At 39.2% G+C, this 144,179-nt stretch overlaps 9 protein-coding genes across 14 annotated transcripts in view; 7 read left to right on the forward strand and 2 right to left on the reverse strand.

Annotated features, from left to right (window-relative positions):
- The first annotated feature begins 42,952 nt into the window (after positions 1-42,952).
- Positions 42,953-44,560, forward strand: junba (JunB proto-oncogene, AP-1 transcription factor subunit a). 2 transcript variants are annotated; one of them, XM_052126853.1, is made up of 2 exons: positions 42,963-43,074; positions 43,301-44,560. In XM_052126853.1, exon 2 carries the CDS (start codon positions 43,339-43,341, stop codon positions 44,224-44,226), a length of 888 nt encoding a protein of 295 aa, XP_051982813.1. In that variant the 5' UTR covers positions 42,963-43,074; positions 43,301-43,338; the 3' UTR covers positions 44,227-44,560. The 2 variants fall into 2 exon arrangements, with proteins under 2 accessions (XP_051982812.1, XP_051982813.1); XM_052126852.1 differs by having other exon boundaries at positions 42,953-44,558.
- A 2,084-nt stretch (positions 44,561-46,644) lies between these two features.
- On the reverse strand, positions 46,645-53,886 carry LOC127643913 (peroxiredoxin-1-like). Its single transcript, XM_052126854.1, has 6 exons — positions 53,763-53,886; positions 51,331-51,451; positions 50,999-51,152; positions 49,548-49,670; positions 47,160-47,290; positions 46,645-47,079 (listed from the first exon to the last, which is right to left on the reverse strand). The coding sequence occupies exons 2-6, from the start codon at positions 51,431-51,433 to the stop codon at positions 46,997-46,999; spliced, it is 594 nt and encodes a 197-aa protein (XP_051982814.1). The 5' UTR covers positions 51,434-51,451; positions 53,763-53,886; the 3' UTR covers positions 46,645-46,996.
- Positions 53,887-57,280: 3,394 nt separating this feature from the next.
- On the forward strand, positions 57,281-63,608 carry rnaseh2a (ribonuclease H2, subunit A). The gene is made up of 9 exons (XM_052127650.1): positions 57,281-57,328; positions 58,614-58,742; positions 58,817-58,888; positions 58,979-59,105; positions 59,219-59,306; positions 59,383-59,520; positions 62,810-62,897; positions 63,016-63,139; positions 63,270-63,608. The coding sequence occupies exons 2-9, from the start codon at positions 58,616-58,618 to the stop codon at positions 63,427-63,429; spliced, it is 924 nt and encodes a 307-aa protein (XP_051983610.1). The 5' UTR covers positions 57,281-57,328; positions 58,614-58,615; the 3' UTR covers positions 63,430-63,608.
- Positions 63,609-64,396: 788 nt separating this feature from the next.
- LOC127644461 (U2 small nuclear ribonucleoprotein B''-like) lies at positions 64,397-69,323 on the forward strand. Its single transcript, XM_052127651.1, has 7 exons — positions 64,397-64,451; positions 65,202-65,292; positions 65,429-65,601; positions 66,043-66,174; positions 66,320-66,361; positions 66,508-66,596; positions 68,482-69,323. Exons 2-7 carry the CDS (start codon positions 65,229-65,231, stop codon positions 68,639-68,641), a joined length of 660 nt encoding a protein of 219 aa, XP_051983611.1. The 5' UTR covers positions 64,397-64,451; positions 65,202-65,228; the 3' UTR covers positions 68,642-69,323.
- A 10,788-nt stretch (positions 69,324-80,111) lies between these two features.
- LOC127644458 (prokineticin receptor 2-like) lies at positions 80,112-89,538 on the forward strand. Its single transcript, XM_052127644.1, has 3 exons — positions 80,112-80,440; positions 83,307-83,847; positions 88,820-89,538. The coding sequence occupies exons 2-3, from the start codon at positions 83,378-83,380 to the stop codon at positions 89,523-89,525; spliced, it is 1,176 nt and encodes a 391-aa protein (XP_051983604.1). The 5' UTR covers positions 80,112-80,440; positions 83,307-83,377; the 3' UTR covers positions 89,526-89,538.
- Positions 89,539-95,685: 6,147 nt separating this feature from the next.
- On the reverse strand, positions 95,686-118,360 carry aplf (aprataxin and PNKP like factor). 2 transcript variants are annotated; one of them, XM_052127642.1, is made up of 11 exons: positions 118,287-118,358; positions 117,737-117,829; positions 115,484-115,555; positions 114,799-114,959; positions 113,083-113,245; positions 109,426-109,534; positions 105,676-105,866; positions 103,984-104,300; positions 103,442-103,573; positions 103,048-103,094; positions 95,686-97,443 (listed from the first exon to the last, which is right to left on the reverse strand). In XM_052127642.1, exons 2-11 carry the CDS (start codon positions 117,827-117,829, stop codon positions 97,262-97,264), a joined length of 1,467 nt encoding a protein of 488 aa, XP_051983602.1. In that variant the 5' UTR covers positions 118,287-118,358; the 3' UTR covers positions 95,686-97,261. The 2 variants fall into 2 exon arrangements, with proteins under 2 accessions (XP_051983602.1, XP_051983601.1); XM_052127641.1 differs by having other exon boundaries at positions 95,687-97,443; positions 118,103-118,360.
- A 31-nt stretch (positions 118,361-118,391) lies between these two features.
- On the forward strand, positions 118,392-122,199 carry LOC127644465 (F-box only protein 48). Of its 3 annotated transcripts, XM_052127655.1 has the most exons (4): positions 118,406-118,472; positions 118,606-118,649; positions 121,119-121,435; positions 121,650-122,199. In XM_052127655.1, exons 3-4 carry the CDS (start codon positions 121,136-121,138, stop codon positions 121,809-121,811), a joined length of 462 nt encoding a protein of 153 aa, XP_051983615.1. In that variant the 5' UTR covers positions 118,406-118,472; positions 118,606-118,649; positions 121,119-121,135; the 3' UTR covers positions 121,812-122,199. The 3 variants fall into 3 exon arrangements, with proteins under 3 accessions (XP_051983616.1, XP_051983615.1, XP_051983617.1); XM_052127656.1 differs by lacking the exon at positions 118,606-118,649 and having other exon boundaries at positions 118,392-118,472; positions 121,650-122,194; XM_052127657.1 differs by lacking the exon at positions 118,406-118,472 and having other exon boundaries at positions 118,610-118,653.
- Positions 122,200-123,288: 1,089 nt separating this feature from the next.
- LOC127644464 (CB1 cannabinoid receptor-interacting protein 1-like) lies at positions 123,289-127,730 on the forward strand. Its single transcript, XM_052127654.1, has 3 exons — positions 123,289-123,666; positions 123,955-124,099; positions 125,953-127,730. Exons 1-3 carry the CDS (start codon positions 123,488-123,490, stop codon positions 126,115-126,117), a joined length of 489 nt encoding a protein of 162 aa, XP_051983614.1. The 5' UTR covers positions 123,289-123,487; the 3' UTR covers positions 126,118-127,730.
- Positions 127,731-129,655: 1,925 nt separating this feature from the next.
- Positions 129,656-144,179, forward strand: part of LOC127644462 (calcineurin subunit B type 1-like) — a 24,173-nt gene continuing 9,649 nt past the window's right edge. Inside the window, exons 1-3 of one of the 2 annotated variants that reach the window (XM_052127652.1) lie at positions 129,656-129,877; positions 138,856-138,895; positions 142,359-142,535. In XM_052127652.1, the coding sequence (XP_051983612.1) occupies positions 129,875-129,877; positions 138,856-138,895; positions 142,359-142,535 (220 nt within the window). In that variant the 5' untranslated portion in view covers positions 129,656-129,874. Of the gene's footprint in view, positions 129,878-138,855; positions 138,896-141,949; positions 142,026-142,358; positions 142,536-144,179 lie in introns of those variants that run through there. The other variant, XM_052127653.1, reaches the window with a different exon arrangement.

A 144,179-nucleotide genomic window follows, 5' to 3' on the forward strand; every position in this document is an offset into this window, starting at 1 on the left:
CTTCGTACTTCTATCTGGAAGACTTGCAGACTTGAGTGAGATATAAGATGACATTTATTTGATGAATATAAAACAGAAAATTAATGCCTCTCTTTGGCGTTGGCCCCGTCTGGCGGTCCGAAGAAGTTGTACTCGGAACCGTCATATCCTACCGGAGATAGGAGGCAGGTGCGAGGAGCCTACCCCATGTAGGACAGGACTCAACAGGTGGTGGTGGGGTGGTGGAGGTTGCCGTGTTCGCACACTGAAACAGCAATGTGATCGATTGTGAGCAGACTTATAAAGCAATGGCTGACATGTGATTGGCTATGAGTTACCAGCTAATAGTGCGATGATGTACAGCTGCTAGTCTTCCTGCTAGAACTACGCAGCGCTTTCATTACTCCTGTTGCTATACAAAATCTACAAGTAAGCTACTAGAATTATTCTAACTCAAATCAATATTTATGTCCATTTATTGATTCATTTGGCAAGTAATAAGCTGGATAATGAGCAATCAGACGGTGAATTTGAACTTTAATTAAATCATAATGTAATTTCAACTCTAATCGTGCTAATCATATATAAATAATGAGTTTATATATTGTATACTTCGTTCAAGAGTCCAATTAAAGGGTAAGATAAGAGTATCCATCTATCTAAATCTATATATGTCTCTATGTGTGTAAACAGTGCATGTGTTTGTGTGTGGTGTGTTTGTGTCCCTCCCTCTCCTGGTTAAAGTGACATTATTACTGATTCAGCAGTTGTTGGTTAGTTTGTGCAAGCTGTCCGGCACCATCACTGTAACTGTATGTCATTATCAGTATACGTCTGTCTGAAATCTCTCTCTCTTTGTTCTCCCTCACTTTTCCTTTCTTCATCTAGACAATGAATGCACGTTCTTCTGTAAAATGATGCAAACACAGAATATGCAGTTAAGGTCTGATCGCTAAAATAGTTGGATTCTGCTGAGTGCCACGATATCATTTGCACAATGCTAAAACAACCTACCATTATACATTAAGTGTTAAGCATTTAATCATTGCTGCATTTAACATGGCATGTATCACTTACCATAGTTGTTAAGACCATGTTCTTACTGGCATGTACAGTGCCTGCTCGTTTCAAACTACCCCAATAAAGTATTTGGCTTTGCCTTGACTCTGTAAATCTAAATGAGATCACTTGTGACTTGACTTGAGCTGCAGAGCTTGAGTCTGACATGTGACTTGGCAATTCATGGCTCGGTTGCACCTCTTGTGCCACACTGAGCTGTCATTGGTGGAGATATGACCAGTGCATGTCTGAGAGCTTGACAGAAGATGCACATGGATGCCAACATGAGTCAAATTTAGTCAAACCATGCATGGAAGTCTATGGAGAGTCCCCAAAATGATATAAAAAGAAGTCTGTGTGTAGAGCGGTTCGGCCGCTAATCACAGGTTTGGCGGTTCGATTACTGGCCCACACGACTCCACATGTCAAAGTGTCCTTGGGCAAGACACTGAACCCCAAGTTGCTCCCAATGGCAGGCTAGCACCTTGCATGGCAGCTCTGCCACCATTGGTGTATGTGTGTGAATGGGTGATTGGGACACAGTGTAAAGCGCTTTGGTAACCTCTAAGGTTAATAAAAAGGTGTTATATAAGTGCAGACCATTTACTGCGCGCACGCGTGCGTGTGTGTGTGTGTGTGTGTGTGTGTGTGTGTGTGTTTAAAGGCTGAAGGGTCATTGTTGTGTCAGTAATAGGGTGTGTCATTTTATAATTCCTGAGTCGGTAGAATGGTGACCTCATTATAAGTCCCCTATAATTCATATTACACATACGTATAAATATGCACACACACACTCAAAGGAATACACACACATGCATGAAACCATACAAAAACATACACTCACACTTGTCTTAGCTCACATGGTATAAATCCAGCATATTTGAGAAATGTTTTTTTTGCATAAAGGCCATACCATATAAAAACACAGTGTGTTTGAATTAATTTAATCAATGTAAAAAATCTTAATCTGAACAATGTTGACCGTTGCCTATGAAGTCAATTCACCATCATATAATATGGTGCGTTCACATACAACGCGAAGAAAATTTTCACCTCATATTGCTTGCGCGAGTTTGACGCTGGATTATAAATGTGTGTTTAAACTCGCGATTCGCGCAAGTAACGCTTACCCGCGAGTATTCCCCCTACTCTTCCGGAAGAGAGGGGCTTCTACGACTTTGTTCATAGTAAAGTACAACCAATAGCTGGAATCAAGCAGACGCTGCATATTTCCAGAACTTACCAGGTAGTCCAACTTCCTCGCTCACTTTCCTCCAAGCGATGTCTTTTTTCATCCGTCTGTACATGTATGACTTTGTGTCACACAACTCCTGGTGCTCACACACCACTACAACAACGTTACATCCATTTGTCCAGATTTCTTCTGCTACTAGGTCAGTACGTCCGTGACATCCGGACAATCCCAATGCTGATAGGCTATCGCGACAACGCACCATGTGGATTTACACGCGAATGAAGCGATTTCACGTGTTCAAGTCGCCCAACAACACTTTCCGCTTTGTCCACTGGGGGCAGTGTTTGGCATTTCAGTCAAAAAAGTCAACATATTGTTTCCGATTTCACTGTGAGATCAGTCTGAGCACAATTGATCTTATTCAGGGTAGACACTGTTTTATTTCTTCATATTGCTCGTTCACCTAACGAAAAAAATCCCAAAACAAAAATGGGTTAAAATAATTAGACGTGAATTAGAACATTTGGATAGTAAAATCCACAGAACAGACTGTACGTCTACCCTTCACAGCCTCAATTTAAATTGTGAAAATTACATTTGTCGATTATCCTAATTAAGGTCTACACTCACACCATTCTTGTGCTGTGGCACATAGAAGTGTTAGCTTATGGAGGAATGTTTGCTATGTTAGTGAAAAGGTGTGGGGAACATCATTTCTGGGGCAGTGTTGTGATTATGATTACATAGATTAATTATACATAATAATAATCTCCTCCTTTGCAACTATCACCGGTCCTGCTTGACCCGCTCCAACCGGGATTCGAATCAGCGTCTCCAGCATGGCAGGCGGGCGCGCTAACAAGGAGGCTAAAGACTACAGCCCCTAACGTAACTCGCTAGTGTGCATCTTGAGGCCAGGGGATTGAGGTTTACACACTGCACAGCTTCCTAACAGCTGGCTACCTTTAGACAACAATAGTGACTCTTTGCAAGCTACTCCTTTAACTTCTACTGTAAATGGCATGTTCAGTAATAACCACACTGTACAGCTGATGATGGATACGTAATTACGAAGGTAATTACATTTCCAGCAAGAATATTTCCAAATGGCTTCTCTGACCTCTGCATCATCTCCTGGCATTTCTAGACATGATCCCTAGTTACCCTTCGTAATATTTGGATTTCACAAATCTCTTCACTTGTTGGGCCTGGCAGTGCAGATTCTCTCCCTCCTCCAGAGAAACATTTATGTTGTGTCTTGCATGGTGTTTTTCCAGTCTAGAGTGGCTATTTCGGTCAGATAAACAGTGTGGTGTGGGTGGGATCGCTGAAGAGTTGCACCTACACTCACGCCTTAGGGAGGTGGGAGAATAACTTACATGAACGAACATGGGTGAGACATTACAGAGTGCACGAAAATAGACATGTTTCCATTCCATCTCAAGGTGTACCGAGGGTGGAAATTACCAACTAGATCCTCCAAAGACAGCGCACATAAAGCAATACAGCAAAGTATATGGGGACAATAGAAACTCGTGATTATTGGGAACTAAATATATAAAGTCAGTTTTGTCAAACAAACTCTATTTTAACGGATGATTTAATGTAGAAGTTCTCTATAAAGAGTCAGATTTGTCTTAATACTACAATGGAATTTTATGCATAATTGCTATCTGGACCATATTTGTTTACAATGTGGGTTTTTTGTGCACAAAACAGGACTGCATAGGATTCTTTCATTTATTGAATTATCTGTGGAAACATTTGCTGTTATATAGAGTAACAGTGACCTACCACATTATCAGCTTTCTTGGTTTTAAAAGTATTTTTCCCATTGATTGCTTCCATAGGGATTTCATAAAATAATTCTTAAAAGTGTTTTAAGCAATGAACCAAACCAAGCAGCTCCAAGGTGAATCACAATATTATCAAATTTTATTTGAGGCAAAATAAATAAAATAAAAAATTGGATGAAAAGAACAAGGTACTTACCGTATTTAATGAGAGACTACAATCACGTGAAGCATTGCGAATGGCGTGATCTACTTTAAATGACGGAAAAAGATGAAACTATTGATTTAAAGTTTGTTTATAAGCAAATGTTGATTATAAGTTTAGAGGCACTATAATCCTGAGAGTGTAGTGAGACCTCAATTGTGTTATTCGCAGTGCTTCATGGGAGTTGGCGTTTGCTGCACAGCTCTGTTGGCGCACTTTGTTTGCCGCGATTATATGATTGGTGGATCTTTCTCTGCAGGATCATGGGTATGGGTTATTGGATCAATGGGTTATTCATCACAAATGATACTAATAAATGTGATTTTTGAAAAAATTAAGTTGAAATAACGTGGACTGATGGCTTCAACAAAAGCAAATACCATCGGTTAACAATCTCAGGGGTGGCCAGTGTAATGGGAGCCAGCTGTTAGATAGCTGTGCAGTGTGTAAACTTCACTCTCCTGACCTCAAGAGGTGCACTAGTAGCCTTTAGCCTCCTTGTTAGAGCACCTGCCTTCCATGCCAGAGAAGTCGGTTCGAGTCCCGTTCAGAGCGAGGCGACCAGGGCCGGTTACAATGGTGCCGTGACCCAGATGGGAGTGAAGTTTAGGGGGGTGAGTGTAACAGGAGCCAGCTGGTAGATAGCTGTGCAGTGGGTAAACCTCACTCTCCTGACCACAAGAGGTGCACTAGCGACTGATGCTAGAGGTTGTAGCCTTTAGCCTCCTTGTTAGAGCACCCGCCTCCCATGCCGGAGACGTCGGTTCGAGTCCTGTTTGGAGCGGGGCTCGAACAATATTACACCAGCCAGGGTTCATATTGTCGGACGGTTGTGGGGGGTGGTTGTTGGCGTAGAAAGCAAAGACGCATGGATAAAAAACAGAAGGGAATGGACACAGTGATATCCGGGACGGAGAGGTGTAGAGACCTTGGTGTACGCACATGTTAAGTCTCCTGTGTGTTGCGGTTGCAGTACAGAGACGTTCCACCTCTAAAAAAACTACATTTTACCCAAGACAATGACCAAAACGGCAATTGCGAGTGGGGTGGCCAATGGGGCCCCCTAGCTCCACCACTGCTTTAAAGGTTTATAAATTATCATTAAAAATCAATGCCTCTAGGAAAAATTTATAGGATTTTTACTTCCGGAACCTGCACATAATAGCAGAATACCCTTAAGCCCTATAGTAAGTTGTAACTAACTTAACATGTTAGTCACTAAGGTAAGGAAGCACCTGCCAATGAAATCAACAGGCCAATCTATAATACAAAACCAATCATTTGTTAGAGCAAATGTGGATCTACAGTAAATAATGAATAAACTGTGGTTTAAATTCATGGATGTGGAAACCTTATTCTTAAGTCTAGAGTACACCCTTGTTTTGTTCATCTTGCCAAAATATTACTTTGCACGAAGGTCCCAAGAGACGCTGATGAACAAAGGGACACTGTCTGCACACCCCGTCCAACTCTCTTCAGGCCAGCAGTGATAATTAGGCGAGGATCCGCATGCACACAGAGTGTCTAAACACACATAACACAGACAAACAAACATCTACCATACTGACTAACCCAGCTCAGCTCTTCATCAACGCAAACAATTGCATAAAACACACCCCACTTACCGCCAAATCCATCAAGACAGGGGTGAAAACAACTGAGTCACAAGCTCGTGCCAAGCGTGCCAAACCTTCATATGTCTCCCATTTCAACATGAGTAGATGTTTCTTGATTCTTATCTTTAAAACCAAAGAAAGAAAGAAAGAAACAAAGAAAGAGTTCTGTGTAAACAGCCCCTAACAAATGTCTGTTTCATGTACTACAGGCTGAACGTGTTGATGTGGATTTAAAGTACATTGCAACTGGTGGAAAGAAACTACAAAAAAAACATCCTCAACTTTAGGAAAATAAGATCTACACCAATTTTCCACCACAGGCTTCTCAGAGACTAAAATAGCAAGCCCTGACAAGACAATAGTATCCAACTGGTTAGAAGTAATTACAAGTGTTAACAAAATTATGGAAGAAATTACCATTTTAGAGGTTGTAAACAGCACCCAGTGTGCTGTCAGAAATGCTGTGTACCCTTCATTAGCGAGGTGGTGGTGACATGCAAACTGACGTAGTGAGTTGGAGGTTTTTTCTTTGCTGTCTGTCATTCTGGATAAGGCATGTTGCCAGCTCTTGTCAGATGCTGTAGGCACATTGTTGGCCATAGACATAGCATGGGTGTGCTCGAAACAATTACTCATTGTCACTGTCAAGTTGTCTTCTAGTCTCCAGGATATACTGTTGAGAGATGAGTCTTCCTGTACTTTAACATATCTGCATCTATAGAGGGCAGGACCTAGCCCTTGTTTATTAAAGTAAGAGTTCACCCAAAAATACTAATTCTACCATTGACCATGTTTACATGCACTTAAGAAAACTGTTTATTCCAGGGGTTTTGCAGAAAGCGACGTTCTGAAATGGTATGTAAATGAGAACGGCAATTTCCTTACACTGTTTAAGGGATTTAGAGAAAGCGGTTCGAGGTTTAAGCGGTTTAATGTGGCCATGTAAACACATAAGCTGCGTTCTGATGGATGTTTGATAAGTGTGCATGTGCGTGGAACACACCGAATAACAAACACCATAGGATGCAGCCCAACAAAAAGTCAACACGGTGGAAAGACTTCAACAGCGGGAAAAGCACATACACTGTAAACTATACCCATTTATACATACCAATGAAAAATATTGACTGTCCCACACGTTGGTGTATATGTGCATGTGCTCTGGGGGAATCCCAGGGTTTTATGTAAGAGGGAAACCCCATAACGAAGCGCAATTCCACTGCAGGTCGCGATAGAAAGTTAAGGTTACAAACTTAGCAACAACTCTGGAATATCTGGAAATGATGTGAAGCAACAGAGAATAAAATAGTGAAGTCTTCCTCGTATACTGTGTTTGTTATTTACACAAGTGTTGCGTGGAAATTACGCAGCTGTGAAGAAAGCTGTTTACTGACCGAGCTGCATGTATATGCATGCATGTGCATGGAGTAAAGAGTCAAGATACACTGCATGTACATGGAATTGCCACTTTCTCGCATTAAAGAGCTTTCTCACAATAAGCCACTTTTCTGGTGTCCATGTAAATGTAGTCAGTTTTTACTCTCCGTCATGTCATTCAAAATCTGTATCCTGTTGTTGATTTCTGTGGAAATCAAACAGAGATTTTTGAGAAACTTCACTTCAAAAATCAAGCTCTCAAATCTCACTTGCACTTGTGTTCAGTTATATAATGCTGTGTAAAGCTGCGTTCACACTGCCAGTGACACGCAGCGACAAAACAACCTCATCTCATTAATTTTCAATGAGAGCTGGCAACTTTCGGCTCCACGAGCGATGGCGACCAATGGCGACCGGATGTGGGCGTGTCCAGCGACAAAGTTGAGAAATATTTAACTTTATGCAAATGAAGAGCGACTTTCGGGAGCGACAGCCAATAGGAGAGAAGATGGTAGAGCTCACGTGATCCTAATATTTTAATAATAATATTAATTGTATAGAAACAGTCTCCATACACACCAATAGCAACCTAACCGCCAGCCACCGCCGACATGCAGTGACAAAGTAGCTGGCAGTGTGAACGCAGGTTTTAGATACAACGGCAAGTGGCATTGGTCCTCACATGTCATGTGATGATCGCCATACGGTGCGTTTGAAACATGTGATCACAAAGTAGATAAAAGCTTTAGTCCTTCACATGGTCACTATCAGTGTTGGGTGTAATCTGATTGCTAAATCGTTACAGTAATCTAATTACTTTTCAATTAAAAGTAGTGTAAGACATTACATTTTAAATACAAGTAATCAGATTACAGATTATAGCTGCACTATGTAATATTTTTTGGTTAAAAATGAATAAATTGCCATTATTGATTGAGGATAAACATTGATCATAAAAATGATTTGTATTTTGAGCTGACGGGTTCCATTTGATGCAATAATGCTGTCTTATGACGTTTTATTGCATATTTAAGCATATTATTTTTATGTTTAATAAATTATATTTTATCCCCATCATTACTGAATCCTCGTTTTATGTTTTTAGTTTTTAGTTTTGTTTCCTCAAAAATAGTCCTTTTGCATTTCAACAGATGAAAAAAAACAACAACAGAATACGGGTTTCAAACAACATGAGGGTGAATAAACAATGACAGAATTTGAATTTCTGGGTAAACTTTTCCTTTTACTCAAATACAAATTCTACCATAATGTCTCCCCCATTTCTGTTTCTTCTCCTCTTAACACAAACAAAATGAAGACAAATGCAAAACAGTGATATCTTAGTTTAAACCATGTGAGAGGCATTAAAACACACATGCTTTAAATCCCTAATGACCTGTCAGATGTTCCATCCTCCTTCCCAAAAATCAGGAAAAACCTCTCCATTACCACACACCACAGTGTCTTGAGTAAACACACATGTTGTTCCCTGCCTTACAGTCATTGGCAGGCCTCCCATATGGATTGATTGGACACCATTTACACCTTGGGATCCAATCAGACCTTCAGTTTTTTTATTTCTGCACATTTTTCCTACGCCAACACATTCCTGAGTCACTTATACACATGGCTCTTTTTTATGTTTTATTTTTTTTTATTTGACACCCTAATGGACAGACTTCTCAGCTTGATGAAGAGAGTCATAGTCAACCTTTTTGGATGATTAAAGGATCTACAGCTGGTGATGAGTCACTAAATAGGCCACATGTGATTGTATTTTTTGATTGTATACAAATTTGAGTGTCTCTTCATAAAGAGCAGAGTGTATTAGTTGAGTCTTAACTGTTAAGACATGTTTACAGAAAACACGCCCCTCCCAACACACCTTTCTGATCAGGATGAGGTAAAAAGAAAAAGAAGCAGATGCTGTTCCTTTAAAAACTCATTTTCCATGTGCTTGTACATTTAAACACTGTAAATATATCTTAATATAAATGTAGGAGGCCTGGGTAGCTCAGCGAGTATTGGCGCTGACTAGCACCCCTGGAGTTCATGAGTTTGAATCCAGGGTGTGCTGAGTGACTCCACTCAGGTCTCCTAAGCAACCAAATTGTCCCTGTTGCTAGGGAGGGTAGAGTCACATGGTGTAACCTCCTCATGGTCACTATAATGTGGTTCTCGCTTGCACGTGTATATATATATATATATATAAACATGTATTGACTCTGTATTTAAATTAATAGCTGGCAGTTACAGGTGCAAGAAATGAACCGTAAAAAAGTGGCAATACATTAAGGAATGTCATTTTGGAGACTGTTTATTAAACTGTTCATAACTGTACATGAGAGAAGGGAATAATGTTTATGTACCTCCCTATCTGAACTGCAAAACATTTCTAGGTACTTTAAAATGCACTGATAACCACAATAATTACCCAGGTGGTACAACGAAAGACCAAATCATAAATTGCCATCTCCCAAAAATATGACCAATATACAAAGTAAAACAAACAAACAAACAAACAAACATAATTTTACTAATATTTTACTGTTAAAGCATAAGTTCTGTCTTGTTAATATAATATAATCTTTTACAGTAAATTATAAAGTGATATATAATTTTTACTAACAAAATCTTACTGTAAATTGTGAGGTGAATCATTAGTTTTACTCATAAAAAATGTAATTTGACAAATATTTTGCCATAAAAGCACAGGTATTGTCTTGTTAAATATAATACACATTTTTAATATGAATCATAATATTTTACAGGTATATTAAACATAATTTGAACCATATTTTAACACTACAGTGTTGTGTTGTTAAATAAAAATGTATCTTTTATAAAAAATTTATTTGTTTAAACATTTTACTAATATTTTTCTTTAAATGTACGATTTTGCTTTTTTAATGTACATATTTATAATGAATTATAAGGTTTTTAATAACTTTTTACTTTAAAAAAAACTGTAAAAGTACATGTATTGTCCTTTTAATATGTAATTATTATAGTAAATTATAAGGTGATTAATACTTAAAATTTACATAAAAGAATTTACAATATTTTACTGTAAACTTACTGTATGTCTTGCTAAATATAACATTTGACCATAAATTATTAGGTGATTAATACTAATATAAAAACTTAATTTTAATAATATTTTACTATAAAAGTACATGTATTGTCTTGTTAAACTTGGTAACATTTTTCACTGGATATGCTAAGAAAGCTTTTTCTGTAGATAAAGCTAACTTTCTTATTACAATAAATATTAATATTGTCCACAATGCATTACTTCATTATTTAGACACTTTCTCAGTCTCTCTTTCAATATCTGTCAAACTCTCTCCAAAGCAAATTTCTCTTAATTACTGTCACACTTCTCTTACTCTCTCTGTTTCTCTCTTTCCTTCTCATGCGCACATACACACATGTATGCACCGGTCTTTACCCCTTCAGTACACAGGCAGAGATTAAGCAGTCCAGCCCTGGGGAAGGCCAGTGACTCAGTGCGACTCATATACATTCGCAGACTGAAACAAGAGAGTGTTTCTTTTATATTCTCAAATATTCAGACAGCCTTTGAACTGATGAAAGACACACAGACAGAATAAACAAAAGCACACGTTTGAAACAAATTTAAACAAATTCTTTGATTCCAGTGGGAAACCCCAAGACTGCCCATCACAACAAGCCAAATTCTGTGATACGGTCCACAGCCTTCCAGAAAATACTGTTGAAGATGATTTACAGAGACCAAGGGAAACTTTAGGGGGGTCGTCCAGCTCATCCCCCCACCCACGTCCTCACCTGGGGGGTAAATGGAATTTGGGCATGGTTAAGACGCTTGTGGTAAGGGACTTCCAGTTTTAAACATTTATGCAGATCAGAGCTCTACAGCTCTCTCCCTTTACTTCACTTATAGACTTATGGTTAGCTTGGCTAACCATGCATCTAAGGGTAATTGCACTTTATGCACTGTTCTAAGATCAGCTTAACCAGCCCATGCCATGAACTTTGCAATAACAGAAAGAACACTCGACTATATCCAGTTCTGTAATTAAGCCCATGAACAGAATGAGGTCATTGCATTGGTCTGATTTCACTTTAACTGTTGTTAAATTCAGACTCATAAAGTTCTGTTTCCAACGGCAATAACGAAAAACAAACAATCCCCAGAGAAACTTTAACACGCAGCTTCTCACTCACATCTTGCGGTTGGTAAGTTGTGAAGATGTCTCTGCCCTGGGGGTAATGTACTGGGAACACTGGAAAATGCACCCTTGAGTACTACACAAGGGTGGATGTACAAAGGGAAAGACACAAACACACACTACATACGCTGTTGGACATCGTTAGTGGACAAATTAAATAAACTAGCGTGAGTTTAAAATAAAAAACATTTTAACGAGACTTTACTTTCTAGAAGTCCACAATGCTAAAAGTGCCTGAAGTTGAAGAAACGCCCCTCACATTTGGATTTTTCTGAAATGCACAGAATATCTCAAATTGTTTACTGTGTTTAATGGAAATTAACAAAAATTACATTTTGCACTCTTTTGTCTCTCTAAGGCTAATTTCATAGATGACATTTTATGTATCCTAAATAAACACAATGAAATTGCATTTTACTTTATTTAAAAAAAAATGTTTTGCAGCTTAATTGGAAATGATGCCCAATAAATGAATGGAAATAATAAGATAAATAAGATTCAACTTTATTGTCATTGTGCAGAGTACAGGTACAGAGCCAATGAAATGCTGTTGTTTTCACATATCCCAACTAAGCTGGGGTCAGAGCACAGGGTCAGCCATGAAACAGCACCCCTGGAGCACATAGAGTCAAGGGACTTGCTCAAGGGTGGTATCTTGACAGTGCTGGGGCTTGAACCCCCAACCTTTCAGTCAGTAACCCAGATCCTTAACCACTGAGCCACCACTGGCTTCATCAAACATCATATTTCAATCTCAAGCATGTTCTTCACTGACACTTTTATTGACTCGATAAGTACACAAACTTTTTGAAAAAACCCAATGAGGGGCCAAAATGTTTGGTGTTGTGGAAATGATGCCACAACTGTGCGAATGCCTCAATGTTTGAAAAATGGACCAAAATCTTGACAAAATAAACATTGAAATAGTTTATGGATATTTCACTCTTTGTTTAGGTCATCATAGTTTTAAACATGTATTAATTCATTATTTATTATAGATTTTCATAGTTTACTATTGAAATTCTGGGTCTGGGACAAGGCTAAAACAGTCAAATCTATTAAAAGGCATTTAAAATTTCTATGCCAGTTTTAATGTGACCTTCAATTTAACAAACAGAAAACACCCATAAATAGTCTCGCATAGCCAGACTTTTTGTTTTTGGTCTGGTCCATATTGCAGCTTATTCTGTCCAAGAACTGCCCCACTTAAACAGAAAGAAAAACATATGACCGACATGTAAAGTGGCCAACCACAGTTTGTTGTCTTTTTGTTCCATTTTAATCTGGAATAGTTGATACCTCAGTCCTAATATGAGTAATGATATAGTCCTAATATAGTCCTAAACTATGCTCCTAATAAATTGCCCGACGTGGTCTTCTGCAGTTGTAGCCCTTATGCCTCAAGGTTCGACGTGTCTCGATACAACTGTACAGAGTGGTTATCCGAGTTACCATAGCCTTTCTGCCAGCTCGAATCTCAGGCTGGCGATTCTCCATTGACCTCTCTCATCAACAACGCATATCCGTCCCCAGATGTTTTTTGTTTTTGGCACCATTCGGAGTAAATTCTAGAGATTAGCAATCCCAAAAATACTCAAACCAGCCCGTCTGGTACCAACAATCATGCCACGATCCAAATCACTGAGATCACATTGTTCCCCATTCTGATGGTTGATGTGAACATTAACTGAAGCTCCTGATGTTTTTATGCACCGCACTGCTGCCACACGATTGGCTGATTAGATAATCGCATGAGTTTACATAAGTAGGTGTACAGCTACAGCGCTTGTGGGTATCTTACCTTGCTAATAAGTGCCTCCAACCAATAACCTACAGTAGCAAACTTTTGCCAAATCACGTGGTCCAGCCAAGCAGATTGGAAATTCACATTTATGGATAGCCACTTTTATATGCAATCTGCATCAGACAGTTGTGCCGTATTAGGCTGGGATTAATGAATAAATGAGTGAAATGAGACTAAAATGATATTCGCCCCATAATTCGGATGGAGCAAATGAAGGCAGAGGGAGTTAAAGAGAGTTGCATTACATTGCCAAGGCTCTACAGCTGGTGTTCCTGAGCTAGTGCGTCAGAAAGCCTATTCCCAGACATGCGTGTGCATGCATACGCACCACTTCCACACACACTTCTGCTTTGGCAGGGGTTAGAAGGGGGGTTGTACTATATATATATGCCTCAAATTGATGGCAGAGGATATTGTGCTCCTTCGTATTATATTTGAAGTACTACTTACTTTTTCCCATTTTATTAAATCGCAATCACCAGGATCATCTTCACAGGCCTTCTGCTGGTATCCACAGCAACAGGCATGGACTATGTTCAGAATGGAATACTAGTTTATACTTGCAGAGTCCTATGCAGTATAAACTATTTTTAATGATATGTGCACACAGTGTGCATACATTATACTGCAGAAATAGCAATGCTCATTTAGGCATTCATTATCTCAGACACAAATTTCCAGAACTTCTTGTAAGGGCTGATTGGGAAGTGTTTCTGGAGAATGCAAAAGGCATTTCCTCTTTTTATGGTTCTCAACGTCCGCCTTTACCGCAAAGGAAAGGAAGTGAAAAACAGTAGCCTGTACACAGAGGAAACAGTTAGAGCCATTTCTGCACCGTCCACTGAGCAATTCTCTTTAACGAACAGCACAAAGATCAACATCGGGACCATAGAGCAATATCAAAACTGGAACTTAGGTAGAGCTATGTGAGTTTGAAGTGGATTAAAGCACTTATCTAAATATCTAAGGAAGTGGTGGTGGCGTAGTGGGCTAAAGCACATAACTGGTAATCAGAAGGTCACTGGTTCGATCCCCACAGCCACCACCATTGTGTCCTTGAGTATCACTTAACTCCAGGTTGTTCCGGGGGGGATTGTCCCTGTAATAAGTGCACTGTAAGTTGCTTTGGATAAAAGTGTCTGCCAAATGCATAAATGTAAATGTAGGATTGCTTTGAGGTTATGATCGAAACCATTGAGGCACTTAATTCAGCAGAATGAAGCTGAGTCCAAAGTGGGGTCCAAAAACCACAAGTGGCAGCAAGTATGTATCTCAGGGGCCAAAAGCAGATCCGAATTCCCAGAAACCATGACTGGGAAATATAATGTAGTGCACAAGCGTCACCATGATAAAAGAAAACAAGTGGAATTTGTGGCTTGTCAAGTTGAACCACTTCTTGACAGGATGTTTTATATTGTTCACAACCATCCAAGGCTGGTAAAAAGCAGCATGTGGTTTTGAGGAATTATAAATGAAATGAGACAGCAGAGCCCGTTGTTTTAATTAACAATTACTTTCTTAATTATTCCTCTCTTCTGAGGAAACATGTCCATTAACACACAGTATATGGCTGTGTAAAAGCACCCTTGGTTTCCCTATGAGTGCGAACAATGTTGGTTGGTGAGAGAAATGTGTTGACAGAGGACTGGAGAATGAATCTGTCTGATTCATGGATTGCTTCACTCTTCTCTTGTCCTCAATTGACGTCAATAACCGTAACAGAAAAAGTCTCACCTTTTGAAACATTGAGCCAAATGTGCCAAGTTCACACATCCGCTGTGCAACTATTGCAAGATCGTTGTTACCTTGACTGATGGGTCAATGCAATGAAAATATATATATATATATATTTGAAGTTTGACAAAGGTTAATTTTTAGGACATTTCTGTGCAAATACAGCATGATAAACACTAATCATTAATGTCAACACTGACAAGATACTCTCAAATGTCAATGTCAGTTTGATGTATTGCTAGTACCAATATCTACAGACATAACTAAAATGGCAGATGTTAAATTGGTACATTGTCAATAAAACATTAAATTCAATTAAATCAATTAAAACCTAGCATTCAGATGACACCAGGGAACAGATAAAGGAGTAAGTCACTTGTGGTCATATAGTGATTTTACCACAGGTAAATGGGGCATTTAAAGGCACGATGCAAATGGGTATCAGTTTTTTATTTTTATAAATAAAATAAATATATACTTTTTTTTAAACAATGGCAACAGCAATAAAAAAATATGCCTATGTTTTAAAAAAGAATGACATGTATCAAATTAATAATTTTAAATATAATATATAATAATATTAAATATAATATATATAATTTTTTATATTATAATTTTATTTATTTATTTATTTATTATTTTATATATATATACAAATACAAATATTATATTATATTTATTATATCTATCTATATATCTATATCTATCTATCTATATTATATATATATATATATATATATATATATATATATATATATATATATATATATATATATATATAATATTATATTTTGTGGAAGAATTGTAATTTTTATATGTAATATTATATGTATATATATATATATATATATATATATATATATATATATATATATATATATATATATATATATATATATATATTACATATAATATTACATATAAAAATTACAATTCTTCCACAAAATATAATAATTAATTAGCTTAACTGTAGCTACGATTCGCCAAAAAGAAAAGAATGTGAAAGTGAAAGTGGAGATTTATGGTAAAAAAGGACATAAATATTGATCTGTTTCTCACCCACACTTATCATAACACTTCTGAAGACTTGGATTAAACCACTGGAGTTGTCTGGATTCAATTTATTCTTCCTTTATGTGATTTTTGGAGCTTAAAAATTTTGGTCACCATTCACTTGCATTATATACACTTGCACGGGAGTGGTGGTGGCATAGTGGCTAAAGCACAGGGCTGTTAATCAGAAGGTCGTTGGTTCGAACCCCACGGCCACCACCATTGTGTCCTTGAGCAAGGCACTTAACTCCAGATTGTTCCGGGGGGATTGTCCCTGTAATAAGTGCACTGTAAGTCGCTTTGGATAAAAGCGTCTGCCAAATGCATAAATGTAAATGTTATATGGACCTACAGAGCTGAAATATCCTTCTAAAAATCTTAATTTGTGTTCAGCATTAAAAAAGAAAGTCAAACACCATATGTTTGTGTGTTGTGCATCACTACACAGTTCAGAGTGTTAAGAGGAAGTTACAAGCATGCACAATGCACACACACACGATCACATCATTAGTGAGGGCCACAGAGTTTGCTCGTCTCCGGTTGCCACGGCAACGATGACAACTGATCAGTGGCGGACTGATTATAAATGGATCATTTCGCAGGTGCTCGTTACAGCTTGTTAAGGCAAACCCCTCTGATGCAGATAAATGAGACAGATTAACATTCACGTTTATGGCTGTTAAGATTGCCGTTCTGGTACCATGGAACTGTCTATGGTAGACAGAGTAAATAACAGAAAAGAAAAGAGAAGTTCTGATGTGACATTTCTCACCTTGAGCCCACATTTGGCAGCCGTCACCACAACAACAACAATTCTGTATGAGAACAAACTTTGGTTTGATTTTTGTTCTTACTGTGAAAGTAGACCTGAGTCTATATAAGGTGAATGAACTGACTCTGCTTGGTGAAGAAGGGGAGAAAGAGATGCAGAGATAGTAGAGAGATAATAAAGAGCTGTTTAACCGTTTCAGTGCCGGATAGATTTGAGTGTCCTGTGGTCTGATTGACTAAAAGCTCTCAGCATTTTCCTCTCACTTAAAGAGTTTCAAGAACTGCCACCTCGCTCACGAGACCACCAAACACCACACACCCTAATGCACCACACCTGCTTTCTGCAGCTCCTCATGCATCTATATACAGTGGGACTTAACATATTCAGTCATCGTTGTGGTGTGTGGAGGGAAATTCAAGCATTACTAAATATTTCAGATATAGTCTATTATAGATTTTTAGCATTTGAGTGAGAATTGAAAAAGAAAACACAATGAACCACAAAGAAAGCCACCTAAAGAAAAACACATGATGTTATCAACATTCGTTTGATATAGCTCTATACTGTAACGGTATGCCAATCATTGTCTAATTTGTATATAGTTGTATTAATTTTCACTTCTTCAACTTTAAGGCATTTTTGGGCTGTCGCCTGTTGTCGCCTGCTGTTCTGTTCACTCCATCTCCCTCCAAAAAGTCTTATTTTATTCAACTAAATGGCACCAAGTACTAGATACAAATATTTATCCTCTATCACCTTACATCACAAAATGCCAATCTGAAATGTAGGTGGTCTCTAATGCATCTTAGCCCTCACAGATGTGCTCATCCATTGACATTCAATCTAATTTATAGTTCATGCACCACCCTCATTGTTTCATTGAATATCTCGTCCTCTGAGTGGACTACAAGCTCAATCTAGGTGTCATTAGAAAGCTGAGATATTTAACATTTTATCCCCTATAGTCAATAACATATTTTTCATATTTGTTTAGCATGCTTTTCCTGCTGGACCGCATATTTTAGTCTGGACATCGAAGATATATCATTGGATTATTCACATTATACACTCACCTAAAGGATTATTAGGAACACCTGTTCAATTTCTCATTAATGCAATTATCTAATCAACCAATCACATGGCAGTTGCTTCAATGCATTTAGGGGTGTGGTCCTGGTCAAGACAATCTCCTGAACTCCAAACTGAATGTCAGAATGAGAAAGAAAGGTGATTTAAGCAATTTTGAGCGTGGCATGGTTGTTGGTGCCAGACGGGCTGGTCTGAGTATTTCACAATCTGCTCAGTTACTGGGATTTTCACCCACAACCATTTCTAGGGTTTACAAAGAATGGTGTGAAAAGGGAAAAACATCCAGTATGCGGCAGTCCTGTGGGCGAAAATGCCTTGTTGATGCTAGAGGTCAGAGGAGAATGGGACGACTGATTCAAGCTGATAGAAGAGCAACTTTGCCTGAAATAACCACTCGTTACAACCGAGGTATGCAGCAAAGCATTTGTGAAGCCACAACACGCACAACCTTGAGGCGGATGGGCTACAACAGCAGAAGACCCCACCGGGTACCACTCATCTGCACTACAAATAGGAAAAAGAGGCTACAATTTGCAAGAGCTCACCAAAACTGGACAGTTGAAGACTGGAAAAATGTTGCCTGGACTGATGAGTCTCGATTTCTGTTGAGACATTCAGATGGTCGAGTCAGAATTTGGCGTAAACAGAATGAGAACATGGATCCATCATGCCTTGTTACCACTGTGCAGGCTGGTGGTGGTGGTGTAATGGTGTGGGGGATGTTTTCTTGGCACACTTTAGGCCCCTTAGTGCCAATTGGGCATCGTTTAAATGCCACGGCCTACCTGAGCATTGTTTCTGACCATGTCCATCCCTTTATGGCCACCATGTACCCATCCTCTGATGGCTACTTCCAGCAGGATAATGCACCATGTCACAAAGCTCGAATCATTTCAAATTGGTTTCTTGAACATGACAATGAGTTCACTGTACTAAAATGGCCCCCACAGTCACCAGATCTCAACCCAATAGAGCATCTTTGGGATGTGGTGGAACGGGAGCTTCATACCCTGGATGTGCATCCCACAAATCTCCATCAACTGCAAGATGCTATCCTATCAATATGGGCCAACATTTCTAAAGAATGCTTTCAGCACCTTGTTGAATCAATGCCACATAGAATTAAGGCAGTTCTGAAGGCAAAAGGGGGTCAAACACAGAATTAGTATGGTGTTCCTAATAATCCTTTAGGTGAGTGTATATATGATATGACGTGATTTTTGAGACATTATTTATTATTATTATTTATTATATTATTATTATTACACTTATTGAGGCAGTTCCGAGGTGAAATGTCTCCAAACAGATTAGGTTTTTAAGGTTAATGCTTAATCAAGTTTAAAATCAGCAAATCAGACCTCCCTGAAAGATGAAAAACGTAGTTGCTGAAGCAACCAATATATTTCGTGGTGCTTCTATAACACTTTCGGTTCACGTGTTGATTCGCAATCTCTTCAGGACTCGTACCCCGGCCCTTTGCATCGCAAGTGCAGCGTTCTATCAGTAGCGCAATTTGATCATGCTCGAAAAAGCTTGTAAATTTAGTTGCTATGTAATGCAAATGTTAAAATGAGTCATGTGCTATAGTAAAAGTGTTTATATGTCATAAGATAGCATTGTTTGAGAAACACAGTGAAAAGTAAGTGTTTCTGCACTGATGATATGCCTATGTACTCGTGATTTGTGTGAAAGTCCATAAAAGTCAATGTTGTTGTAGCGACGCTAGTGTTCATTTCACCAGGAAACTGCCACGATATGTACAACCCTGTAAAATTATTTTTGCTAAAATGTAGGAAAAGTAACGTGATTCTGTGAGACCAGGTTGTGATCTAAACTCTGTCAAGGTACAGTATTTGATGCACAGATGCATCTGAATAGCAGAAGATATTTTTAGCGTGTCATGTCATGAGTGAGATCTAGCACAGAGAGGAATACTGAGAAATCAAAATTAATACGTTTTGTAGAAAATAACACAAATCTTCGTGCCAACACCCCGATGTTTATCAAGGCATCTGACAAGACATCATCTGCGGAAAAGCTGCAGGAGCCGGCCCTGTTCACACACTGAATGGCGCTTTCAGTTTCTCGACAAAACCCACACACACACATTAACATAACCACAGGTGACACGGCATTTTTCTTGTTGATCACACTCACAAACAGACGAGCGGTGCAAGTGTGCGTGTGTGCGCGCATGTGTGTGTGTGTGTGTGTGTGTGTGTGTAAATATGTGGAAATTCACATGATGAGTAACAGAGGCCGATGTGATTATATGGTAGTCTGAGTGTGCATGCATGGATGAATGTCATGAAACCTGTCGAGAATATTTACGGGTATATTTCACCCCAAAATCTAAAATAAGAAATTATGTATTTCAGACAAGAAGACTATTTTTAGAACCATTAAGATTTTCGTTTGACAGCATATTTGTACCACAATTGTCATTACTGTATGCTTAAGGATAAAAAAAATCACAATCCAATAATCGTAATGTTCTAAAATAGGCTTCTTTGTCTCAATGCATTTCTATCTTTATTCATTTGATTCGACATGTCCATGACAGGACATGTTATGTATGTACTAATGAGGACAGGTGATGGGAAGACACAAAGCTGGAACACAATTTGGGCGATCAGACCACACTGAGATGACCTGCCATATCTCTGTGCACAATTGGGGGTTTAAAAACACAGCTGGGTCACACAATTAATACCACAGTACACTCTTAGGGAAACACATATGAACAGACTTTATAAGCAGATGCACTGCTCTGTAATTCTGACACTCACTGTGATGAGAAACACATGAGAGTCGAATGCTGATCATCTAATTGGTATGCTATGACATTACAGCATTATGAAACCATTCATAGGAAAAGCTTTTTCATTTACATGTATTGTTTGGTGTTCATGGGAAATCAAATTAAAGCAAACATACTGTATATATACCCCGATCAGCCACAACATCAAAACCACCTGCCTAATATCATGCAGGTCTCCTCGTGCCGTCAAAACAGCTCTGACCCATCAAGGCATGGACTCCAAAAGACCTCTGAAGGTGTCCTGTGTGTATCTGGCACCAAGACATTAGCAGCCGATCCTTTAAGTCCTGTAAGTTGCGAGGTGGAGCCGCAGTGGATCAGACTTGTTGGTCCAGCACATCCCATAGATGCTCAATTGGATTCAACACCTTTGTCATGTTCCTCAAACCATTCCTGAACAATTTTTGCAATGTGGCATGGCGCATTATCCTGCTGAATGAGGCCACTGTCCATTAGGGAATACCGTTGCCATGAAGGGGTGTACCTGGTCTGCAATGATGTTTAGGTAGGTGGTACGTACGTGTCAAAGTAACATCCACATGAATGCCTGAACCCAAGGTTTCCCAGCCATTGCCCAGAGCATCACAATGCCTCCACCGGCCTGCATATTTCGCATGGTGCATCCTGCTACCATCTCTTCCCCAGAAAAATGACGCACATGCACCCGGCCGTCCACATGATCTAAAAGAAAACCTGATTTATCAGACCAGGCCATCTTCTTCCATTGCTCCATGGTCCAGTCATGACACTCACGTGCCCATTGTAGATGCTTTCGGCAGAGTACAGGGGTTGGCATGGGCACTCTGAATGTTCTGCGTCTATGCAGCCCCATACGCAGCAAGCTGCCCAGAGTTAAGCTTTTCAGCACCTCGGACCAGATGGACTAGCCTTCGTTCCCCATGCGCATCAATGAGACGGCCCTGTCGCCGGTTTACCGGTTGTCCTTCCTTGGAACACTTTTGGTAGGTACTAACCACTGCACACTGGGAACACCCCAGAAGACTTGCCGTTTTGGAGATGCTCTGACCCAGTCGTCTAGACATCAAAATTTGGCCCTTGTCAAATTTGCTCAGGTCCATACGCTTGCCCATTTTTCCTGCTTCCAACACATAAAATTCAGGAACTGACTGTTCACTTGCTGCCTACTATATCCCACCCCTTGACAGGTGCCATTGTAAGGATATAATCAATGTTATTCACTTCACCTCTCAGTGGTTTTAATGTTGTGGCTGATCAGTGTGTATATAATATGCCTGGGCGAGTGAAGACAGACACAGTGGATGTGGTATCAGTAGACTGATCACACTGTGAATTCGCTGACAGTAGGTGGAAAGTTTAGCCGCTGAAATCGGTCAGTGCTTGCCGAAATGCAAACTCCAAACCACCAGCAAATATATTGGGGCCCCTAACCTAACCATAACTCTAGCCAAGTTTGGAAGTTAGATTTCCCTTTTGGAGTTGGTGCAACCACCTTTTGGAGTAACTCTGCCCCTATCGGGAGTAACCCCACCCCCATTCAGAGATTCTGCCCCCATTTGGAGATCTCCAGCCTGCAGATAAATGGGGGTTGATTTCAGTGTACATGATCTTTCGGAAGCGACAAGTCAATTTCAAGTGTAATCATGTTGGCTGTAAATAAAATGCACATAAAATATTACAAAGGAGGAAAATTAATTCTTCATGGGGATTATTGTCACAAATAAATTGGGAAGGTGGTGTCCTCACTGTGTTTGCTCTTACAAAGACTGAGAGTTCATGGCAAACTTGCCGCAGATTCACCACTGATTATTTCCGCATGCGAATGAGCTTTGCAGCAAACTTGTGGCAAATTGTTCATTTTCACCAAAGGTTTGTTGCTGGTTCACCACTACCAGTGAAGAGCTGCAAACATCTGCAGCAAAGCACAAGCTCATTTGCATGTGAAAATAATGAGTGGCGAATTTGCAGCTAGTTTGCCAGAATTTTAGATTTTTTTGTAAGGGTTAGCATTGTGAAGGTAGGGGCAAGAAAAGAGGGTTTGGTCCAGTTTAGGGGTGTAGTCTGGTGGTAATGCATGCTTCCCCCCTGGTCTGTTTTGTTTCAGTTTTCCACAGCGTTTTCAACATAAATGTTCACTTCCTGTTTGGCAGCTTCACTAGCAATTGATTGCAGATTCGTTGGAGAATGAGGAAGAAAATTAAAAATCCATTATATCACTATTGTGAGGCTTGGTCTGAAGATCATCTTATCAATTCTGGTGAATAATGGGCACAATGTATAGCTGAAATAATAATTAAAAAAAAATCAATATCCAAAATCTAGTTGATCTAACACTGGGTGCATTGAACTCGGCATGACCCAAGAAACCAGAGTACAAAAAAATAATTCTTTATAATAATAATGACTGAGCCACTATTTAAACAGCTTCAGTTTCACTAATTGTGGGTTTGAAGTTCTGCACTATGTATAATGTGGTATTCCCATGACTTTTTAATCAGTAGGTCACTGTGCTATTAGGTCATGGTGATCACTTTTATTTCCTCTATCAAATGCTCTTTAATTTCCGATCAAGGGATGTGTAATCAGTGTGTGTGTGTGTGGGTGGGTTTTGTTGGTTATTGAGGACATTTTTTAGGTTACAAACTGGTAATTACAAGGGTATTATGCTCTTAATGTGGTTTATGAGGACATTTCTAGTGTCCCCATAATTCAGATATGTAAAAATGCAGAAGGTTTTTTGTGAGGGTTAGATTTAGGTTTCGTGTTAGGTTTAGGTGATAGAATCTATAGTTCATACAGTATAACAATTATTATGTCTATGGAGAGTCCTCATAATGATAGCCGCACCAATATGTATGTGTGTGTGTGTGTGTGTGTGTGTGTGTGTGTGTGTGTGTGTGTGTGTGTGTGTGCGTGCATGTGTCTGTGCGTGTGTGTGTCTGTGTGTGTGTGTGTGTGCGTGTGTCTGTGTGTGTCTGTGTGTGTGCGTGCATGCGTGTGTGTGCGTGTGTATGTGGCTGTGTGTGTGAGTGTGTGTGTGTGTGTGTGTCTGTGTGTGTGTGTGTGTGTGTGTGTGTGTGTGTGTGTGTGTGTCTGTGTGTGCGTGTGTGTGTGTGTGTGTGTGTGTGTGTGTGTGTGTGTGTCTGTGCGTGCATGCGTGTGTATGTGGCTGTGTGTGTGTGTGAGTGTGTTTTGTGTGTGTGTGTGTGTGTGCGTGTGTGTGTGTGTGCATGCCCTAATTCACATACATCACCTAAGTGCAAAGCATCATGCATGCAGGCTGGCCAACCACACATCTTCCTCTAGACATCACTCTCTATATCAAACCTTCACACATGTGCGCACACACTTACCCTTCTTTGAACAAAACCCCTCTGCAGAGAAGTGAGTTCACACTAGTTTCTGGAAACATTGTTGTTTTCTAATATTGATTTGTGAGTCTGCAAGGAACAGCAATCTACATGTCACAATCAGTCAGCTAATTTGAGCCTTACACTCACTGTATCACTTCCAGAACATGAAGAAGAAGATTAGTGATATCATCGAGATGTGGGTGGCAGAGGGCATCTTTGTATTTGATGTGTGTTTATCAGTTTTGGCAACTGTTGTACTCACGTGGATGTACATCAGGCCTGTAAGCAAGAGGAAATTCCAAAAGGGTTAGGTTAGGGGCTCCCTTTATCTTTAACATAATCATTTTCCACATATGTGGACATTGCGATTAAATTGTGAAATTGTAAAGAATACCAAGATATAAAAAGTCAGAATTATTTTTTTTATCAAACTGTTTATGAAGTTTCCAGGAGTGTTTATTCATGTTACAGATATTACATAAGAAACTGGCACAAATAATTGTGATGCAAGTATTGGCCAGCTTCATCCAATTACTGACAATTGGTCGAATTTTAGGAGTGAAAGCACATAGCTACATAAAGAGCGATAGGATGCTCCCTTGCTCCCTATTTAGTGAATGAACCTCCAATGGTGCTGTCTGTCTGCACTGGTCTCAGAACAGTTTGAAATGCACCTTATTATCATCTTAACTCCATATAAAGCCTCTGAAAGCAAAAATGTTCAGCTTTTGGATTAATCCAAGGTAAATAATGTGCTAAAGTACACATTTGTGGACATTGTGTTTAACAGCGTGCCTTTTTGTGCCAATTTTTTAAAATGGCATATCGGATGAAACTAGAGACTCTAATCTTTTGACTCAAACAAGTTTAAATGTAAAAACTTAATTAGGTTTCTTACCAGATGCAGTTTTGTTGCCATTTCTCCCGAAGACTGCTGTGGTCGGCACCATGTTGTTTTGTCACATGACTCTGTGCATTGAAAGTTTAACCCTTTACTGACAGCACAGAGTCTCCAGTTGGTTCAAATTATTAAAAAATATGCATTGCATATTGCAAAGCCAAAACACAGAGTCCACGTATGTGTATGCAGGGTCACACAAGGTTAAGGCACTTTGTTACACGGTTCACTTGTACCTCTTAACTCTTTGGGGATGTTCTTTAACACATGCACAGACACTTCTGCTAATTTTAATAGAGGAAGCATCCCAATGCTTCAAAAAAATATAGCCAGACTAATAGCTAATTGGGGAGATCGAAGAGCACATTTCTGTTTTTCTTTTCCTTTTTTTCTCTTTTGTTCCTGTGGGTGTAGAATTACTGAAAAACTCTGGTTGCAGCACTATATGATGCAACGGGGTGCTGGCACCAAATAAAGATACAAAATATTCCTACAAATAAATGTATGTGTAAGTGCACACACAATTTACAGTTACAGACAGCATTTAATTGAAACTATTTACTATGAGAACACTACCACGCAGGGAAATCACCAACACCTCAAAAGAGCCAAAAATATTTCAAGACACTTTCTAGACGTCTTCAGTGGCAAACAATGACTGCTGCTCAGAAAATCCTCATTTAAAAAAATACCTTCTCTGAAGGACAAATCAGCTTCATCTGTTGATGATTTTAAGGACATTTCTGTTTCTGTGCAATGCACACTCTTGGCTCAGTATAGGGTTGCCCCTTGGTGCCTAAATGTAAAAATCTGGGTCCAGAAGCAAAACCAGTTTTATGGGTATCATAGAAATCATTTAGAAGGAATGCTGTATGAAATTAATAAAAGTCCTTTGAGAACATCTGATGTCACTGCACCTGAAACACCTTTCTACACTACTAAAAACAAATTCAAGACGCCATTGCGAAGGGGAATATGTAGTGTGAGACAAATCTGGAGGCGACTTTGTGTTACAGGAAGAGAAATGAAAGGAAACCCAAACAGTGTCTGTGCTTTCAAATAGTATGAATCCTCCCTCTTGCATCTGTGCGCGTGTTTGTGCGTGCGTGTGTGTGCTGTGTGTGTGTGTGTGTGTGTGTGTGTGTGTGTGTGTGTGTGTGTTGTGATTTGTTTGGGTGTGTGTGGGACATTAAAACACTCACTGATACACTCTGATCTCACATCATCTGAAATGACATCACTTTTCATGACCTGTTGGTGACTCGTTGTCATTCCTGAGGCCCTGGATAAAATTAAATGTGACCTTTGACCTTTTGAAAAAGGAAAAATGTGCTTCTTAAAGGAATGTTACGGGTTCAATACAAGTTCAGCTGTATCGACAAGCATTTGTGGTATAATGTTGATTACCACAAAAACAAAATTTTGACTCGTCCCATGTTTATTTAAAAAAAAATACTCTGGGTCAAAGCGAGGCACTTACAATGGAAGTGAATGGGGCCAGTGCATAAACATTAAAATACACACGATTTAAAAAGTATTGCCACAAAAGGTAAACATTATTTGTGTTGACATGATTTTAGTGTGATAAAATCAATTACTAACTTTTTCTGTGTATTTATATCCAATATTTAAACTTCTTTCTCATGATGATGTAATGCTGTAAACCCTGAAATCTGGTCATTGCTGTAACACCGGCAAATCCCTGATTTTATCTCACTAAACACATGTAAACATTATTGTTTATGTCTTACGGCATCACTTTTGAAAGAATGTGTATTTTAATGTTTATGGACCTTACATGGTATATATATATATATATATATATATATATATATATATATATATATATATATGAATAATTAGTTAAGGACCCTTAATTAAAAACCATAAAACCAAAAGAATAATTAGCTTAAAAAATAACATATTAGCCCTTACAATAAATGTAAGCTAGCCACAAATGAGCAAATTTTGCTGCTCGTTATTTTCACATGCAAATTAGCTTTTGATTCAGTGACTAAAGTAATATGAAGTGGCAATTCGTTTGAACTTTGTGGGTTGTATCAGCTGTATCTGGTGTTACTGAAAAGTCTCCACTCAACTCATTTCCTTTCAACAACATGGTCATCTTGCTCCAAAAAGGACCAAAACCCCCCACAAAAGAACCAGAATGATCGTCCATATGACTACAATTGATTCTATATTTGAATGTGAAGAACTGAGCGAAATTGAGCAGCCTAGTTAACGCACGTACGGATGTCTCCGATGTCTTTCATCTGGAAAGCATCACAAACTAATCAACATCTGCTAAACATTCAAGGCCCTGATGCTGTCATACAGAACAGTCACTGGGTCTGCTCCAGCATACCTAAAAACATTTATGCAGAGCTACGTTCCCACCAGAAGTCGGCTAAGGAACGTCGCCTTGTCATACCAAAACAAAGAGGCACCAAAACACTTTCCCGGACTTTCAGTTTCATCATACCACATTGGTGGAATGACCTTCCCAACTCAATCCGTGAAGCTAACTCACTCTCTATCTTCAAAAAAAAGTCTGGAACGTGATATCACGAGTGCTTTCGCTGTAAGCAGATGTTGATTTTACTATTTGACACCTGCAGCATGCTAACAAAAACCACCTATTTCTAAACAGTTTGCTATTAAGCTAGCATCAAATCAAGTGGCTTTATCCGTCTTACTCGTACTCTCCTCATTCTTTCCATATGCACCATCTGTCTGTTTCTGGCCTCGAGTTCCGGGGCAGCGTAGCGCGGCCTTCTCCTGCTAATATCATTTATCCCGTTGACATCCGCATGCCTTGTGCTAAAGGTCTCCGACTGCTACGAGGCTCCTCTGCACATCACCTGCAGCTATGTGGCTGTTACTGCGCAGTCACAGAGCATCCAATTAGTTAAGTGTTCATTAGCACGATTATCCACATACACGACAAACCCCTGACCCACGGCGTAGAGGAGATAATGAGGGCTGCAGTGAGGAGGGGGGAAGCATGTTTGAGTTTTAAATGCTAATAGCCATGGTTAGCACTAACAATAAGCAGTGAATGCTCTATGCTACTATGTTAGCGCTTGATATTTTAGCACACAGTCTTGTGTCTTGTTCACAAACCACGTCGTTAAAACGCCCTGGAAAATCTCTGCAATGGATTTAAATTAATTTTATTAAAGGGATAGTTCACCCAAAAATGAAAATTCTCTCATCATTTACTCACCCTCATGCCATCCCAGATGTGTGTGACTTTCTTTCATCTGCTGAACACAAACAAAGATTTTCAGCTCTGTAGGTCTATACAATGCAAGTAAATGGTGGCTGGAATTTTGAAGCTCCAAAAATCACAAAAAGGCAGCATAAAAGTAATCCATACAACTCCGGTGGTTATATCTATATATTCCAAAATTATATGACTGGTGTGGATGAGAAACAGATCAATATTTCAGTCCCTTTTTACTATAAATTCACCTCTCCAACCAGTAGGTGGCGATATGCGCAAAGAATGTGAATCGCCACAAATAAAAGAAGAAGAATGTGAAAGTGAAAGTGGAGATTTATAGTAAAAAGGACTTAAATATTTATCTGATTCTCACTCACACCTATCATATTGCTTCCGAAGACACAGATTTAACCACTTATATACTGTCTTTATGTGCATTTTGGAGCCTAAAATTTTAGTACCATTCACTTGCATTGTATGGATCTACAGAGCTGATAAATTCTAATTTTTGGGTGAACTGTCCCTTTAAATAAATTTATTTAAATACAATGCAGAGATTTTCCAGAATATTTTAACAAAGTTTTTGTGCGTGGTTCACTATTACTTGTTTCGAATAATTATTTTAGTGAACTGGGTGCTAAAAAACACAGACAACGCAAACGAGAAGGAGCAATTAATTCTAAGTGAATTAGAGACTCTAGCTAACTACAAAAGTTTTTCTTCCATTTGTCTTCATTTGCTGGTGAAGGACTTGGCCGTTGTTCTCCTTGCCCGTGGGAACAGAAAGAGTCACTTTTACCTGACTCACCACTCCTACAGGCCTCTCACGGATCAGTGCTAATGCTAACTCTAACCTTGCCCAAGCGGACGGAGTGATTTCCTATTCGTATCCGCTGGCCAACATTAAGGACTCAGTCTCACTAGTAGACTGATAAGAAGAAGTGTGTATCAAGTTAAAAGCGTGTGGTCTTCTTAAGTCGTTCCTATACGGTATGTGTGTGTTTGTTGCAGCGCCTGCTGGGCTGCTTTTGTTATATCCTTCGTTGTCATTCAGTTTGTTCTCCTCTTGAGTCTCATTTCTCTTATCATCAGTTAAAGGAATATTTCGGGTTCAAATTTTAAATAGCTTACTAAACTTATAACAATGAAGTTGTAATATTAGATATAACTTTACCCAGGTAAGGTTAATAATTGTATCACACTAAAATCAAGTTAACATGTATAATGTTTACGTCTTGTGGCTATACTTATGTAATGATATGTAGCGTTTATGCATTAGCCATATTCACTTCTATTATAAGTGCATTAGAGCATCAAAGCTTTTTGCTCATTTTTAAATAAATGGGAGATGATTTGACATATTTTTTGTGGATATCAACATACGCTATAAATGCTTCCATTCAGAACATTCCTTTAAATTGATAGTTTACCCCCAAAAAAGAAAATTCCATTATTTTCTCAGCCTCATGTCATTCCAAACCTGAAGATTGTTATTTTTTCACAAACTTTGAAGAATATTTACACAGCTTTTTTTTACATACAACAACCATTTATAGTGACCACATCTGTCAAATTCCAAAACAAGATATACATAAACACTTTGCTTTGTCCTAATAATCTCCATCCCTGTATTGGCTACATCACTCTACCATCTCCTCTCCACCAATAGCTGGTGTGTGGTGGGCGTTCTGGCGCACTATGGCTGCCGTCGCATCATCCAGGTGGATGCTGCACACAGGTGGTGGTTGAGGAGATTCCCCCTATACTATGTAAAGCGCTTTGGTTGCCTAGAAAAGCGCTATATAAATGTAAATTGTTGTTGTTGTTGTTTGTTAAAGGAACAGACTGAAATTTAAGTCGTTATTCACTGATAATCTTCCGAAGTTTTGAAATATAATTCACAATCGTGTTCCATTTAAAAAATGGCTCTTTTGATGCGCCACAGAAGATTGCGTAACAGGCGGGACTGGTTCTTGTTTTATAACTGAATGAAACGCGCTAATTCGTTAGCATACGGTCAACACCCAGATGTCTATTTAATGCGTTTGTTTACATCTGGAATACATATTTTTTTGGTTGTTTGCTCATCTGCTATCCGTCTGTGAGACGTTTCCTCTCGGATGTCAGTAAGACATTCATCAGATGTCTTTGAGACGTTTATGATTTAGATTGTTTATCTAATATTTTTAAGATGTTTAGCAGATGTTGATTAGTTTATGATGCTTTCCAGATGAAATGTTCTTAAACAGACATCTCGGAGACATACGTGTTTTAACTAGGCTGCTCAATTTCACTCAGTTCTTCACATTCAAATATAGAATCAATTGTAGTCATATGGACGATCTTTCAGGTTCTTTTGTGGGGGGTTTTTGGTCCTTTTTGGAGCAAGGTGACCATGTTGTTGAAAGGAAATGAGTAGAGTGAAGACTTTTCAGTAACACCAGATACAGCTGATACGACCCACAAAGTTCAAACATCTAAAAACTTTAGGGGAATCATGACATCTTGCATTTCCTGTCCTGAATTGCAGCACATCAAACTGACAGTGAAAAGCAACTCTTTTTGAAACAGAGAGCAGAAGCATCTGGTACAGACTTCTAGAATGAGTGTTTGCAACTCTTGCTGTGAAATTAGAACTTGCGATTCTTCCTTTAACCAAGGGAACATTTCAATCGCTCTCTTTCTCTGGCAGCGAAGTGTGCAATGATGTGCTAATAGTTAGTGAACATATTTAAGCGTTCCCTATCCTGGCAAAGCCAAGGGCACGATGTTCACCACCTTGACTGATATGACCACAGGCACATCGGCTGCCGCTCTCTTCCATTAATTCAGTTTTCATTCTTCACCCCTTACCATACATTCTCCACCGCCATAAACTATGATGTGTCAAGCCAAATTATCCTTTCACTCAGAAAGAATGACAAATTGCTTACGTGAGCTGTGAATGTTTGTGTGTGTGTGTGTGTGTGTGTGGGTAGCAGGAAATAAAATGAGCAAGACATCCATGGCAAACTCTTCTGTGTAATTGTTTTTGATCTGGACCTGTTATGAGGAAACTCGCAGTTGTCTGACGTCAGGTGAGTGGGATCAGTTGATATCGAAAGCAACAGAATGCTTGATGGGAATACACACTAGTAGGATGTAAGTAAACATCCAAAAATGTGGCCCATGGCTATTTTCGTATTACTTTAAAATGACGTAAGTGAAGAGATGCTAAACAAACGGTGTGGCAAAAAGATCATCTAATGGTTGAAACATTTTTCTGACCTTTATTAATAGTTCATGATTGGTGATCTTGATATATTGTGATTCAATGGCCTGCCTGATAACATGATAAATAATAATTAGATAAGGAAAAAAGATAGTAAAACCAGATACTATCTGCACCCCTATTTAAAAGCTAACAGTACTGGGGCATATCTGCATCTACAGTGACAACACCAAATTAACCATGGTTTTACAACCTGTCTAGACGGCATCTGTCCTCTCTCCTCTAGGCCAGCTGAGAGGGATGGCGGAAATCTAAAGATCAGTCCCTGCTTGCATCTTTTTCAGATAACATTAAATCTGAAAAACCTTCCTATTACCAGAACAAGATCAACACCACCACAGACACCCGCAGCTTGTTAAGAACATTCAACACACTTCTCTGTTCTCCCCCTCAACCACCAGACACATCACTGACAGCAGATGTCTTCGCCACATTTTTTACTAATAAGGTTACAACCATCAGTAATACATACTTAGCACCACACCCTGCCAAACACCTGGCTCCTGTATGCAGCTCTTCTGTCTCTACGTTCTCTCCTCTGACTGACACTGATGTCTTTAAACTCCTCCTTTCCAACCACCCCAACACCTGTTCCCTTGGTCCCATTTCTTCCCACCTTCTCCAGGCCATCTCTCCGTCTGTCGTACCTGCACTCACACACATAATTAACTCATCTCTACTTACAGGCATTTTCCCCACTACATTTAAGCAGGCTCGATGTAACAAGGGCAAGTAGGAGGCGGGAACCTGCTGAACATTCAAAATAATATTTAATTTAAGCAAAAAGACACAAAACATAAATGCACTCATGGCAGCTACATGTGGCTCTCTCTCTCTCAAACTGCCATATCCCGCTGCACTTATCCCTCTCCTTGGCTGATTAGCCCGATTGGGGGCCAGGCGTACATAGTCACGGCCCGGCCCTGCCCTCCTCCTCGTCATACTCCTCCCTCCTTTGCCTCAGGCAAGGGAACCCCCAGCATGATGTACATCCCCCGCTCCATTCCGCACTTCTGGCCCCGCCTACCGGCAGGCTTTTCCACACCTCTCTGGAAAAAAAACATTAACAAAAAAAGAGGAGAGGGAAAGGGCAAGGTGGAGTGACAGTGAGAAAGTGAGAGGAGAGAGAGAAAATAAGGTGCTCGCTGGTTCCCAGACACACCGTCGCCTGGTCCTCGATCACTCCTCCACCCTCTGGTGGACGACAGCCACTCCTCCCTGGGTGGACTGGAGCAAGTCCTCCTAACCCTGGCGGATGGAACACCCCTCTGCATTCTGGCAGCCGGTAAGGAGCCCCTCCGCCCCTGGCAGCGGCTCCACCACTCCAGGCGGCCAGCAGCGAGCCCCTCCTCCCCTTGCGAATGGCGGTCGTTTCACCACATCTAGGCGGCCGGCAGCTCCTGCTCTTTTGGCGGATGGCATTGGTGAGGACTCCACGACAGCGCATCCCTCCTCCTTCCTGGGCTTTGGCACCAATGTAACAAGGATAAAATGGGCAAGGAGGAGGCGGGAACTGGCTGAACAGTCAAAATAATATTTAATTTCAACAAAAAGACACAAAACATAAACACATGGCAGCTGTATGAGGCTATCTCTCAAACCGGCATATCCCGCTGCAGTTATCCATCTCCTCGGCATATTAGTCTGATTGGGGGCCGGGCGTACGTAGTCACAGCCCAGCCCCGCCCTCCTCCTCGTCACACTCGAATAACCCCACTGCTTAAAAAACCTGCACATAACCACACACAAGGAGACCAGAATCTCTCATCCCAATCATGGCGAAAACAATTGAAAGGGCAGATTTCAATCAGATCCCTGCCTGTCTCTCACAGAACAAGCTACTGGATGACAATCCATCAGGCTTCAAAAGTGGACACTCCACCGAGACTGTCCTGCTGTCTGTCACTGAGTCGCTGAGACAGGCGAAAGCTGAATCCAGATCATCCGTCCTGATTCTACTGCACCTTTCTGCAGCCTTTGACACAGTCAACCATCAGATCCTACTCTCCACCCTCTCTACTCTGAGTATCACAAGAACTGTGCTGGACTGCTTGACCTCCTATCTCTCAGACAGGTCTTTCATGGTAACCTGGAGAGGTGAGGTGTCCAAGTCACACCAGCTACTTACTGGGGTACCTCAGGGATCAGTGCTTGGGCCACTTCTTTTCTCCATATACACAACATCACTGGGACCCATCATTCAGGCACACGGTTTCTCTTACCACTGCTATGCTGATTACACACAGATCTACTTGTCTTTCCAGCCCAACGACACCAAAGTGACTGCTCGAATCGCTGCCTGCCTGGCAGACATCTCGGCCTGGATGAAGGAACACCACCTGCAACTCAACCCAGCCAAGACCGAACTCCATGTCTTCAACTACAGTATCGCCTTCCAAAACTGTCAGAAATCTAGGGGTAACCATCGATAACCAGCTAAAATTCACAGACCACATCACAAAGACTGCAAGATCATGTAGATTTACACTCTACAATATCAGGAAGATAAGACCCTTCCTCTCTGAACATGCCACACAACTGCTTGTTCAGTCACTTGTCATAACTAGACTGGACTACTGTAACGCTCTCATTGCAGGCCGTCCCACATGTGCAATTAGACCTCTGCAAATGATCCAGAATGCAGCAGCACGTCTGGTCTTTAACGAACCAAAGAGAGCACATGTTGCACCCCTCTTTGTCTCTCTCCACTGGCTGCCGGTTGATGCACGTATCAAATTCGAGTCTCTGATGCCGGCATACAAAACAGTCACTGGGTCTGCTCCAGCGTACCTAAAATAATTTATGCAGATCTACGTTACCACCAGAAGCCTGCGGTCGGCTAAGGAAGGTGGCTTGTCGTACCAACACAAAGAGTCACCAAAACACTTTCCCAGACTTTCGTGGTGGAATGGTTGGTAGAATGACCTTCCCAACACCATCCGTGAAGCTGACTCACTTTCTGTCTTCAATAAATGGCTAAAAACACACTTTTCCATGAGCACTTAACCAGTCACAAAAAAAAAAAAATTATTCTTGTTGCACTTTAATCTGTCTTGAATACTACTATACTTATGCTAGTGAATATAGGAATATATAGGAAAAAGAGTGTAACAAATGCAGAATCGAACCCGAGTCGAAAAGGCACAGTTTTACCAGCATGATGCCCCATACCACCGGAGCAACACTCACAATGCAGTCTGTCGTCACTTTCTATGTTTCCAATAGACTACTGGGGTGCAAACAGCCTTGCTGTGTGGCACGTATTATTTACACCTGGTTGCAAATAGTCACTCTGTTTTAGGAAACATAATTTTCCAAAATGACAAATGACAAAATACAGTGTGATGCATTTGATTGTCTTTCGAGAAACATGACATCTAGAGGGGAATTGAGCTTTGTGGTGGTGCATTGGAGAGAGAGGAAGCCAACTTTCTATGTAGCCATTTTGATTTCAAGATATCAAAGAAGTGAGACGGAAGCCACTGTTCTCTTTCTACATACCACACGGTTATGGTTGAATGTCTATCTGTTTCTTCTTCTTTTTTTCTCTCTAGCCTCACACTTTCATTATGACTGGCTCATTCATTAACAAACATACTGGGTCTAATTCAGAAATTAAAAAAATGACTTACTCATTATTTTGGTAGATCAAACAAGATTACAGTATGGACTCGTATCTTCTCAAAATTGTCAAACTGGGACCCACTTTATATTAGGTCCCTTTAATGTACTTAAGCATTTGATACAAAGTACTTATTATGTACATATTTGTTATTGCTTTGCAATTGTTAACCCTAACCCTAATCTAAACCCTAGCTGTGTTGTGATACAACCAATATGAAATTAGGAATTTACAGACATACAGATCATATATACAGTTGTTATATTATGCTGTCCAAACTCACAACATCAACTGTAATGTTATAGCCTGTAGCTTGTCCAGTGGCTCATTAACTCAAACATACTCTAGTCTCTAGAGATTGTGATCTAAAATAACCTTCACTGTGATCTGATGAGACAACTAAAGGTAATCACACGAATCAATGTCACTCTGGAAAGTTATTCAGAGGACACTACAAGAGGTCTGTGCTCAGCGGCAGATCTACTGTGGTGGCATAGTGTGGCAAATGCCATCCTAAGAAAAAGCATTGCCACCCCAACAGTATCAAAATGTATTAAATATAAGTGTAAATATATTATAGTTGATGTAGACATTGTGTAGGGATTTATTCATGTCAAACTGCCTAAACTCACAACTCATGCACAAATGACTACAGACTACAGACCCATATCGTGATTGATCACAGCATCGACCTGTCGCCTACCTATTAATGCTGGGCGTGCACAGTGTTCTGGCTCTCGTAGGTTAATGAGCTTATTTCCTCAACAACAATGATCACACATGGATGAATCCCACTGCTTGTGCGGAGAGTTTGTGGCTGTCACTGAATTTTGGAGTTTGTTGTTTTTTTATATACAGACCTGCCAATAAATGTGTCTGTGTTTCTGCTACTCTCGTGTCCTCGCATCTGTTATGGCATTTTATTTTTAATGTGTAACACCCATACACTGACGTACAGATGCAAACTTGACTTATTAAAGTAAAAAGTTATATTTGGGTGAATTAGAAACCCAAACCTCTAAAAACTAAAGGCAAAAATTGACTACTAGAACAATTAGTCATATTCTTTATCAAAGTGCTGTTCATCTACTGACTAACAAGACTGATAGTGGCAGATGTAGAGATGAAATAACCATAGTATGTGAAATATTTGGGTGCTTGAATTGGTCATTGTGGCAGGGCGGAGGGCGGGGCCGGGCCGTGATTCCGCACACCTGACCCCTAATCAGGCTAATCAAGCCTCAGAGAGGGATAAAGGCCAACCCGAAGCTGCAGTGCGACAGAGAGAGAGATTTACAGACAGCTGTCCGACACCTGTGTGTTTTTGTCATTTTGGTTGAGTTTTATAAATAAAATATTATTTATATGGTCAAGCCAGTTCTCGCCTCCTACTTTCCCATTATCCCTTTACACTGGTGCCGAAACCTGGGAAGGAGGAGGGATGCGCTGTAGTGGAGTTCGCACCACTACCATCCACACCAAAGGTACAGCCGCGGCCATCTGCCGGGGGACAGAGGAGCCCAGCCGCCTGAAAGCGGAAGGAATGGCTGCCGACCGCGAGGGGATGAGGGGCTCCCAACCAACTGCCTGGAGTGGTTACCGCTTCCAGGGACAGGGGAGACCCCTACCGTCCACAAAAATGCAGAGGGGCATTCCGTCCGCCAGGGGCCGGAGGACCGCCTCAAATGACTCATTCCAACTGTTACAAAGATGATAGGTGTAACGGGAGCCAGCTCAAGAGGTGCACTAGCGACTGACGCTAGAGGCTGTAGCCTTTAGCCTCCTTGTTAGCGCACCCGCCTCCCAACCCGGAGAAGCTGGTTCGAGTCCCGTTCGGAGCGGGGCGAGCAGGGCTGGTTACATAGGCCTATAGGTCTTTATTAGTAGAATAACATGCATTTTCCATCCATGTGTACACAAGAATTTGGCCTGCATAAGGTGGTGACGTTTAGTCCAGATTGCTGGTTCTAAATGTTCTATATGTAGTGACTCTATATGCAGTCAGGTCTCCTAAGCAACCAAATTGGCTCGGTTGATAGGGAGGGTGGAGTCACATGGGGTAAACTCCTCGTGGTCGCTATAATGTGGTTCTCACTCTCAGTGGGGCGCGTGTATACCGCGGAGAATAGCGTGAAGCCTCAACAGGTGCTATGTCTCCGCGGTAACGCGCTCAACAAGCCACGTGATAAGATGCTCGGATGGACGGTCTCAGATGTGGAGGCAACTGAGATTTGTCCTCCGCCACTATGTCACTATGCCACTATGTCACTATGCCACCACGAGAACTTAGAGCGCATTGGGAATTGGGCTTTCCAAATTGGGGAGAAAAATGAATTTGTAGATGTGTTTAATAGACAATGTCTTGTCACTCTGTTGATATACATTTTGTTACTTTTATTATGCAAAAACAAAGTTTGTTTTTTATGTAAAAAAAATGGTTACTATGTGGTTCCTGTGAAAATGCAGTTGTATCACAAATTCGTGGATATTTGTAATATGATAGTGACTCCAATTAATGAACTATTACATGTTGCAATGAAGCTTGGTACCTTAATCCATAAGAACTACGCATGGGCGCTTGCTTAGGTGTTGCCACTACTCATAGTCGGCATGCCACCCACTTGCCACCCCAAAAACAAAATTCTAGATCCGCCCCTGTCTGTGCTGACAACACATGGGCATCTATGTCAAATGGAAAATCCATGTGCTGTACTGTAATGGATACCTGAGATCACATATTTCATCACTTTGTGCTCTTGGAAACAGTCGCTGCAATAAGTTTAGAGAATAACAGTGCAAACAAATAAAGACATTTATTAATTAAAATAAATAATAGTTTTGTTACTATTTCTTTGCTACTGATTTCACTAGTAATACTAATTATTTATAAATGTAATTAAAACAAATGAGAACAGAAATGTTTATGTTCACTTAAACACAAATATTAAAGTGAGGCAGTGCGATATAGTGAATATAGTCACAGCTAAACGACCTTGAGTGCATTATTGCTTTTATAAATGACTGTAGCTGTTATTATAATAAATAACAAATATATTATGGGCTCATATTTTCATTTAAATCTTATTTAAGCTTTTACTACATTGAGCTAGGACGAACTAATTTATAATAAATATTAAACTCGTACAGAGCCAATATGAGCTGACCACAAATTTACGAGCACAATGAGCCCGTTCACACACACAGATTATGCTTAACAAGCCAACAACGTTTAAGGTGGTTTTCTTTTATTGGGGTAAGGTCATAACCACCTTCAGGATAAACCAATTAGCACACGTACGTTTTAGCAAATTACCCAGATTTTGCATCGCATGTAAACACCTTTACTCAGTTTTACTTTAGTCATACTGTAATATTTATTTTTATTTTCTTGTTCATAAAGCTGATGTCATTTCTGCAGCACTAGTGCCACCAAATGCAATTTCAAAAATAAACAATGTTTTCAAAACAGCCTTGCGAACACGCCCCTCATCTGCCCTTGAGCAAATTAACAAATAGCCCCGCCCCCAACTAACGCCATTGGTTGAGTAATGTTGTTGGGGGCGGGTCTAAAAGGGGCTCTCAAAACAGACACAGGAATTTAAAAAAAAAAAATCGTATTAACGAGTGGGAAAGTCGGAATTTTAGATGATACACGAGTTTCCGAGTTGGGATGTTGGAAGGGGCGTGTCAACATGAAAGATGATAGGAAGCAATGATTTTGCTCAATTATTTCAACTTCTGTCATTTATATCAATAAAAATAATTTGTTGCATATGATCACCTGTACAATCATATCTGTACAACAGAATGTTTTTTTTTTTTTTGCCATCGTTCATTTCGTAATTGTTTGGCTTCTTCCGTATTTTGTTTCCCACTTAAATGCGGGACATGTCGTAGTCACGAATGCCCGACTCAGAGGTACGAGCTTCCCAGGTGCACTTGAAGGCAGCAATAAAAAATAAATAAAAATAAAAATAAAAAAAAAAACTTTAAGGCAGCAACAGAGCTGTTCAGTCGTGACGTCAATTTGTAGGCGAACCCGGAAGTCAAATTCGCCATGGGTTCCCTCGGGATTTTCCTATGGGTTTTAATGGGGTTTTTGAACTTTTTTTTTTTTAAGTTTACGTTTGAGGTATGACTGTGTGTAATTTATGTTGTAGGATTAATCAAGTAATGTTTACCACAGAAGCTCAACCACCCCCCCCCCCATTAGAAACCCATAGGAAAATCCAGAAGGAACCCATGTCAGATTCTCTTCCGGGTTTTTGGACTACAAGCTCAACAGCTCTATTGGGGTGTACATGTGTAAGATGTATATATGAGGTAAGTATTTTACAGACTGAAGCAGCAGAGGAAGTAACATACGTCGTTTCCTGACAGGAGTGAAGATATAGGTTAAAGGTGTTAGCAGATAGCAAAACGTGGGCGTGTGTTTGGCTCTATGCCCAGTCAGTGATGATTCAGTCTCATTAACATATTCAGGAGACAGTAGTGGCTTTCTTTTCGTGATAAACAGGTGTTCCAATGTGGCTGTGTGATCCTCCTCACGCACCACAGGTCTCCTGACTTTAGTATATAGGCTACAATGACTTCCCTAAATGTCTATTTAGAGGCACTGGGGCTAGTTGTCACATTTTTCACTCCAGTGATTCTCATCGTACGTTTAATTTTTAACATATCTGTAAAAGCACAAAAAAAGCAATAGGAAATTTCCAGTGTCATTGCTTAGGGAAAACAGAGAATTCATTGAACACATGTTTTTGTGACAACATGCTCTGTTGTGCTAACATGTTGTCACTATAATTGTCACAGTGGAAATCTGCCATTAATAGACTTTTATATTTTGAGCAATATTAAACCATTTTGAAACAGCAGAAGATCGAGAAGGTAACATAACAAATAATTGTTCAGACCAACAGAAATGGTCATTGATCAATTGTACAAACTTACCACATATACATGTACAACATACGTGACCATCTCCTCAGACATGACATTTTTTTAAACACACTTGTCCTAAGAAAACTGTTCATTATATCAGTATTTAGTTAACCCTTACCTCTCTATTGCATTCAGATGAATGTGCAAACACCTTTTGAATTCACAGGTAAATTTTGACCTAGTGGAATTCAAGCTTATAAATCATTTATAACACGATGGTTTTCATCTAAAACTATATTGTAAATCATTAATAAGTTCTTAACTGTTTATATGTGTAAAAAGATTGATCATTTTGGCATGTTAAGTGACAAAAAATGTCAAAATATAAATAACACTTAATAGGCACTCATTATCTCATTAGTAAAATCATGTCTGCATGATATGCAAACCTTTAGTCATCGTTGTGTTTGCATGTTTCTTATGCACAATTATTATACTTAGTTCTTAGAGTTCTTTACAGTGATACCAAACACTTGACCCTCCTTGTTTTTTCCTTTTCTTTTTTGGCGAGTTATAAGCCTTTAATTTTGCTTATGCAACTGAAACAGGAAATCTTTAACAACAGCCTCAAAGCTCAAAGGGTTAACTGACAAATATAAAAGTTATTAATTAACATGCCTATTTTTTATATAATAATAAACTGTAGAAATTCTTTGACATTTCAAAATATACATTAACTAAAGCAGAACCAATGTGATATATGTGAAGACGTTTATTTTATCAACATAATATACCATTTATATTAATATCTATAGTGAGAATCACGAGTAATTTCCTCTTTCAAGTCCTATTTATAAAATCTGAAAAAAACAATTGTGTATTTTGATAGTTTGTGTGTATAGTGAAAAACTATGTGGTATTTAAAAATGATTATAAGCGGTGTAATGTGTCAAAAATGCCCAGAATGCAATAGGAGGGTTAGTGTATGCCTGTGTGGTTTCATTGTGTTCATTTGTCCACCCAAAAGCAATTACAAAATATGATGATGCTGGAATTTTGCTTTGAAGGATCAAATTCACACATGTACACATTTCTGAACTAGGTCTCTGAAACCAACACACAAAGTGGACATTTGACTCAAAAATATAAATATAAAATATATATTTGTTGACATATATGCCTTGGCCTTGACAACTTGCCTCAGTCTCCTCTCTGTGAAGGATTGTGTTGCCTTGTTAAATAGAGTTAACATTTCTCAATAACATTGAATTTGTCATGCGAGTTTGTTAAAAGTCACACTTTAAATCTCACATTACTGATATATCACTCTTGCGAAAGCATGTTGTGTATGTGCTGTCTGTCTGACTTCTCCAGGCCTGCTCGAGTGAAGTGTAGACCTCCTCCACCTCCTCCACCTCTCCCACCCTGCTGTGCGCAGGGGCGCAGCCTCTGGAATCTGGCCGACATGGGAGAGGTTTCCCGGTCGTTCACTAAGAAGGAACTACTGTGTGGTCATGCCCATAAATGGGGCTGATATCAGTTGCCAAAAAGTGAGTCAGTTTACTCATGATCAATAGAGCACTATGGCTTACACCTCAATGTAAGGATCTGTAGAGACATATAATATGTGTTAAGGGCCATATATCTGAGGAATCAGACTCTTAAAACTCTATAAGGTAGGTTTATTATTCTTCACACAGAAGGCTGCATGCTATATGACTCAGTAAGTAAAAGTCCTCATATACAAACATGATGTCAGTAAACACTCATACAAAATGAGTCAAATAAATTTGAGCTGATTTATGGTGATAACACAAACACACACACACACACACATACACACATATATATATACAGTATATATATATATATTGTATTAATTTAACTGCCTCAACTCTAGGGTTAAATCATTATTTCTCACTCAGCTAGCTTCCCATACTTTTGTAATGATGTAATGATGTTTTAACCTTGTTTTACTAGAGTCAAAAACACTCGGTCTTAACCTGACTAAATCAGATGTTTTAAATGTTTTCACTCCAGACAAAAACAATGTCTTAAAGGAATATCGAAGGTTCAATATGAGTTAAATTGAACCGGCAGCATTTGTGTCACAACACTGATAACCACAAAAAATATATATTTTAGACTCAAACCCTCCTTTTCTTAAAAATAAAAGCGAAAATCGAGGTTACAGTGAGGCACTTACAATGGAAGTCAATGGGGCCAATTATTAAAGGGTTTAAAAGGCAGAAATGTGAAGCTTGTAATTTTATAAAAGCTCTTACATTAATTCTTCTGTTCAAACTTGTGTAATATTTGTGCTGTAAAGTAGTTTAAATCAGTGTAAAGTAGTGTAAACTGTGAGTATTTTAAATGATTACGGACTAGCCCCATTGACTTCCATTGTACTGCAACCCAGATTTTTGCTTTTTAATGAAAAGGAGGGACAAAATTAATTTTGTGGTGTTTAATATTATGCCACAAATGCTGTCGATTGAGCTTAACTTGTATTGAACCCGGAAAATTCCTTTAATGTGACTGAATCAACCTGACTTCGCTAGATCACACCCACACACACACACACACAAAAACATTATTTTTGTTAACAACTGAACGGTTTCATCATTTTACAGTGAAGTCGCCAGATGTGCCACCTGATTTAACGTATAAACATCCCCACTTCGAGCTGTTTTCGTGTTTCTCTCAAGCTCCTTTGACCACAATGGCGTTTTTTGTTTACTTAGGCATGGGAATTTTTCTAAAACAGTGCCTGGGTAACTGTTGTGGCCACTTTTTGCGTCTCGTCTATGGAAACAAAAATAAATGAGCGCAGCTCTCAGTCTCCCTTCTGTTTGCACTCTCGCCTCCAGCCTTGTTTTCAATCTCAGCGGTTCCTGGCAACAACGTCATCGCCCATCTGACAGCTCGAGGAGTGGAACGAACTCTTGTCCAATCAGCGGCCGCCATCCTCTTAACCACGCCCCCGAAACTGTGAGTATAAAGTAATTTCCAGACTCCCCGTACACATAATAATAAGCGTTCACGGAGCGGAGCTTGAACAGCGTTTGTAAATACTTTTCCAGGAACGCACTTTTTGGACATCAGCTGTTGAGGGAAAACATCTGTCGACTTGGTACAGTAAACTATTTTTGGAAGTTTCTTTCTCTTTGACATCTTTTTTGCTTCATGTAGCCTAATATTACGAGGCTTTCGGACATTAAAAGTGTACAGTCCACTCAAAACATCCAACGTAATTTCTGTCCACAGCCTCTGGTAGGCTTGTCTATACATGCACATGTCCACAAAAATGGAGCAACCGTTTTATCATGACGACTCGTTTCTCTCTTATGGTCACCCAGACGCTGCCCTGCACGACTACAAGCTTCTCAAGCAGAACATGAGCGTGAGCTTCGCCGAACCCTACCGGAACCTCAAGTCTCTCCGCTCCGAAAGCGACTTCTACGTGGCTGCGAACGGAGACGTGGGCTCGCTGAAACTCGCCTCTCCGGAACTGGAGAGACTCATTATCCAGAACGGTAACGGTGTCATCACATCTCCCACGCCGGGGCAGTATCTATACGCCCGGAGCATCACAGAGGAGCAGGAGGGTTTCGCAGACGGCTTCGTGAAAGCGCTAGACGAGCTCCACAAAATGAACCACATGCCCCCGCCGAACGTTTCCATCGGAGCCGGCGGCGTGTCGTCCTGCTCGGCGGCTTCCTCCGTCTTTGGCGCCTCCCTGCAGCCGGAGACCCCAGTGTACACCACCCTAAACAGCTGCAATCCCAACACTAACCTCACACCTGCAACTAACTACCCGACAGCGACCATCAGCTATCTGCCTCACCACCACCACCAGCAGCAGTACCATCACCACCACCAAGCCTCAACGCATCCCCACCATTTCCAGCACTCGCTACCCGGCGCAGGGCTGCATCAACAGCGACTCGTTTCGCTCAAAGAGGAGCCACAGACCGTTCCTGACCTGCAGAGCAGCGACAGCTCTCCACCAATGTCTCCCATCGACATGGAAGACCAGGAACGCATCAAAGCGGAGCGCAAGCGGCTCAGGAACAGGCTGGCGGCCACCAAGTGCCGGCGGCGGAAGCTGGAGCGCATCTCCCGGCTGGAGGACAAAGTGAAAATCCTTAAGACGGATAACGCCGGACTGTCCAGCACCGCTTCCCTGCTGAGGGAGCAAGTGGCCCAGCTCAAGCAGAAGGTCATGACCCATGTGAGCAGCGGGTGCCAGCTCATGCTGACGCCGAAGATCAAGTCGTTTTAAAACGAATTACAATGACACGGACACTGACAAATGGGGAAACACTGGAAGAGCAGATCATGATTTTTGTGATGTTTTTATTACAAATTATATTACGGCACTGAGTACGAACGTTTCTAATGTTTCTTGTAGAAAACTAGTGTTATAGTCATGAATGTTTTACATGTTTTTGTTTTTAAGTGTTGTCCTATGAGAACATTCCAGTAAGTTATTTGTATTGTGATTCAGACCTTTAAATGTACTTTGTTTATATTTTTTTTATATTTAAGTAAAAACATTGAAAACACTTCTACTGTTTGAGTTGTTCGTTGTACACAAAAAAAAAATAAACCGTTCATTTTGGAAGTACTTACAGGAGTTCGCTTGCTGCTACAACTTGACGTTGCAGACGTGCTCACTTCGGCTTATTTTCTTGCTGACGCAAAGACCATATATGGGCTGTTTTGAGCACGTACGTCACTGAGGGCACACTTGCTGGAACCCCCGCCCACGCTACCGGTCAGGAAGTTCGCGCGCTTTGAAGTCTGACGTTCGAATGAATGGAGTGAGTGTCAATGAGTGAAAATTTAGCAACTGGGGATTTTCCCCGCGCGCAGAAACCAGTATGAGTTCCCAAAACAGTTTCAGCGAAAATAAAACTCGAGATAAAAATATGAGCACGGCATTTTCCAGGTAGTTTGCAAAATTGTAGCAGTCAGATTGTTGTAAATAAAGAGACTAATAAACGAGAAGCTCCCATAACGCAGGGGCATAGATTCAGGGGGAATGGGAGGAGGTAACCCCCCCAACAATAATAACAATAAGCCAGCACAACTCACCCATTTTTTATATTATTTACATAACCCATGATAATATACCCGGTTCAAAAGAAATTTAGCTCAATTGACAGTATTTGTATCATAATCCTGATTACCACAAAAAATATTTTTGACACACTTTAAAAAAAAAAAAAGCCCAAATCTTGGTTACAGTGAGACAATGGAAGTGAATGGGGGCCAATCCATAAACTATATTACTCACTGTTTTTAAAAAAAGTATAGCCACAAAATGTAAACCATATAGGTTTACATGAATTTAGTGTGATGAAATCAATAACTTTGTGTAAAGTTATTCTCAATTTTACAACTTTGTAGCCATGAATACGCAATGCTGTAAACCCTAAAACGACTGTTAAATCAACAATTAAAACCACTTCAGATCTCAAACAATACACACGTTTTAACAGTATTAATGTAAGAGCTTTTATAAAATTATAAGTTTCACATTTCTGCTTTTAAACCCTCTGAAAATTGGCCCGATATAATTTCTGCAGTAATCAAGATTATGCCACCAAGAGAACCTGGACTTTTCCCATTGGGCCGGCCACGAAACAAGGACGCATGGCCAAAGTTTTGGTTCTCAGAACGTTCTGGGAATATTCGTTTATGGCTCTAAAACCTAAGAAATTGGAACCAAACGGGAACCATGCACTAATGTTAAGGGAACGTTCTGTGCTGACTAGGTAGTCATACTGAATATAGTTATAACCCAGCAGATCTATTATTATGGAGAAAGTGGACATAACAGTACATTTATAAAATAAACATTTTAAATTAAATAACTCTTAAGGTTTTTGGTCTTAGGTCTCTCAAACTTGAACAAAGTACAATCATATCTCCACTCCAAATATCATTAGTTAAATAAAAAAAAATTAAATCAATGATTGCAATGCAGCAAAAATGAGCTCCACATTGAATTGAATGCACTGCAGCAGTTTCAATGCATAGAACAGGACGTGTGCATGCCAGTGCTGGAGTCTAAAATGTATTTTAAATCATAAATTCATAGAAGCAATTAAAATGAGAAGTGGCAAGAATAATCAGGCTCTAATAGTCCCATAAAATAAACCAAAGCATGGGTTGAAATCACCAGGCCAACTTAGTTTTTACCAATTCCAGACAACCAAATGTCTACAGTAATGCTTGATTCAGTCACGATATTTCGTTTTGCTTTACCGTTGGCTGAAATATTGTCGTTTTGGTGTCTGAAGTTGGCCATCATGACATGACTTATAGATTACGCAGTACAAACAATACAAAAGTCAAGTCTATATACAGAAACCAATTAGTTCTCTGCCCAGAATTAGATAATTTTTTTGTTACTGTTACAGCAATAAGTAACCAAGTCTTGTTGCTGATAAGATCTGAGCAACAAGTGATATTTCCTCATGATCTTTGAACATTTCACCAAAATGTGATTAAATACTGCCATCTTCTGGACCGATGTAAAACAGATGTTTTTATAAGAAACACCTTTAAGTGTGAAATTCCTGCTAATGAGTTTGGTTCTGCTACAGTCCACCAATCAAACTTTTAGTAATTTGATAAGACCTTTAATTTGACAAGAGCAGAGATCTACTGGTAAAGTTAGACGATTCCAATGTAACGCAAGTAACGTCCTGTTTATTTGAAACACACAAATTGAAAATGACCAGAAGCCAGAATTTGAAAAAAAAAAGACTAACTTAAATGTTCCACAGTGTAACAAACAATACCAATTTATCACACTAGAATTGAAAAACAACAGAAATGTCAGTGCATGGGTGTTGCTGTCTGGAGCAGCGTATTTAGGCAGAATGCAAAGGAAATATTACACAAGGTCTAACAAGTGAATTTATACTGCAAAATGTTTGTTACGTTGCCTAAAACAACATTTCAAGAACTCTCAGGCTAAAGGTAAGTGCTCTACCACTCCACTTGATATGAGTAAAATGCGGGCAAATTCGGCAGGACTGTTACTGCTTGGAGAAGAACTCCTTGCTCTTCTGCACGTCAGGGACAATAGTGTCACTTCCTGGTTTCCATCCAGCAGGACAAACTACAGAGAACAGACAGACGTGTTATTTTAAACTTCTGAGAAGCAGAGGGCCCCACCAAAGATCGGATCCTAGCACTCACCTTCTCCGTATTTGTCAGTGTGCTGGAAGGCCTGCACCAGCCTCAGTGCCTCATCGACAGAGCGTCCGACAGGCAGGTCGTTGATGGTAACCTGCCTTAAGATGCCTTTTTCGTCAATCACAAACAGACCTCTGAGGGAACAGAAGAGAGAGAGAGAGAGAAAATGTACTGTTTGTATGGCATTTCCTGTTGATTTCAACACAAGTTTAGCTCTAATTGCAAGATCTGTGACATTATGTCTATTAACACAAAATAGATTCACTGGACAATTTGTCCCGCGCTTGAGGGGGGTCCACAGAACATTTCCATATTCCATACTGTAGAGCATATTTAAACACGTTCAGTGGGAGACACTGATATAAACACTGAGACAGTGCGCAATCGCAAATACCGCCCTGTTCCCTCGATGCTGCGCACTACTCACGCGGCCGTGCTCAAAAGCCGCTATAAATTATGAAGTAAACAAAGTTCAATGAACTGATACATTACTGTATATTTAAGACAAACATATTTAATGACCATAAGTTTAATTTACTTAAAAAGCAGTATGCAAAAAATGCTACATATACTGTATATTTTAAGTAAATACAACCAATTATTTCCAGTGTAAAAGGTGCAGATACAATCAACTTCAATGTCATGACCACGTAAAGCCGGTAAAAGGACTATTTACAAAGTATTTCCGAACATAAATAATGATTTAAACATTACAGGACCCACCGGAACACTGACCCCATACCCCAATAGCCGCGTTTCCACTGTCGGGCCAAATGAGGGCATGCTAGTGCGTGCCAGGGCCAGTTGCGTTCCCACTGTCACTTCCGGGATTTCATCGTGCCGCCTCAAGGCTTTCTCAGGGCCAACAGCCAATGGCATTTTGCCCGCCAAATACTCTTGGGCCAAACAATGCCAACTGGGGATTGAGACTGGGTCAATGTCAAAGGCGGAATTTCATCAAACTTGCCAAGTTGTGCATCCCAAACCTGTACAACGTGCCCAAAGAAAGAACTTTAAATGGTTCGAGGTGATGGACGGCGTGCTGGGACATTGGATAGACCGTTTAGACAACCATGTCAGTTACAGTCGGTTGAGTTGTCAACAACTTCTTGCTAGCTAGCTAATGTCTACAAACTATATAGTAGATAATTAGATAACATTATAACTTGGCTTAAGCTTCCATCTTGATTGTGAAATGGGCAAGGTGTGTGATTTTGGCTACTGTGCGGTGTGTTAAGGGCAGGTTTTAGAGCAACACCAAGGGGCCTGACAGTGGGAACGCAGAATGATTTTGGCCCTGGCTCGCACTGGCCCAATAGTGGAAAAGCGTCTATAGAAAGTGCATAACCGTTATGGGTGGGTAAATATATAGATTTTCCCGATGCATCATGATCTTTGTTTGAATGATTTTGCTATCGATTATTACATCCTGATATCAATATTTTACTTTATGCACAACCCTCTTCAATGAGAGTAAATCCCACACATATGCTACCAAATCTCCAGCTATGAGACTAAAAAGGTCCATGATTAGTCACTGGATAGTAAATGTTCAGATTTCACTCACTAGAGATTGAGTAGTATAGTGAAGTTTTTAGCAGTGAGATACTTTCACTGTGTGTTGTGTAAAAGTTTGGTTAAACTCGTTCTGTGTGTCCAAAGACGAGATCCACAGATCCATTTGTCATTGAATAACCTTTAAATACACTTTCAGTATTTTACAGCCAGTGGGTTAAAAAGAAAAATTAAAATCTACTCACACATGGATGCGCTAAAGAAATTACGCACATCTCTCGTTATAGGCGCTTACTGGCTGACGCTGCTAGTCTTAAAGAGACAGTTCCATTTAAGCACTTGCTCTTCATATCAATGTAAATGGTATTATGCAAGTAAACATGAAACATGTAACAAAAATATATATGCAATATAATGCATGCAATTTAATAGATGGAATAGACGGAGTTTGAACATTTTAAAGTTTAAATTGGACCAATTTCATAAACTATGACAAAATATAATTTGTAAAACTAATATTTTCTAATTGTACCTAGACGGTTCCTTTAAAATAAGGAGCATTAGCAGAGAGAGATTTTATTTTATATGCAAGCAAAAATGGACAATGTAACTATATAGGGAATACTATATCAATAACCAGCCTTAGTAACTGAAATTGGCTTCTTTTGAAATAAAACTGAGAAATGACACGTATTTTTAGAAGCACAACAAAACCTTTCCTTTTTAACACGGTTTAAAGTTGGCCCTAACTGTACTACACCCACTTGGCAGTGCCTGTGAACTTATCTACTTCTGTTATCGTGCACTGCAAGTTAGAGGTGACAAATGGTAGTAGTTAAACGGAATCGGCACAAATGATAGTATGACATTACAGACCTGTAAGCAATACCCTCGTCCTCTTTCAGAACGCCGTAGTCCCCAGAGATGGACCTAGTCATGTCAGCCACCAATGGGATGTTCATGGAGCCCAGCCCACCCTGCTTCCTGGGTGTGTTGATCCTATGAGGAGCAAGCAATGTTTGATGATGTCACAATAGAGCACAACAGTGGGTTCTAGTGCTTGACTACAAAATCACTCGAAAATGTGTTTTTCCCATTCAGTTTTTACCTCAGGGATGTCAGAAAATCCTTCAGAAATGGTGGCGTCAGAGCTCTTTAACAATGGTTAACATTTTTAACAATGGCTACAGGAAACAAATACTATCTGTTGCATGACATGTAATGTTTACAGATACAGAGGTGGGTGGTATGACGGTATATATTCAGTTACAGTTGACCAGTAAAGATTTTTCCACATTATATAAGAGCGGCGATCATTGCGCAAGACTGCTTTACGTTATTTACATGTGAGAGTGATAAAGAAATGTGTAGTAATTTGGCTTTTCCAATAAGTATTTAGAATCAGAACTAAAAATGCTCCCAATTTTTATTTCTTGTCATCTGAACCAGACAGTACCCATCCAGGTTAAGCCCTGTCATAACTGGTAATATTTAAGCTCTCTGGTCATGGTTAACTCAATTTTCCATTCATAGTTAGGCTATACCATATATGATGCCTGGTTTTCAAATGACATTACAAAACATTTCAGCTCAAAAATAAAGTTTTAGTTTATTTGAACAACTTTTAATGTAAAGAATTGTGCAAAGAATGTAGCAATTATGTCTAGAGCAAGAGCGGTCATTTCTAGAACCAATAAACTGCTACACCCTTTCTTTATCAGTGCCTCTGTAACAGCCTTATCAAAGACGGGCAGGTTAAGAGACAACATTAGATAATCACTAACTACATGGAGCCACAGAAACCCCACTGAGAAATACGTTAAATCCTACCGCCTCTTTTCAGCGTCTCTTAACTTCCAGTTTGCACTGAAGCTACTGAGTCGATCAATATGGATTACATGTGAGAGCACAGGAAGTATTTCTCACCAAGAGTTGATGTGCAAGTCTACAGCCGCCCTCTACTACGTCAAAATGCTAGCGAATAGTTTTACAGTCACTGCAAATGTTCGTTTTTCCAACACACGGTTGGAAATTGGACCTGGCAGATCACATTCAGACAACTATGACACAGTGTGTAATTACTATACACGTAATTCAGCTTCATTTTTTAGGTTTCAACTTGTAATTGGTGTTAAAATGTGAAGTTGAAATGCAATTTCAAACAATGACAGCTCGTATAATTTCACAGGCAAGTTCGTGACAAAGAAAATTTCATTTGTAATTTAAAATGTACGGTTAAGACTCTGTTGCACAATTTATACATACTGTACAGTCATGCTGTCCAGCCCTAATGTGGAAGGTTTGAGAGAGCCAAAAGGGATCCTCACCATGCCAGATGGCTGAAATGCGAGTCGGTGGAGGCAGCGATGATCTCACAGCCGATTTTACGAAACTCTGCGGCCCGTTCACTGAACGCGATGATCTCAGTAGGACACACAAAGGTGAAATCAAGTGGATAGAAGAACAATATGACATACTTCCCTACAAGAGCAATGAGAAAGTGAAACAAAGATGGAGAGAAATGAGAAGCATGTTGTGGCTGACTACCAGCTACAAACAGGCCGACAAGAGTTTGTTAAGAGTAGCTTAATGACATTAAAAGGCAATTTGTACCCAAAACTACAAAACAGCAGTGTAAAAGTGTTTATTGGATGCTTACCTCTGTAGTCAGAGAGCTGAATGTCTTTAAACTGTCCATCTACCACAGCGGTGGCCTTGAAATTAGGGGCAAGGTGGCCGATCTTAGCGTTTCCAGCAGACATCTTGAGGACTGGTTGATACTGGCGACAAGGAAATTCAAATATATGTCATTGCTCTTCAAGGCTTTAAAACACACATCAACGTTAAATCGTAATTTTTTTTTTGCAATTATTGCATCACAAACAGTCATAATTTAATGTATGACCATTTTCAACCCTCTAAACATTAGAATAAAACAGGCCGTTGACGTGTAAATGTGATGGTCCAAATGTATTGATCTATAATGTAGATAAAAAGATCAAGAGCATTCTGAGTCCTCATAAGACTCATTAACAAGAATTGAATTCATTTGTAAACGTTATTAACATCTTAATGTACATGCACCAATGAATAGATCATTGACAATGTAGTTTAAACAGTCAAAATTCTGTCATATTGTTAAACAATCTTATTATCTTTATTAGTTATAAAATGTAGCTTGTGTTCAGGAAATCTGATCTTGTGACCCAACACAGAATTAGCTTTTTAAGCTTTGAACCGGTTTTGATGTATAATGCATGCAACAGGCTTGCAGCAGATCACACACTGCAGGTCACATGATAGTCAGCTGTTCTGAACAATGGGCTTCAAGAACTTAAAGTCGTTGTTGAGTCCAAACACAGGCATTCAGCCAAGTCACGTCCAAGTATAACTTGAGAATGTGGGTATGTCCACCATGAGCTTTCTTTAATCAATATGAAGTTTTTAGGTCAAAACTAATATGCAAGAATAAGAGGAAGTGTATATTTTAGGTCCTCTAAATGGTCTGCAGTTTTTAAATCACCTTTTAGCCTTTACTAGTTCAACTTCGGCCAATTCGAAACTAATACATTTTAGTTTGGAAACACATCTTTTTCTCAATGTTTTCCACACTTCAATCCAGAGATGCCATTTTTTTAAAATGCTCCCAACTGATACATTTGAAAATGCCATCTTGGCGTTGTAGTGTGGACAGGGAAAATGCAGATATCTGAAAACGATGATGTATTTCATGTCACGTGACAGTCATTTGATCCATTTACCCCAAAACCATCAAGATTGCGGCCCATGTTGTAGCGTCATTGTTGTGCCTGATAAATCACTTTGAAAGCATTATTAAATGTTACTATTGTAGGAGCTTCACATTGCACTCCTTCAAAGGCAGGGGGAAGTTTACTCTAAATTGCCCCCACATTTACTAATTAAAGCCCGATGTGGCCCATTTAGCGAAACTGTTGCGCAGCCCTGCTGAAGAACCAAGTCGTTCTAACTGCAGAATTTACAAATCGCAGGAAACAGAAAAACACCAGGAATTAAACCAACTTTGAGCAACTATCGTCACCGATTTTGCCGATAACCAGGGCTGGACTGGCAATCTGGCATACCGGGCATTTTCCACGGTGGGATGATGCACTTTGGGGCCGTTCAGGGACGGACTGGCCATCGGAACAACCGAGCATGCCGGTGGGTCGGCTGTGAAAGACCGAACGGGCTGCGATAAGCTAAAATGAGCTACCGCGCTATGCAGAACGGACCACAAAACGGCGAAGCGATATGCAGAAAATGACAGCGAACCTCAACTTTTGACTCAGCAAAATGGCAGATTTCTCTTCCAAGTCCAGCCCTGCCGATAGACCCAAACAGCTACTATCGGCACCCATTAATCGGTAAAACCGATATATCAGTATACTTCTAATAATTAGCATGAAATATGCTTTATATTGCACCGTTCATGGTAATATTTCACTTCATCCAGACACTTCACTCTGAGGTCCTCCTTATGGCCCTCTTTGAACTTCAATAGCGCCTTGCACACCGATAGTACACAATATCTCTGCAAACAGCAAATAGACTTTGCCCTGAAGATCCCCAGTTATAGATAATTACCAGGCCGAAACAAGTGCAGCAACACTAATATACGCAGTAGAGCAGGCGCACTAATAATAACGAAATACTAGAAGAACTGGAATTAGTACATGCATGATCAAATCGTTTATATTAGCATAATATTATTTTAGGGGAGTTATTCCAACGCTTAGCCACATGAGCTAAACCAAATAAAGAGCAAAAGCACGGGCGGGTGATATAAAAGTAGCATTACGTAAACCCCATCAGAAAAAAAAGCAACTTAAGTACATTAACACCAAAGTAATACATTAAGTTAAATGCATGCGAATATCACGTAACATTTTTGAAACATAAACGTGCAACCTGCAAGACAGAGAAGCAGCGTCTCGGAGTTTTCCACGCGCAGGGCACGCGCGCTTTTGCTCGATTTAAATCATTTAAATGAATTTACAGAAAATGCATTTTCGCTCGTGCATTATCGTATAGCCTCCGCACAAGAGTTACATATAAACCTTACAAATTTACCGGTTCTGTGTGTTGAAGAGGCGTTAACGGTGAAGGCAAACTCCACTGTCTCTTGATGCACGAACACAGGAAGACTGTCACGAGAGGCGTATCAGATGTCGTCTTCTTCTTCTTCTTCTTCTTCTTCTTCTTCAGGTTTTATGGCAGGTTGCGAACCAACTTCCGCCACCGCCACCGCCACCTTCTGCCGGCCCCTTGAAAATGTGATATTTGGGAGGCTCTGTAGCACATGCCTTTTCACCTACAGTCACCAAACTTTGTACACATATACACTCACCTAAAGGATTATTAGGAACACCTGTTCAATTTCTCATTAATGCAATTATCTAATCAACCAATCACATGGCAGTTGCTTCAATGCATTTAGGGGTGTGGTCCTGGTCAAGACAATCTCCTGAACTCCAAACTGAATGTCAGAATGGGAAAGAAAGGTGATTTAAGCAATTTTGAGCGTGGCATGGTTGTTGGTGCCAGACGGGCCGGTCTAAGTATTTCACAATCTGCTCAGTTACTGGGATTTTCACGCACAACCATTTCTAGGGTTTACAAAGAATGGTGTGAAAAGGAAAAACATCCAGTATCGCGGCAGTCCTGTGGGCTGAAAATGCCTTGTTGATGCTAGAGGTCAGAGGAGAATGGGCCGACTGATTCAAGCTGATAGAAGAGCAACTTTGCCTGAAATAACCACTCGTTACAACCGAGGTATGCAGCAAAGCATTTGTGAAGCCACAACACGCACAACCTTGAGGCGGATGGGCTACAACAGCAGAAGACCCCACCGGGTACCACTCATCTCCACTACAAATAGGAAAAAGAGGCTACAATTTGCAAGAGCTCACCAAAATTGGACAGTTGAAGACTGGAAAAATGTTGCCTGGTCTGATGAGTCTCGATTTCTGTTGAGACATTCAGATGGTAGAGTCAGAATTTGGCGTAAACAGAATGAGAACATGGATCCATCATGCCTTGTTACCACTGTGCAGGCTGGTGGTGGTGGTGTAATTGTGTGGGGGATGTTTTCTTGGCACACTTTAGGCCCCTTAGTGCCAATTGGGCATCGTTTAAATGCCACTGCCTACCTGAGCATTGTTTCTGATCATGTCCATCCCTTTATGGCCACCATGTACCCATCCTCTGATGGCTACTTCCAGCAGGATAATGCACCATGTCACAAAGCTCGAATCATTTCAAATTGGTTTCTTGAACATGACAATGAGTTCACTGTACTAAAATGGCCCCCACAGTCACCAGATCTCAACCCAATAGAGCATCTTTGGGATGTGGTGGAACGGGAGCTTCGTGCCCTGGATGTGCATCCCACAAATCTCCATCAACTGCAAGATGCTATCCTATCAATATGGGCCAACATTTCTAAAGAATGCTTTCAGCACCTTGTTGAATCAATGCCACGTAGAATTAAGGCAGTTCTGAAGGCGAAAGGGGGTCAAACACAGTATTAGTATGGTGTTCCTAATAATCCTTTAGGTGAGTGTAGATCTCATCAAGCTGGACAACTTTCACCCTCATAGTTATAGTCTCTCCCCAACAGGAAGTCTGCCATGTTGCATTGTTTGAAAAATGCATGCTCTGGAATTTGAAATACTCCTCCTAGGGGATTTATGTGACAGGCAGCAAACGTGGGCAACATAATGCCAGGACATTGAAGAAGCTAAATTGTGAACAGATTTTTTATATTTCAAATGGTGTTTCTATGGCGAGGCTATTTATTAATGGTGAAAAATACAAAATTAGGAAGTGCTCACGTCTTTGGCGTGCATTGGTATTGGGGGCTGATCACATGGATATTACTTGGGCGCATGATCATAGCGCCACCAACTGGCAGCAGGAAGTGTGGAACTTTTTACAGACTTTGGAATAGCACTCTTATTTTTATCTGAACTGCTTAAAACAAATTTATAATAATGTGAAGATAGTACAAATATAAAATTATGAAGGGACTTTCGATATCATAACTACTGTTGCCATGGCAACGCATTAAACACTATTATTCCTTTTTATATATATTCTCATGTTTTTGAGTTTTTTTGCATGCTTTAATTTTTATGATCTTTTGCACACACATCAGAATCGTCGGCCATTAGGGCTGGGCAAAGGTTCATTCATGGGCGTGTAGAGGGGGCTCTGTAGTGCCAAATAGAAAATGGCCATGTTCAGGGGACGCTGAAGCACATCCCTTTTCAGCTACAGTCACCAAACGTTGTACATACTGTATGTAGATCTCATCAAGCTGGACAACTTTCACACCACAGACATTAGCTCCGCCAAACAGGAAGTCAGCCATTTTGGATTGTTTAAAAATGGCATGCTCTGGAATATGAAATACTCCTCATAGGGAATTCATCTGACTAGCACCAAACATAGGCACCATCATGCCAAAACATTGAAGATGCTGAATTGTGAAGGAATTGTTGATGTCTCAAATGGTGTCTCATGGCGACACAGTAAAATAAAGAATTGTCTCATATCTTCTGCGTGCATCGTGTAATTTACATCAAAATTGACCGGTATGTTTGGCTTTGAGGGCTGATCACATTAATGTATCTACTGTGGGTCACGGTCATAGCACCACCGACTGGCAGCAGGAAGTGTGGCCCTTACAACATTGTTTTACTAAAGCCGCCAGGAGGAAATGGACCCACGGTGCTTGGGCCCGTTGATTGCTGCTTGTAGCTATATTTATACTTGCATTATCCATCCTTAATGATTCTTTAGCCACTTTGTCTGCTTCTTCAATGCCTTGAACTCCCACATGAACTACTATTGAACTATTATTCCAATCTGTTTTAGACTGTATAATGTAATCATGATTTCTATTAATATATCACTTCTATTTGTTTGGTTTGATTGTAAACTCATAACAACCACCATTGAGTCAGATCATATTATTACTTTATCTGCTCTTACTTCATACATCCAACCTAGTGCCATTAAGATTGCTATCATCTCTGCCGTGTATACAGACCGTCTGTTATTCATCCAATCTTCCTTACTTCAAACTCTGGAACATAAAAATCTGCTCCTGTCCTTGGTTCTTATTACATATGTTTTTATATTAACTCCATCCCTTTTTTCCTTAATTCTTTCATGTAGCTTTAAATCAAGGTGGTATCTGAGGTATTGCAACTATTGAAGCAAATGACTTTGTATGTATATTATATATTAGAATGCATAGGTTATTACAAAGAAAGATCTCAGCTCAGAGAATATGTTAAAGCCATATCCAAAGGGGTAAATAGTTTAACATTACAGAACTTATTGAACAGCAATTTAAAAGTGACTAATGCTGTATTAGATTTCCTAAAGACAACATGTCTTATTAGAAGAATATAACAAATTCCTTGGGAAATAATATAATATTCAGATTAAACAATTAGATTTCCATCTTTTTATTTCCTTCTTCGTCAATGCCTCACACTCCATCCCAGTAGGTGACGGAAATGCACCTAAGCTGGTTTACCAACCGCCAATAAAGCCAGAAAAGAAGAAGAAGAAGAACTTTCTCGCGCCTTTTCGACATTTCCGGCTGTGGCGCGTGCTGTTTACAGGTTCGTGCATATTTGTATATACATTAACTTTCACACTCTTTAATGATTATAAGCACAATGTGTAAACGACGGGTTTTAATATTCCGTTACTAAGAGTTAATAAACTGCACAAAAAGCTCTGTTAGTTAACAGAACACCACAGCTTCTCTGCATTGTTGATTCTTTAGGGCATTAAAATATTGGTCGCATTGTCTTGCAGTGTTTGCATTGAAAAAAGGTGTGAAATGTGTTGTGGATTGTTCCTGTTTTCCAGGACCGTTTGTAATTTTAAAGTGTGGAATTAACAGGACGGAAATAAAGAGCTAAAGTTACCCATTGCTAGACAGAAAACCAACATGAGAATGTAAAATTTTAGTTACTTCTGATGTTTTTTTTGTTTGTTTTTTAACGTCTTTTAAACTTGTATATTGTCAAATTGATATCTGTAATTTTATCAATCAGGATGGAAAGTTTTAGTATTGAGACGAATCAACTAATGCCACAAAACATCACAGAATTAAAGGATATTCTGGGTTTAATGCAAATTTAGCTAAATTGACAGCATTTGTGGCATAATGCTCATTACCAAAAAAAGATTTGACTCATCCCCCCTTTTCTTTAAAAAAGTTAAATCTGGGTAACAGTGAGGCACTTAAAATGGAAGTCAATGGGGCCTGTCAGTTAATGTTAAAATCCTCACTGTTTCAAAATATTAGCCAAAATATGTAAACCGTATGCGTGCAACATGATTTTAGTGTGATAAAATCGCTTGCTAACCTTTTCAGTGTAAAGTTATAGGCAGTTTTACATCTTTGTTGCCATGACGATTTAATGTCAACAAACCCTACTGTAAAAATGACAAATTTAACAACTTTACAGATCAAATAATACATAAGTTTTAATAAGGGAATTAATATAAGTGATTTTATAAAATTATAAGCTTCACATTTTTGCCTTCAAACCGTCCAAAAATTGGCCCCATTCACTTCCATTATGAGTGTCCCACTGTAACTTATTTTTTGCTTTTTATTTGAAAGAAAATGAAGGACGAGTCCAATTTTTGTGTGTTTGTTAATCAGCATTATGCCACAAATGTGGTCGATTGAGTTTAACTTGGATTGAACCCGGATTATTCCTTTAAGTTGCTTATGATATTGAGGACACGGAGACCTATTCATTGTTTACCGATTAAAAATGGTTCCAAAAGCACGGTATTTAACCAGTGTATTATATAAGACGGGTAAATGAAATGTACTTTGTAGACTGAATGATCGTTGTTGTATCTGTTTGTTGTACTATCCATCAGACATGGATCTGAGTGATTTTGAGGCGGATAACTCTGTGAGCTGCCGGTTGGCTTCGCCCATTCCAGATGTGTGTAAAACCGAGGACTGCTGTCTGGGCATCGACGAGGCCGGCAGGGGACCAGTCCTGGGTAAGTGTAATTGCATTTATAAAATGCATGTTTGGATTGAAATTGCAGTGCAAAATTCATATACTGTGTTTCAGGACCCATGGTGTATGGAATATGCTTCTGCCCTGTGTCCAGAAAGGAGGACATGAAGAATCTGAAAGTGGCAGGTGGGTTCAAGGGAATACAAAGCAGTAAGTTTACATGTGCAGTTATAATCAAGATATTTAAAGATGCTGGTGTGTTTGTTGTATGTTTAGACTCAAAGACGCTGACCGAGGCAGAGAGAGAGAACCTGTTTAGGAAGCTCGATGAGGCCAAAAGTTTTGTAGGCTGGGCTCTTCAGATCCTCTCCCCCAACACCATCTCCACCAGCATGCTGCAACGGTACACACAGAGGCTGAAGTGCTGCAGCTCTGTATGCAAGGGAATAAAGCTACTATATACAGATACAAAATAAAGCAGCATAATTTTATCGTCTCTTGTCCTGTTGTTTTCAGAGCAAAATACAATTTGAATGCACTCTCACATGATGCTGCTATTGGTCTGGTGCAGTTTGCCCTGGACTGTGGGGTGCAGCTCAAAGAGGTACAGTATTTATTTTCTTGGAACAAACATGCATAGACAAGGTGGTTAAGCCACTGTGACATGTCTTTTCCCCCAGGTGTTTGTTGATACTGTGGGTCCTGCAGAGAAGTATCAGGAGAAGCTCTCCAAGCTGTTCCCTGAAGTGGCGGTGACTGTTCGTCCTAAAGCTGACTCCCTTTTTCCCATCGTCAGTGCTGCTAGTATCTGTGCCAAGGTAATCGCTGCTTCTGAGCTGGATTATACAAGGAGATTGGAAGTTAGACATTTTTTGAATTTCCTAAGGCGAGCTCAGGGATGACAGAAACCTCCCGTGGAGCAGAAGGGCAAAAGCTCGCTTGATCTTGATTTTCAGTATGAATACGGACAGTGAAAGTGGGGCCTCACGATCCTTCTGGCTTTATGGGTTTTAAGCAGGAGGTGTCAGAAAAGTTGCCACAGGGATAACTGGCTTGTGGCGGCCAAGCGTTCATAACGACGTCGCTTTTTGATCCTTAAATTGCTCTTCCTATCATTATGAAGCAGAATTCACTAAGCGTTGGATTGTTCACCCACTAATAGGGAATGTGAGCTGGGTTTAGACCATCGTGAGACAGGTTAGTTTTATGTGTTGTTGCAATAGTAATCCTGCTCCGTATGAGAGGAACCGCAGGTTCAGACATTTGGTGCGTGTGCTTGGCTGAGGAGCCACTGGTGCGACAGCTACCATCTGTGGGATTATGACTGAACGCCTCTTAGTCAGAATCCCCCCTAAACGTAATGATACCACAGCCGGCCCGCGAGGAGAGCCGTTCGAGACTAGGTTAGGGCGCGGTCAAATGAGTGCCGCCCCTTACCCATCACGCACTGCAAGTTTGTGGAGAACCTGGTGCTAAATGACTCGTAGACGACCTGATTTACTTTTTTTTAAAATGTGTTTAATAAAACAGATTAAGACCAAGTTCTGATTATCTTATTAATATTAATTTGCCAAATTGCTACATTGCTTTGCAACTGTAAACAGCCTACAATTAGGCTAATAAATTACATTACTAGGAATCCGGTCAGAAATTAACTTATTCATTATGTGTCTTCCATTTGATCAATTAATTCAATTTGAGTAATGTTACCAGTAAAATTGACCCAACAGTAACTGATATTTGTAGGGTTGGGTATTGGCATTGATTTCCCAATTTAATCAATTCAATTAGATTCCAATTTTGATTGATTTGAAAATCAATTCATTTGGGAATATTACAGTTACAATGTCAACAGGCATGTTTCAATAATGTCTACTGAGTAAAATGTGATTTGTGACTGAAACGCATTCTGTGATAACTTTTTTTCCTCATTTGTGTATTTCCAAATAGTTTGGTCATTAAGTTAACATAAATATAATGCAATGAGGAGATGACCGCATTTTTCCAGATTTGGAATGAGGAGGTTATTAAACAACTGTTTTCAAGTCCTTCATGCAACAACGCAAAAATGAACATTTCACACAGTGTTTAGTCAGTTAAAGTTCTGTAGATGTATTTATTAATAATGTTGTATTTAACATTTAGGGTTATAGAACATATCCAGATTAATTCACATTAATATTACTATTAAGTAAATTGTATCATTTGGTTACATTTATATTTTTGGATTTCTCATACCTGATTAACTTAGTAAATGGTCTGCACTTATATGGTGCTTTTTTTTAACCTTAGTGGTTTTCAAAACGCTTTACACTGACCCATTCACACACACACCAATGACGGCAGAGGCGCTAGCCTGCCATTGGGAGCAACTTGGGGTTCAGTGTCTTGCCCAAGGCACTTCGGCATTTGGAGTCACGTGGGCCGGGAATCGAACCTCCAACCCTGTGATTAGTGGCCAACACGTTCTACCACCTGAACCACAGCTGTATAGCATGTATAAATCTGTCTTAAAATCTGGTTTAATCATCGAAGTTACAATAATGAACAAACCCAATCTGTTTAAACTAATAACACAAATTATTGTATTGTAATTATACATATTGAATAGATCATTCAAACATTCACAGTGTAAGTTGGAAAAACAATGTGAACCCAAAGGCTAATGACAACAACAAAAGTTATTAGAGTCAGGAGTTGGCAAACCTGGCATCCAAGTAATGACAATTAGATTAGAGGGGTGGGTTAGAGCTACTTTTACTTATAAAATGTTGAGTACTATTCACAAGAAGCATCTGCTGATGTGGACCATGCCTCGCAAAAAAGAGATCTCCGAAAACCTACGTTCAAGAATGGTTTCTTTGTATTAAGCTGGAAAGGGTTACAAAGTTATCTCGAAGGCTTAGATATTCATCTGTCCACAGTTAGACAAACTGTGTATAAATGGAGACAATTTAGTACTATAGATACTCTCTGTAGAAGTAGCCGTCCAGCCAAGATGACTCAAATGGCACACCGCAGAATCCTCAATGAGGGACAAAAAGAACCCTTGAGTGACAGATAAAGACTTGAAGAATCATTGGAGCTGGTTAACATCTCTGTTCATGAGTCTTCTATACAGAAAACATTCAACAGGCTTAATGTCCATGACCGGACACCACAAAGGAAGCAGCTGCTTTCCAACAAAAACATTGCTGCACGCCTGAAGTTTGCCAAAGACCAACTTGACAATCCGTGATGCTACCTGGAAAATAATGTTGTTGACTGATGAAACTGAGGTTAAATTGTTTGGGAAGAACACGCAGCACTACTTATGACATAAAAAAAAAGGCACCGCATAGCAACATGAAAACATCATCCCAATAGTGATGTACGGTGGATGGAGCATCATGATCTGGGGCTGCTTTGCTGCTTCGGGGCCTGGACTGCTTGCAATCATCGAGGGGAAAATTAATTTCCAAGTTTATCAGGACTACAGGATAATGTCAGGATGCCTGTGCACCAGCTGAAGCTCAATAGAAGTTGGGTGATGCAGCAGGACAGTGACCCTAAACATCAAAGTAAATCCACAACAGAATGGCTTCAAAAAAAGGAAATCCACCTTTTGGAGTGTCCCAGTCAGAGCCCAGACCTTAACCCCATAGAGATGCTGAGAAATGACCTCAAGAGAGCCGCTCAAACCAGACATCCTGCGAATATGGCTGAGCTGAAGAAGGTCTAAGGAAGAATGGTCCAAAATTCCTTCTGAACGTTGTGCAGGTATAACACAACTTGACCAGTTATTAAATACAAGGGTTCAATTACTTTTTCCACAGCACTGTGAATGTTTAATGCGATGCGTTCAAGACATAAAAGATTATAGTTGTTCGTGTGTTAGCTTAAACACATTGTGTTTGTCTATACTTGTGACTTTGATGAAGATGAGATCACATTTTATGACCAATTAATGCAGAACACCAGCTAATTCCAAAGTGTTCAAGTTTTCTCACCACTGTATATAACATCTATTCCTCCCACACTTTTGGCATCATAATACAAATATTACTGTAATGCACAATCTCTCCCGGCTTATTTTAACGTGAATGTGTTACTCTCCTCTCTTTGTAGGTGGCCAGAGACCATGCTGTCAAATCCTGGAAGTTTACCGAGGATTTGGGTGATGTGGACACAGATTATGGCTCTGGTTATCCCAATGGTAAGTAGATGCCATCTGATTTCTCTTGTTTGCACAGTGTCTCATTAGCATTTGCTTCTCTGATACATACTGTATACTCAAAATAAATATTTGTTATATATTGTGTACTGTTGTTTAGATCCCAAAACTAAGAGCTGGCTTCTGAAGTATCTGGATCCAGTGTTTGGTTTCCCTCAGTTTGTGAGGTTCAGCTGGAGCACAGCTCAGACACTGCTGGACAGCAAAGCTGCTACTGTCCACTGGTGAGTCTACCAGCAGGGGGTGCTCTCTGAAGTATTATGTTTGGGTTATTTTCTCTTTTATTTCTCTTGTGCATATGTTTTGCTGTTTGTGTTTGCAATCCGTTACTAAAAGTGTTGTGTTTGTGTGTAGGGACGATGATGAGGAGGACGGAGAAAAGGCTGCAGCTCGCCAGAATAACACATCCATGCTTTCTTTCTTCAGCCACAGCAAGCCAGCCGAACTCAAACACACACGGGACACACACCGCTTTTTCACTGAGCGCAAACTACAGAGCATCAACACACTCTGAGCACGAATACATTTATAGACCTCGGAGCTGGGACGCACTGTCACAAAACACATGTTAATATCCATATAAAACTGCTGACCTTGGCCTGAGCTGTGCTGGAAAATGTAGTTTTATGTCCTCATATTCATACTTTTGTACAATGTTTACTGTTAATTGTTTTTGCATGTAAACTAAATAAAGGTGACATTTTCATGTTGAATTTGTCTAATTTTTAAATAGAAATATAGGGTTCCATTGGTGCTTATTCTTAAAGCTTTATTAAATATGATTACAGATCGTTCTGGTCCTGAATCACTGAATTGAAACGTGCACAAAATGAGGGGGTGAAGTATTTTGTCATATTTTTACAGACGTGTAATATGCATAGGCTACTTTAAAATACAAATGTGCTTTTTTTTTTTATATATATATATATATATATATATATATATATATATATATATATATATATATATATATATATATAAATATTTTAAGTAGAATTTTATGTGACTGCATTTATAGACATGTCAAATGATTAGGATACTTTAAAATATAAATGTGCATTTAATAAATATATATATATATATAAAATGTATTTATTTTTACATGACCGGCTATACCGATGTATAAGATGCCTAGGCTACTTTAAAATGTATTTGTACTTTCACATAAAGTGGAAAAGGTTTGTAATGTAACTAATTATTAATTTAAATATTAAATCTGCAATATTACCAGTGAAATGTACAAAAATTACATATGTAATTAATAATTCGATTATAAAAGTTTGTTTAGAATTGTTTATTACCTTTAATTGTTTATTTAACGCCTAGATTTGTGTCTAGTGCACTTCAAATGTTTCACAAAAGGCTCCTTTTATGAAAGACTCACTTTAGCTCAGAAGTGCAATACGAAATCCGTCAGAATATGCGACGCAGACGTTATGACGCCGCGACAGCAGGTGGCGCTACAAACAGTCACAGGATCAAACTAATAAAGCAAAAGAACTAGAGCGGCAGTTTCCGTCTTCACTCTGTGGTATGGTGAGTTTGATGCGAGGCATTCACTTCTATTTATATATTACATGTTAATAGTTTAAACTGTTATTTTAATTTTAGTTTAGTAAATCTGTACTGTATTTTACACATTTGTGCTTTGGTGTAGGTAGTAGTCTGGACTGTTTGGAGCATACAGTATTAAAAGAGTTTTCTCACTGTTAACAGCTAATTGAATTTAATCTCTGTTTGTGTTTTGTATTAACAGCAATGCCACTGTTGTTTTTACACACGCATATTTCTCAATACACACATACAAAACACACAGTGACATCCATACCAACTCACTCACTCACAAAATTTAAGCATTTATTAAGTTGTCCTGCAGTGCTTCAAAATACAGCAAACAGAAAATAGGAATAAAGCAAATATTTGCTCCATAGGCTAAACATGAGAAAAATGGCACTATCTGGTGGAAAATGTACAAAATGTACATTTTGAAGCCAGGGCTCTGAAATGAAAACATAATATAATAGAATTCATAATGTTATGCTTTAATGGCGCTGGGATCATATATTGCAGTTTCAATGGGGACATTTTTGTCCTGAAAGTCCTGAGTGTAACTATTTTGTGTATTTTAGGAACTGTGGTTGAAATATCAAAATTCCCCCCAAAATACACACCTTTGGCTAAATGTGTGGCGTTGGCATTAACAGCCAAAATTATAATAAAAAATAAAAAAAAGACTAAAATGTCCCGAAGGTTGCACAAGGGTTAAGTCTTGCTCTTTTTTTGCAGTGATACTTCACCTTAAATTTGTCAGTCATGGACATACGACCAAATCACACTGTCTACATCAACAATGTCAATGACAAAATCAAGAAAGAAGGTAAAATCTTTAGTCCCTACTTGGAACATATCTGCACCAGTTGTCTCACTCTGAACTTTAAAGTGACGTGTTGGAGATATATTGCAATTATAAAAAGTCATGTGAATCTAAACTGCTCTGTATCTTTTCCCTGCAGAGTTGAAACGATCGCTGTACTCGTTATTCTCCCAGTTCGGCCAGATTCTGGACATTGTTGCTCTGAAGACGGCAAAGATGAGGGGCCAGGCGTTTGTTATCTTCAAAGAGCTTGCTGCAGCCACAAATGCCCTCAGACAGCTTCAGGGTTTCCCTTTCTACAATAAGCCCATGGTCAGGGGCCCAAACATCAATCACAGCTCATTTTGTTTACATGTTGAACGAGAAACTACATAGAAGTCGTGGATATTTTTCCTTTTCAGCAAATATTGAATGGAATATTTTTTTTTTAATCAATAATCCTCAAAAAACAAAAAAACAAATCCGCCATTATTGACTCACCCCCATGTTGTTATTATTGGACTTCTTTATGGTGTGTGTGTTTTTTTTATCCTTTTGAAGTGTTGCTGTATGGAAAAGTGTATACAGAGTAATAACAGCCGTCAGGTTTGGAACGATTAATGTCGTAATCAATGACTGAATCTTGCTTTTTGGATGAACTACCCTATTAATAGTCTTGCCGATGTTGATCAGTCTTTGAACAGATTGGAAAGTCAGTATTAAAAGCCTTAAACTTGTCTCAGTTTCTAATTGTAGCATTTGGTCTGTTTGTAGCGAATCCAGTATGCAAAAACCGACTCCGACGTCATCATGAAGATGAGAGGCACGTATGGAGATAAAGAAAAGAAGAAAGATAAGAAGAAGAAAGCTCAGGAACAGGTGGCAAATGTCAACAAGAAACCAGTGGTGAGTTTAAATGCATGCATGCATGTTTGTGCTGTGATGTATTGGTAAAGACCAACCAGATCAAATTAGCAAAATAATTTGTCATTATAGATGTAGAAACCTGTTGCTAAAGATGTTTGTATTGGCTTTTTTTCTCTCTCTAAAGGGGGCTGTAAGCACACAGCCACCTGCTCCTGCCACAGATCTGGTATGTCATGCATTTCATTTTTCAATACAATGTAGTTTTCGTTCAGACCTGTATCATGTACCTGAAGATCCTAACTTGCTTCCAATTGCAATAAATGCATGCAGCATTGTCTGTTGACTGATGTTTTTTTTATTTTCTTGTTCTAGGTCCCTGACAACCCACCAAATTATATTCTGTTCCTGAATAATCTTCCAGAAGAGACCAATGAGATGATGCTCTCTATGTTGTTCAATCAGTAAGTACAAATTAAACCTACAGTGACAAACGTCGTGCAAAAAACAGGCCTTGTTTATTTTTAGCTGTTTTTACACTCTTTTAGTTCATTCATTAAACCTTTTAAATCATATTGGCTATAATGGTTGTTTGTTTGAAATGGTGGGTTCTCTGATTAATGAACACCCTTTTAAGTTAATTCAGAGTAAATGCATAAATGTCAAGATATACAGTAGCAAGAAAAGTATGTGAACCCTTTTGAATAAGTTGGTTTTGTGCATTTATTACTTGTAAAATGTGATCTCATCTTCATTAAAGTCACAAGTATAGACAAACACAATGTGCTAAAGCAAAAACACACAATTATAATCTTTCATGTCTTTATTGAACACATCCCATTAAACATTCATAGTGCTGTGGAAAAAGTAAGTGAACCCCTAGGCTAAAAACGTCAACAAAAGCTAATTACAGTCAGCAGTTGGGCAACTTGTCACCCGATTAATGAAACTAGATTGGAGGTGTGGGTTAGAGCTACTTTTACTTATAAAAAGCACTCAAGCATTTTGAATTTGTTATTCACAAGAAGAATCTGCTGATGTGGACCATGCCTTGCAAAAATTAGATCACTGAAGACCTATGATCAAGAATTGTTGCTTTGCATTAAGCTGGAAAGGGTTACAAAGTTATCTAGAGGAGTTTAGATATTCATCTGTCCACAGTTAGGAAAATTGTCTATAAATGGAGGCAATTTAGTACTATAGGTACTCTCTCTAGAAGTGGCCGTCCAGCCAAGATGACTCAAAGGGCTCTGCAGAATCTTCAATGAGGTACAAAAGAACCCTTGAGTGACAGATAAAGACTTGAAGAATCATTGGAGCTGGTTAACATCTCTGTTCATGAGTCTTCTATATGGAAAACATTAAACGGGCATAATGTCCATGACAGGAAACCACGAAGGAAGCCGCTGCTTTCCAACAAATACATTGCTGCACGCCTGAAGTTTGCCAAAGACCACCTTGACATTCCACAACGCTACTGGGAAAATGTTTTGTGGACTGATGAAATTAAGGTTGAATTGTTTGGGAAGAACAGGCAGCACTATGTATGGCATAAAAAGGGCACCGCATACCAACATAAAAACATCATCCCAACAGTGAAGTACGGTGGAGGAAGCATCGTGATTTGGGGCTGCTTTGGGGCCTTGACCACTTGTAATCATTGAGAGAAAATGAATTCCCTACAAAGATATCCGACAGGATAATGTCAGGATGCCTGTGCACCAGCTGAAGCTCAGTAGAAGTTGATTGATGCAGCAGGACAATGACCCTAAATATCGAAGTAAATCCACTACTAAATGTCTTAATATATAAAATTCCACCTTTTTTAAGTGGTCCAGTCAGAGCCCAGACTTTAACCCAATAGAGATGCTGTGGAATGACCTCAAGAGAGCCGCTCAAACCAGACATCCTAAGAATATGGCTGAGCTGAAGCAGTTCTGGAAGAATGGTCAAAAATTCCTTCTGAACGTTGTGCAGGTCTAATCCGCAGCTAATGGAAACATTTGGTTGAGGTTATTGCTGCCAAAGGAGGATCGACCAGTTATTAAATCCAAGGATTCACTTACTTTTTCCACAGCACTGTGAATGTTTAATGGGATGTGTTCAATAAAGACATGAAAGATTATAATTGTGTGTGTGTTGTTAGCTTTAGCACATTGTGTTTGTCTGCACTTGTGACTTTAATGAAGATGAGATCACATTTTATGACCAATTAATGCAGAACCGCAGCTAATTCCAAATGGTTCACATACTTTTTCTTGCCGCTGTATATTGAATATTTTCAAAATGAGACCGGTTCTCTGAAGTCTCCTTTTATTGGTTTTCTCTCATATTCCATCTGCTTTGCAGGTTTCCAGGCTTTAAAGAGGTTCGTCTGGTCCCTGGAAAACACGACATTGCGTTTGTTGAGTTTGAGAGTGAAGCTCAAGCCGGAGTCGCCAAAGACGCACTACAGGGTTTCAGAATTACGGCTACGTGTGCCATGAAGATCACATATGCCAAAAAGTGACCTCGCCCACTGCCATGCCCACAGTGGAAACCGGAACTGTAATGACTGTAAATGTGGCTCTAATCGGTGGATTCTCGGTTCTAATATGCGTTTGCTCTTTCATTTAATCTCATTTTTTAAAGATTTCTGCTCAACGGCTGTGTAGTATTTTCAGTTGTGTTCTTAGTTTTTTCGTTTGTTTGTTTTGTATGAAAATAATTTGGCCACTGAGGATATTATAAATTTCAGGTCAGATGTTTATTTTGTACTGTAGACTATTAAAAGTAGCTTCTACAATACATGTTGGCCGGCCTACATTTTTCTTCATATATTCTCCGAGATGATGCGAGTTGTCACTGTGTAGCTAAAAACGTACTTTATTGCTCCTTAGTCATTATAACTAAGAGCTGTTTGTAATTGCACATTCAATTAATGTCTCTCTGACAATTTGTTCCTGTGGTGCATCGTTTGTGCAGTTGCTATCGGTCAGGCATGAGCACCCTGTACTCACAGACTATGATTGGAATAGTTGATTTGGCACAGAATGGCGAGACATTCATATGCGTCAGCACTCGCACACTAAATATTCTGTAGATACAAGTTGATAGATACATGCTCCTGTTATTGATGTAGTACTGCATATAGTTATAAGGCTTGTTTATTTAAAAATCTGCCAATCTATGGGTACATGACAGAATGTGCTATGTGGGTTAGAGATAAACTTTGATTTGCCTAAGAAAGAAAATGCATCCATGTTTCCGTGTTTTGAGGACTGTGCGTTTCGTTTGAAAGAAAATGATCACAGAGCAGCAGATTGTTTGTGAGCGATTAAGTTTTGTTTATCAGAGACTGGTCTCATAATTGTAGCAGCTGGGTATGTGACCTTAGAGGTGACTGACATTTTCAGACGTGCTGTTTTTAAAAATGTCACAATGAGAGGTTTGCATAATGACTGACAAAAAATAAATAAATTAGTCCCTGCGCATAAAATAAATAAATGAGTCCCTGCGCCCCCACTAATTATCATTTAAAAAAACATTATATACAGTATCTCACAAAAGTGAGTACACCCCTCACATTTTTGTAAATATTTGATAATATCTTTTCATGTGACAACACCGAAGAAATGACACTTTGCTAAAATGTAAGGTAGTGAGTGTACAGCTTGTATAACAGTGTACATTTGCTCTCCCCTCAAAATAACTCAACACACAAACATTAATGTCTAAACCGCTGGCAACAAAAGTGTTTGAATAACAAAATTGGGCCCAATTAGCCATTTTCCCTCCCAGGTGTCATGTGACTCGTTAGTGTTACAAGGTCTCAGGTGTGAATGGGGAGTAGGTGTGTTAAATTTGGTGTCATCGCTCTCACACTCCCTCATACAGGTCACTGGAAGTTCAACATGGCACCTCATGGCAAAGGATGCTCTGAGGATCTGAAAAAAAATAATTGTTGCTCTACATAAAGATGGCCTAGGCTAGAAGAAGATTGCCAAGACCCTGACACTGAGCTGCAGCACGGTGGCCAAGACCCTACAGCGGATTAACAGGACAGGTTCCACTTAGAACAGGCCTCGCCATGGTCGGCCAAAGAAGTTGAGTGCATGTGCTCAGCGTCATATCCAGAGGTTATCTTTGGGAAATAGACGTATGAGTGCTGCCAGCATTGCTGCAGAGGTTGAAGGGGTGGGGTGGGTGTCAGCCTGTCAGTGCTCCGACCATACGCCGTGCACTGCATCAAATTGGTCTGCATGGCTGTCATCCCAGAAGGAATCCTCTTCTAAAGATGATGCAGAAGAAAGCCTGCAAAGAGTTTGCTGAAGACAAGCAGACTAAGGACATGGATTACTGGAACCATGTCCTGTGGTCTGATGAGACGGTGTCAAGCGTGTGTGGCAGAAACCAGGTGAGGAGTACAAAGACAAGTTTGTCTTGCCTACAGTCATGCATGGTGATGGGAGTGTCATGGTCTGGGGCTGCATGAGTGCTGCCGGCACTGGGGAGCTACAGTTCATTGAGGGAACCATGAATGCCAACATGTACTGTGACATACTGAAGCAGAGCATGATCCCCTCCCTTCGGAGACTGGGCCGCAGGGCAGTATTCCAGCATGATAACGACCCCAAACACCTCCAAGACAACCACTGCCTTGCTAAAGAAGCTGAGGGTGAAGGTGATGGACTGGCCAAGCATGTCTCCAGCCCTAAACCCTATTGAGCATCTGTGGGGCATCCTCAAATGGAAGGTGGAGAAGCACAAGGTCTCTAAAATCCACCAGCTCTGTGATGTGGAAGAGGACTCCAGTGGCAACCTGTGACGCTCTGGTGAACTCCATGCCCAAGAGGGTTAAAGCAGTGGTGGAAAATAATGGTGGCCACACAAAATATTGACACTTTGGGCCCAATTTGGACATTTTCACTTAGGGGTGTACTCGCTTTTTTTTTAACCACTTGCCAGCGGTTTACACATTAATGTTTGTGTGTTGAGTTATTTTGAGGGGACAGCAAATTTACACTGTTATACAAGCTGTACACTCACTAATTTACATTGTAGCAAAGTGTCATTACTTCAGTGTTGTCACATGAAAAGATATTATCAAATATTTACAAAAATGTGAGGGGTGTACTCACTTTTGTGAGATTCTGTGTGTGTGTGTGTGTGTGTGTGTGTGTGTATATGTATAAATGGGACAATCAAGGACAACTTGTCAACAAGTTTTGATAGGTAGGATGAATGGAAGAGAAAAATATCTATTAATTCGATCTTTTGGTCACCCTGTCTTTTTATGCCTTCGTATTTCAATGGCCAGTTATTGGTCACTTAGTCTGTATTTGGTTAATAGTTGTCTATGTTTGGTATTTATGACCAAGAACAGATATTCAGCAAGTCTATACCCTTTGTTGAGTTGAAGGAAATGTTGTAGGTGACTGCTTTTCTTTGTTCCCTACAATGGTACATATACAGTACTGTGCAAAAGTTTTAGGCACTTCAAAAATAATGGCATAGTTTTCAAATAACATCATACAAAATCCAGTAAACATATAAAAAGCTAAATCAATATTTGGTGTGACCACATTTGCTTTGTGGATTGAGATCCAAAACTTTAACATTCTTTTTTTTATATATTTAAGTTGAGAGGTAGACGGCTGAGTTGTGCTCTACATGCATCATTGGGTGTCTTTCTGTGGACATTCAGAAATGACTGAATTATACATGTAAACCTTCTATATGATGTTTGTCCCAAGCATTATGTCTGTAATTACTTAATGGAATCCAGACTTTCCTTCCATATAAAGCAATGGGGAGTATGACACTATCAAATATCTTCGTCCAAATTCTGATTGGAATGCATATTTTGAATAATTACATTTTTATGGCATGCATTGGTCTGTGGGCTTTTGTAATTAATGTTTTAATTGCTGAATTAAAATTTCCATAGGGGGTTAAGACAAGTCCTAGGTAAGTATATTGTAAGGTATGTTGAAGTGTGGTATCATTTCAAGTAAATTTGTATTTTTGTTACAGATTTTCTGAAATATAATTTAAATTTTATGGATAGTGATTTCTAGGGCTCTGTTTTGGCAGAATTGATTTAGGATGTATAGATTGTTTTGGAGACCTTCTGGTGTTTTAGATCAAATTAATAGATCATTTGCATACAGTAAATATTTGACTTCCGTGTCCTGTAGTTCTAGTTCTGGACTTGCGGATCTATCCAGCTGGTCTGCTAATTCATTCATATAAATGTTAAATAAAGTCAGGCTGGGGTGGGGGGTGGTAGCTCGGTGAGTATTGACGCTGACTGCCACCCCTGTAGTCGCGAGTTTGAATCCAGGGTGTGCTGAGTGATTCCAGCAAATTCTCCTAAGCAACCAAATTGGACGGTTGCTAGGGAGGGTTACATAGGGTAAACTTGTGGTCATGAATAGTGGTTCTCGCTCTCAATGGGGCACGTGGTAAGTTGTAAGTGGATCTTGTAGCATGAGAGGATGCGGTGAGACAGTGTCATGCACAATGAGCCACATGATAAGATGCACGGATTGACGGAGTAGAGAAGCGGAGGCAACTGAGACTTTTCCTCCACCACCCGGATTGAGATGAGTAACCGTGCCAGCACGAGGATGTACTAAGTAGTGGAAATTGTGCATTCCAAATTGGGGAGAAAGGGGGATAAAATAATAATAATGAAGTCATGCTGAGGCAGCAGCCTTGTCTTAACCTCTCAATGTTAGGAAAAATATTCTGTTCTTTTCTGACTAATTTTTACTACACACTTATTTTGGGTGTACATATTTGTAATTATGTCATATACCTTACCCCATATGCTGCTTTGAATAATTTAATATACATTTTTTTATGCCAAATGGAGTCAAAAACCTTCTTGAAATCAATGAAGCAAGCAAATATTTTGCCCTCTGTCTTTTGGTGTACGTGTTTCTTAATGTGTTTAGTGTAAATATATGATACGTGGTTCGATGTTCAGTAAGGAAACCAATTTGAGATTTGCTGATGACAATGTTTTCTTTAATGAAAGATGAAAGTAGTGAGTTGATAATGGAACAGAATACTTTTCCTAAGTTACTGGTTACACAGATTCACCTGTAGTTATTGAGATCTGTTTTGTCTCCACTTTTAAAGATTGGAGATATAAGCCCTTTATTCCACACATCAGGAAAAACATCCGACATTAGAAACATGTTAAAAAGTTTCAGCAATGCTTTCTGTAATATAGGAGAGATATTTTTTTGTATATAATTTCTGATGTTGTCAGGACTGCAGGGTTTATTGGATTTAAGGGATTTCAGTTTTTCAATTAGTTCTAGTTTTGGTTGTTTTTGATGCATGACTCAAGAGTATTAAACTTTTCAAGGATTTTTGTTTGATTAGGGTAATTTAAATAACCAATTTGATGGGTATAGAGGTTTTCAAAATAATCTTTCCAAATGTTCCATCTTGTTTGGCTAGTTCATGTGGTTTTGTTGTTCCTAAGCCATTCCATAGGCTCCAGAATTGACTCTGGTCTATGGTGTTTTCAATGTTCTTTAGGGTCTGGTTGTAGTATTCCTGTTTTTCTGTCTCAGTGTATTTTTGTATTGTTTAAGAAGTTGTGAGTGTTCTAAATGTAACTCTTCGTGTTTTTGGTTTGATGTATCATAGAGAAGTAGGAGGAGGAGGTTGAGGAGAAGAAATAAAAAGTAAAGAGTAAGTTGAAAACAGTTTGAGAGGATCTGAATTGTTAATGAACTTATTCTGGTAATAGTCAAACTTACGGTAGCAGCAGAAACACTCCCAGAGGAGAAAGAGGTCAGCAGGGTCTTTTGACTAAAGCCACTATCTCGCTGCAGCCCTGAGCTAAGTGCTGTGGTCACTGAGAGTCTCGGAAAGCCAAGGGCTAGAGGGTATGGCACGTGATGTCCTGGAGGTAAGAGGACAGACATCATCAAAGCAAGATGTTAATGTTGAGCAAAGCGCATTTACAGCTTTATTTACATCATGTGAAGAGAAGTGGTTAGCGGAGGGGAAGGGATGCAGAGACCATAGAAGAGAAGTGAGAGAGAGTTAAGGTTATGGCGGAAGGAGAACATGGGTGGAGTTAGAGGTAAGGAAGAAGGGAAAGTGACAAATGAAGTCAGAGATATGTAGAGGGGTAACAAGGGAATAACTGGAGATAAAATTACGTGGAAGGATGAGATCTAGCCATTTTCCTGCTCTGTGTGTTGCAGGGGATTGGCATTCTTGTAAGGTCAGAAGAGCTATAAAGTCAGCCGCTTGAGGTTTGTACAGGTGGATGCTGAAATCCCAAAGTACCACCGCTGGAGTGCCATTCTCAGGGAATGAGGACGGCAGTATATCTAGCTCTTCAACGAAGTTGACCTGGAGGACGACAGATGACCAAAAAGTACATTTTCAAAGGATTAGTGACAGTAATGGCTTGATATTCCAAAGAGGTGTAATTTCTATGTGTTGGAAATTAGCAAACTAGTCTCCCCACCTGGGCAGGCCCAGTTATACGAGGGGTATGGGTGAAAGCAAAGTCATTTGAGAGAGCTCAGGGAGTCTCAGCGGTTTGCTGCACCAGTGCTGTCTGTCTGTCAATCTATAAGTAACCCAAACACCCTCCTAACAACACCCTAACAGCCAACCAGAACACCCTAGCAACCAACTTATAATGCATTTACCACCCAGGGAACCATAGAAATGCCCTAGCAACCACAACCTCTCAGAACACCTCAGCAACCTTAGTAACCCTGTGTACATAAGGCCCGTAATACCTTCAAACTTAAGCTTCAGACTATTTGAAACTCTCAGGCAAGGCTTTACTTTTCTGAAAAAGACAATAAAGGTGAAATTAGCTCCTGTCATCCTCATTTAATCTCCAAAGAAGTTGACCACTGAACTCTTATTATCATCATGACAGTCTAATCATCTCCCTGCACACAGCTCTGATCTAGTTCAAAACTCGGGTAGCTTTACACAATCTCTGGAGCAACTCAAGCGTGCTGGAAATTAGTGTGTATGGACTGCCGTCTGTAAGGGAGGCACCTGCTATCAATTGAGGTTCACTGGGTCTCCAGTGTAGTTTTAATGGATGTACCCAGCTGTCTATCTTTGAAGCCCCACTCATTTTAATAGAGGTGTTCTTATTTTGTCCTGTTGTGTTACTCTATGCATGGTTTCGCTGTAAGATCAGCTTGTGGCTTTAGTGATGCTTTTATGACTCTGTTTTCGCTGGACGGTGTGTGAGAGTGATTTAAAAAGAGAGTGAAGGTTATTTTTGTCCATGCAGTAATCTGCCGAACCCATCAGTGTCCAAGCTGTAAATTTAAAGAATGTTCAGGAATAATTCTGTCGGGAGTGAAGGTGTGTGTGTGTGTGTGTGTGTGTGTGTGTGTGTGTGTGTGTGTGTGTGTGTGTGTGTGTGTGTGTGAAGGACAAGACTGATTCTCTTTGATGGTTTCATTCCATGTGAGTAAATCTTAACACAACAACTATTTCACTTTCCTATGCAGCTTGTCCAGATGACTTTAACTCTTTCTCCTATGTGACACCAGAAGAAGCTCATCTTCTTTAGTTGGAAACATAGGACAGCTGGGTCAATCTCACGAAAACATGTCCAGGTCACATTTAATCTGAGAATCATAAGGAAATAAATATAATTTTTAATTATGTTTTGCACAAAGAAGCAAAGGTGGCATCCCTCCACCTCCCCATTTCCACCTTTTATATCTTAGAACGCCTATACCAATTATTATTATTCAAAATTATATAAAATTTCTTGCTTAAGTCAGATAGACCAGTTCTGTGCTCGAGCTCCTCCATTATTGACAGCACACCAAATCCGTTTACCTTAATGCACTCCAGGACTATATGAACTAGTGAAATGCTGATAATATACTTTTGGACGAATTGGACAAATGCAAAACAGAAGCATTTTCATAAGTGGACCTAGACATTTGAAACTGTGTATCATTCTCCTGAGAAAAAATCACTTCTGTTGAACATCAGCAGTAAAAGCTTTAATCCTGGACATTAAATGGAGTTGCTTGATTTAGACGGTTATTTCATATGAGGATTAATCTATGTACCTATGGTTCCTACAAACTGCTAACAACAATAACAAAGACACTATGGAGTGGCTTTCCATACATTTTACTCATAGTACTGACCAGCCCAGACATAAAAAAAAAACTGTATTACTTGGTATGTTTGTCTCCTTTAACCATACCAACATTGTAAGAATTACATTATCAGCAAAATTGTACATCAATACCCACAGTATGAGAATAAAGCAGTTTATTTCCCTTTTAAAGAGAGAGAACGGGCAAATAGGAAATATCCAAGGGTATTTATGGTCTTTGCACCCTTGAATTTGTTAACCCAGGGTCATTTTTAATCTTGGGTTAATGTAATTCTGGGTTTCTGTATATTTTTTCATGTTCGACAAAGTTCATATTTGAGCTTATCAACGAATGGTTGGGTTACACTGTTTACCTTTGGCACATCTATATATATTAGTTTGAGTTATGCTGCAGTTGTTAAACTTAATAAAGTGCTTCGTCAGTGCTAGCAAATGACTAAATGCTTTTGTAGATTTAGTTTTTAATTGACTGTAGGTAAATATCCACTTCATCCTATGATCTTTTTGTTCTCTGTGTTTTATCCGGTTATTGTTCAATGCAGTACTGAGTAGTTTACATATGAATTGTAATCTGGTACTGTTTACAAATTACGTGACCAAAATTGTTGTCATTAACATAATCTTTTGGATTACATTTTTTTAAATAATCTAATCTGATTGCTTTTGGATTACTTCTGACCTAATTCTTGTTTATTTGATGTCACATGCATTTGAGTATTATAGATTATATATATCTGAGTGGGATAAACTTGCCATTTTGACAATGTTGCTTACTGGTAAATGCATTTAAAGATAACATACTTAATGAATCAAAATATGAGAATATATATGATTTGTTTTGTGTGTGTTTTACTCGCAACTTGTGTGTCTGAGTGAAATTAAAAAAAGGCACTTAAAATGTTCTTACTCTAACAATTATGGGTTTACAAACGCCATCCAAGTGTTACAGATAAGACCAGTTATATTTGTAAATCAACGTCATAAAGTTTCAAACATTATCACAAAAGCACATTAATATAAAACAAATATTAAGACTAAAACTAACTTTACTGCACTAATGCAATGGGTTCTGCAGTAATGTGCGGAGTGCCTAATTTATTTTATTTTTTTTTAATTTTCCCTTTATCACAAATAATAGCCTATTCTGTTATATTTCTTTAAAAAAGCACTATGGTAATTGTTTATTTATTTATTTTCAGTTATGGTCTATGATAACCCCATGTTTATGACATGTGTCATAGAAAAACCATGGTATTTCTTAAAGTACCATGGAGTGCCATGACAGCATCATGAAATATGATCATGATCATTCATTCAGTACCATGCATTACCCTGGTAACGTGGTGCATTGTGCGACGAGAAAGTGCGAGCGCAGGGCGATCGACTGTGTTCTGAGAATGCTACAGGGTCCTTGAATAACGTATAACATGCGAGCAAGGGCAGGAGTTTCTGGTGCCCCTCTAGGGTATGATGGTGCCCCCCAGGGAGTTGGTGCCCTACGCAGACTGGGTAATATACGTGGTGCTGTGGTAGCCTAATGATAATTTTCTGAAAGTGATTAGTCTAATGGCTAATTAGTTTCAACAAAACCAAACTGGCTTTGGCTGAACATGACAGCTCCTTCAGTTTATGTCAATATTCTAGAAAAGACTAATTTAATTTACACTGGCTGCCAAACGTTTGGAATAATTGCTGTTTCGGAGGGAAATTGGTACTTTAATTGGTAATTCACCAAAGTTGCATTCAACTGATCACAAAGTATAGTCAGGACATCACACATAAACGGCACCATCACTATTTGAAAGTCATTTTTGAGAAAATCTAGACAGCAGCATCACTCCAACACCTTATCCTTGAGTAATCATGCTAAATTGATCATTTGGTTCTAGAAAATCACTTGAAAGCTATTTGGTTTGATAAATGAACATTGTGTTTGAGTTGCCACAGTATGCAATAGACGGGCATGTCTTAAGATCAATATTAGGTCATAAATGGTAAAAAAAAGAAACAGATTTCTCTAGAAACTCATCAGGTCAATCAATGTTTTGAGGAATGAATCTATACAATTCTTGAAACTGCCAAAAAAACTGAAGATTTCATACAAAGGTGTAACAACAGTCTTCAAAGACAAAGCACAACTGTCTCTAACAAGGACAGAAAGAGATGTGGAAGACCAGATGTACAACTAAACAAGAGGATGAGTACATCAGAGTCTCTAGTTTGAGAAATAGACGCCTCACATGTCCTCAGCTGACAGCTTCATTGAATTCTACCCGCTCAACACCAGTTTCATGTACAACAGTAAAGAGAAGACTCAGGAGAACTTATGGGAAGAATTGCAAAGAAAAAGCCACTTTTGAAACAGAAAAACAAAAAGAAAAGGTTTGAGTGGGCAAAGAAACACCGACATTGGACAACAGATAATTGGAAAAGAGTGTTATGGATCTTAAGCCTCATTGAGCTTTTGTGGGATCAGTTAGACTGTAAGGTGTGTGAGAAGTGCCCGACAAGACAGACACATCTATGGCAAGTGCTACAGGAAGTGTGGGGTGAAAGGTCACCTGAGTATCTGGACAAACTGACCGCTAGAATAACAAGAATCTGCAAAGCTGTCATTGCTGCATGTGGATGATTTTTTTTGATGAGAACTCTTTGAAGTAGTTTGATTTGTTCAATTTGTAATAGACATTTTTCACGTTATTAACGTCCTGACTATACGTTGTGATAATTTGCCACTTTGCTCTTATGAAAAGAAATTGGTACTTTAATTCACCAAAGTCTGTACATTATTCCAAACTTTTGGCCGTCAGTGTACGTCACTGAAAGCGACGCGACCGCTCCCATTATAATTAAATATAAATGTAAAAATATAATGTAAATAAATCTGTCAACACAATTGGTACGCGATGTCCGAAATGCAGTAGCAATCGCGTATTAGTCTTTTGATGAACTTAAAATACATGGACTGGACTTTTTATCTGACCTGTTACTCGTCTGAGGTAACGGCACTTCGATGCTCCGGGGCGAATCAAAACTGCATTTTTTGCTTCCTTGAAGGGCACTACTGCGGGAGGGGATCCCACTCGAAAGCTCCTTCAAAATAAAAGTGAGAAAATGAATCTTTTCTCGGAGGGCCCTTCCACAAGAGTTTTAGCGAAGGGTACATTCATACAGTAATGCCATGTTTCCTTCAGAGTACCCACTTCAAGGGCTCTGCAGTTTGGAGTGAGTATAGGGCATAGGGAGGATAACTTACAATTGGTATCCGCCCCCGATCTGCTGTAGCGCGCGCTCTTAAAGGCACCCCTACATAATTTCCTTTAATACACCAGCGATATACAAATAAATCTCATAACACATTATTACTGTTATTGTTATTGTTCATTTTCTTTTATATAAGCATTTTAATTTAATTATGAATATTTCTCCCTTTTTTTCTGGACGACCAAAAGGCTTGCCCCTGAAGACCCGTCATGTGCACATATGTGTTTTGATAAATCCTCTCATTTATCGGGAAATTTTTACTGAGGCACACCAGAACTATAAAAGTGTTCCAGAAAGGCACCTGGACACAGCGGGGATTTAATGGGGGGTGGCTCATGCCCCAGAAAATAGTCAAGCAACGCCATTGGAGTTATACAAGTTCAAGTGTGCAAAACTTGTGAGAACATGTTACAGATGGAGCACGGTTATCATTTTCAGCTAAATTATTTTTTTAGCTGCACTTATACTCTGTCTGTACGACCAGTTCTTAATGGTTAATTTTTTTAATGCATTCAATGCTTATTTTATTCTGTTTTATATTGTACATTCTTTGTAGCACCTTATATTTATTTATATATATATAGGATATTTTTTTTATTTTTATAGTACTATTGGCTATGTAAAACAGTCATGCCACAATGTAGGCTACTTTGAAATGGAAATAAAAAATGTAACACGGTATTGCTGAACTTGAGCTCTGAGTATTAAGTATTAAATGATGATGCGCCATTAATGGGAAGCGTGCTCCCGAGGATTGGGTTGCACAGGAGAGGATGTGCCGAGCGCAGCTGAGAGAACAGCACATCAACTCTACAATCAAATAAAGGAAAAACTAAAGAAGGAAAATCTGAAGATGCACAGATGACATCGATTGGAGATCAAGAAGGTTGAAACAAAAGCATAACATTGTGAAGGGTAGGATCATGCATGATATGCTTTTTATATCTGAAGGGGACAATCTAGTTCATATTTGCTCAAATATGTTGTTCTTTTTCTGATTTACACCTTTTAGATTACGCTAATGCTGCTGAGTTGTATATGAAGTACCATGAGCTGCTGTGACAGATTAAATTGACTGTATAATCTCGTATAGCATGCATATAAAGTTTACATTAAATCTAGCTGTTATTAACAGCTCACAAGTAATCTGTTTAAAATGCAGAATTAATTTGTATAGGCTACAAGACTGGGGTGATTGTTTTAGTGGATCATGAATGATTTACTGCACATATTTTATTATAAGCATGTACAAGTTACTGTGAAAGAAACGAATCATTAGAGAGTTTTGCGAATAATATCACAGTAACAGACTGTTAATAATAAAGTGAACGTTTGTCATGATTACTAACTATACTGTGTCACTTTTAACATTGCTTGTTTTGTAATAGCGCGGTCATTTTTACTAATAATGACAGAGTAAATAATAAGTATAGATTGGAGTAATCTAATCTAATCGGTGTTTGAGTTGAGTCAGAGCTGTTTTTGACAGACTTGAATTCTCTGATGCTCTTTTTGATTCATTCAAAAAGGGACAGTTCACCCAAAAATTAAATTCTCTCATCATTTACTCACCCTCATGTCATCCCAGATGTGTATGACTTTCTCTCGTCTGCAGAACACAAAATAAAGATTTTTAAACGAATATTTCAGCTCTGTAGGTTCATACAATGCAAGTGAATGGTGACCAGAGCTTTGAAGCTTCAAAAAGCACATAAAGCCAGCATAAAAGTAATCCGTAAGGCTCCAGTGGTATGTTTTGGGTTAGAACAGACTAAAATGTTACTCTTTTTTTTTTACTCTTATTCTTGAAATCAGCAGTCTCCTTGGTGAATGGTGTTCCATTACATTTAATTCCCAATTAAATGGAATGGAATGCCCAATTCCCAATTAAATGGAATGGAATGCCCAATTTCCAATGCGCTTTTAAGTCCTCGTAGTCGTGGATTGACTCGCCTCGATCCGGGTGATGGAGGACGAATCCCAGTTTCCTCCGTGTCTGAGACCGTCAATCCGAGCATCTTGAGCGCGTTGCCACGGAGACATAGCGTTTGTGGAGGCTTCATGCCATGCACTGCGGCATCCATGCTCAACTCACCATGCGCCCCACCAAGAATGAACCACATTATAGTGACCATGAGGAGGTTACCCCATGTGACTCTACCTTCCCTAGCAACTGGGCCATTTTGGATGCTTAGGAGACCTGGCTGGAGTCACTCAGCATGCCCTGATATTCGAACTAGCGACTCCAGGGGTGGTAGCCAGCACCTTTACTCGCTGAGCTGGCATGCATCAAGCACTAGGAAGTGTAATCGAGGTTCAAATCATGATCGTGCCTAGAGACTGTAATGGCAAGATGTACAGTGAAAAAAGGGTTACATTTTGTATTTTCTGGCCCAAAATCAATTAGATCACTTCTGAAGACATGGATTAAACAACTGGAGTTTTATGGATTACATTTATGCTGCCTTTATATGCTTTTTGGAGCTTTAAGGTTTTGTTCACCATTCACTTGCATTTTATGGACTTACAGAGCTGAGATATTCTAACAAAAAGCTTTGTTTGTGTTCAGCAAAAGAAAGAAAATCACGAGGTGAGTAAATGATGAGAGAATACGATTTTGGGGGTGAACTATCCCTTTAAATACTCAAATCTCGGTAACAGTAATGTATTAATAACATTAATGTGGGGAAAGATGACGTAACATGGTAAGAGAAAAAAAGAGATCAGAGCTGCAGAAAAAAATGCTGATTTGGGACCGTCTACCTCGTTTGAATATACACATAATTCCCAGAGAATTCCTACGGGAATAAAAAAAATATTATTACTGAATCATTGAATATAAAGATTAAAATGAGTCATTTTTATATTTGAATATGTATAGATTAAGAAGTTAGGCTCAATAATAGTCAATAGTTTTGGTTTCTAGTTTTGATGACCCCCCAAATTAACGTTTATAGGCCTTATTATTAATGTACATAGGGGTGTTATATTTGTTGTAGATTAGTTCATGTTTATTGCATTATTGAAGTGTCACATGTGTTAGTATAGTTAGTATAGTATAGCAGGTTAGTATATCAAGTTTATATAATTTAAGAATGTAAACGTGTAACAATTCATACGATGACAAGGAGACGGGAACCGGCGTGACAAAACACAGACATTTATTCAATCGCACACAGTGACACACTGATTCACACGAACACATCGACAAACACACAGCTTCAGGCGTCTCTCTCTCCCCGTCTGCTGCTGTCTCCTCTCCTTAAATACTCCCACCGACCCTCACTGGAATGCAAGACTGGTGGGGCACACAGGTGGAACTCATTTACCACTTATCTTCACGGCCTCGCTCTGTCCAGATGCCGCGTGGCCACGCCCTGCTTGCCACAAAACAGCAGTGCACCTTGAAATATACTGGCATCAAAATTACATCCCTTAATTATTTGAGGTACATTTCTGGTAACCACAGTCGGCAACTGCTTTTGGGTCCTTGAATAAAGTATAACGTCCAAATAAAGTAAGGGCAGCCGGTATACTTTCTTGTGCCCTCCTAGGGTAAGATGGTGCCCCACCAGGGAGTTGTTGCCCTACGCAGACTACGTAGTCTGCTTATTGGTAGCGGCGGTACTGGGTGTGAGATTGAGCACTCGTTGATTATCCTGTTTCGCTTTGAAATATGAAAGATTACGGAAGTAAAATAAGTTTCGAACAGCATTCGTAGATATGATAGATTGTGTGATTTTCTTTATATTGTTGTAAACACTTTTCTTAATTTTTGCAGCAATCAACAGTATGTATTCACTGCACAACAGTATAGAAGTTCCCGGCAGCTACAGCTTGCTTTGACAGAAGATGGGAGAAGCCAACAGCAGCACCTCAACTTGGCCATGGACTCTTGGGGAAATCCTCCCATCAGAGACCCCCCACAGTATCATGCCGAATTACGACATCCCGCTGGATTACGAGGTTCCTGTAGATGAGATTCCTGACACGACTCAGGGACGAGCGTTCTTCGTGGCAACAATTGTCATCGCGGTGGTGCTGATCTGTATCATGCTGGTTTGTGGCATTGGGAACTGTCTCTTTATAGCCTCTTTGGCACGTTACAAAAAACTAAGGAATCTCACCAATTTACTCATCGCAAACTTGGCAATATCAGACTTCCTGGTGGCAACCGTGTGCTGCCCCTTTCTGGTGGATTATTATGTGGTGAAACGGCTATCATGGGATCATGGAATTGTGCTTTGTGTCTCCATTAACTACATTAGGACTGTATCTCTCTATGTGTCCACCAATGCCCTGCTAGCCATTGCTGTTGACAGGTAAGCTCATTTAGCATGCCAAGTCTCATGAAAATTACGTGACTGTGGCGACATTTGTGCAATTTGAAATGATATTGTTCCTTACACACATTGTGACGGTTCTGAGGTGAAATTGGAGTGGTGGTGGTGGTGGCGTAGTAGGCTAAAGCACATAACTGGTAATCAGAAGGTTGCTGGTTCAATCCCCACAGCCACCACCATTGTGTCCTTGAGCAAGGCACTTAACTCCAGGTTGCTCCGGGGGGATTGTCCCTGTAATAAGTGCACTGTAAGTCGCTTTGGATAAAAGCGTCTGCCAAATGCATAAATGTAAATGTCCACTGAGTGGCACTAAAAGAGAGTTAATTTTCTCCTAAACAAACAAGGTTTTTAATGCTCTATCGAGTTTTAAATCAACAAAACGTACCTCCCTACCTTAAACCTCAAACTTAAACATAAACTATGGTGACATAAAAGCAAATTTGAGATGAAAAACGCAATAGCTGAAGCAACCATGTCATTTTATGGTGCTTCTTTGACACTTTCAGCTCAGGTTTTTCCTTGCGTCAGCATTATAGCGCTTTACCAGTCAGACTACTTACACTTGAAAGACACTTTTATGTAATGCAAATGTTAAAATGTATCACCTTATAAGTCATGCGCTATAGTAAAAGCGGTGTGATGTCATAATATGCCGCATGAAATGCATGAAAAACAGGGTTAAAAAGTATGTTTTTATGAACCGAAAATCTGCCGTTTAATTTGTGTGATAGAGAATAAAAGTAATTGTTGTTGTAGCACCCATAGTGTTACTACATTTACATTTACATTTATGCATTTGGCAGACGCTTTTATCCAAAGCGACTTACAGTGCAATTATTACAGGGACAATCCCCCCAGAGCAACCTGGAGTTAAGTGCCTTACTCAAAGGCCCAACAGAGGCATCTTGGTGGTGCTGGGGCTTGAACCCCCACCTTCTGGTCAGTAACCCTGAGCCTCAATCACTGAGCCACCATTTTGCTAAAATGTAGGTATAGTAATGTGATTCTATGAGACTAGGTTGCAAAATCATCTTTACCAAATAATCACACTTGAATGCCACCAAAATGTAGTAATAACCAGGGAGAAACCTTTTAAGTTGGGTGGGTGTAAATCATGAAAGAAGCAAATTTGAACTTGTCATGAAGGTGATTTAAGCAATTTCCGGCATTTTGGAAGTAAGTAGGAACGTTCCAGGAGGATTTGAATGCAGCATTGCAGACATCAGCAGTTCTGTAGGAGAGAAAATAACTAGAATCCAAAGTTTGGATCTGGGGCTAAATTCATATCCCCAACTTCTTATTAAATGGTTTCTGAGGTGGTTTGTTGGGTTGCACCTGTACGAGAGCAATTGCATGGTGTTTACATCACATTTACTGATGCTGAGCTAGCATATTTATCTAACGAATGAGGAACATAACAAGCAATTTGTCATACAAAAATCAACCTAATATATCCAGCCTGCAGCGGCAGTTCGTGTAAATCTAGGCCTTGGATTTCATCTGATATAGTATGATAAGCTTCTGGCACACAGTCTATCCAACAACGTCTTGAGATCTTTATTTTAAACCCCTTGGTCTGTCATTGCTTCTTACAACTGATCTATTGTCAAGCACAACTCAGATATCAGGCAAATATTATGACAGACATTCACTGTGAAGAAATGCCTTAAGTAACATTAGTAAGTTGATGCAGGCTTATGTAAATCCCAGTTGGCTTTACGACCGTGTTTCTCTGGCTCTGTTCCGCAGTGGCGGAGCTAAGGGGTGGCCGGGGGTTGCCGTGGCCACCATGGACCGAAGCCTGGCCACCCCATTGGCTACCACACTCGCAGTTGCTGTTTTAGTCATTTGTTGGCACAATTTAGTTCTTTAGAGGTGAAATCATCTCTTAACATGTGCGCACACCAAGGTCGCCAAACCTCTACTTTCTGTGCCACCACAGACTGATCGCTTGCCCCTGCCTGGCCAGCCATTTGAAAAACTCCTGGCTCCGCCCCTGCTGTTCCGAAACCTTTCTGTCTGCTGCCTAGTTACCTTCTAAAGCCCTGTTCAAGCCCCGCACATACATGCAGCGACTTCCAGCGACAAAGCGACCTTAATTCATTCATAGTCAATGAGAGATGGCAACTTCTGGCGTCATGAGCAACAGTGACCTCTGGCGACTGGATGTGGGTGTGGCGAACCACATGACAAAGTTGAGAAAAGTTTAACTTTATACAAATGAGGCGCGACTTTTGGGAGCGACAACCAATTGGAGTGAAGACGGTGTCAGTGGAGTTGAGTCGAGACTTGAATGGAAGTTTCTGTGAGTGATTTCATTGTTCTATACAATTCGTCCGTAACCACATACAAGGATATAATGAAAAATGATGCGTGGAAAAGCAATTGTCGGCAGTCTGAGTGAGTTCGATTCGCACATTGATAGTTTTACTAGCAAAATGCCTAATCTGTGATCGTATTTTCAAAAGAAATCGCCAGACGTGCAGTCCACCAATGCAACAGCAGTAGGAACGTCCACTAGCTACTTCACAGTACAGAGACTAGTGACATGAAATGATAAAGTCGCTGCATGTGTGTACGGGGCTTCAAACCGCCAGCGACATCGCGTGAGACAGCGACACCGTCCCATTCATTTTCAATGAGAGCACAGTGACGTCCGGTGACGTGAGCTGCCGTGGCCATTGCCAACAGAGATCGCCTTGGAGAGTGACATGTCAAAGTTGAGCAAATGTCAACTTTATGCAAATGATGAGCGACATTCACGAGCGACTACCAATGAGAGTGAAGACAGTGGAGCTCACATCATCTGTCTGAAGATGAGTGCATGCAAAACGGAGAAGTTTTAGCATCGAGAGGGATTTCTACTGTTCTGTATCAGACCTATGGCAAGACGTGCAGTCCTCCAATAACGTTACAGCTACAAACATCAGGAATGCCCACTAGCTAGACAGATCGCAGAGTCTAGCGACACCAAGCTACAAAGTCGCTGGCAATGTGAACGGGGCAACGCAGCATCCTAGCTTAAATGGAGCCTTACACGTGTACATGGACTCGAGCTTGACATTAGCATGTTGCTATGCTAATAAAGTGATACTCTAATGCTGCGTTCCATTCAACCATGAAAGATGGAATTTCCAACTCTCTTTTAGGAAAGGTGCAATGGAACGCCACTCAAAGTTGGACTTCCAACTTGGAAACTCTTGTGGGAATGTTTAACTCAGATGTTATGGAGATGCATGACGTCACGCAAACATGTCGACAACCAGGGAGATAATCATTCACTGAAATGTAATAATATCCACCAATGAGTCAAAGTTCTTTTGTTACATGATAATAAAACCCGTTTAGCAAACATTCGCAGAGAAAGGCTTCCAAAATACGATACTGTACATTTTTGGCTACTGTCGTTTTCCAAGCTTATACCTATACAACAAATGCTTGTACCACTTATCAATATGGTTGCTAGGAGACATCTCTTATGACAATAGAACATCTGCTAAGCTAACAGGAGCATTGCAGTTTTGTTTGTGTATACTTCCAAGCATTGGGCAATGGAATGCCTATGGTCGGAGATCAGATATATAGGCCTCTTGGAATTTGGAACTTTGAATGGAACGCAATACAATACGAATAAAATTACACGGCACACACATTTGGGTAAAATATTAGACTAAATTATTTTACTGTATTTTTTGGTATTATATAAGTATATTTTCTATCCACATTTCTCACGCAATCCAACATAAAAAATAATAAAATATATGATAATGAAAAATAATGAAACACATGAATTAAAAATAAATCCTAAAAATAACCAGTAGCTAATGTTCTGTATAAACTCTTATTAGGCTGTTATACAACAAATTCCATGCAACGTTCTGGGAGTGTTAGTATTTGGTTACAAATAAATAAAATCTAAAAAGAACAATCTAGACAGGGCATATTTCAGGTCCACCATTACGTTCTTAAAATCTCATGAGAGACAAAAAATACAACCCTTTAGAAAAGATTTGTTAATTATAATGGACAGAGTATAATTGGTAGAAATAGCACTGTACCATTCATTAACAGAACAAGAGACGAAGGTTATGACATTTCTCATTAAGAATGGGGGGGCAGGGATCAGATCAGTTTTGTGGATTAAATGATGAACAATAATAATGACAAATAGTTAAGTAAAATTAAACGTAAAAATAACCATTAGATAACATTTTGTATGTGTTCTTATTATGTTGTCATACAAAAACCTCCATGCAACGTTCTGGAAATGTTAGATAATGGTTGTTTAAAAAAAAATAAAAAAATAAAAAATAACCATTAGATAACGTTCTGTATATGTTCTTATTAGGTTGTCATACAAAAACCTCCATGCAACATTCTGGAAACTTTAGTATATGGTTATTTAAAAAACTAAAAATAACCATTAGATAACGTTATGTATATGTTCTCATTAGGTTGTCATACAAAAACCTCCATGCAACATTCTGGAAACTTTAGTAAATGGTTATTTAAAAAACTGAAAATAACCATTAGATAACGTTCTGTATATGTTCTCATTAGGTTGTCATACAAAAACCTCCATGCAACATTCTGGAAACTTTAGTAAATGGTTATTTAAAAAACTAAAAATAACCATTAGATAACATTAGATAGGTGGTGGTGGTGTAGTGGCTAAAGCACAGGGCTGTTAATCAGAAGGTCACAGGTTCTAACCTCACGGCCACCACCATTGTGTCCTTGAGCAAGACACTTAACTCCAGGTTGCTCCAGGGGAATTGTCCTTGTAATAATTGCACTGTAAGTCGCTTTGGATAAAAGCGTCTGCCAAATGCATAAATGGAAATGGAAATAGATAACGTTCTGTATTAGGTTGTCATACAAAAATAAAACCATTCATACATAAAGAGTGGCATTTAGACAATTTTCTCATCTTTTTTTTTTGGTTTCACAGGTACATGGCTATCGTTCATCCCATGAAGCCCAGAATGAAGTTTCAGACAGCGTATTGGCTTATTTTTGCCGTTTGGATAATCCCGATCCTCATCTCCGTGCCTTCAGCCTACTTCGCAACAGAACAGGAGTACCCGCACAGCACGCTCACCCACGACAAGAAGATCTTCTGCGCCCAGATCTGGTCTGCGGACCAGCAACTCATGTATCGATCCTACTTCCTGTTCATATTCATAGTGGAGTTCTTGGGGCCCGTAGTCACCATGTCTATCTGTTATGCCCGCATCTCAAGGGAGCTGTGGTTCAAGAATGTCCCCGGATTTCCGACTGAACAGCTGCGAAGACGACTTCGCCAACGTCGCAGGACAGTCATTGCCCTGATCGCTGTTCTGGTGGCGTACATCTTGTGCTGGGCGCCATATTACAGCTTCACATTGCTGCGCGATTTCTATCCCGCACTGATCACGCGTGGACGTAACTCGCTAGTGGTTTTTTACATCATCGAGTGTATTGCGATGAGTAATGGGGTCATCAACACTCTGTGTTTTGTCAGTGTTAAGAACAATGCAGCAAAGTGCTTTAAGGTCGTAAGACTGGCTAACTGCTGCTCGCTAACAAGGGCGATTGTTGGCAAGATGGCGGAAGATGAAATAAGGACTTCATCATTGCGAGTGACAGAGGATGTGGAATGTACGCAAATTAAGTGAAAGGATGGAAAGAAAGGAGGATAAAATGGATAAATAAAAAAAAGATTTGGCCTGATTGTATACATAGGGCATTGTTAACCTCATAATGATAGTAGCAGATATTAGTAAGGGCCAAGGAATGTCTGTAAAGAAATTATATAATACCCCAAGCTCACCTAAATTAAAGGAATGTTTCCAGGTTCAATACAAGTTACTCAACTGACAGCATTTGTGGCATAATGTTATTACCACAACAATTATTTTGACTTAACCCTTTAAAATTGCGGTTACAGTAAGGTATTACAAAGTAAGTAAATGGGGCAAGTCCATTAACGTTAATATACTCACTGTTTCAAAACTATAGCCACAAAACTTAAACATTATGTGTGTTAATATGGTTTTATAAGTGCCTCACTGAAACCGTAATTTTTATTTTTTTTAATAAACGAGGGACGAATCAAATTATTTTTTGTAGTACTCAATATTATGACTCAAATGCTGTTGATTGAGCTTAACTTACAGTATAACGAACCCAGAATATCCCATTAAGACGGACATTATTTAACGAAGAATATTGAACTATTGCTTCAAGAGGTTCAGATCACATAGCTGAAGTTTAGTGATGTGTGAGAAATGGTTCAACCAACATTTATGATCTGAAAAACTATTCTGATCATAGACTGGATTGACTGATGGGTCACAAGATGGCAAATCACTTTTTTCAGATGTAAAAATGCTCCAGAATTAAAAGGTGTTGTATTAAAGGTTTCCATTTCTGCACCACTAGTGTAAACAAACGCAATTGAAAAAATAATGACAGTTTTGAAACTGGTTTCACTCTCGCTGTCTGCCATTGGATAGCTAGTCCCGCACCAAACTCACACCATTGGCTGAGTCAGTATTGCAGGGCCGGGCTGGTTGGTACACATGAGCACCTTTCACACTTTCAGCCTTTTTCAGAAAATGTACTGCTATTTGCAGGTTGGAGGTCATTTGTGAACACGACCCTTTTGAAAATACTAGTAAATTTTGCTCTGGCAATTTATCTTAATGCGAAGTTGCATCATAACCTATACATTTCCATATTGATGCTATGTCTCAGCAGAGCCAGAAGATTTCAGTTTCAGTTCGTACGAGGTACGGACACACTGCCGTAAAACGTTCTGATGGAGATGACGCAATTACTATGGAAGTACGTATTACAGGAGTAAGAAAAATGTCAACAAATTGGATAGTGAAACTAGAGCGCTTCTCTTCATCCGAGCGGATGAAGACATTTTCCAACATGTTAAAGGAACAGAAAGCAATTCCGTTACATACGATAAAGTCATCAGCCTCATTCGGGAATGCGCAGACCTCTTTATAGCGCTATACGTGCACATTACTGTGCTACTCAGCCCCAGATAGCGTCTCCGCCTTCAGATGCTAGCGACAGCATTTTATCCTCTGTACTACATCAATCTTATTTGAAGTTGTTGCGAACAATGTTGTTGAGTCTCAAGCAACTGTTTAAATGTAAACATTTGCCAAATAATTTAAAACATCACAAATATTACAGGCCGCATATGTTCAGATACAAAATAAAGTTTTCAAACTAAAAGCCGACAGTTTAACGGCATTTAGTGCTGATGTTTGAATGGTAGTAAAATGGAAAAAAGACGCTGCATGTGTGGACAACCCAACGATTTTCCTGTAATTTACCTGGTTGAATGTGTGAAAGGAATTAAAGTCTAATGACAACACGTAATAATTCGTAAAAGATGGTGAAAATGTACAATATCGTACGACTTCGCTCATACGAAGGTACAACCTACCACTAGAGATCAACCAATCAACAAACAAACAGAATTTTTAGTTAGCCTCCTATCCAACATTTTATTTTAATAAAGAATACATCAGTGAACAAATATGGTTATTTCAATTTTATTTATGCGATGCAAATAACTAATGTATGTCAATAACCTGTAAAACACTTATTATGTCTCGTTCCATTTAAATCATGTTTAGGTTTAGAGTTTGAGAGATATTTAACTATAGGTTTGGGGTTTTAATTTAGGAAAAATTGTAAGAACGCTTGTTCACAATGCTTACAAACTGGTTTTGTAGACAAAAAGAAACTGTGCCTATGTAAGATTGTCTTTACGAAACCAAAATTGTACTTAAATACTTTTTGTACTTGCAGCTAACAACTGTCCAGCAAACATTGGAAGTGAATTTCTTGTCACTACATAATTCCCTCATATTTGTGTTATCTTTCTGTTTTGATGACTTATGACTATTCTACAATGTGGAAAATAGTAATAATAAAGAACGACTCAAACTTTTGATTGGTAGTTTATGGTTTTTATTAATATGTGCTGACGGTATAATTAATGGCACTCTGGACTGCTGGAAACTAAACCAGCTTGTTCCGACTGTATACTGATGAGAGCTCGAAGATCCAGTCTGTTGACACATTTCCATGTGGATGACAATTAGCTGATGTGCTTTCATGAACAGCCCATGAATGCTCATCTGCTCATTTTCTAAGCTGTCCATGGTGATAAACTTTGTTTGTAAAAACAGATTGTTTTGTTGGGTTAACGTGACCTACGAACAGAGCTCGTGTTGCTTGTGTGCCATCCAAATACACACATGCACATTTATATACGAGACAAATTTAGAAAAGTCGTAAGAATCCTGATGATTTCGCAGTGAGAGTGTTGTTTTATCGCATTGTAAGACTTTCCTAGTCGGTTAAACCATTGAGCAAATAGGTAGACATTGGCAGACGGTCTGGGAGATATAAAACAAATCACAGTATAATTAGTCAACCACAGCACAAAACCCTTCATTAGATGAATCATGGGCTCACATATAATCTTCCAGATTGTTGTGTAGCGGTATTGAAATAGAAAATCGCTGTTTCTAAACGAACGAGCGGTCTAGACAGGTATCATGCGTAAATCTGCTTCTTTAGATACCCAATTTGTCTAAAAATAGGCTGAAATAATTGACCAAATATGTGTGCATTTGTGCGTCTTTTCACTTATGAGATTATGATTTTGTTAGCTTGCTAACATGCTAATGAAACATCATTAACTAGATCAATTGTGTGCACTGGAAAACAATATAAAACAGAATATTAAAGTGCTCACAATTGATTTCAATAGAGTTAGCATGTTGCTAAGCTAACAACACGATACTACTCTAAAAAGCATACACACAAATATTGGGTAAAAAAATAGTGTACATTTTGCAAATATGATTCGGTTCTTTCGAACAGTTTATGTAAATAAACCAGTTTTAAAAAAAGATGTCCTTAGCGGGGAACTCAATACATTTTATTCCATTTAAAATTTCTGATAAATTTTAGTGAGTCCTTCCGGATGGTTTGTGTTAATTAACTAGTTAAGTTCACTTGAGCATCGCACAGCCTTAAATTGACTTTTTTTTTAAGCAAAATATTTTGTCTATCGTTGCCGTTTATCACTATATTTCAATTAAGTTATTTAAAATAGGGTGTTTTCTCAATTTATTAGTGTATATTCTCATTTTATTATATTATTTGTTAAATTTAATGTTGTCACTCGATTTGTTAAACTCTTTTTAAAATAAACCATATTTTTACTGTAGTAATATTGTAGTAACCATGATTTTTGGAGGGCAGAAACCAAGGTTTTAATACCAATAACCATGGTTTTACTACAGTAACATATGTAGTATCCATAGGTTTTACTATAGTAGCCTAATATTGTTGTATATTCTCCTCGTTTCATAAATGAGGCCCATTGAATGAAAAAGTTAATAATTGTAGAACCTTTTTTGTGAAGTGAGAAACCCCTCAACAATGACAAGTATAAAACATTGCTCTGTCTTTGTTGAACCGACAATGCTTTATATAACAAAACAGAAAAAACACTTTTCATTTCCAGGCAATAAAACATTCACCTAAAACCAAATCTAACACTAATGGTAGTGCTTTATCACTTTAGTGAGCTTATGAGCTAAACAGACTCATTTTTCCATGCAGTTTTGCTGGTGATTCATGCTTTTGAGGTTGGAGCAGAGGTTTGGCTCCAAGTGTAAAAAGATAACCTCCTAAATCTCCCGATATTAAGTTTTAGAAACCGGCAGAGTCCCAAGATTTCTGTTTCTCCTTTTCCAGGAGACTGCCTACTGATTTAGAAATGGGCAGCATTTCAGAGAAGCTAGGACCATGGAAAATCAGCAAAGCCGCAAATTTACAAAAAAAAAAAAAAAAAAGGAAACATTGTTCTGGATGGTTTGAATGGGGTTTCAGGATGTTCTAGTAGAACGCTCAAGTTTCAAACAATGTTTATCGGTGACTGAAACTGTGAACAGTTCGCACCCAGCTCTTTTCCATCCAAGATAAACCTTTGGATGAGTCCCTTGTCTCCTTGCCCTTGTACTCGCCAGAGTTCCCAGCCGCCTTGTCCTTGCTCTCTTGTGACTCCCCTGGTGATCCACCTGAGTTTCCTGGTGTGCCTCCTGACCCCCCTGCATTTCCTTGGTCTCCAGGTTTATAGTCCACACCTAGGTCTCATCTTGTGGTCGTCTGACGGATCCCCTGTGGTCTCCGGGTCATCCACCGGATCCCCTGTGATCTCCTGGTCGTCCGCCGACTACACCCTGGTCTCCAGCCAATTCGCCGTCTCCACCCTGGTCATCTGCCGGCTCCCGTTGTCCAGCTCGCTCGTCGGCACCTCCTTGGCCTCCAACTCGGTGGCAGACACCTCCATGGCCTCCAACTTGCCTGAGGGTGCCTCTTGATCCTCCATGGTTTCCAGCTCGCCTGCCGGTGCCCCTTGATACCCCATGATCTCTGCCCTGTACTGATCCCGCCTGGTCTAGGACCTGATCCTAAAGGCTTTGTCATTCTTTCTGCACAGTGACAGATGGGAGGTTGGGAATAAGCCTGTTGGGAGCATGTTGTGTTTTCACATCTCTTAGAGATTAGCTTTAAATCTTTAGAGTTAAATACAGGTCTGGTTTTAATTCAATCTGTGTGCCATTGACCAACTCATATCTCACTGACTTATGAAAGATGAAAGATATGCTTAAGGACTGTTGGACAGATTAAAGGGGGAAAAAAAAAATATATTTTGACATTCAATTGCTTTTTATTATGACATAAATTAAGGAACATGCATTCAGGTATAAAAGCATCAATAGTATCTATATTTTTAAACCTAATTCAGATAATTATTTGCATTTAAAAATCATAAGTGATTTTTTCTAAACAACCACATTGTCTTCAGTTGAACAAAAATGGGATTAAATGGCCACTAAAATGTTCAAATAGGCAGATAATTGCTCTGTTCTAAAACCTAGGGAGCTGCCTTGCTCTCTTCTACCTACATAGGCAGTTACCTTTCAAGGCAGCATCCCTACTGAAATGGAATCTCATGAGTCGTTGATTGGGAAAACAGCAGTTCTTGACCTCTGGAAACCAGGAAGTAATCGCGCTCACATAATCCATGACATCTTTGCTTGAAGATTGTTTTACTCCACTGACGGTTAAGTTTTGGGTTGGAGTGAATGGTTTATAAAATATACATTCCTGTTAACTGAATTATATTATTTACAGCTAAAAACAACTCGCTTTTGGCATCACTGCCTAGGACATTTCCTCTGGAAACTGGAGCTAGCATGTACCTAAAAAAATACTTCCAGATTTGGCCACTGGCGGTGCAAATTTCGGTAAGAACTGGCTGATTTCAGATGAAGAACTTTCAACCTACTGTTGCCAAATTCACAGTGCGATCAGTCTGTATGCCAACATGGGAAGCCTGCTAGGTTTTGGAAGAGCGAATGTTTCCAGAAAGACTAAATGTCTTGCTGATTTTATGGCTCAAGAGCAGCTTACATCAATGTCATGACACACTTTTCCTCCCTGTTGAATACACCGGAGTGTTTAATAACCTAAAAGACAGCAGAAACAAACGTTCTCTTTTATTCACCAGGAAATAACTCACATCACCACTATGGAGGTGTTGTAGTGGTCTAAGCACACATAACTGGTTATGGACCACCATTGTGTCCTTGAGCAAGACACTTAACTCCAGGTTGCTCGGGGGGGGATTGTCCCTGTCATAAGGGCTCTGTAAGTTGCTTTGGATAAAAGTGTCTGCCAAATGCGTAAATGTAAATGTAAATGGGAAGGAGTGCCCTGAGGAGTGCTTCAGTTCAACCCATACCAAGGTCGTACAGATCCACCGGTGATGGATTAGTGGACTACATTTGGCAGACGCTTTTATCCAAAGCGACTTACAGTGCACTTATTACAGGGACAATCCCCCCGGAGCAACCTGGAATTAAGTGCCTTGCTCAAGGACACAATGGTGGTGGCTGTGGGGTTCGAACCAACGACCTTGCTGATTAACAGACCTGTGCTTTAGCCACTATGCCACCACCACTCCGACTAATGTTAAAACATTCATTGACGAAGCAACTCGTAGCACTATAGTGAAGGTTAGGGTATACTTTGAAAGGCTGAGTGCTCAACTGCGCGAGACATAACAGCACACGGAAAATCAAAGGAAACCTATCCTTTATGTTGGCAGTATACAGTGAGGCGGCTCAAAAGGTTTTTGGATAAGAGCCACGGAGTGAACAGGGTCAATGTGGCAGAACTCCAATAGGCCTTGACGTCATCCTTAAATGATATAAAGCCCAACTGTTCCTCTTCGGATGCCAGTTACATATTTGTGTTATCTGAAAAGTGTGTGTGAACGGTGGTTTTGGACTGTTAAAAGTCACAGTGGTTTGGATAGAGAAATTTCCTGGATTTTCTGTTTAAGACCCGTTTGTTTTTCTTTTCCATTTACACGTATTTCCTCCATCACAGAAAATAACTTTATCCCTTAAACAACCGTTCTTGAAAAGTGTAGCTTATAGGGTTTTGGCTCAGATGAAAGGCAGAATACAAGCCGATTACAAGGTGATGTCTGTGCTTTCAGAGGCTCTGTCCAAAGCCTATGTAGACAGCATTTTAAGGCATGACGTAATAGGCACGCTCCCTTCTGTCAAATTGGTTCCCTTGTTGACAATATATTTTGTTCCCCCTATTACTGGAAAACTGTAGAAATAAAGATTAAGTCTTAAAGCCCTAAATAAAAACTGTAATTAATTGTATTCATACAATGAAAAAACAAACAAACAAAGGGTGAAATAAGGACAGAATTTTATAAAAAGTACAATTTGCTCTTAAAATTATTTTTGTTTTTGCCAAGCCACATTAGATTGCTAAGAACAGAAAGTTCTATGCAACTTAAAAAGGGATAGTTTACCAATAATAAGAATTCGGTCATCATTTACTCCCCCCTCATGTCATTCAAAACCGGTATGACTTTCTGTCTTCCGTGATTTCTACTGTCAACCTCCAAAAATCATCATAAAAGTAATCCATGGAATGGAAAAGAGCTGCTCAGACATTCTGCTTAACATCCCCTTTTGTGTTTTACGGAAGAAAGAAAATAATACAGGGTGGAACGATATGAGGTTGAGTAAATGGCGACAATTCTTTCATTTTTGGGTGAACTATATTTTAACACTAAGAATGGGTATAAATCATTACCGCAGTGTCTAAACTGTAAAAATGGTGAAAAGACTCAATCTAAAAGATTTAAAACTGAATATATAGATGTAATGCCACCAAGGGCCGGTGTCTGTCAAACACCTGACTGCTTCTTAGTCTTTGAGGTTTGGGTGAAGGACACTATTTGATTTCAAAGAATGTATCCCAAATAAAGAAGCTATTTCTTCTTCCTGAGAAATGCTTTTGCTTCTTTCTGTAGCCGCTTAATGTCCTCTTTTCCACTGTCGTCTGATTCCGGCGCGTAGTCGGAGTCTTCATCCACCTCCTCTTCCTCGCTCTCATCATTAATAAAACTGTCCTCATAATGATCTTCATTCTCATCATCAGGAGAATTCTTGGCTGGGAAAACAATGACAGTGTGTTATGTTTTGAATTATTAGTTTCAAATACACTGCCTAACTCCCAAACAAGATTGCATTGCCAATATTCACATTACAGCAAGTGCAACTTTCAACTCTCAGGTAACTGGTTGCAATTCAATTAATCAGCACAGATAGTTGCTTTTTGAGCTTGTTTCTAAGGCAAGCATTACAACTACTATTCCTCGTACTTCGTGTGAGTAATTTGAAGTAGAGGTCAACTGATATATATAATATTTGACGATTAATCGGCACTGAAAGTTGCTTTATGCACTATTGTTTCTTTGTCAAAATTAACGCAGATAATTCACCAACCATTGAAAGCTACGGGCTTGTTTATAATTAAAGGTCTCACATTATGAAATTAATAAAAAAATAAATTCTGGTTATTATTGGGCTTTCGCAATAAAAAATATAAAAGCCTCTATGTCTGTGCCCATCACAGTAAGGAAAGAATTAAAAATGTGTAATACATTCATGTATTATCAATATATTAATAAAAAAAAACTATCAGCTGATCATCAGTTATCAGCTTTCTTCCAACATGTTATCGGTATCTGTAAAATGTGATACTGGTCGACCTTTCATGTGAACAAACCCGTCAATCTACATGTAAAACATTGCTTTATGCAGTTAATGTGATTAAAGCAAATAAATCGGTTTCGGCTTTTTGGCCGCCAATCTGCAAATAGTCCATACATGATCCATAATGAGGCATAATGTTGATTACCACAGGAAAAAAAGGTAGACTCCTTGTCCCAATGTTTTTTTAGTCACTGGGGCCTGGGTATCTCAGCGAGTACTGATGTGGACTACCACCCCTGGAGTCGAATCCAGGGTGTGCTGATTGACTCCAGCCAGGTCTCCTAAACAGCCAAATTGGCCCAGTTGCTAGGGAGGGTAAAGTGAAATGGGGTAACCTCCTTGTGGTCACTATAATGTGGTTCTCGCTCTCAGTGGGGGGGCGTGTGGTGAGTTATGCGTGGATGCCACAGAGAATAGCGTGAAGCCTCCACACGTGCGCTACATCTCCGTGGTAACACGCTAAACAAGCCACATGATAAGATGTCCAAATTGATGGTCTCAGACGTGGAGGCAACTGAGATTCGTTCTCCGCCACCCAGATTGAGGTGAGTCACTACGCCACCACGAGGACTTGGAGCGCATTGGGAATTTGTCATTCCAAATTGGGGAGAAAAAAACTAAACAAATCCGCAGTCACACTACATTTCGCGCTCCATTTATACGCATCTGAAAATGCAAGCTCATGTGAAGAAATATCACATCCCGCTGTGCTGGAAAGTTTTGACCAGCGAATTCATATGACGAGAAGACATGTGACCAACAGAAAATCGAAACGTCAAACACTGTTCTCTTGGCTTAATCTATTCCAAACTATCCATTTCAAAGCTACGTGTTTTTATTGTTGCGAAAGTGAGTCGATTTTTTAAGCCCTCGAGCATGACATCATATCCTGTCTGTTGTGGTGTCCCAAATAATTTCACATGCTTAAAGCTGTGTGAACAGTGGCTTAAAGCACTTATAATTGAAGTATATGAGACCATGCAAAAAATTTTCGATTTAACATGTAATTTAGTGTGATTAATTATTTGAAAAATAAAAATGTATTCGATTAATTGTGCCCCTGATCAGTACATAAATTCCGTAAAAAGGAATGTTCCTACCATTGAATGTCCCGCCCTGATGTGGCAGTAGGGGGCAGTCAGCTCCAGCAGTACAGACAACACACCACGTACCCTACTGAGAGCGAACCACATTAAAGCGACCACTAGGAGGTTACCCCATGTGATTCTACCCTCCCTAGCAACCGGGCCAATTTGGTTGCTTAGGAGACCTGGCTGGAGTCACTCAGTCTAACTCGCGACTCCAGGGGAGGTAGTCAGCGTCTTTACTCACTGAGCTACCCAGGCCCCTGACTTCATCAAGAATTAAATTCCCATCACTTATCATCTTATGGTGAAACAACTCATAACTGCTTATAAATCACAGATCACAAAAGCTTTGTAGATGTTTCTTTTTGTTGCTAAACAGTCACATCTTAACTCAGATGTGAATTAATATATCAGAAGTGGAACGTTCTATGCTTCAAACAGCATGTGCGATTGCTAATATTTTTCTTGACTAATACTGTCATCCATATGTGCAGCCTGTTCCTCCCCAGGGTGTACGCGGCATGTTTTGAATTAGTTTGAGGAATTTAATTCTGCTAAATGTGAATACCGCCAAGAGGAGCATCAGGTTACCACCCAAACATTACGTTTATTCAGTGCCGTGGAAAATGATTCAGACTCTGGCTTCAGTTGACTGCACAGATTTGTGGATGTTAAATATGGATTCAGCAGTAAACATGTTGTTTATTCCTCATCTCAGAACCTAAAAGCATTGCATCTCAAAGAATCAAAAACAGTGCATGTTTTTTCATATGGTGGAGGATTTTGCCAGGACAGACACCATATTTAATTTGACAGGAATGAAAAGCCATATCTACCCAAACTAAGTACTGAAGAGATTTTGGGGGCAAATTGAATTAAAATGACCTGAGAGTACTACACTAATATCTGAAAGCATTAAGATATATTTAAGAAACCAATAAGTGAAGGTTAGGGACTTTGCGTAGAACTTTGAACAGTGGGCGTTTTCAGTGGTCGCAGATTCCAACTGGCCTTGGTTGTGCGCTTATGTGTCTGCAATTTCTGTGGAAACACAGACAGACATCTTATACCTGACCAAATGGCTGCTATCAATGTGAGCTAAATCTCGGTGCTGACCAATGTGACCACCTAACCATCTTTGACTAAATTACAAGACGTTCACCTCCCAAAACTAACCAGTATCAACTGATGACTGGAAACCCATGAGACAGTTACAGCTTTTCCATCCCTTTGGATCCCTTTGGAAACTACAGATTCACTTGGAAACACACAGAAGCCTCGTTTGCTGCTTTTATACAAGATGTCAGAGAGCTTTCAAACATGAGAGTTACTCGATTTCAAATTTCCATTCATTTAATTTCTAAAACAAATTTCACACCTCTTACATCAACACTGTGACCTTCAGTGAAATTTCACACTGACTCAAATAAATCCATTAATCCAAATGACAAGATTTAGGAATTTGAACTACATTTAGGAGGTCTAACTAGTATTTTCACTCCAATATTGAGCGTTTTACTACATATTGGACCAAGATTGTAAAAAGAAAAAGCGTACAATTTTGTCATCAATTATTGAGTGCTGGGGAGTGACTCACAAAATCTTTCTCTAAATCTCTCTGGATTTAAAAAAATATTGCCAATCAGTACCAAAAAAAGAAAATAAACAAGATATATAAAGTTTCCAGTGATAAGCAACAACTCACACTACAGTGATGCGCGACGTGAAACAATCATGGCCAATTAGAACTGGGTAAAAACATGGATTTTCTGATGCACTGCGATCTTCATTTGAATGAGCTCAATATCGATCCTTAAATCCCAAACTCGATCTTTTACTCTACGCACAACTCTCGAGAGTTCCCAAATTTTGCGCTATGCAAATAAAAATGTCTGCAATTAGACACTGGCTGGTAAATGTTCAGATTTTTCACTCACCAGAGATTAAATAGTTTAGTGACGAAGAACTTGAAAGACAATTTTGGTTTCACTCGTTCCATGTAATGTGTGTCCAAAGATGAAATATACACAATCCATTTGTCATTGAATAAAGTCACTTTTAATACCCTTTCTGTTCTTTACAGACAACTGTTGACCAAAAACAACAAAAATAAAGATTTAATTCTAATCCCAAATACCACGGATGAGGATACGAGCCATTCGAGGCCTCTCTGGTTAATATGCGCTCATTTAGACGCTCTTTACAGAACTGCTGGTTTTCTTAAAGAGACAGTACCGATTTTATCACGTGTTCTACAAATATAATAGTTTGAAAAAAGTACAAATCACAATATAAATACTTGTAAATTTTTAAATGTACCTAGCTAGACGGTCCCCTGTATATTTAAGCAAAATGGACATTATTACTGAAAAATACACGAATAAATCGATACTGAATCGGATCAAATTTATAATGTATTTGTTTAGTGTACAGAAGTAGGATTTTGGTCCAATGAGATGGGCATGGCTACCAAGCGCATTGCTGCAGAAACAGAAACCAAGTGACCAACAAAATGTCATGTCGGTTGTCGTAGTCGCGGCTGGTTAGGACAAAAACGAAGATTTACATGGAAGAGACAGCTTTTATTGCTTGTCGCTTCTGGTTAGGTCACGGTGTAACTGCAGGCAACAATGTCAAAATAGCTTAAGAGTTTCACATTACACTCACCTAAAGGATTATTAGGAACACCATACTAATACTGTGTTTGACCCCCTTTCGCCTTCAGAACTGCCTTAATTCTACGTGGCATTGATTCAACAAGGTGCTGAAAGCATTCTTTAGAAATGTTGGCCCATATTGATAGGATAGCATCTTGCAGTTGATGGAGATTTGTGGGATGCACATCCAGGGGACGAGCTCCGTTCCACCACATCCCAAAGATGCTCTATTGGGTTGAGATCTGGTGACTGTGGGGGCCATTTTAGTACAGTGAACTCATTGTCATGTTCAAGAAACCAATTTGAAATGATTCGAGCCTTGTGACATGGTGCATTATCCTGCTGGAAGTAGCCATCAGAGGATGGGTACATGGTGGCCATAAAGGGATGGACATGGTCAGAAACAATGCTCAGGTAGGCCGTGGCAATTAAACGATGCCCAATTGGCACTAAGGGGCCTCAAGTGTGCCAAGAAAACATCCCCACACCATTACACCACCACCACCAGCCTGCACAGTGGTAACAAGGCATGATGGATCCATGTTCTCATTCTGTTTACGCCAAATTCTGACTCTACCATCTGAATGTCTCAACAGAAATCGAGACTCATCAGACCAGGCAACATTTTTCCAGTCTTCAACTGTACAATTTTGGTGAGCTCTTGCAAATTGTAGCCTCTTTTTCCTATTTGTAGTGGAGATGAGTGGTACCCGGTGGGGTCTTCTGCTGTTGTAGCCCATCCGCCTCAAGGTTGTGCGTGTTGTGGCTTCACAAATGCTTTGCTGCATACCTCGGTTGTAACGAGTGGTTATTTCAGGCAAAGTTGCTCTTCTATCAGCTTGAATCAGTCGGCCCATTCTCCTCTGACCTCTAGCATCAACAAGGCATTTTCAGCCCACAGGACTGCCGCATACTGGATGTTTTTCCTTTTCACACCATTCTTTGTAAACCCTAGAAATGGTTGTGCGTGAAAATCCCAGTAACTGAGCAGATTGTGAAATACTCAGACCGGCCCGTCTGGCACCAACAACCATGCCACGCTCAAAATTGCTTAAATCACCTTTCTTTCCTATTCTGACATTCAGTTTGGAGTTCAGGAGATTGTCTTGACCAGGACCACACCCCTAAATGCATTGAAGCAACTGCCATGTGATTGGTTGATTAGATAATTGCATTAATGAGAAATTGAACAGGTGTTCCTAATAATCCTTTAGGTGAGTGTATATCACATAAAAGAACAGTAAAGATACTTACGAGGAGATTTAGTGTGTTTGTACTCTTTCTTGTGCAGTAGGTTCTTCCTGCAATGTTTGGGCAAGCAAAAAGAACACACAAAACATTTCTTTAAATTCTAGAATTATACTTCTGACTAAAATAAGCTTTTTAACTGAATATTTAAAGATTTAAATGCTCCTCCAATCACAATGAACAAAATAAATACTTTTCCTGTACTGCGAAAAAAAAATTTTTTTTATAGAATATTGCAATTTCTATTCATCTCCATTACTTTTCCAAGCCTGGAAATCACAATTTTAAAACTTCCTGATATGTCCATGACTGTGGGAACTCTGTCACTCTCATACTGCTATATAATTGTTTGTTTCTCTATCTCCCATGATGTCTGCAGGTTTAACTGCAGTGTTGTCACCTGTAGCAGTGGGTTCCATATGGGCACTCTGGCCTGTCATCACCACCATCATCATCATCATCATCTGCTTCCTCTTCCTCATAGTCGCTGTCTCCAGGGTGACTGCTCTCCTGGAAGTGGACAGGATTTTTCCTGGATAATTGAAATAATAATTTGGTGAACTGAACTGAAAAACAACAAGATATATTAATTCAATTATGAGCGTTCAAGCAACTTAATTACACTGACAGCTAACTGCAGAAAAATAAAAAACACTATTCAACAAAGTTTTGGATGCATAATTAAGTTTGACGTTACCATTCTGTGACCCTTCACAACACTGCAATATTTGTATCGGATTGTCAACAGAAAAAGTGAGACTTTGAAAGAATAGGTTTTACTTCAATTTCACTAAAATAAAAAAGTGTTTATATCTCTCAGCTTTTTAATATTAAAAAGCCAGAGAATTTGGGAAAACATTAAGGCATTAGAAAAAACGTGCATTTGTCTTTGAAATGCCATGCAAACTATTTAATTAGTTTTTCTCATATTAGAGACTGTACCTGTAGCACGAGCCGCCGTAAGGACAAGGTGTCCGCCGTTGTTTTTTCACCTTACTGACACTTGTTTTGCACTCAGACTCCGTAACGTTTGACCTTTTAGGTCCTGCTTGTGAGGGTCCCTGATTGACCTGCGAATCACCGGATTCTTCTGCTTGTGTCTTTGAGTCTTCAGCTTGAGCTCCTTGTCTGACATCGACTGCAGGGTCACCTCCACTTCTCTTCCCATTATCGCACTCCATTAAACTGGTGCTGTCCGACTCTGGACTCGGTTCGTCTGGGACTGATGCCACTTTACTGCTCTGGGGTTTTGTAGCATCCTGTTGTCAGAAGATCCATGGACACAGTTAACAATGGCCCTGAACTCAGTTCTGATTTCATTTCAATGCAAGAATTCGTGTATTACAGTGACTTTACAATGGACTTTGTGTCATGCCTAAAACCCCCATAAAGGCGCGTTCACATTTACCATCACAAGGCGAAAATTCCTAAAGCAGGGGTGGACTGGGAAGAGAAATCGGCCTGGGATTTTACATAGATACTGGCCCAAAAGTTGTAGAGTGGGGTGTCGCTGTCCTTTTCTGCATATCGCGGCAGCCCATTTCAGCTTATCGTGGCCCATTCGTCCCCGTTTCGCGGCCGTCCCACTGCGAAAAGTCCCGATTCTCCCAATGGCCAGTCCACCCCTTGCCTAAAGTTATACTTCAGTCAGATGCGAATGTTAAGTGTCCGCGTACAGGACGCGTCATGCAAATCTCGTCATCAGTCACGAGTGCACGAGCACTGAACAAGCGCAGACCAATTTTTCTAACCACGCATCTTTGAACACGCAGAATGCACATGGAGTTATTTTCACTAATTAGTGGGTCCACAAGGTGGTAACACTCACATTTCAGCCATTGGTGTCATGAAGAAGCACTAGAGGAAGATGTAATTGCCGCTAAACATCAGGAGATGAAGGTAAAAACAACAACAGTGGATGTGCAAGTCAAGAGTGTGAAGGAATATAAAGACATCTCTATGGGTCTTAACTCCTAAAAGTCCGGTGTCTCATAGCAGTCGTAGCGCGCATGCGGCAACCATCTGTGTATGCGTGCACAGTTATATGACGTATAGTTTGACTAGCTCGCGTTCGACTACACACATACGCTGAGCATTCGTGTCAAAATGGAATTATATCAAATTAATAAATGTAAAATAATGTACATGTTTTTAATACTAAAGCAAGCAAACATTTCCTTAAAATCAAACGCTGAATTTTACATTACAGTTTTCAAAAAAAGGGAATGTCATGAACCTTGTGGCTTATGCATAATTTGGCTAGCTTCTGGCAAGTGACATATCTTTAAGTTTGATTGTATGCATGAAGGACTATGTCAGTTTGATCTTTAAGTTTGATTGTAGAAGGACTATGTCAGTAACAACATATATCAGAAGTGTTTTCTCCTTGCTTTTAAAAGTTAAGGCTATTTATTTTGTATCCTAACTATGCACAATAATAAGATTAGTTGCACTTTGTAATTTGCATTCAGCATTGTTTTATTCCTGCTGTCTGCAACCTTTTTTTGGGTCGCAACCTGCCAAAAAGAACCACTGCTGCCATGTACTGGGGTCAATAATTCCAATCATATTGCCTAATTGTACAATATATCACTTAGATCAGACATAAGATCGGTAGATTTGATCTCTCTTTACCAGAGTTTCTGACTCCTCTTCAGAATCACTCTTCAGTCTCTTTGCTTTCCTTGCGGGCATCTCATCCTCCTCTTCCTCCTCTTCCTCAGATGAAAGTTGTGCAGTGCGAGCCCGCTTAGGTCCAGCTGCCTGTTTGGATGCAGCTGCCCGATTGCGTTGAGTAGGGGTCCCTTTCACTGAGCTGCTAGCATCTGTTATATAATAATGAGAAAAGCTTTAACCAAAAACAAACATGCAGAACTTTAACTATCTGTTGAAGCTGTGGTATAGTGGTGAGCTGCATTGCTCATGCCAATAAGGTAGTTTCAAGGTCCCAATCAGGGCTGGACTGGAAATCTGGCATATTAGGCATTTTCCCGTTGGGCCGACGCACTTTGGGGCCAATCAGGGGCGGACTGGCCATCGGGAGAACCAAGCGGGCAGGTTGGCCGCGAAATGTGCCGAATGGGCCGTGATAAGCTAGAATGAGCCGCCACGTTATGCAGAATGGACAACAAAATGGCGACGCAATATGCAGAAAAGGACAGCAAACCCTGAGCCAGTTGCTATGTAAAATTCTGGGCCGATTAATCTTCCCAGTCCAGCCCTGGTCCCAATCTCATTCCCTGTCTCTATCCAACAATGTTCCCTTTAATTTTTATGTGCTGAACAAAATGTATTTCTACTTGGCAAACTGAACAGAAGCACCCCATGTTGTGACCACACGTAGTGTTCACTGTGCCATTCTTTACAGGCAGTGGTACTAATTACTTAATTGAAAAAGTAATCACATTAATAATTACTTTACTTTTAAGTTACTTTCTAAAAAAAGTAGAAAGGACAAGTAATTATACTGGTGGCCAAAAGTTTGGAATAATGTACAGATTTTGCTGTTTCAGAAGGAAATTGGTACTTTAATTCAGCAAAGTGGCAATCAACTGATCACAAAGTATAGTCGGGACATTACTCACATGTTTCACAAGTCATTTTTGATCAAATCTAGACAGCAGCATCAGTCCAACACCTTATCCTTGAGTAATCATGCTAAATTGATCATTTGATACTAGAAAATCACTTGCCATTACATCAAACACAGTTGAAAGCTATTTAATTAGTTAAATGAAGCTTAACATTGTCTTTGTGTTGTTGTTTTTTGAGTTGCCACATTATGTAATATACTGGCATGTCTTAAGATCAATATTAGGTCAAAAATGGCAAAAACGTTCTCTCTAGAAACTCGTCAGTCAATCATTGTTTTGAGGAATGAAGGCGATACAATGCTTGAGATTTCATACAAAGTTGTAACAACAGTCTTCAAAGATAAAGCACAACTGTCTCTAACAAGGACAGAAAGAGATGTGGAAGACCAGATGTACAACTAAACAAGAGGATAAGTACATCAGAGTCTCTAGTTTGAGAAATAGACACCTCACATGTCCTCCGCTGACAGCTTCATTGAATTCTACCCGCTCAACACCAGTTTCATGTACAACAGTAAAGAGAAGACTCAGGAGTGACTTATGGGAAGAACTGCAAAGAAAAAGCCACTTTTGAAACAGAAAAAAAAAAAAGAAAAGGTTCGAGTGGGCAAAGAAACACTGACATTGGACAACAGATAATCGGAAAAGAGTGTTACGGATCTTAACCTCATTGAGCTTTTGTGGGATCAGCTAGACTGTAAGGTGTGTGAGAAGTGCCCGACAAGACAGACACATCTATGTCTGCACGTCTGCAACGTCTGAACATGATTTTAAATCTAAGCTACAGGCTTATCTTTTAACTCTTGCATTTCATTCATAACTTTGGTTTCGCTAAACCCTAACCTAGTGTTTTATTGTCTGTTACTGTATTGTGTGTGGTTTGTTTTATACTTCTTCATTTGTACAGCACAGTGGTCAACTTCTGTTGTGTTTATTTGTGCTTTATAAATAAATAAATGAAATGAAATGGCAAGATTCTGGACAAACTGAGTATCCTGCATATGAAGGATTTTTAGATGAGAACTCTTTGAAGTTAGTTTTTTCATAGTAATTTTTCATGTTATTAATGTCCTGACGATTAATTGTGATCAGCTGAACGCCACTTTGGTGAATAAAAGTACCAAATTTTTGGCCACCAGTGTAGATTACAATGTAATTGGATTACACTCAACTCAACCATTTACATGACAGTGATTACTTATTAGTAAGTTATCTATAGGTCATGTTTTACTGGGTTCAGTACTAGATATCCTCAAATGACAGCATTTGTAGCATAATGTTGATTACCACAAAAATGTATTTAGACTCGTCCCTTCTGTTCTTCTTCTGGTTTACAGTGAGACACTTACAATGGAAGAGATTTTTTATTTTTTTTACAAAACATTTTTTTCTTGGTCACTACATAATTCCCATTGCTATTTCATAGTTTTGATGACTTTACTATTATCATAAAATTTGAAAAATGGTAATAATAAAGAACGAGTAGATGTGTCCATATACGCAGAGACAAATCTAATTTTCCTCCAATCACAGCCCTCCTGTCACAGTAATTACATGGAATACTGTCGGTAGGACCGCAACAGAATATTAAAGTTCCTAGGGACCAGGAGGGCCCCAGATGTGAACACTGACACTGAGAGGTCAAAAAGTTGCCTTGGACAGAGAGAACTTACAGTCCAGCCAATGTAAGACACTCCATCTTTCCAAAGATCAGTCCATCGAGACAAGTGCTTGCAAAGGAGACAAATTGTTTGACCGTGACTGAGTGAGTGTGTGCTGTGTGCACTGAGCATGAAGACAGTTTTTCAACCCTTGGTTTAATACAAGTGAATGCTGCAGGTGCAAACAAGAGCTCTTTGACTCTGCTGATAAACAAAGTCCTTCAACGTGCTCACTCACACATCCATAACCTGATTTAACCTGAGGATGTGAAAGAATATTACAGTGCTTCATTTAGACAATTCAAAGCAACAGTGAACAAGAGACAAGAGAGAAACTAGACATCTTATAAGTCCACAATGCAGTTTGCATGCTCTGTGAATATAAAGCGCGCTAGTTTCACTTTAATTTAACATTCTCGCAATGCCAAATATATTTGACCATTACAGATTACAATGCAAAACAAATACACAAACAAACACTGGAACACAGTCACAGAAGAATTTCCCTCATGCTGTCACTATATACTGTAGAACAATATATAAAAGCTTTAGGTAAAACATATATGGATGCTGTAGTAGCTAAAGACATAAAACTGCTCCTAAATGAGCTGATTAAGAAAGTTTTCTTAAGTAGGGCCCTGCATGCTGAGTAAAGAGCCATGAGGACCAGATGGTATGCTGTGTATGACAGGTCTGATGTTAATGAGGTATTTATGAAGTATACAGCACATTAGCGAAACATTAGCATTTCTGGAATGCCGCAGGATGCATTTGAGAGGCTGAGAGGTTGAGGCAGGCGTCTGGGTTAAATCTGGACTCAATCTGGCTGGGTTCAATTTAAAGTACTCTGAATGATTTAATAGCAAAAGACTATGTCTGCCCTTTCATTTCTCTCCTTGCCTTATAACTTTATTCCTTCAGAACAGGCCAAGTACAGTCGCACTGTTGACGTGACAACCAAAACTAACAGTTTGTAACATTAGGTAAATGTGTTGCTACGGAGAATGTCCAACACAAATATTTTTTGTCTTTTACATATGATGGTTGTCTTGCCATGGGCACAGGTCCTATGGCCTTTATGGGGCCTGGCTATGAACAGAGCACTAATTCTGTTGCCATGGGGACAGTACCTTTGGCAGATGATGGGCTTTTGGTAGCTGAAGCTAAAGTCATCATCCAGGCTGGCAGGACACGCTTCTTGTGTGGCAGATCAGACTCTCGTTTGCTCACTGTGGGTTCCTTGACAACACAGAATAAAGTAAATAAGAAAAGAGTATAATACATAAGAGAAGGGTATAAAGAGAAGAGTACATTTACATTTATGCATTTGGCAGACCCTTTTATCCAAAGCGACTTACAGCGCTATTACAGGGACAATCCCCGGAGCAACCTGGAGTTAAGTGCCTTGCTCAAGGACACAATGGTGGTGGCCGTGGGGATCGAACCAGCAACCTTCTGATTAACAGTTATCTGCTTTAGCCCACTATGCCACCACCACACCATTACAGTATATAACAATTGAGTGTAGATAAGAAGAGTAGAGTATAGAAGTGTATAGATGAGAAACGGAGTATAAATATAGAGTATAGAAAGAAACAAGTATAGACGATAAAAGCAGAATGCAGAAGAATTGTAGAGTTTAGAGAATTAAAAAACAAAACAACTTAGTATAAATGAGGTGTATAGACCTGAAGTGTATAACCGTCCAAGACAAATAGAGTATAGAATAAGTATAAACTATAGAACAATTGAGTACAGAAGAGAAGAGTATAGTGGAGTGGAGTAGAGTATAGAAGAAAAGAAGTGTATTAAGTGTATATAAAAAACCAGAGTATAGACATGTAGCTTATAGAAGAGTAAAGTATAGAAGAGCAGAGTATAGAAGAGCAGAGTACAGAAGGGAAGTGTAGAGTATAGAACAATTATTTATAGATGTCTAGATTATAGAAGAGAGGAGTAGGGAAGAGTAGATGAAGAAGACAGTGGAGTAGAGTATAGAAGAGTACAGAAGAGCAGAGATTAGAAGGGTAAAGAACAGCAGAGTATAAATCAGGAGTATAGAAGAGCAGAGTATTGAAGTGCACAAAACAGCAGAGTATAGAATAGTAAAGAACAGCAGAGTAGAAAATCAGGAGTATAGAAGTGTACAGAAGAGCAGAGTATAAATCAGGAGTATAGAAGAGCAGAGTATAAATCAGGAGTATAGAAGAGCAGCATATAGAAGAGTAAAGAACAGCAGAGTATAAATCAGGAGTATAGAAGAATAGAGTATAGAAGTGTACAGAAGAGCAGAGATTAGAAGGGTAAAGAACAGCAGAGTATAAATCAGGAGTATAGAAGAGCAGAGTATAGAAGTGTACAGAACAGCAGTGTATAGAAGAGTAAAGAACAGCAGAGTAGAAATCAGGAGTATAGAAGTGTACAGAAGAGCAGAGTATAGAAGAGTAAAGAACAACTGAGTATAAATCAGGAGTATAGAAGAGCAGAGTATAGAAGTGTACAGAAGAGCAGAGTATAGAAGAGTAAAGAACAACTGAGTATAAATCAGGAGTATAGAAGAGTAAAGAAGAGCAGAGTATAGAAGAGTAAAGTACAACTGAGTATAAATCAGGAGTATAGAAGAGTAAAGAAGAGCAGAGTATAGAAGAGTAAAGAACAACAGAGTATAAATCAGGAGTATAGAAGAGCAGCGTATTGAAGTGTACAGAAGAGCAGAGTATAGAAGAGTAAAGAACAACTGAGTATAAATCAGGAGTATAGAAGAGTAAAGAAGAGCAGAGTATAGAAGAGTAAAGTACAACTGAGTATAAATCAGGAGTATACAAGAGTAAAGAAGAGCAGAGTATAGAAGAGTAAAGAACAACTGAGTATAAATCAGGAGTATAGAAGAGCAGAGTATAGAAGTGTACAGAAGAGCAGAGTATAGAAGAGTAAAGAACAACTGAGTATAAATGAGGAGTAAAGAAGAGCAGAGTATAGAAGAGTAAAGTACAACTGAGTATAAATCAGGAGTATAGAAGAGTAAAGAAGAGCAGAGTATAGAAGAGTAAAGTACAACTGAGTATAAATCAGGAGTATACAAGAGTAAAGAAGAGCAGAGTATAGAAGAGTAAAGAACAACTGAGTATAAATCAGGAGTATAGAAGAGCAGAGTATAGCAAGTGTACAGAGAATGAGCAGAGTATAGAAGAGTAAAGAACAACTGAGTATAAATGAGGAGTAATAGAAGAGCAGAGTATAGAAGAGTAAAGTACAACTGAGTATAAATCAGGAGTATAGAAAGAGTATGAAGTACAGAGAGCAGAGTATAGAAGAGTAAAGAACAACTGAGTATAAATCAGGAGTATAGAAGAGCAGAGTATTGAAGTGTACAGAAGAGCAGAGTATAGAAGAGTAAAGAACAACTGAGTATAAATCAGGAGTATAGAAGTGTAAATAAGAGCAGAGTACAGAAGAGTAAAGAACAACTGAGTATAAATCAGGAGTATAGAAGAGTATAGAAGAGCAGAGTATAGAAGAGTAAAGTACAACTGAGTATAAATCAGGAGTATAGAAGTGTAAAGTACAACGGAGTATAAATCAGGAGTATATAAGTGTACAGAAGAGCAGAGTACAGAAGAGTAAAGAACAACTGAGTATAAATCAGGAGTATAGAAGAGTAAAGAAGAGCAGAGTATAGAAGAGTAAAGTACAACTGAGTATAAATCAGGAGTATAGAAGAGCAGAGTATAGAAGAGTAAAGAACAACGGAGTATAAATCAGGAGTATAGAAGAGTATAGAACAGCAGAGTATAAATCAGGAGAATAGAAGAGCAGAGTATAGAAGAGTATAGAACAGCAGAGTATAAATCAGGAGAATAGAAGAGCAGAGTATAGAAGAGTATAGAACAGCAGAGTATAAATCAGGAGAATAGAAGAGCAGAGTATAGAAGAGTAAAGAACAACTGAGTATAAATCAGGAGAATAGAAGAGCAGAGTATAGAAGAGTAAAGAACAACTGAGTATAAATCAGGAGTATAGAAGAGTAAAGAAGAGCAGAGTACAGAAGAGTAAAGAACAACGGAGTATAAATCAGGAGAATAGAAGAGCAGAGTATAAATCAGGAGAATAGAAGAGCAGAGTACAGAAGAGTAAAGAACAACGGAGTATAAATCAGGAGTATAGAAGAGCAGAGTATAGAAGAGTATAGAACAGCAGAGTATAAATCAGGAGAATAGAAGAGCAGAGTACAGAAGAGTAAAGAACAGCAGAGTATAAATCAGGAGTATAGAAGAGTAAAGAAGAGCAGAGTACAGAAGAGTAAAGAACAGCAGAGTATAAATCAGGAGAATAGAAGAGCAGAGTATAGAAGAGTAAAGAACAGCAGAGTATAAATCAGGAGTATAGAAGAGCAGAGTATAGAAGTGTGGATTATAGAACAACAGAGGATCAAATGGTATAGAAGTGTAGAGTATAAATCAATTGAGTATACAGTATATCAGGAGTAGAACACATAAGAGTAGAGTATAGAAGAAAAGAGTATAGAACAGTACATTATAGACGAGTAGAAGAGAAATGTAAAGTATAGAAGAGTTTATAAGAGTAGATGTGTGGAGTATAGAAGAGTAGCGTATAGAACAGAAGAGTAGAGCAAATAAGAGAAGTGTATAGCAGAACTGAGTATAGATGAAAAGAGTTCAGAAGAGAGGAATAGATAAGAGTATAGGGTAGTACAGTATAGAAGAGAATAGTACAGGAGAGAAGAGAGTAGTATAGAAGAGGAGGATGTGTACTATGCAAACACACACCTCATTTAGAGAGCAATAACTGTGTGAAGCACCATCCTGTGTATTTCCTGGGAGTGTGGAGCTCTGGGACTTGGCCTGTACTTTGGCTGACTCCTCAGAGGGTTCCACTGGTTCAGTCAGACACTTCTCCACTCCCATCTCCTCCTCAAACATCTGACTGTTTCTGAGAAGAATCGACAGAGGAAATCATCAGTCAGAGCTCACTCACATTTTACTCAGAAAGTTCTGAAAAATTCTAGGATTAGACTCTAATTCTTTCACATCTACAGCCAACACACACAATGATTCTAAATATTCTGGACACATAAAATGATCTATTCAATGAACCACTTTTCACCCAAACTCTTGTCTTATCTCTGCACAGACAAGAAAAAAATAAAATAAATCACACTCTTGTATATAACCCCTTTTATAAGTGTTGTTTTTTCCAAACGTCTTTCAATATCGACTCACAAGAACATATAGCACAGAGACACAAAACAGACACAATAAGTGTCCCCTTACTGGGGAGACAATAAGGCTTAGATCTCGCCAGTCTTTAAAACAATTCATTATTAACAAAACAACAATCCCTTGTCAGCGTGAGCCCACCTCAAGAAAGACATTCAGACAGCCTCCTAATTGGCTAATTTCACAGATGAAAGCCATGACTTTCAATTTTATGCAAATCAGCACATTCAGAATAAATTTGTCACAGCATCAATAATCATTTATTTCCTCAACCAATCAGGTTATCAGAGCATCTGTATACGTGTGTCCATTCATCCAAAGACTGCATGCACTCATTACAGAGAAAGATAGAAAGCCTGTCCTTTGATCTCAACCCCGCAGGTCACATTTCAGTTTAATAAAATGAAAGACGAGGTAAAGTTTACAATTGAGCCCATTCAACCAGACTTTCATTAAAACAAATAGAGGACACGTGAGAATATGAGATAAATGCATAAAAAAAAAAAACACCTTGTAAAAAAGATGATATATTTAGGATGACAAATAACAATAAAGCAACATCATGCATAAGTGCATTTTAATATTCATGAAAATAAGAACGTTCATGAGAATTAGGCAAACTTTAATTTTACTTCTGAAATGTGATGCAATTCCATGTAAAACAAAATGTAGGATGTGACTTAATTTTATCCGTGAATTAACTGGATTGCAAAAAGTGGGTATTGCATATCAGGATGAAGCCAAGTTTGCAGTTTACTGTGCTATAAATAGCTTTATTTGCTGTACGTATTTGGTGTAATATGATTTTTTGTTTTTGGCACCATTTGGAGTAAATTCTAGAGACTGTTGACACAACACAGTGAAAATCCCAGAAATACTCAAACCAGCCCGATGACACCAACAATCATGCCACGGTCGAAATCACTGAGATCACATTTTTCCCCATGCTGATGGTTGATGTGAACATTAACTGAAGCTCCTGACCCGTATCTGCATGATTTTATGTGCTGCACTGTTGCCACACGATTGGCTGATTAGATAAATCACATGAATAATTCCTAATAAAGTGCTTGTGAGTGAATTAACCCATCCTTTTGCAGAGTAAAATAAACAAGGTCTATATTTTACTCCATCAATTCAAATCATTGAACAGATTTAGATCACAGCTGGAATGAGACTGGGTGATGTCCCGGCCCAAAGTCTTCTAGACAGTTTCCTCCAAGTTGCTGAATGTAAACGATGGCTGTGAGTGACAGGCAGAATTACCTGAGGGTCCCAAACTCGTCCTTGACGTGCACTCTGTACACATATTTCCCTGGCATGAGAGAGAAGATGTCTCCCTCCCGCAGAGTGTGCCACTGGTCTTTCTCTAGTGGTTGAGGGGTGGCCACAATGTTCGTCTGAATAAAACATGGATTCAGGTGTGTCTGGGGAGCAGATATGAGAGGAATGCTGGTTAGAAATGTTTCCATCCTAGCTGAGTATTTATGTAGAAAATCGGAATATCGCATAAAAAACTTTCAAACAAAAACAGCGTTTCCATGCCATGTGTTCAAGAAAACAAAATAAGTAAGATATTACGTTATGAAGTGCAACAGAACCTAATAACATACGAGTTTGCGTAAATTAAGCGATGATAAAATGCATGAGTTATGTGTTGTTTTGAAAACAAGGGCTTATTAAAAATCCAAATGAGATCCAAAATATCAATGGAGGAGAAAACAACCCAAATGCAATCAATGTTGCTATTACAGCATGACTAAGAGGGTATAACTACATGTGTAATTAGGAGAGACAGCTGCTCGAGAGAGACCACATAATCAAAAAACTTTTGATGTCTTATCATCAAAGGCAGATGCTGATTTTATCTGTCAGGAGAGTACATGCTAAAACCACGTAACCACCATCACGACTCTCGTCCCACATAATCAAATGACAAAAGAAAACCTACGGGCTTCAGACGCAGCTGACCATTTTGGTTCTCCAGAATGCCATGGTTCCTCGAAACCCTCTTATCATTCACCTGGTTGAGAGGAAAGATGGTGTTATGGCTATTGTGAAGAAAAAGTAAAACACGCATGTGTTGAATATTAAAGGAACAGTTCAACCAAAAATGAAAATTCTCTCATCATTTGCTCACCCTCATGCCATCCCAGATGTGTATGACTTATTTCATCTGCTGAACACAAAGATTTTTAGAGGAATATTTCAGCTCTGTAGGTCCTTACAATGCAAGTGAATGGTGACCAAAACTTTGATGCTCCAAAAAGCACACAAAGGCAGCATAAAAGTAATCCATTCAACTCCAGCGGTTAAATACATGTCTTCTGAAACAACATGATAGGTGTGGGTGAGAAACAGAACAATATTAAAATCCTTTCTTACTACAAATCTCCACATTCAATGTTTACATTCTTCTTCTTTTGTTTTTGGCGATTCACATTCTGTGTGCATATCGCCACCTACTGGGTAGGGAGGAGAATTATTGATCTTTTTCTCACCCACACCTATCATATTGCTTCAGAAGAAATAGAATTAACCACTGGAGTCTTATGGATTACTTTTATGCTGCATTTATGTGCATTTTGGAGCATTCACTTCCATTGTATGGACCTACAGAGCTGAAATATTCTTCTAAAAAAATCTTTGTGTTGAGCAGAAGAAACAGAATCCTGGATAGCATAAAAGCGTAAATGATAAGTGAATTTTTATTTTTGGGTAAACAAAACAATTACTTGTCAATAATATCTAATTTTTCATCCCAAAATAACATATAGTATTTTTAATTGTAATATTTTAATATATGTATTTAGGATTAAGATTTTTTTGTGACATTAAGCACATTTCCCCCTCCAAATTCTCATTTTTGCACTACTAAGAAATTAGTTAATTTTAATTACTGTAATGCAAAAAAATAATGAAGCATTATTTAAATTGTAAAGATTTTTTTTTTTTAAGTCACGGTAGTATTTCTTGTCCTCCCTCAGGAAATTAGGAAAATAAAGTCACAATGCAAAACATTCTGAATTGTCCTAAAAATAGGTTCCATTTTCTTTGTTTTAAATATAATTTCTATATATATCTATATCAACCATCAGAATGGGGAAAAAAAAATAATCTCAATGAATTGTTTCTTTTATAACCTGATTGTTAGCTCAGTCTGAGCAGTGCAGGAGAACCTACATGACACTGAGTCACTGTAATGTCACTTAGTTGACAGCTGAGTGTTCTGTGTTTTTTTAATATCCAACATCCTTTACTTTACAACACAACCTTGAACTTTGATTTGCTTCTTGTTTTTGTCAGGAGGTATTAGGTGGAGGGGACTTTCTACAAGGCAGTGCAGGTGAATAGGCTAAACAAAAAACTATATTATTTCGATGTTCAAGCCCTTTTTTTGTAGTAATTTCAGTTACGTTTTTGTATTTTGTCAATCATTTTTTGCAGTGTTTTTTCCTGTAAAATGAACAAAATAGCAGCAACTGCCTTTTTCAGTTTAGTGTGAAGATTTTTGTTGATTTTAAGTGTTATGTATTCCAATAACACCAAAAGAATTAAAACGATTTATTGCCTTGTGTAAAATAAACAAATTATTAGTGAAACTATGTCCCTCTCCTTGGTGCAGTCATTTATTTTAAATATATACTTGAAACTAGTAGCATTGAAAACATGCACATTGTGGCATAGTTTCCTTTGCTGTTGCCTGCTCTTGTGATAAACATAGTGAATACTAAAGAAGACCATGATCTCTGTGTGAACTGATTATTTTGTAGAAATCTGTTGAGTATGAAACAATTGCGTGAGTGTGGGGGAATTAAAATATATGGGTAAGGAAGTCAAGAGTTGTGTTAATATATTTAACCTTTTGTTAAAGGCCATTGTTAAAGACCATTTATATAAATAATTATGGGAAGTGCCCTTTTTTGCCCACTTGAGCCCCTGTCCCCCAAAATGTCTGTGCATGTGCCTGTTTGGTTATACTATATTTTTTCATTGAACAGTGCAGTGCCTTTTTAAGGACTTAGACTGTCTTTAATGCAAGAAAAATGACCCATGCATGTAACTGAATGTAAAATATTTGTTTTTAGATTTCCAGAATAAAATAACAAACAACAGGCCCACATGTTTCAACCAATCAAAATGAATAATTGCACACTAGATGCAGAAACACAGCTTTAACAGAATAACAGTCTATATAACTTACTCCAAGAAACGGTCCTCTGCCCAAAAGAGTTTCTCCATAGGGCAAGTCAATGGGACTGTCACCGTCCACCTGCTCCAGTTCAAAGCCTGGCATCTGTGCAGAAGAACAGATAGAAGGCTTTTGGGATGCACTAAGACCTGTCTTACAAATTAAAACAGTCAGCGATGATTTATTAGCATCTACTCATTAATTGTATATTTTAAACAGTGCGCACAGTTGCTGACTGTCACTGCACGCGCTGCACTTCCTAAACTTTCTCAATCAGATATTTCCTCTAAAGAAAACATGACGTACAATTGAATTGGCTAACGCAAATGTATCCACTATAGTGTCACATTCGATCAACCTGCTCGCTACTTCATGTACCTTAAAATATATAACAAAACGCCTTTGTTGACAATGTAGTGTACTTGGCTTTAGTTCTCTTTCGAGAATGCGGACTTCCGGTCTCTACCATGATGAGCACGTGCTATGTAAACATCCATGTCAGACCTTTTCGAAAATAATGCCTAACTACTAAGACCCCATTTTTTGTTAAAAACGTACGTACACTGTGACGCGCTATATTTCCTCTTTTACTGCATAATCGTCGTTCTGGGTCAAAATCATTCTACAGATTGCCGTTGTAATGTAGCGCATGCGCAATGAGAATGGGGCGCGGTTTGGCGTCTGACGTCACCATCGTATACAAACAGAGACGTTTAAATCCTCGGCTGTCAAAGCGACGCTTCCGTCGGTATGAATCTTTTTGAAAGACGTTTATATTCCTTTTTAATATAAATAGCGTTTCGTGTCTTAGTATATTGCATACAGTTAGTTAGATGTGATGTTTTGAGTTGTTTTTAAAATCAGTGTGTCTTGCATTTTAGAAACTGGTTCGCTAGGCCATATTTTATCTGGTGCTGTGTCTTCTGTGAGTGAGTAATTACAGTTTCAGTGCAACCTTAGCATAACTTATAAGGGTTTGATCTGTAAGATCTGTAATGTTTTTATATATAACTGACTGGTGTTGGTCTCAAATGTAACACACTGTAAGATCTGATGTTTTATATATAACTGACTGGTGTTGGTCTCAAATGTTGACACAAAAAAAAATATATATATATATATATATATTTAAGATACTGCTAATTGTATGCTGTTTCAGGTGGATATCAATATATGTTATAGAAAGAGGAAATGAGTCCATTGTTCTCAGGGGCTACCATGGTGCTTTGATGTATCAGATAGTAATACCATAGTACTGTGGTTTGGGGTGATTACCATATTCATATACTATGGTGTTTACATGGCACAGCACTGTACTTCAAAATACCATGGATTTACCATGGTACTATGTCCTAAAAACATGGTTATACCATGATGCTTCTGGTATTAGTGTCAGTTTAAGAACTGAATACTATCAAACAAACTTAAAGGGTTTGTTCACCCAAAAATGAAAATTCTCTCATCATTTACTCACCCACATGCTATCCCAAATGTGTATGACTGACTTTCTTTTGAAAACAATGAAGATTTTTTGTAGAATATTTCAGTTCTGTAGGTCCATACAATGCAATTGAATGGTCGCCAGCACTTTGAATGTCTAAAAAGCACATAAAGGCAGCATAAAAGTCAAGTAAAGAGGTTTTTATTGTCGTTCAACCATATACACAGCAGTTCACAGCAAAAGAGACAATGTTCCTCTAGGACCATGGTACATAAATCAACATAGGACAAACACAGAAACACATGAGACTACACAGACTAAATACAATTTCGACATAACGTGCACATGCAAACGTGTGCAAAGTACGGGACAGTACAATACATTACTAAAAGGAACAGGACAATGGGCACAGTAAGAGACAGTGCAGCGCCGACCAGTACACATTTGTAATCAGAGAAGTGCAAAAAGATGACATTTTCTAAAATGCTAAATGTAAACATTAAAAGTAATCCATACGACTACAGTGGTTTAATCCATGTCTTCTGAAGCGATATGATAAGTGTGGGTGAGAAACAGATCAATATTTAAGTACTTTTATACTATAAATTCTCCTCCCTGCCCAGTAGGTGGGAAAATGCACAAAGTATGCAAATCGACCAAAACAAAATAATTTGAAAGTGAAAGTGGAGATTTCATAGTAAAAAAGGACTTAAATGTTGATCTTTTTCTCAGACACACCTATCATATCGCTTCTGAATATATTGATTTAAGCACTGGAGTCTTCTGGATTACTTTTATGCTGCCTTTATGTGCTTTTTGGAGCTTTTAAGTTCTGGCCACCATTCACTTACATTGTATGGACCTACAGAGCTGAAATATTCTTCTAAAAAATGTGCATTCAGCAGAAGAAAGAAAGTCATACACATCTGGGATGACATGAGGGTGAGTAAATGATGAGAGAATTTTCATTTATGGGTGAACTGTCCCTTTAAGTTATCACTTAAAAATAAGAAATATTCCTTATAAATTACATAGTTTTCATGAAACATGTTAAAATAAGTGTTTTAAATGATGTTTTCCTAGTTAAGAGGTAAAATCTTCTAGTGCATTTTTTTTTTAAAGCTGTATATTTCAAGCAAACATTTAATTGATTTGAGGATTTAGTTGAACTCAGATGTTGTTAAAAACATGTTTTCATTACTTTCATTCTGTGGTTCATAGAGGTTTAAAGGCAGAAGGTTCACAAACCTCAACCATGTAACAGCAAGCCTCTGTTTTCCTGAAGAACTGTAACGTATTAAAGGAGTATTCTGGGTTCAATACAAGTTAAGCTCAATTGACAGTGTTTGGCATAATAATGATTACCACAAACAATTATTTCGCCTTGTCCCTCCTTTAAAAAAGGCAAAAATCTGTATTACAGTGAGGCACTTACAATGGAAGTGAATGGGGGCCAATCCGTAAATGTTAAAATACTCACGATTTAAAAAATATAGCCACAAGATGTAAACAAAATACATGTTAACAACGCTTGCTAACCTTTTCTGTGTAAAGTTATATCCAATTTTACAACTTTGTTACCATGACGACATAATGCCTTAAACACTAAAACCCTAAAACGACAACTTTACAGCTCTAATAATACACTCGTTTTAACAGAATAATTAATGTAAGTGCTTTTATCAAATTATAAGCTTCACATTTCTACCTTTAAACTGTCCAAAATGTGCCCCATTCACTTCCATCGTAAGTGCCTCACTGTAACTTCAGTTTTTGCTTTTTTTAAAGAAAAGGAGAAACATGTTGAAAATATTTTTTGTGGTTATCATCATTATGCCACAAATGCTGTTGACTGAGCTTAATGTGTATTGAACCCGGAAATATCCCATTACTGTTTGTCAAAGTTAAGTTTTGATGTTAATCGACATATATGTAACAAAGACCTCTAACTAGGTTCAGGACGCTGAGAGATGCACAAGGTCTGTAAAAGGAGCAATAGCGCCATCTTCATCCAAGAAGGAGGCTCGACGATGATCCTTGGCCAGAATCCACTTCAGCAGAACTTTGCCGAGACCCTTCCTGCAGAGATGAGTGTGAGGATCTTCAGTGAGTTGGACCTCAGGAGTTTGTGCCAGGCCTCTCTCACCTGTAAACAGTGGAATGGCATCATCGAGAACAGTGATCTCCTGTGGCGGAGCCACTGTCTTACCGTGTTAGCCATTTGCCGGGGAGAGGTGGACGGGGACAGGCTCGATGGATATTCATGGAAGGTTTGTGTTATTGCAGCTCTGCGTCATTTACTTTCAGTTACTTTCAAGCAAACATTATATTGAATATAAAAACAATCGTCTGATCGACTGGAGTCAACACCTATTTAATTCAATAATCATACAATGTCTCCCACAAAATCTCTCCATGATGTACTCTACCCGTTCAAGATTAATTTGGCAGTGATGTGTATCTATTTGCTTGCTTCTGTCCCAGGTTACTCTTGTTCGTAACTACAGGAAAGGCTGTGTAAAGAGAAGATGGCTGAAGGGCAGATACAGCAACATCCGCTCTGCTGATGAGATCCCATCCAACAGTATGTGTCCACTGGATGTGGAAACCTGGGGAGAGATACTGGAGGCTGAGCTGGAGAGATAGAACTGGGAGATGTTTGGGATCGTGCTAATAGAAATTTCTACAATGGAGTATTATGACATATAAACACTTAATGGACTCTGATCAAATCATTTTATGGGCTGTTTAATGATCAATGATCAATAGGCATCTGTGTGGCTATGTGAATATGTGATAATGTGGCTTTTGTTTTGTGCGTTAAGGAATATTTTGGTTGTATTACTGAAATTAGCTTGAGACTGCGTGGGAAATTAGTTTTGATAGGATGATGGAATAATTTTATATTTTTATAAGTGGAAAAGATACGTTTGTTTATCTTTTCTTCTCTATTTTTATAGATATACAAAATTGTGTTATATTATGCCTTTTGATTTTTTTTTAAGGTTTTTATTTATTTTTTTTTTACAATTTTTTTATTTTCTAAAAAAAAAAAAAAAAAAAAGGGCACCCCTTAAAGTGTTTTGCCTTAAAGGAATTCTGGGTTCAGTATAAGTTAAGCTCAAGCGTCAGCATTTGTAACAATATTGATTACCATAAAAACTTATTTTGAAAAAAAAAAAAGCTAAAATAAAGGTTAAAGTGAGGCAATCATAATGGAAGTGAATGGGGCCAAGTTTTGGAGTGTTTAAAACCAGAAATGTAAAGCGTATAATTTTATAAAAGCACTTACACGAATTCTTCTGTTAAAACGTGTATTATTATAAAGTTGTAAAAATTTTAATTTTTACAGTCGTTTTAGGGGTTTAGGGTTTGTTGATATTATCGCCATGCCAACGAAGTTGTAAATTTGGTTATAACTTTACACAGAAAACGTTTGTAAGCGATTATATTGCACTATAATCATTTTAAAACGCATATTGTTTATGTCTTGCGGCTATACTTTTGAAACAGTGAGAATTTTAAGGAGGAACAAGTCAAAAATAGTTTTTGTGGTGATCAGTATTATGCCACAAATGCTGTCGATTGAGCTCAACTTGTATTGAACCGGAAATATTCCTTTAATGACAACCCAAGGCTTTGTAAAAAGGCAAACAGGGGAGCGGCCCGCCTTGCTTTAGCCAATTAGAACCACCCTCTGCCTGTCAATCATTGTTGGCTGACATGTCTTCAGAGGGCGGGGTTTTGTAAAGATTGAAAGCCTAGTGGAAGTTAGTACGATTGAATCACTTTCAGCACCTTTAACCAAAATTCTATTAAACCTAATATATATATATTCCTCCGTGTCTTGCTAGCTAAGACCCTTCATTTTCTAAATGTCTTGGTTGTCTCGTGTTTTGAAGCCTGACCGCGACGCTTTGGCGTCACGTGACAGATTTTCTTCAGTTTCAGCACTTTGGACAGGGACTGTTTGTACTCGCTGGAATAATGAAGCTGGACACTAACAACTGGGCTTTAAGGATCACAATTAATACTCGATATGCTACTTACTAAATATGCCCCCCAAAAAACAAACACGACAACAACAATAATGATAGTACTAATAAATAAACAAAAGATGAGTAGAGTAGCATACACATAAGTGCAGACCATTTACCATTTTACCATATAATCCCAGTGAAGCTGTAAAAATATAAAGGTTTTTATGGCTGTGATGGTCTGTGCATACGTCAGCATCCCTCAACATTGCTTCCTGGGTCCGTCCGCCATCCCTTTAATGACGGGGACCCTGGAAATACACCGATCACCGTTATCTCGCAAGTATGGCCGATGTTCCAGCTGTCATAAACATTGCCATTTCGTTGAAGATCCAACCCAACGATGGGCCCGTGTTTTACAAAGTGGACGGGACGAGGTTCGGCCAGAGCAGGACAATCAAAATGCTAACGGGATCGAAATACAAAATCGAGGTGATCGTGAAACCGTGTAACGCGGAGGCCTTGTAAGTCGATTAAACATTCATTCTGGAACACGCGATCTATCTATCCATTGTTGATGCATCTGTCATTATATGTCGTCGCAATATGAATAACTCTCAAGACTCCCTGTTTTTCTCGGCTTTATGTGTGTATAGACAGATTGAATGCGTTTCCTTATTTCTGCAGTGCGACGTCCACGCTTAAAAACGATATACGGCTGTATCGAACCGAAGTGTTTGCTGTCCTAACTTGTGTTTTACTGATGTATTGAAGTTTAGATGTGTAACACTGCTTCTTGTTATAATATTCAGCACGATGGGTATCGGTGGAAAAACCTTCCCTTTGGAGCAGCAGTCCAAAGACGAAGAGCAGATTGTTTACAATGGCACCTACGATACTGAAGGTGTGCCACACACCAAGAGCGGGGACAGGCAACCTGTGCAAGTCTCCATAGAGGTAACTAAACCCCTAAATAGAATAGAATATTGCAGTGATTCTCAAACGTTTTCCAAAGTTAACTCCAATATCTGCATTGTCTAGGACAATATTTGAAGAACTGAATCCCCCTTAAACTAGGAGTGTCAATAGATAAAAAATACTTACATTTTAAAGGGATAGTTCACCAAAAATGAAAAATGTCTCATCATTTACTCGCCTTCATGCCATCCCAGAGGTGTATGAATTCTTTCTTCTGCCAAACTGTTGGTCAAAAAAGCACATAAAGGCAGCATAAAAGTAATCTAAGTGACTCCTACATTGGTTTAAATCATGTCTTCTGAAGCGATATGATAGGTGTGGGTGAGAAACAGATCAATATATAAGTCCTTTTTTACTATAAATTCTCCTTCATGCCCAGTAGGTGCACTATGCACAAAGAATGCGAATCGCTAAAAAAAATTTTATGTGAAAGTGAAAGTGGAGATTTAAGTATTGATATTTTTCTCACCCACACCTATCATATCGCTTCAGAAGACATGAATTAAACCACTGTAGTCGTATGGATTACTTATATGCTGCCTTTGTGTGTTTTTTGGAACATCAAAGTTCTGGTCACCATTCACTTGCATTGTATGGACCGGCAGAGCTGAAATATTCTTCTAAAAATCTTCATTTGTGTTCAGCAGAATAAAGAAAGTCAAACACATCTGAGATGGCATGAGGGTGAATAATTGATGAGAGAATTTTTATTTTTGGGTGAACTGTCCCTTTAAGATACAAGATTAAAATGTAGTGTTTCCAGAAGTTTCAGGAACTAGTGTACATCTAGTGTTTCTAGCATGTTTGATAATTTGAATAACTTATTTGAAAGAATTTAATGAATTTAATGTAATTTTGTAGCCCCCTTTGAAGTTTGCTGAGGCCCCATAATGGGCCGCAGCCACCTGGTTGAGAACTACCAGAAAATTGTATGTTCAAAACATCACAATTTCAAACATTTAAGGGAAAATAATGCAGAATTGGTACATTGATTAGAAACACATTACTGTCTGTTACTATTGCTCAGGGTCATCTATACAAACACCTAACCCTAATTGTTAAACTTTGGCACGAGACTTGTCCCACACTGTTTGTGCTACAGCCATGCGTGATACTTAAAATGCTGTGGCTTGTTGAGGAGAGGTGTGCTATTACCTTTCTAAGCCCTTCGGACAGATTTTTGGTCAGATGATCAAATGGACGAAAAAATCCCATATACTTACATTGAAGGACAACTCAAGGTTTTAACTAGGATTCACCCAGAAATTAAAACTCAGTCGTAATTTATTCACCCTCATGTTTATTTCCTCCATGGAACACAAAATTAGATGTAAGGCTGTATTTTAGCCTCAGTCACTATTTTACTTTTATCGTATGGAAACAATTTAATGAAAGTGAATGATGAACGAAGCTAACATTATTTAGTAACCACATAGCAACTTGTTAATAACCTGTCCTTAAAGGAATATTCTGGGTTCAGTACAAGATAAGCATTTTCGGCATTATACTGATTAACACAAAAAAACTTTTGATGGGTTCAGAAATGTGAAGCTTAAATAACCTTGTGAATGCGCTCTTCAGGAAAGGATTTAGTAAGTTATTTTTGTTACTTGGAACGACCCCCCATGAGTGAGTGCCCATTTAGTGCCCTTAAAGGTTACAAAAAATACTGTATGGGATTTTTAGCGTAATCAAGATGCTACTGTACATGTTCATATTTAAATTATTCCAACCAAATTGAAAGAAGTGGACAATTGATTGAGCTGAGCTCACTGGGAAGAAGATCAACTGTGAGATCACCATATAACCTTAAATCTTCTTGTCATTGCCAGTTCAAAGATGCCGGGATGTTTGAGACAGTATGGCAGGTGAAATACTACAACTACTACAAGAGAGAACACTGCCAATTCGGCAACAGCTTCAACTGCATCGAGTACGAGGTCAAACCCAACGAGACCCGCAGCCTTATGTGGATAAACAAAGAGGTTTTCCTATAAAACACGACTACAGCAGCACAGCAACAACAACAGCAGGAAACCTGCACAATGTCCTGTAACCATCACGGGGCCGCTGTGTGTCCGATAGATGACTCAAAAGTGCCCCGTGAAATAAGCTGTGAATACTAAAGGCTCCAGACAAGTGATCCATCAGGGTATTTGTTCCCCAGTCAACCAGTTATACCACTGCATGATCTGAACGTTCATGTTTTTAATTGTCGGTCGATCATGAACAGAATCTCTCCTCATTTGTGTCCCTTGCCATTTATCATGAGAAAAGATGGATATGTACAGAATTTGGCATTTCATTCGTTTAAGTATCCCGACCAGCCTCAAGTAGCAATGTAGGCTCAACCAATGGCATGAGGTTTTTGGGGGTCTGGGTAGCTCAGCACGTAAAGATGGTGACTACAACACCTGGAGTTGCAAGTTCGAATCCAGGGCGTGCTGAGTGACTCCAGTCAGGCTTCCTAAGCAACCAATTGGCGTGTTGCTAGGGTGGGTAGAGTCACGTTGGGGTAACCTCCTCGTGGTTGCTATAATGTGGTTCTCGGTCTTGGTGGGGCGCGTGGTGATTTGTGCGTGGATGACGCAGAAAATAGCATGAAGCTTCCACACGTGCTATATCTCCGCGGCAACGCGCTCAACAATCCACGTGATAAGATGCGCGGATTGATAGTCTCAGATGCGGAGGCAACTCAGATTCGCCCTCCGCCACCTGGATTGAGGCGAGTCACTACGCCACCACGAGGACGTGGAGCGCATTGGGAATTTGGCATGCAACAAATTGGGAAGAAAAGGTGATTTGTAATGATGATTCAAATTCTCAGCTCTGTCTTAGTCATTTGCACAACACATACCTGCTCTGTTATGGTTACAAACCTTCCTTGAACTTGCCTCCGATGAGAAGGCCTCACTGCAGGTGTGTATTTAACCCAGTCATTTGCTGTCTTAGAAATGGGCAGTGCTCCACAATGCTTGCTCAAAAAGGAGTATGAACGTATTCTAGATATATATATGACTCTCTATATTAGTATGTATAATGTAATAAATGTAAAGACAGTTAAAATTGGGGTCTTTTGAGACCAGCATTGACAAAACAATTATTTATTTGTGACAGGCGTGTATATTCCTCTTTGGTGTGACTGTGAGTGGATGTTCAATCACGTCTCTTTTGTGTTACTATTGGGTACTGCTATTTATGTTGCCTACCTCTTTACAGCTGTCTATATTGACAGGAAGTATTACTTCACAGGAAAGAGATAGTGCTACACTAAGTGTTTATTTTTATGGCTTTCTACTTAATGTTATGCAGATTTTTTTTTCAGTTCTCGTGATAGTTTGTTTGCTTGTGTGGTGCCTATGTGTGTTGCTAATATATCTGTTTTGATTTTTGTGTAACTTTGAGCCAAACTTTTGACGTTTTGTAAGAATATAAACAATCTTGTTGCTTGAAATTCTGTTCTGTTTGAAAGAATACATTAGAAGACAATACCAGCCAAGAAAAGACCAAAAGAATAAGGAAAGAATTGATATAATTTAGTAACATTCCTGTATCAAGATTGTTCATGTTATGCTGTGACCTTTGAACTCTGCAACTATTAAAACTAAGGGTGTGTGATAATTTCATAAAGTATTTCTATAAAACAGTACACCAGAATATTTAAGAAATATGCTCAGGTCAAGCTCATTGTATTATTAATTATAACTTGATTGTTTACAACATGATAATGAATGTTTATAGACCTGGAGGAAGATGTAATTTAAGAAACTGACTTTTGTTAGTTAAAGGGATAGTACAAAAGGCTAAAAGGAAAGTTTTATTTATCTAAAACAGGCCCGCCACAGCGATAGAGATACAATACACAAATACAGCTGCACACAAAACAGAGAACAGAACTTTCTAAACATGTCTGAAGATTTTATAGTTGAAGAACTGATGCATTTCTATGCCCAGCCTTATTTTTTTGAGCCGAGCACTCGGAAATCAAATAAAAACATAGAGGAGGCTACAGGCAACCTGACAGTAAATGACACGTGATAAAAGGCATATTTTTTGTCCTAACCAGCAGCGACGAGCAACGATTCATTCTATTGATCACTTGTTTTCCATTTTCAGCATCACGCGGGTAACTCGTTCACTGTGAAGTGGCACCGGTCCAGAAATGTTTGGGGTGGTGGTGGCGTAGTGGTTAAAGCACAGGGCTGTTAACCAGAAGGTCGCTGGTTCGAACCCCACGGCCACCACCATTGTGCCCTTGAGCAAGGCACTTAACTCCAGGTTGTTCCGGGGGTATTGTCCCTGTAATAAGTGCACTGTAAGTCGCTTTGGATAAAAGTGTCTGCCAAATGCATAAATGTAAATGTTTGAAAAAATAAGGCTGGGCATAGAAATGCATCAATTCTTCGACAACAAATTATTCAGACATGATTAGTAAGTTCTGTTCTCTGTTTTGTGTGCAGTTGTGTTGGGTTTTGTTGTCTCTATCGCTGTGGTGGGCTTGTTTTTAGATAAACAAAACAAGTTTTCGCTCGAATGCGTCAATGACGCGAGGGGGCTTCGTTAACTGTTGTTCTCGTGCACTCTCATGAACTCGCATAGGAGATCAATGGTCAATGAACATCTTCACTAAATGATACATTCGATTTTGTTTTGCTTTAATAACAATAATGACTTCTGAATGATACTTTTGCCTTCTTTTGAAGCTTGAAGAGGAGGTCACCATAAACTGCCATTGTAAGACATCATTGAGCAAATTTACTTTTCACAATTTCTCCCTTTGTGTTAAGAGAAAGTGTTATAGGAATATAACAACACAGGGGTGAGTAATGACTTAATTGCCATTTTTGGGTGAACTATCCCTAAATTAAACATGCCAATCTTTAAAAAAAAAGTTACCAGCATAGCCAAACAGACTAGAGCAGTGCGTCTTTTCACGGTTGTCAAACAGTAGCAAAATAGCGTCCTCAGCTGACAACTATTATGAATCTGACATTAAACCTGTATGTTCCGCTTCAACTAGTACACTATAAGAATGTGCAAAATGATTGACAGGACCAAGGGCTTAGATTTGGCTTGAACATTGGGGCAAGGGGTGGTGGTGGTGGTGGTGGTGGGGGGGGGGGGGGGGTTACCTGGGAGGGTTACCTACCCCACATCCCCCCCTGGAATCTACACCCCTGGACAGGACATAAAAAATGTGTTGCATTTTTATATTAATAGTGCTGTTACAGAGACCGGTGGCGGTGAGATATCTCAGGACACTAATTTCAGTGATTTCTTGAACATTTTCTGCATACCAGTCCATAAACATTTTTTGTAATATTGAGGACAGAGAAAACCTAAGCTGATTACTAATTAAAATGATATTCCTAAGAAAGTAATTAAAATAATTTCCATGTTTTTTTTTTGTTTTTTTTTTTTTTAAATTGTATTAATACTTTACCCAACTTTAGTAAACTATATTTACAGAGAGAAAATAAGGCAAAAGTGCCCGGATGTTTTGTTCTAATGCACCTCCCCCTGCCTCCTTCCCTCTCTTCTCTCGCTACCACCAATTCAACCCACTGCCTCTTCCCCCTCCGCCTCGGACCTGCTGGAGTCACTGCAGTGAATCCGTCGACTGAAAGACTGAGAAGGAAAATCCGAGCGATTCCGATCGCCGACTTTGCTCAGAAAAAACAACCGACAGCACAAAAGCAGACCCATTAAATTTAGTAGGATTCTGTACAAGCCGCAGAAGACCCGACCGACAGAATGGTAAGACCAGAGAACAGCGTTAAACCATTGCAAATGTATTTAGTATATTACATCCTCTGTATGTGTTGCGCTTCAGATCAACAGAGCGTTAAAAGCGCTTTCTGGTGCCGTGACCTGCTCGAAATGTGTTCGCGGCGTCGTGATCTAAGCCGTTGTTGATAAAATAGAGCCATTGCTGTCAGTGTGGCCCACGTCCAGGAAGCCTCTGTACTATAGCAAGATAAACACTGACACAGAAAACACATTTTGTTTTCTCTTTGATCCCAGTGTAATTGCTGTATTGTGATACACTGTATGCAGGGCTAGAGAAACATCGCGAGCTAGCTGCTCTTCTTTTTAACGGCTGGGGCTCGATCGATAGGGCTGTCAAGCTTAATGGAGAGCTGTTTTGCGTGTTAAATGGATCTGTGACAACTTAATTCGACTGCATGTTTCTCTAGAAACGATTCATATTGCTGGCCCATCAACTAAAGTAGTGTGATGTTTGAAAGGAGTCACCAGAATATGCATAGTTTACGAACTATGTTTACGTGAACCTACCTGATCATAGTGTTGAATCCATTAATGTGTACTCTATATATCTTTATAAAACTATGCTGAACAACTCGGTACAGATCTAAAGTGTTATAGTAAGCTAAAGGAACAAGCAAACGGCAGGGTCTGGAAAACCTGGAATATCAGGGAAACTTTAAAGTTATTTATTTTAAAAGTCATGAGCATTTTTATTGTGACTAAGAGTAGACCTATATGGGGTTTTCAGTGGCTGATAACAATATCTAGAGAGCTGGGTGGCCAATATAAACATTAAATGCAATTTAATGACAGCCAGGGCTTCAGGGAGGAATTCTTTGCCCCGGTACAAAATGTGTTCAGCGGGCCCCCCTCCAGTCCTTTGTCTGGGGCGGGGTGTTGCAGACAGTTATAATACCAACGTTATCTCTGCTGAACGTGTTTAGAAGCGCTATACAATATGGAATAGTCTTTCTGTGGATCCCAACTCTAATCGGGGCCCCACTCAAGCCCGGGCCGGGACAAAAGGTCCAGTTGTACCCCCTTATCGCCGGACCTGATGACAGCTAATGAGATGTACTCAACATTGCTGAAATGAATTGAACACTTATATACACAATATTTACAAATTTTACTTAAATATTGAAAAAAGTTCATTCAAGTTCAAATACGTGGACACAGAATTAGTAACAATAGTACAAGGTGGTGAACACGCACCAATTTGGTCGAGTTCACTCGTACCAATTTGGTCGAGTTCATTCGTACCAATTTGGTCGGGTTCATTCGTACCAATTTGGTGGGGTTCATTGGTACCAATTCGGTCGAGTTCATTCGTACCAATTCGGTCGAGTTCATTCGTACCAATTCGGTCGGGTTCATTCGTACCAATTCGGTCGGGTTCATTCGTACCAATTCGGTCGGGTTCATTTGTACCAATTCGGTCGAGTTCATTCGTACCAATTCGGTCGGGTTCATTTGTACCAATTCGGTCGAGTTCATTCGTACCAATTCGGTCGGGTTCATTTGTACCAATTCGGTGGGGTTCATTCGTACCAATTCGGTCGAGTTCATTCGTACCAATTCGCTCGAGTTCATTCGTACCAATTTGGTCGAGTTCATTCGTACCAATTCGGTCGAGTTCATTCGTACCAATTCGGTCGGGTTCATTTGTACCAATTCGGTCGAGTTCATTCGTACCAATTCGGTCGGGTTCATTTGTACCAATTCGGTTGGGTTCATTCGTACCAATTCGGTCGAGTTCATTCGTACCAATTCGCTCGAGTTCATTCGTACCAATTCGGTCGGGTTCATTTGTACCAATTCGGTGGGGTTCATTCGTACCAATTCGGTCGAGTTCATTCGTACCAATTCGGTCGAGTTCATTCGTACCAATTCGGTCGAGTTCATTCGTACCAATTCGGTCGAGTTAATTTGTACCACTTCATACCATTCCAGTTCATTCATATGAAATTGTACACGTTATACACCCATCATTGAGAGATACTTCCCTTGTGTCCTTGTCATTCCCGATGTGGCATAGTTTCATGTCTAAAACAGTGTTTTTGCAACTTTAATCCCTAAACCAAAATCCTAGTTTGTTCTAATAATCGAGATAATCGAGATAAAACGATTATTGTGCCACATTCCTGAACGATCAAACGCATTTTGAAATTCTGCCAAAATGCACGTCTTTGAGGTATTCATGTAAACACAATGAGTTGTCTAAATTGAACATAAACAGTGTAGAATAAACACTCACTGCTCTTGACTGGGTAACTTTAGTAGTTTTAAAAGTATTAATGTATTTTAATCGTACACTGAAGACCAGTTGCATTTTATTCTGAATGTTGAAACTGCTGTTAAAAACTTTTAAAGCTGTTAAAAAAAAGCACTGAATTTTCTTGATTTGTATTTTTTTGTTCTATTATTTTGAATCTATTTCTATTCATTGCTGTTTTATTGTTATTTTATTACTGAATGTTTACTAGTCTTCAATAATTACTTAATTCTTCCACAATTAACATGTTAGTTTGTGTTATTATTTGTTGTGGTTATAGTATTGAGAACTGTCAAATTTCACCACCGACTACTGAAATGTTGGTATTGTGATATTAGATTCCATAGATGTGTGAGTGTCCCTGCTGTTACTGATGCTGCTGGAGGCTTTTCTTTATTTGACTACCGTATGTAAAGTAAAATAATGATCATATGGTAATACCTACCCAGTGCAGTTTACATTTCAAGTTCAAAGAAATCCACTGATAAAAAGACAAGTTTTTTAAAAGTTCAATAAATGCGTGATGTTTCCAAAGTCAACGAGTACTCGTGTTAAATAATCGCGATCTCAGTATTGACCAAAATAATCATGATTATGATTTTTGCCATAATCGAGCAGCCCTAGAATGTTGTAGCATTCCCATTTTGTACGGTGCACTGGATTAAAATATATGCTAAATTATGAAAATTAAAACTACATCTGTTGACCTTGCGAATAGGGGTATGAGCGTGATTTGCTTATGCATTTTAGACAGATACAAAGGTATCATTACTTTTCACCTGCACTTAATTCTTTCTCTTTGAAATTACCAAGAGAACTACTACAAGATCATCAAACTAATTTGACATACTGCTTTACTAGTATTACTAACTGAACATTCGATTGATTTGAAGAGTTGTTTTCCTTGCTTGGTGACTTTCTCGTTGTTAAGACAATATAACCTGTTGAAGTAATCCTAAACCCTCAATCCACTTTAAGTTAATTTGCTGTCTCTATAACACTACAGTCAAAATAGCACAAGGCACTCAACCTGAGCTAACCTTCTAGCTCTGGTAAAACACTCTTGTTTGTAGTGCACAGGAACGTCCTAACTAATTTGGGCTTTAAAGACAATGAAATGGCTGTGACTGTAGGAAGTAAATTGGAGAGGCCAGAGAGCACTGTTGACTGCAGAGTGACCTGTCCCACTCAGGTTTGAGCTACTTCCAAACCAAAGTGCAAACACACTTTACTAGTTTTACACCTTTACTAGTTTAGTACATACAAAGGGGGTGATTTAAAGATAAAGTATGTAAAATTGTGTCCTGAACACTTTCCTTGTCTATCATTTATCAGAAAACGATTGTCCCGCTGTAAACTCAAACAATTGATTGAGCCAATGTTGCTGTGTCAGACTGGTTGGGTTGTGTCTTAATTGAAAGCTTTAGCGTTCTACCTGAAGGATAGCAAAAAGTATTATAACATTGAAAATATAATACATAGCAGCTGTAAATATGCTATTACATATGAAATCATAACTCATCTCCTGTTATGTTTTCACTTATCTTTTTACATTTATCTTTCCCATTTAAAAATGAAGGAGGGGGTTATTTTTGTCACATAGGAAGGAGCCTCACAGCACGATTGCAAACCGTTCATGGCCCAGATTTCTTGGCTTAGTAAGCTAACCATGCTCATGCTGGTGGAATGGCTTTAGTATGTGACGACTCACGATTGTCAATTTGCCAGTGCCAAGGTAGCTCAGTTGTTTCTAGGTAGCTGGCAAAGTTTACAATGGTGTTAAAAAGTTTTAAAAGTTAATTAGGGCTGGACGATTAATCAAATTTTATTTTCAATTATGATTTTGGCTTCCAACGGTTATGAAAACAAGATAATCGAGATAAAACGATTATTGTGCCACGTTCCGTATCGTTATGAAACACCACAGCGTTATATATTCAAAGCATGCTTTATTGAAGTTAAAATAATAAGGAAGTGGGTTATGAAAATAAACTCAGAAACTGGCATTTTTCTGTGTGGTCTGTGCCACATCTATGAGTTCCTTGAAGTGACCAGGGAAGAGATTGAATCTTCTACCGGTTGATGCACACTCTGGCGCGTTTGCTGCAGCTATATTATAACGTGATGGCTCGCAACATAGTGAATCATAATACACATGTCACGTTCACTGTGTGTATCCTATCGTGAAGCAAATTGGTGATACGCAGCTCTAATAAAGAGGCCCTATTATGTTTTTTGGGATTTTACCTTTCCTTTAGTGTGTAATATAGCTGTTTGTGCATGTAAAGGTCTGCAAAGTTTCAAAGAGTCCAAACAAAAGGGAGTTATTCTCTCCCACAGATAACACTGCTCAAGAACTTCCAGATACGGCTGGATTGTAGTCCAGTCATTAATTCTGTTAAATATCTGCATCACTATGTAACACATTTGCATAATGCCCATCTAAGGGCCAAAGCAGCCCTTAGATGGGCATTATGCAAATGTGTTACATAGTGGTCCAGTCATTAGTTCTGTTAAATATCTGCATCACTATGTAACACATTTGCATAATGCCCATCTAAGGGCTGCTTTGGCCCGCCCTCAAACAAAGGTAGTCATAGCCGAGGCCAGGATGAGTTGGGTTAGTGTTGTCGCTATGTCGAGAAGACGCTATCTTCACTGTGAAAGCAAAACCTCTTTGTTTGGACATCCAAAGGCGGGCAAATTGAAGTATCAGTGGTTAAAATTTATTTTTACCACTATTCCTCAGCAGTACAACTACAACCAATGCTGGATTTTCAAGACGGTTACTCCTGAAAGATGGTGCAGTTCCCACTTTGTTGGGACAATCTGGCGCTTCAGGATCACAACCTGTAAGTATGCTTGATTATTTGGATTTATCTGCTACCGAGATTTCAAATGCGGAGTTTTGTGTTATAGCTACGGTGTACAACCAGTGCACAGCTGTAGGCCTCTGCTAAACTGCTAGCTAATGTTATTGTGTTGAAATAGATTTGCTAATCAGCTGCTGGCCCACATTTACCTACAATTGTGTAGAATTATGCAGATTGTTTGTCGTTCTTACTATCATGAATAGTGATCAAGTGTGGAGATTTTTTTTTTTACAAACGATAATTTTACATCTGCAATCCACTGTAATGCTTGGCTAACTAGCTATGTAATGTTATTGTTTTGGTAAGGGTTTACTATTCAGCTGTGGGCCGGCTTTTAGCTAAAACTGTGTAACAAAATGGTCGATCTCAAGAGTCTTTTATAATTATATAATTACATGCTGTAATGTTACAGCCGCTATCCACGGCTAACTTGCTCACTAACCGGGAGTAAGCCTCCGTTTTCTGTTCATAGCTCTGGTGAAAAAAGTTCAGCTACACCCATTACAGCAAAAGATGTCTAACTATTGGAGTGGTGGTGGCGTAGTGTTCGATCCCCACAGCCACCACCATTGTGTCCTTGAGCAAGGCACTTAACTCCAGGTTGCTCCTGGGGGATTGTCCCTGTAATAAGTGCACTGTAAGTCCCTTTGGATAAAAGCATTTGCCAAATGCATAAATGTAAACTTAGATGCACTATGTGCCTTTTACTTGAAGCTTTGTCAGGTTCACAATAATCAAAAGTGTACTTGTAATAAAGCTACAAAATTAAAACTTAGCACTGTGAAACGTCCTGCTCAAGTCGTGCTTGCGAAGGTGGTTCGGGTCGATCAGCCCGTTCTTCCAAACTTTCATTATCGGACACAAACTAGTATGGCAAAAACCGACGCCACTGTTACCATAGTTACAGAGTTACTATGTTTACAGAGCTGCTCAGGAAGCCTGAAATTCAGTCATGGTAAGGGGCGTTACATGCTCTATGTGGTTGACCAATCACAACAGACTAGGCCAGCTGACCAATCAGAGCAGAATGGGCTTTTCGGAAAGGGGGATTTAAAGAGGCAGGATCTAAATCAGAGCGTTTGAGCCAGAGGATAAATGTAGTTTTAGCAGAAATGTACAGTATGAGAATAGTAATGTGTTTTTTGAACATTAAAGCATGTAAACCTATTCTAGTAGACCACCAAAATAAAACCATGATAAAAAAGTAAATTTTTTAAAAGCTCAATAAATGCATGGTTTCAAAAGTCAATGAGTAATCGTGTTAAATAATCGTGATCTCAGTATTGACCAAAATAATCATGATTATGATTTTTGCCATAATTGAGCATCCCTAATACATTTCTTTTGTTAAAATAACATCTTCATGACTTTATGATGATGGATTAACTAGTACAGAACATAATTTTTCTGCACGCCTTTTTTTCATCAGGGAGGTAGGTTATGCTAAGCTAGCTAGCTCATTAAAACTTGCATGATATTTTATCAATAAATGTTCTTTTTTAGCTAGTCTAGGAACTTTAACCTTCTTGTGTGTTCATGTCCGGTGGCATACACAACCCTTCAGCAAATGGTGGTAAACCTCACATTAACCTCGCCTCATTCTTTTTGCTTTCCTTTTTACTTGTGCTTTAGCAAAGTAAAAACCAGGGGGGAAAGCAGTCCTAAAATCTGGAATATGCGATCATCCTCCCTAGCGCATTTGCTCTAATGTTTACCTTTCATGCCGTCACAGCACCACAGTGGAAAACCATTCAAACCAATGGTGGAGAAGTGCCTTTAGATTCTATATTCTGGAGGTCTGTTATAGAATCTTCTAGTCACAGTGATGCCCCAGTTCATCTGTCCCACATCACCCTTAATGTTAGGTTGTGGCAGCTTTGATTTCTTCTAGCAAGTCATAACAGGCCTTCAGTGCACAGTTTAGTTGCTGTTAGTGCTGAGGAAAAATATAGATTTTCTGATTAATTGCAACCCTAATTTAAACAATCCCAATATCGATTCTTCAAATCCAAGAGTGGCCTTTTTCTTTACGCCCAACCCTCTAAAGTGCGAGTAAATCACTTACATAAGTGATCAAATTTCACCCCATGAGACTAAAAATGTCAGTATTAGCCACTGGCTGGTAAATGATCAGATTTCACTCACAAATGAGGAGTATATTGGCAAGGAACATCAGCAATGAGATCCTTTCACTGTGTGCTGAGAGTAAAAGTTTGGTTGAATTGTTCTGTGTAATGTGTGTCCAAAGACAAGATCCACACAACACATTTGTCATTGAATAGTGTCTTTTAATTTGGGATAGTGATCAAGAAGATGAAAGAATGAGAAAACAAAGAACTGGTTGAAGTTTAAACCTTATGCCCAGGGCGGAATTAATAATGAGGAATCTTTTTATGGGGCGGCTGTGGCTCAGGTGGTAGAGCGGGTCAGCCACTAATCGCAGGGTTGGCCCAAACGACTCCACATGCCGAAGTGTCCTTGGGCAAGACACTGAACCCCAAGTTGCTCCCAATGGCAGGCTAGCGCCTTGCATGGCAGCTCTGCTGCCATTGGTGTATGAATGTGTGTGTGAATGGGTGAATGAGACGCAGCGTAAAGAGCTTTGAATACCGCTAAGGTTAAAAAGGCGCTATATAAGTGCAGACCATTTACCATTTTTAGTATTGCTGCCCCCATTTAAAAAAAATTATCTCTGTCTTTTCCCTCTCTATCCTCCTCCATAATGGCCTATTTTCACTTCTCTGGTTCTATCTCTGTTTCCTGCTATTTGTGCAGGTCCCAGTATGCTGAATGTTTATGTCCAGTTTCATTGGCTGTCTGTTGGCACTTTAAACATGTCTTAAATCTGATTAGCTGCTTAGCTAAGACACGCTAAGTTCCATAGTGGTGACTCTCAGCACCCTGTGACTCTTGTGATGTCATTTAGTGAGAACACCTGAAACGTCCTGATTTACTTAATTGTGAAACGTTCTAATAAGATACGTTGTATATGATATAAGACACATTCGGCTTGGTTCAGGTATTTGAAGAGCTCATATCATTGATTTTGTGTTAGGGCTGTCACAATTATGACTTTTAAAAAAAAAAAATACAATTAATTGTGATTTAATTATATAATTGTCTATGTTGTTAATAAATAAATATTTGAATTCGTTTAAGACTTTGTAACTAAATATTACATAGGGTAGAAGGACATGAATTTAGTATGCTAAATACTAGATAGGTAAATTTGTCAAGACAAAGTTTGATGTTGGCTTGGCTGAAAGCTTGAAGTTTGATACAGACTTTACAGTAAGACAAACGGCCAACTAGCCGATGTGTATGAAACCGCGGTGTCTCACAGCATGTGGAGGCTCATGCTACCCTCTGCGATCCACACACAACTTACCACGCGCCCCATTGAGAGCGAGGACCACTAATCGCGACCATGAGGAGGTTACCCCATGTGACTCTACCCTACCTAGCAACCGGGCCAATTTGGTTGCTTAGGAGACCAGACTGGTGTCAGTCAGCACCCCCTGGGTACGAACTCACGCCTCTAGTGTTGCTAGTGTTGAGTGTCAATACTCGCCGAGCACCCAGGACCCCAGATCAAAGAGTCCATCCAAGACTGCAACACAGATTATTTTGAATATTTTGAAAACAAGAATATTATTAGCCTATACATTTCTAGAATGTTGTTTTTGTCCTAATTTATGCACCTAGTCTATAGTTGGTGGCAATTGGATTTGAATACTGCCCATTGCCTTTCTGATGTTATTTTAGTGATGTGTATCATTATGTTGATTTGGACTTTTGTTCTCTCTCTCTCTCTACAGGGAAACGAGGCGAGTTATCCCTTGGAGATGTGCACACACTGTAAGTATATGGGCCGTTGTACCATCTTACCTAAAATTCTTCTTTTACACCAATGGGATTTTGCATCAGTTAGGCGAGTAAAACTAAGTTAAGAACTAGGACTAATCTGAGTATTAGAAAATACCTTTCCATGTCAGGGTTCACAATTCAGTGTTCCTGTCCCTTTAAACTCTGGTATCGGCTGCCCTGGGATCAGCTGGAGAATGGAGTCATGAGGGAAAGGGCTTCCCCTGGATCAGTGGGGCTCTCTGAGTTTGGAGGGGGGCCAGCGCTAGTGCACTCAGGCTAGACAGGGTGCCTTAAGGGTGCTGCGGTGGGAATGAGGGCTATATATATTCCTCCAGCTGGTAAAGGTCAGTGTCAGGCCTGCAGGAAGTGTATTTTTAGAGTTGGTGGCGGGGAACATGAGGTGAAAGTCAATTTTCATGTGCTTTGTCTTCTTTCTTTTAGACATTTGAATGAATTCACGTTTAGGGGAAATGTTATTTTTGAACCACTAAGATATCTTGTGTGTGTATTTATGTGCTTATTTGAGAGGCTTTTAACACGCAGTTGGTCAAGGAGGGCAATTAATAATATATAAATAGCTTAATTTGCTTTGTGTGTTGATCTTAAAGCAGACAAAATCTTTTACTCATTTGACCTCTTGTCTTTCTGACTCTATTATTTCTTTCTTCTGAGCAACACAAAAGATGTTATTCAGTATCTCAGAGCTGTTTGTTTTTTACATGGCAGAAAAGTATGGTGATTTACTTAATGGTTAACGATCTGGGCTACTTATACAAAGGTTGCAGGTACAACCCCAAATAGGAATGATCCTTGAAGTGATACTGAAGATGACAGATTCTGTCATTCACATGAGGTCTTGTCCCAGAATGGCAAGTTTTTAGCTGTTCGAAACAGCATCTAATTTTCCTCCAGAGTCCAGTGTACTGTGCTGGTGTGAAACTGAGCCACCTGTTGGTCAGACGGGCGCTAAGCAAACCCAAGGACACAATAATCCCTCCTCAGTTAGCGTCTGTGTTAAAAGCACACTTTCATGACCTTAACCAAAAAGCAACATTCAAGACAAGAGAAATCTTGCCAATACAAATTGAGGAGATGATACTAAGTGACTTATATTTGAGATAGTTCACCCAAAAAATGACAATTCTGTTATCATTTACTCTCCCTCATGTTGTTCATGGGCTTGATATAGCTCAACAGAAATCAGGCAGATTTTATTTAGGTTCAACCCAAAGTAAATGGTCTACTTTTGACTATAAATGCTGTCGTTAGGAAATGATCCTACATTAGCATATCGTTCTGCTGTACATCCTGTCGTTGTGTGATAGTTTGTAAGGCCACTCCACTAAATTTTAGGATTATTCTCCTTCTAGTTATTTACATTATGGCTAATGGCAACAGAACTTCCTCACACATGCCGGAAATGTTTACTTACTTACTTCAGCATTGCAATAATACATACAGTGGCAAGAAAAATTATGTGAACCCCTTGGAATCACCTGCATTTTCTGTATGTTTAAATTAGTCTTAAAATCTGGTTTGATCGTCATGAAAAAACAGATTTTTACTAATAACACACAATTATTGTGTTGTTCTTGTACATATTAAATACGTCATTCAAACATTCAACATATAGGTTGGAAAAAGTATGTGAACCCCTTGTCTAATGATGTTAAAAAAGCTACCGAGTTGATAAGCCTGGGATCCAATTCGAAACCAGATTGGAGGTGTGGGTTAGACCTACTTTGACTTATAAAAAGTAATTAAACACTTTGAGTTTGCTATATCTCAGAAAACATACGATCATGAATTGTTGCTTTGCAAAATAATGGAAAGGGTTACAAAGTTATCTCGAAGAGCTTAGATATTCATCTGGTAAAACAAAACAAATTGCCTATAAATGGAGATGATTTAGTACTATAGGTACTCTCCCTAGAAGTGGCCGTCCAGCCAAGATGACTCAAAGGGAACACAGCAGAATCCTCAATGAGGTACAAAAAGAACCCTTGAGTGACAGATAAAGACTTGAAGGAATCATTGGAACTGGTTAACATCTCTGTTCATGGGTCTACTATTCGGAAAATATTAAACAGGTGGGACACCGCGAAGGAAGCCGCTACTTTCATACAAAAACATTGCTGCGTGCCCGACCACCTTGAGACTCCACAATGCTACTGGGAAAATGTTTTGTGGACTGATGAAACTTGGGAAGAACAGGCAGTGCTACATATGGTGTAAAAAGGGCACCACATACCAACATGAAAACATCATTCCAACAGTGAAGTACGGTGGAAGGAGCATCGTGATTTGGGGCTGATTCGGGGCCTGGAATGCTTGCCATTATAGAGGGAAAAATGAATTCCCTAGTTTATCAAGTTATCCTACAGGATAATGTCAGGGTGGCTGTGCTCCAGCTTAAGATCAGTAGAAGTTGGGTGATGCAGAAGGAAAATAACCCAATAGAGATGCTTCAAGATGATTGACATCAAGACAGCCGTTCACACCAGACATCCTAAGAATATGGCTGAGCTGAAGCAGTTCTGTAAGAATGGTCCAAAATTCCTTCTGAACATTGTGCAGGTCTAATCCGCAGCTACCAGAAACTTTTGGTTGAGGTTATTGCTGCCAAAGGAGGATTGGCCAGTTATTAAATCCAAGGGTTCACTTACTACCCCCAAGGGTACCATAAGTTTGACCAAAGCAAGGAGAAACTGCACATACTGTAATGTCTGTATTTAAAAGCACGTTTTGATTTAAAGTAAGTGAACCCGAGTCTATTCTCTGCATTCCTTCTTTCCACCCCCATCAGTCCAACGCATTATCACATAAAGCTGACAATTACATTTTGAGAAGACTCAATGGTTCTACACAAATCCTGTAAATGACATGTTAAGTATTCAAAACTTCAAAATTGTGTTTTAATAATCACACTAGGCCATTTCAATTTTAATTCGATTAATTTCGCAGCCCTAACCTCTTATCAGCCTGCTGATTATTGGAGATGTGTACCATGTGGCTGTGAATGAGATTAGATAATTAAGCGGTGGCTACAGCACAACACTCTACTCTAGTTTAACGGCAACTCTCTAAACAATGGCCATGACTGCCAGGCAGGACAAACTGGGTAAGGCTTCAGCTTTATGATGGGATTCAAAGGTTGATGCAATCGTGTGTGTGTGTGTGTGTGTTATAGCCTTGGATATGAAGTATCGCTGATGCCTCTAGCGTGTGTGTTTCTGTGTGTCAAGACTTGCGAGGTCCCGGTGATCATGGTTATTTGACATTTTTGACTAGCAGTGATGGCAGTAGCTGATTTGAATCAAAAAAAAAAGTGTGATGAAAAAGGTGCCAAATCTAGTTTGAATTGTGGTGTTTGTGTTTGGGACTTAATTTAATAATTTGCTCTCTTCTCCCTCTGTTTTGTTCATCTCTCTCTCTCCCTCTCCCTCTATTTCAGTTGACGGTGATGAGATTAAAAGACTAGGAAAGCGGTTTAAGAAACTCGACCTGGATAACTCTGGTTCTCTCAGCGTGGAGGAGTTTATGTCTCTACCTGAGCTACAGCAGAACCCACTGGTGCAGCGAGTCATCGATATATTCGACACAGACGGCAATGGAGAAGTGGACTTCAAAGGTCTTCAAATCATTGTTCATTGTTTATAGAAACTTTCCAAGTCTATTAAGTAGCAATGGCAGTCGACTTATGTTTAGGGTTGGGTGGCATGGCCAAACTCATATATCAGGGAGACATTCATGATGATTTTGATGGAAAAATAATGCCTAGGGTTTGTTTTTTAATCCGGTTAATTAAATGCTTTATAGAAGGTACTTCGTCGCTTCTGTACGTTGGGACTATAATTGATGCAAACCAAGAGCTGCTTCACATTTTGTAAATAATATCTAGTAAAACATAATAAATATGATTGTCTTTGCTATATTTGAAGACGTTGTATAATAACATTTGGTTTTTGTTTGCTTAAATTGAACTGACCCTTTGCTAAGCCCTGCTTTAAAAGCATTTCTGACCAATCCTATCTCAGCAACTGTTATCGTCCTCCATTTCTCTGACAATCGCTTGCTTTTTTCCAACAAACGTCTACGGGAGTAATGCGTGTTTGAGTAGTTTTAAGTGGAATTTTAAAGAAATTATCCAAAAAACATTGTTGCAGGGTCACTTGTAATAGTGACACATGATACCTAGAGGGGATACTATTGTTCTTTTTCTTTATTAGTCTTTAAATAAATCTCGAGAAGAGCATGCTATGGATTAAACTGTGTTAGCCATCCCAAAATAAACATGTATAACATCAGCAAGGACACCGTCCCGCACGGGGATAGGCTCCCCGCCCCTGCCTCCTATCTCCGGCAGGATATGATGGTTCCGAGTACAACTCCCTCGGACCGCCAAAGAGAGACATTACCTTTCTGTTTTACATTCACCAAATAAATGGCATCTTGAACCTCACTCAAGCCTGCGTGTCTTCCCGAAAGAAATGTAATTGAGCATTTCTGTTTAAACTGTTATGGCACTTTTCTTCTGCACGTTACGGTTTGATTCGCCTCAACTCTGCTCGCTTTACTTCTCTGAGCTTGCATTTCCACTGCAGTTTAGTGCCGCCTCAACATGGGTGGGATTATAGGCTGATCGTCATAGTTGCGCCGCCTCAACCGCCGTGACATCATATTAAACATGATACAAACTGACCAAAACAATAACACGACCGCTAGCTGTTAGCTACTAGCTCATTGTGCTGCATAAAGCAGTTGTTGCATGGTGATTTTACACAAGTGTAACAGTTAAATTGAACTGGTTGTTTTAGAAGCTTTCCAGTAGCTGTCAACTAAATAAAGTGAAGCTTTCAAGCAGAGTATAGAGTTAACATAACAAAACATACCATCATCAATGCCAGTCCAGGGCACTCTCCCTCCCATTGCTCGCCGGTTTAGATAGCGTCCATTTGGTCGAACCACTTCCACTTTTCCTTGATGATTCTGTAGTCACTTTTAAGTTTTTTTAACTTTTCCCCACACTGTTGGTTGGTCCGGTGGTAGCCGTGTGTGGCCAACAGCTGAGACACTTCCTGAGAGACTTTTTCGTTTCGCTCATCGCTAACGAGTGGACCGTCTGCACCTCGTTTATTGACCAATCAGTGATCTATGGGAAGTTTTGATGTCACATTTAGTATCGGCTCGGCTCACTTGGAACCTCGACCGAGGTGGAAAACCCCCAAAAAGCGAGCAGAGTCGAGTTAGTCGAGTTGTACCGTGCAGTGGAAAA

Source organism: Xyrauchen texanus, chromosome 5 (genome assembly GCF_025860055.1).
Source record: "Xyrauchen texanus isolate HMW12.3.18 chromosome 5, RBS_HiC_50CHRs, whole genome shotgun sequence".
In the NCBI taxonomy this organism is placed as follows: Eukaryota; Metazoa; Chordata; class Actinopteri; order Cypriniformes; family Catostomidae; genus Xyrauchen; species Xyrauchen texanus.

What these genes read in the sequence shown, in the direction of transcription:
- junba (XM_052126852.1), top strand. Translation starts at nt 43,231, where the DNA reads ATGCACATGTCCACAAAAATGGAGCAACCGTTTTATCATGACGACTCG.
- LOC127643913 (XM_052126854.1), bottom strand. Translation starts at nt 51,433, where the DNA reads ATGTCTGCTGGAAACGCTAAGATCGGCCACCTTGCCCCTAATTTCAAG. An exon ending in CATTTCAGCCATCTGGCATG is followed by an intron (nt 49,671 to 50,998) that starts GTGAGGATCCCT and finishes TGCTCCTCATAG; the next exon opens with GATCAACACACCCAGGAAGC. An exon ending in CACTGACAAATACGGAGAAG is followed by an intron (nt 47,080 to 47,159) that starts GTGAGTGCTAGG and finishes TGTTCTCTGTAG; the next exon opens with TTTGTCCTGCTGGATGGAAA.
- rnaseh2a (XM_052127650.1), top strand. Translation starts at nt 58,616, where the DNA reads ATGGATCTGAGTGATTTTGAGGCGGATAACTCTGTGAGCTGCCGGTTG. An exon ending in TCCACCAGCATGCTGCAACG is followed by an intron (nt 59,106 to 59,218) that starts GTACACACAGAG and finishes TGTTGTTTTCAG; the next exon opens with AGCAAAATACAATTTGAATG. An exon ending in TGGCTCTGGTTATCCCAATG is followed by an intron (nt 62,898 to 63,015) that starts GTAAGTAGATGC and finishes ACTGTTGTTTAG; the next exon opens with ATCCCAAAACTAAGAGCTGG.
- LOC127644461 (XM_052127651.1), top strand. Translation starts at nt 65,229, where the DNA reads ATGGACATACGACCAAATCACACTGTCTACATCAACAATGTCAATGAC. An exon ending in ATGTCAACAAGAAACCAGTG is followed by an intron (nt 66,175 to 66,319) that starts GTGAGTTTAAAT and finishes CTCTCTCTAAAG; the next exon opens with GGGGCTGTAAGCACACAGCC. An exon ending in CTCTCTATGTTGTTCAATCA is followed by an intron (nt 66,597 to 68,481) that starts GTAAGTACAAAT and finishes TCTGCTTTGCAG; the next exon opens with GTTTCCAGGCTTTAAAGAGG.
- LOC127644458 (XM_052127644.1), top strand. Translation starts at nt 83,378, where the DNA reads ATGGGAGAAGCCAACAGCAGCACCTCAACTTGGCCATGGACTCTTGGG. An exon ending in CTAGCCATTGCTGTTGACAG is followed by an intron (nt 83,848 to 88,819) that starts GTAAGCTCATTT and finishes TTGGTTTCACAG; the next exon opens with GTACATGGCTATCGTTCATC.
- aplf (XM_052127642.1), bottom strand. Translation starts at nt 117,829, where the DNA reads ATGCCAGGCTTTGAACTGGAGCAGGTGGACGGTGACAGTCCCATTGAC. An exon ending in GACGAGTTTGGGACCCTCAG is followed by an intron (nt 113,246 to 114,798) that starts GTAATTCTGCCT and finishes GATTCTTCTCAG; the next exon opens with AAACAGTCAGATGTTTGAGG. An exon ending in TACGGCGGCTCGTGCTACAG is followed by an intron (nt 103,574 to 103,983) that starts GTACAGTCTCTA and finishes TCAATTATCCAG; the next exon opens with GAAAAATCCTGTCCACTTCC.
- LOC127644465 (XM_052127656.1), top strand. Translation starts at nt 121,136, where the DNA reads ATGCACAAGGTCTGTAAAAGGAGCAATAGCGCCATCTTCATCCAAGAA. An exon ending in TCGATGGATATTCATGGAAG is followed by an intron (nt 121,436 to 121,649) that starts GTTTGTGTTATT and finishes CTTCTGTCCCAG; the next exon opens with GTTACTCTTGTTCGTAACTA.
- LOC127644464 (XM_052127654.1), top strand. Translation starts at nt 123,488, where the DNA reads ATGGCCGATGTTCCAGCTGTCATAAACATTGCCATTTCGTTGAAGATC. An exon ending in CCGTGTAACGCGGAGGCCTT is followed by an intron (nt 123,667 to 123,954) that starts GTAAGTCGATTA and finishes TATAATATTCAG; the next exon opens with CACGATGGGTATCGGTGGAA. An exon ending in CTGTGCAAGTCTCCATAGAG is followed by an intron (nt 124,100 to 125,952) that starts GTAACTAAACCC and finishes TGTCATTGCCAG; the next exon opens with TTCAAAGATGCCGGGATGTT.